Source organism: Argentina anserina, chromosome 3 (genome assembly GCF_933775445.1).
Source record: "Argentina anserina chromosome 3, drPotAnse1.1, whole genome shotgun sequence".
Lineage (NCBI taxonomy): Eukaryota > Viridiplantae > Streptophyta > Magnoliopsida > Rosales > Rosaceae > Argentina > Argentina anserina.
Window position 1 is genome coordinate 18,819,552 of NC_065874.1, and position 138,387 is coordinate 18,957,938.

A 138,387-nucleotide genomic window follows, 5' to 3' on the forward strand; every position below is an offset into this window, starting at 1 on the left:
TCCCTCTCGGTCCCATCCTCCACATTCACAATATAAACCAACAAAATATACACAATATCTCAAAACGATAAATAAGCATAACGTAACCATAAATATCATCAATGATAATATATATACATATCCTTTTACTAATTAGATATGCATATATATATATATATCACCAAATTATAATAACAATCTCAAATAAACAACGACAAGCATTTAAAATGAAATACCTCTAGTTACCGCCAAGGATAACTACCTTAAACGTGAGGTTTACTCACCTTAATGCTTGCTTCCACTGTAACTCAACAAGTCGAAAACTTGTTTCCAACTCAAACACCTAAGTTGAACAAAGCTCCATTTAGTAAAAAGCAACTAAAACGAACCACAAACAAACACCAAAAATACTAAGGACACCCAAAACACCCTCTCGGCCTCCAAACCAAGACTTAACCAAAACAGTGACTTAAGCACTTCTAAACACAGACTTGAAACCAACCTCTCTTACACTTAAAACTTACTAAGGACACTCTCCTAACACACCAAGGCCGTGCTTCCGGCCTCCCCTACCACAGTCACCCTTCGGAACCACAAGAACAAACCCTTACCTAAAACAACAAAATCACACCTCATAACCAACAACACAAAAAAAAAACTACCCTCCACTTCTCCCAATGTCATCCTCACTACCTAGAACACAAACAAAAGAGTGGCACTGCCACTGCCACATCCACTCACCTCCACCAACTAACCTAATTTCTCTATAAAACCAAGCACTCTCACTCTCCCTACACAACCAGCTTACACAACATGATTCTAGTTCTAAATTGACAACCACTAAGCTAACCCAACAGTATCAAAGTCCTAGCCAAGACCAACCAAAATCAGTGACTTCTAACCAGCCATTCACTAACACAAACCCTCCCTTAACTTCATCGGTTCACACACCCAAAATGACCCAAACCTTATTCTTACTACCTCACCCCTTCCCAAAAGAAATTTCAAGGAAAGGAATGGAGTTCTCACCCACAAGAGCTGCTGGAAAGGCAAAAAGGATCGTCGGAAGACCACCGGAGTTGCTGCTGCAACTCCCAGTTACTGTAGCATATGCTACTCTCTAAGGTTTTGGCTCCAAAACCTTTTCCAAGCTTATGAAACCATGCCCCTGGCATCAGGGCCGATCGGCTAAAGCTATTTCCATGCCAAGAACTCGCCAGCAATGGGAACCACAACGGTGTCAGTTTTAGCAGAAACTTCCCGGCGTCATAGCTACTGTCACGCGTTGATGGAAGTTGTGCCACCACCCTAGGCTTGTAGACGACGGAGGTGCGACTCCAAGGTGACCAACGACGAAGGCAGCGGCGGTCGGAGGTGAGAGATCAGTGGAAGAATTTCTAAGAAGATGATGAGCAGTGACATGGCTGAAAATATCGGGAAGGAAGAGAGAGAAACTGATTTTTTTTCAAATAGCCAATTTTCTCCTTTTATATACCTTCAACATTCGGAAAACTAAATCGACGAGCTCTATAACTTCCGTGAAGGAAGTTTCCTAAAACGAGTGACGGATTAAAAGTCAACTCTTGAGTCAATCGAATTTAATCGAATAATGACTTATTGGTTCTCGAAACCAATTTCTATTTCGAATAAAGACTAATTGGATGGTGTAGAATAAAATTATAACCAAAATTTCATTTCATTAATCTATAAGGAATTATAAGAAATGACAATAGAAATTCGGTTTATTACACGTGGTGTGGTGGCGGTCGGCGGTCGGCATCATCATTGCTCAGGGCGGACTAGAGGGGGTCGACGACTGAGACCATCGTTTTGTGCTTCTGACAAAAACCCTCAGCTGAGAGAGGTTGGGGCTTTTAGCATACTGGGGTTCTCAATTTTGTGTTGTTTTGGGCTCGGTTGCAGATAGTAGGCCCACTCATGTTTGGGTTCAAATTTGGGATCCAGGAGGGTGGTTGCAGTTATTGAATCTGAGGCACCCATTTACATTGACTCGGTATTGGTTCAGGTTCTTAGGGATTCGTTTGCTAATTTTCGAGTTTATGACACCCTCGGTTACTCTCAAATTTGTATTAAACAAACCATCAATTTGTTCTTACTGTTTTAGTGATCACAGAATCAGATGCAGTCATAATTACTGTTACGGTTACTTTTACACTGCTCTTGTGATATATGCAGTGCAGCGATGTCGTACAACATTAGTTACATGTTCTCCCATCATTCTAGATGCATAGATGCATCTTGTTATATTTTATGTTTTTTTTTCGATTTGTTTTGATGTTTTTACATCACAAAAGGTACTTTTTATTTTTCATCTAATGTTTTTTTTCGATTTGTTTTGATGTTTTTACATCACAAAAGGTACTTTTTATTTTTCATCTAATATAATTATGTCATCTTCTTCCTTGATAAAAAAATGTTGTCAAGGTTGATTTTGTTTGTAATGTAGCAGTATATGTTTTGGAAAAGGCTAAAACACTGGAAAACTTTTGATGAGGAGGACAAGGTTAACTTGGAGCCAAGGTTGATTTTGTTTGTAATGTTATGGAAAGTCTGGTATCTTTACAAGGTTTTGTGAGATGATCGCCAAGAGAAATTTTTTGTGGGATGATCGCGAAGAGAAATTTTGGCATAGCACTTAATGATATGATCACGACACTGTCCTTTCACTCTTTTGTGTGCATGTCACTAATTGATGCATTTAAGTTAAGAGTGACAGAACCCCTTTTATAAATTACACTCCCATTATCACTTTTTAGTTTTATTTCCATAAATACCCCTTATTAGTAGTGACTAATCACTTTTGAGTTTTGAGTCTCTAACTCCCTTCCATCTAGTTCTCAACATTCCATTCGTACTCAATCTCCTTCATTCTTTTCAATAAACAATAAGCTGATATATAATGAACAAAGGGACTGCTTTTTGAAAATGAAAATTTCTTCATTTGAGCGGTAGTAGCCCATAAACCCACCAAACAAAGAAAGAGTCTTTAATATAAGAATCATGATCTTTTATTTAAGAAGCTTGAGGGAGGTAATCTCTGTTCTTACACACTAAAAAAACACTCAAGTTTGATTGCGTAGAAATTATGATATACACCCTAGGTTTGATTCTTTCAGAATATGTTGACACCAATCTATGTAGCACCATCATCGACACCGACACCGCGACACTGACACGGAGCGACACGGCAAATCTTAAAAATCTAGATCCCAACACGGCATCGACACGGCAATTTACATACAATTTAATATATATATATATATATATATATTAATGTGTAAAAAATATATATATAACCCTACATAATAGTTATGATATCAAATTCAAGTTCCAAATTCATTCAATTACATAATAATTCATAAGAAATAACATAAAGATGTCTAAAGCATGTAATAAAAGTGCATAATTAACAACTTATTATGAAGTTGAATTGATATTCATAACAAGATTAAACTACCTTCACATGGTTTCAATCACACAAGAGACAAGTCGCTTTCCCCAACACTTATACATATAAACAACCAAATATCAAAACATGTAGATCCAAGTAATTGCTCAACAAAACATTGATGACTAATAGCAAAATATATATATATATATATATATATATCATAAATTTACCTTCACAAGTCCTCTCCAACACCGGTTCATCAAGGGACAAAGTGGCAAGTTGAAGCATATCAACATTCCCCGATAACATAGACTCATGACCATAACCCGCAAGATCCCACATTCCAAATCTTTTTTGTAGCTAGGATCCCTCGTCAAAAGATGAAGATTTGTGTGAATATAAACCAAATTTTGTGCTCTTTATGGTTGTAACTCGTTCCTCTTCAAACCATATATGAAACTATATGTACTCAAATTCCTTTCGCAACAAGAAGATGAACAAGATTGATTAAGCAACTTGAAAGCCAAAGATTGGAGAAGTGGGGTGAAAGCTCCATAATTACCCCCACCAAACAAGAGGCTCAAAGTGGAACTTATTTTCCAAAGCTTCGGGTGATGAATAACCCTTCATGTTCAATGAAAAATAAGCAAACTCTTCCATCACTTTGTTACGAATTTGACCATCCGGAAAGAATTTTTGAAGATACTTCCTCCTTTCATTGTTGAGTTCGGCATCTCTATGTGGAGCAACCCGATTAGGGTCATCTTCAAGCCATTGAGAGTTATAGTACTTAGGATTCAAGGAGTGAGCCATGCAATGAAGTGGGGTGGAACTCTTGGTCCACCTTGCAAGTAATGTGGAGTACACCACTTCATAAAACCTTGTTATAGAACAATGCTCTTCTATGACATGTGCAAATTCGGGCTTGTAGATAGTCGTCTTTACTTCCACTATCATTGTATCCCACTACTCATAAACTAAGTGAAGACAAGGCCTATCCATATCCCTCATCCTTATCATCTCATATATAGGACCCATGAATCCAATCATACAATCAATCTTCTCCCAAAAATAATTATTCAATAGCAAAGCCATCACATCTCTTCCTTTATTAACATCATCTTCTTTATACATGTCCCATCTTGAACTTATAACCATTTGTTGCATGTCATTCTTCACTTCCTTAAACCTTTTAAGACTCACATAATGAGAAGCAAATCTTGTCTCGGCAACACTAAGCAACTTCAAGGTGCAATGGTCATTATACATAGACAACCACATGTTGTGATTCAAGATAAAGTTCTTGATGGTATAAACATTATTCACAACTTTCATAAGCCACCCCAACTCTTCATCTACTTGCTCACCCAGTAAATGAGATTTTTCTTTCAAAGTATTCTTTAAAACAAGGTTAAGGGTATGAACCACACATGGTGTCCAAAATATGTGAGGGTGGGTACTCTCAACAATTGCACCAGCAGCAGAGCACACAGGTGCATTATCGGTCACTACTTAAACCACATTACCGGAACCAATTTCATTGACGGATTCCAAGAGCAATCTACTAACTTCAAACTTGTCTTTGTATTGCCATTCACAATTGATTGCCTTCAACATAATAGCCCCATTGGAACATGCAGCCATCATATTAATCAATGGCCTCCTTCGATAATCAGTCCATCCATTCGTACATAAACTCACACCGGTTTCTCTCCAAGTCTTCTTAATAGGTTGTAGCATCTGTTCAATATGATGTCACTCATTATCAAGAAGTGTGGTTCTCAATTGGTTGTACCCTGGAGGAACATAGCCTGGAATCTGTGAAGCACGAGTATAAGAGTTCCGGTAATGAGGGAATTGCTAGATTGAATGGCAGTCCACTAGTATAGAACATTCTAGCAACTTCAGCATCACATTGTTGTATTTATTCAATCTTGAAAGCTTTGGTTAGTTGCAGACTCACTCCCCTTATCTTCTTCGCCGCACTATCCCTCTCGTCTAAGGGAAAATAACTCGAACCACTTCCTGTCAAACTTGAAGAGGGAGGCAGAAGAACCTTTTTAGGTGCTCTGATACTCAACTGTTGCTGACAAGAATCTAGAAGTTCTAGCATTTCCGACTGCTGTTCTGATGTGACTTTGGGGCAAGCAATGACACCATAACCTTTGAGTTTAAGAAAATGAGCCTTCACTCTTGAATGTGACCCATGGAAATTCCTTTTGCATATTTTACATGTAACAGAAACATTGTCTCCTTTGACTACCCCTTCCACTGCCTCCTTTGTAACATACTTCCAAAGTGGTGCATTGATTTTCTGGCTGAGCTGACTTAACACTTGGTTCTATCTCAACTACACTTGAGCTCATCCTATTCAAATAAACACATCATATTTATCATACTCTAGCACAATAAACACATCTTATTTATCATAGTGCTGTCATAGAAGACATTACGCCATACATTTATTTCGAATTCATTACATATGAGTTTGATATACATTAGGTTAATTTGATTGTTGTAACATTCATTGATCTTTCCCAGTTCTTCAATTTATTATTGCATCAATAAGTCAAAACACAGTCATGCTGATGATTGTCATATATCTTAACCATTAAACTCTGTAGAAATATTGTTAGTTCATGCTTTCATTTCTCCTCCTCTATTATCCTCCCGGATTAAAGCAAACTATAATTACCACACTAGCTTGCATGATCCTAGTAATTTTACCGAATATGTCACTATCTTTAGGTATTTATTAACTTTTGATTTTAGAAAATTATTGTATTGATTAGTCATTTTGTACGGATTAGTTTTTCAATAATTGAGATCCTTGTATGATGAATAAAGGAGAAGGTGGAATAAGTTAGTCATTTTTGTCGAGGGTGGATCCTATAAGATGGTTTCAGAGGCGATTTGATGAAATCAGTTAGGCTAGCCCATGTCATAGTTACTGGTGCTTACTTTGACTATATGGTAATTCAGCGTAGAAATTTCTTTTGGTTAATTTAAGCTTTTAAAGAATTTTACATAGTTCATTTTTTATGTAACCCATAGTAGCGTTATATGTTCAAGTGATTGTCCTTTCTTAAAAAATAATAACATTTTACAAATTTGTCGCGTATTATATAGTTTCTAAAACAAAATTAATAAAAATTATTAGATATATAGGACGACCTAGCTGCTATCCCCATCCACCGATCCACCCCTACACCCAATTTTCACTTTGTTTACATTTCTCCGCGACTGCACCATCACACCCACCACTCTCCTCCTCCTCTCCTCCAACCCCAAAACCCAAAACATACAGACACAGAAAGAAAGAAACAACTCGTCTCAAACCCAAGCCTTCCACCATTCCAGACCCTCAAAGAGAAAGGGACGCCTCAAGGCTCCACCACCACCACCACATCCAGTTAGCCACTCCCTCCTCCTCCTTATGCTCCCGATCCCTCTCCTCTTCTTCTTCTTCTTCTTCTTCTTCTTTTTCATCTTCCTCTTCATCATCTTCCCCAATGTTCTCCACCCCCTTCGTCCTCTCCTTCGCCCTCCTCCTCTCCCTCCCCCTCCTCTTCCTCCTCGCCCCTCATTTCCTCCCACCCAACACCACCCAACTCCCCATCCCCGCCGCCGATGAAGTCTCCGACCAAGCCCTCTTCTCCCGCGCCGTCCGATCCAAGTCCTCCTTCACCCGCTTCTCCCTCGACTCCAAAACCAAACCCAAGATCGCCTTCCTCTTCCTCACCAACTCCGACCTCCACTTCGCCCCTCTCTGGCAGCGCTTCTTTTCCAAAACTGCCCCCAATCTTTACAACATTTACGTCCACTCCGATCCCTCCATCAACGTCACCATCCCTCCCGGCGTCTTCCACGACCGCTTCATCGCCTCCAGGCGCACCTACCGCGCCTCCCCTACTCTCATCTCCGCCACCCGCCGCCTCCTCGCCACCGCCGTCCTCGACGACCCCGCCAACACCTTCTTCGCCGTCCTCTCCCAGCACTGCGTCCCCCTCCACTCCTTCCGCTACGTCTACCGCTCCCTCTTCGCCTCCCCCACCTTCGACCGCACCCGCCCGCCCTCCGACTCCGACGCCGAGTTGACTCGGATGGGAGTCAACGCCCCTTACAAGAGCTTCATTGAGATCCTCTCCAAATCCACCAATCTCTGGAAGCGCTACGCCGCCCGCGGCAGGTTCACCATGATGCCGGAGGTCCCCTTCGACAAGTTCCGGGTCGGCTCGCAGTTCTTTCTCCTCACGCGCCACCACGCCTTGGTGGTCTTGAAAGATCGCCAGCTGTGGAAGAAGTTCAGGCTGCCGTGCTATCGGGAAGACGAGTGTTACCCGGAAGAGCACTACTTCCCGACGCTTTTGTCAATGGCGGATCCGGATGGGTGTACCCATTATACTCTGACCCGGGTTAACTGGACGGGTACCACAAACGGGCACCCGTATACTTACCGACCCGGCGAACTGTCGGCCAAGCTTATATACCAACTGCGGCAGTCCAATTATTCCGAGTCCTACTTGTTTGCGAGGAAATTCTCGCCGGATTGCTTGAAACCCTTGTTGGGTTTATCGGAGAAGGTCATTTTCCGGGACTGAGGTTAGTTATAGTTCAATCTCTTGGTTCATTTTCCATTTGCTTTCGAGTTACCGAGTCAACTCAGTGGTTAGGCTAAATCGACTAGGTTGGTTTTGGGAAAATTGTTAGATGGGAGAATGTTGACCCAAACAAACATAATGTGGCAATCTTGTTAGGTTGATTGGGAATAAAGGTATGTCCTTTATACATTTTTTGTTGTGAATGGAATGAAGGGTGGGTTAGTTTGCATATGGAGGAATGCTTATTTCTGTTGGTCATTTGTAGAATCACTGTTGATCTGATGAACAATGCTATATTATTAAGTGATCATGAGTCCAAAACACAAAATTGGGAGGTGAATAGATGATGATTATCTTTAAAGACTGAAAGAACCTTCTTGCTTGCTAGTTGTCACAACTGGGATGCCACTCATGTAACGCTTCCATTTTTTTAATGATTGGATCTTGAACTTGTCCTTTTCTCATTGTCCTCTCCCTATCGTTTGAGCTTGCCAAAATGTGTTTTTGCTGGATTTTTTGTAGCTTTTGAAATATTATTGAGGTTATTCGGATGAGTTAACAACTGGGATATTTGTATGTTCTGCAGGTAAAAAAAGACCAGTGAAGATAAGTTAGCTTTTGAAGTTGGAGAAACTGATTGGGAAGGTGGTTCTGGAGAGGCGCAAGTAGATTTGCCCACAAACCACAAAACCCATAGGAAGGTTCCAACTGAGGGTCTCTGTCTCGGACGAGAACAAGAACAAGAAGATAATGTTCATCATCAGAGAGAGTGTGGGGGGAGAGAGAGACTTGAGCAAGATAGTGAGTGCAGTGCGGAAGTAAAGAAGAGAAATCAAAGCAAGGTACTTGTTTCTTTTCTACTGCCAAGTTTGTATTTTGTGGTGTAAGATAGTGGAGTAGTAGTACACACTAAAAATTAGCCAGCAAGCAAAAGAGGAAGGACATAGTGTCACAGTGTTAGTTAGCAGAGGGGGTCCTTTGTCTTCTTTGATGCGTGTAATTTGTACATACATATGTGAAATGGGAATCTTGATCACTCTTGTACCCTTTTGATTTGACAATAATAACAAATGGTCACAGTTATCAGGGGCAGTATCTTTTTGACCCTGTTCTAGTAAAGAAATCGGATCCAATGCCTCAATTCCTATCCTTTTCTGCCTCTCTTTATTGTCACTCTTCCCTTTTTCCATAGTAAGAAAAATTGGAAAGCTATTGGTTGATATTTACAGAACAGACTGAAAATGGTCATGGGTATGAAAAATAAGGTTGGGTAACCTTAGTAAAAATGAACTGCATAAACTTCTACCATGTTTGGAAGCATGAATTTTCCCTGATGTAATGGTGACCTTGGTTTGGAAAATGGTGGAAATTTGATACGGCTTTCATGTGATTCTCTCATATAGAAAATGTAATGCTGAAGAAACAAACATTTTTTTTTGTGTTTTTGAATCAAAGAATAATATGTATGGCTATGTTGTTGGGAGGTGGAACGTGGTGAGGCAGCAATGTGGTACAGCATGTTCATGTCTGGGTTGTCCTTGTTGATTGAAATTCAAGTCTGGAACTGATTACAGAGAGACAGAGACTATTCTATGGTTGTTGTTGATATAGCTGGAAGCCTGGAATGGCGCACAGCATTTAAAATGAAATGGGTACATCATCCTCGCACTGGCGCCACATGAAAGCAATCACCTACACCTAAATCAATAGCGGTAGGCCAGCCAACCAACCAACCACTGAGCTTAAAATACAAAAAAAAAAAAAAAAACCACTGAGCTTTGCTTTGCCTGTGCTGGTACCGTGGTACCATATTAGCTAGAAGTCAAACACGAGGAAATACCATAAAAAATATAAAATGGTGATTTGGTTTTCTCGTTCTTGCAGTAAATGATATGGAATAAATTTTGGCGTCATCGTTAGGTAATAGTGCTGGTTTAATAGCGCATGTTGGTAGGCCACATTATTTAGTTTGCGGATTTTCGTAAATTCGTTGGGCTTTTATTCGGTCCGGCCCGCGAGAAAGTACGTCAAAACCCACTTCCGTAGGTAGAGGGCCGGATTTAGTTTAGAGGTGTGAAACCTGACCCGGTCTGTCAAAAAGCTAATGTATCATATCTTTTATATTAGGTTTATAATAAAACTATCGCATTATGAAGTGACTATATGAAGAAAACTTCTCGGAATTGATCGACACCATCCGATGTGATCGGTATATATATTTAGTTGTCATTTTAAAATTTCATCCAATTCGGATCTCGTTTGACTGTCAGAATTTCCAGTAAACCAAAAACACCACTAATATGTCATAAGAGATGACCCATTACCAAGATACGAATGCCAAAAACTGTTTATATATTTGAAATCACCTAATTTTTGTTACCGATCGTGCGTGGCCGCAACGAAGAAACTCATTTGGCAAGGCCCAGGTCAATGGGGTTTTATTATGTCAAAACGCCTCTTTTTTTGTTGACCGTATGTACGGAAGGTCAAACCATGTTTAAAACGGACGAAATTTTTACAGGGTTCCTAAATATATATATCGATCACATCTACTAGTGTCAATCGACAATATTTCAAAACTAAAATTTATTTGTGAATTTTTATTGAGATTGTTTTCTAATAATTATTTTCTTGTTCCAAACCTTTAAATAAAAGTATTATGTTTTTTTTTTCCTAATACAAACCCGCAAGGCCCAGCCCGCAAAAGCCTACTTTAGGTGGGTGGGTTTGGATGTTCATATTTGTGAAAATACCCGGCTCGTCACTTATTTAAATGTACTAAGACCAGATCCGACCCGTGACGAGCTCTACATGTTGGTGATGAATTTATTACAAAAAATAGACGGAGTAACTATGAAACGTAGTTGAGGCGTTTTCTTTTGGTCTGAAATATGGAATAATTTATGTTACAGTTGAATTCTTATGCTTCTTGTCCACTGTAATTATTGGTTTTCATATAGGGATGTGTGAGGATTTTATGCCCACCACCGATCTCCCTGGAATTGTAATTTTAATTTGGGCAAATTATAAAAATGTATCATCTCCTAACTTATATTAGAAAAAAGTCAATACTTATGAATTAATTATAAAAAAGTCATCACATTTAAGTGGAAATTATAAGAAGGTCAACAAAATTAGAAAAAAGTTACTTTAAAAATATTTTATGAACTATTTTGCCATTTCTTACTCATTTTCTTCTTTTTTCATTCTTATTCTAATTTCGGCCATAACTTTCTCGTCCGGCGATAGATTTTGACGAAATTAGTACCGTTAGAAATATCTCGCTCCCTTCTTTCATTTGATATACTACCCACTCCGAATCGACCAACCGTACAAGGTGCAAAAACCATCACAAAGGGTTGCTGCCATCAATGGCAGTGCTTCAAGCAATTCCGGTGAAACCGAAGCTCAATGTTCTCTAATTCCTGCTATTCTCTTCATTCTGAGCATACTTATACCAATCTCATTTGAATTTTAACAAAATTTCACATATTTCCACATTTCCTCTCGGCATGTCACAACTCTTGTCACAGACGCTGTCACAGACACTGTCACACCTACTGTCACAACCGCTATTACACTATCTATTTACACCTACTGTCATAACATCTGTCACACTACCTGTCAGAACCACTATCACACTACCTATTACACTAACTGTCATACATCCTGTCACATCTCCTATCACACCCACTGTCAAATAAGCTGTCACACTATCTATTTACACTAACGGTCACACCCACTGTCATACCAGTCTCATTTGAATTTTAACAAAATTTCACATATTTCCACATTTCCTATCGGCATGTCACGGCTCCTGTCACAAACGATGTCACACCTACTGTCACAACCGCTATCACACTATCTATTTACACACACTGTCACAACCTCTGTCACACTACCTGTCACAACCACTATCACACTACCTATTACACTAACTGTCACACCTCCTGTCACACCTCCTATCACACATACTGTCACAGAAGCTGTCACACTATCTATTTACACTAACGGTCACACCCACTGTCACAACCACTGTCACAACCACTATCACACACATTGCTCTCTCCAATCGACTCTGGCTGCTCTCTCTAAGAATCTCGAGGACCTCGTCCTCTGATGTTGAGCGCTTCCAGTAGTGCCAGCGCCAAAGAAGTCGAGCTCTTCGTCAAAGCTGTCATCGTTGATCATGTGGAAGCAATTGCAGCGGTTCCAGACATATTTCGTCGGTGATGGGTTTGAGATCAAGGCCTTGGGGCTCTGGGTTGTAGTCGGGTTGGATCGTCGATGAAGGAGGCTCCCATGGTCGTCGTCAACGACTTTGTTGAAATTGAGATCGATTTGGACTCTCGACGACGTTAACGAACTGCTAGGGAACAAGGCCGGAGGTATAAAAGATTGAGAACAAGGCCGAAGAAATGAATACATGCACGGGAACATGGACTTGAAAACATTTGATGGCATTTTGTAAATATTTCAAATATCAATGGCAACAGTATAAGAGATTGAGAAAATTGATTTTTTTATAATTTTCAAATCTTACTTGATCTTTTTATAAATACATGTATCAAAAGTGACTTTTTTTTATAAGAAGCCCTTTTAATTTCCGTTTAGAGTAACAAAAATAATAGCTTTAAATCTAGTGTGAATAATAATACAAAGACATAAACAAGTTCAATGAGAATCCATGACTTCATTTTTGGTGTGTTGTGCCAAGAACAATATATACAATCGTCTTCAATATTGGGGTGTTTTGATGGTGCCCATATCACACTAGAGGCCAAAACATATGTCGGTGTGTGGGATTGCTTCTTTTGATCTTTATTTTCCTTAGACTTTACTCTTTAGATTGATCCCAAAATTTGAAAAAGAAATTGAACAAACAGTGTCAAGGAATCACGGAGGAACGAAGGCATATGGACATGTTTTTTTTCTTTTTTTTTTCAAATAAGAAGATGAGCCTTGGTTGTTCTGTCGACGTTGGCCTAATGGATTAGATAATTAAAATGTTTAAAACATCATGAACAAATGTAAGTCAAGTTTGGTGATCTTGCTAATAGACAGTCTTGCTTTCTCAACTTTTTGAAAATATACAGAAACCAGATTAGAATTGATACTCTGTGCCGTCTGGATCTATAATGTATTTCTATCGTGCAAATTACACCGATGGTGCTCTATTCTTGACTTCGTTACTTTTTCTCATCTAGTTCTTGTGACTAATATCCTCTATATGAAGTTTCTAATCTCAAAGTTTAGAAATATTTTTGTAACACTGAAAATAGGCGTGATTCTGCGAGTGTTGCAGAATGAAGCGGTAATCATTAGAGCATTTCCAGTAGCATTGTTCAAATTTAAACTTGTCAACTTTTTATATGCAAGTATGTATGAGTTTTACTTCGGTAATCTTTTAGAATTTTTATGAAGAATTAATAAATTGTCAATTGAGGTGAGAATAAATAATTAAAAATTTGATCGAGGAGGAATGAAACGAGAATAATAACAACATAAGTAAACATAACGTAACTTTTTATTGATTGATAATAGGGGCTATATATAGACATTACATACAGAGTATCCCGAAGAATCAGAGATTCATATCTATTACATTAAAGCATAATCTACTCCAATAAGAAAACCTAAATAGGCTCAGACACACACAAGGGTAGAATAAATCTCCCAGAACACTCCTCCTTGTGTCGCATGCATAGGTTGTATGGTGCACATAACGTTGTCTCAATAAAAACCTTGTCAAACAAAATAAAAACCTCTTGGGTGAAAAATAAAAGCTTGATCGAAGGAGAAAAAGAACACAACGCACTGACTACATTTAATAGTATTATGTGAGGTAGACTCCCTCTGATGTTTACCAAAGAACTCCCCTTGATTAGTGCATAATCATGATGGAGTACAAAGAACAACATATACAACGTTTATTATATGCACTACAACAATGATACCTTTTTCCGACCATGGATTTCCGACTAAAGCCTTTTTTGGTCAGTAATAATGGTATTTCCGACCAAAAATACTTCTTTGTCGGAAATACAATTTGTGGTCGGATTTTATTTCTGACGAGCTGGCAATTCGTCGGAAATGTGGTCGGAAATAAATAAACACGACCAAGTTCATGTTTAGTTGGAAAGTTGTCGGAAAAAAAACAGTCATTTCCGGTGATATTTTGTTTGGTCGGAAAGTCGTCAGAAAAAAAACATTTCTGATTAGACTCTGTTCGATCGAGATAGTCGTCAAAAAACTGCGTAGTTATTTCGTTGTGAATTATTATTTTTAATTTAATGAAAGATGGTAACATTACATAGTATAATTAATTAAAAAGATTATTTCAATAAACAAATAAAGAAAGAACTGTTTGGAACGATCCTATTAGACATATTTGATAGTTTTTTAAAGGGGTTTGGAACCCAGTCTCACTGGGAGGCTCAACCCCACGCCTGTTTTTTTATTTATTATATTATTTAAATTATTATAAAAGAGAGGACATAATACCTAAACTCCATGAAAAAAACAATAACATAAAACAAGTAAAGGAGACTCCCAAGACACAAATTAACGGGAAGAAGATACAACTCAAATCATGGAGCACAACAGGAGGCATTCACGTTACAATGGACATCAGTTCTCATCCCTAATTTTGTCATATTTTCCAGACGCTTTCGATATCCAGACTCCAACTCGACAAACGGAGGGTACTGTAGATGAAAATAATTAATTTATCATTCATATAAGAAAGAAAAACACACACATAACATATATTTGCGTAAATAAAAGCAAGACAGACTAAAACCACAATACTTCACTCGTCATTATCTTCTTCCCCGGTACGGTTGGAATATATGCGTCTTGTGTGCGATTCTTCTTCTTAATAAGGTTCATCTTCATTATTTGGCATTTCAAAAACATTTCTTGGTTTAGTCTCCACCACGACACTCCAATTATTGTTCTTTATTTCTTCAACATAATAAACCTGAGTTGCTTGGGATGCGAGCACAAATGGTTCTTCAGTGTTCAACCTACCATTGTTGTTAATACTTAGTATGCCGTAGCAATCTTCCTTATAACCTTTTCCTTTGGTACCTGTGTCAAACCAATCACACTGAAATAAGACAACTTTATTCTGGTTCGTATACCATAGTTCCACAATGTCTGTAAGCCTTCCATACCAATCCACACAATTTATCTGGTCATCACCTTTGACCATAACACTACTATTTTGTGTTGTCAACGTCACATCATGATCTTTTGTGTGGAACCTAAATCCATGGATATTGTAACCTTTAAAGCAAACAACTTGCTTTCCAGGACGTTCGGCCAAAGACAACATTTGGTCACTCACAACTCCATCTCTATGCAATTGCCAGATCTACATGTGAAAAAAATAGTTAAAAAAATATTCGCATTTAAATATTATTAATAACAATCTTATGTTTCTAAAAATGTTGATTACTTTTTCCGAAAAGCAGTCCACAAATTGTGTTTTGTGGAACTCATCCACCTGATCATCCCCATATTGCAGACGAATAATGTCTTTATATTCTCTGCACGTATAAATTCTTAAATTTTGATTACAATGTACCACATCAGTATGAAGTTAAAATACTCATGGTGATGGAAAAACTTACTCAATAAAAGGCAAACACTCTTCACAATTCGTTACAACATAATGGGTTGCAGCGTGATAAAGTTCTTCAGACATTACTTTCAAAACACATTTCCCAATAGTTTTACCTTGAAATGAGAAGATTGATAGCTGAGACTTGTCTTGCAATGTTTGGCCTCCATCGTAGTTTCTCTCTGCTCGGTTAAATCTAGTCTCAACCTGACGTAAATATCTCGAGCAAAATATGATACACTCGTCTGCCAAATATCCTTCTGCAATACAACCTTTTGGACGAGCTCTATTACGAACATAAGTATTTAACTTATGCAAGTACCTATTTATCAAGGAAAACAAGTTTAAATAGACAAGTGTTACTATACCTTGAAATTAACTTAAGTTTTGACCAACACCTCAATATTAAAAAAAAATTCACCTTTCAACGGGGTACATCCATCTATACTGCACCGGATCGCCAACTTTTGCTTCCCAAACCAAGTGGATGGACAAATGAACCATGATGTCAAAGAAAGCAGGAGGAAAGATCATTTCCAACTTGCATAGTGTTAGGGCGATACGCTTTTCAAGAAGTTCTAAATCATGGACACTTAGCACTTTAGCACACAACTCTTTAAAAAAATGCGACAACTCAATCAGTGCTTCACATGCCTTTTTGGGTGGTAACTCTCGAACAACAAGCGGAAGTAATCTCTCTAAGAAAACGTGGCAGTCATGAGTTTTCATTGCAGAAATACTACGTGTTTTAGCATTCACCCACCGGGATACATTCGCACAATAGCCGTCAGGAACTTTTAACTTCAGTAACCATTCACATTTAGCTTTGATATCATCATTTGACAATTCAAAAGGTACCGGATCATATACTAGCTTCCCATCCTCTTCTCTAGGCCAATATTTTTTCCTTATACCAATAGCTTTGAGATCCAGACGAGCATTTAAAGAATCTTTTGTTTTAACTCATTATTTTTTTGTTAGATTTTATTTAGGAGTACATAAGAAATCGTTACCAAAAGTGTAGAAATTTTTGACATTCAATACCGTTTTATACGACACATAGATGTCTCATTTTTATAAAATAATTTGTTTTTAAATGTACACCCACGGCCAATAACTGATCCTCATTGCTCCCATTTCTTCTCTGAGTTCTATCCTCATTGTAATCATCTATATAGCTTGCATAGCCTTACCATACTCAATAGGTAGAAGCTAGCCTTGCCTCTTTTCTTATGCAGTTTCTGTGTTCTATGGTAGCCCTCTTCTACATGTTTCAATGAATTCAATCAAGAGATAAAAGCTTGCTCCACTATGTCTCTTATGTTTTCATTAGGCACAGCAGTGAGTTGCACTAGATTTGCAATATGGGCCAACATAAGTAGTTTAGAAAATATGATTGAGGGTCATATAATTCATAAGATAGATATATATATATATATCATTCTTTTAGTTCTGGGTTTCTATGTACCACTAGTTAAACACACTGTACTGCAATAGAGTAACTATTCTTCAATGTAAATATCTTAGGTACATCTATTAGTTTCCTCTTTTCTTTTTTAATACTCTTGTTTTGAGCCATATATGTTGGTTTGAAACCAATCTCATGCATTACTACAAAACTAGAATTTTGACCGTATTGAAGATAAAGTCTTAGTACGTACAACCATACTTTGCTGATTTTATCACTATTAATGTAGTTTAAGGCTTGGTGTTTGTCAAAAAAAAAGAAGGCATGGTGCATGCAGTATTGCAGTAGGTGTACCAGTTTGTGCCATACTCTCTAGCTTGTAATCATCTATATAGCTTTCATAGCCTTACCATACTCAATAGGTAGAAGCTAGCCTTGCCTCTTTTCTTATGCAGTTTCTGTGTTGTATGGTAGCCCTCTTCTACATGTTTCAATGAATTCAATCAAGAGAGAAACACTTGCTCCACTATGTCTCTTAAATTATCTTTACATTTGTTATACCCTAGCTTCATTCTTTACTTGTTCTTTACTTGACGAATTTTGGGAAAAAATTGTTTCCTAATTGATAATAAGTGATTGTTGGCCTCATTGCTAAGAAGCCCCTATGAGTTTTATTTTTTCCCATCTCTGGTTACATGCTTGACTGATGTGGATTGTACAGTTTAGTTCTGAGTTTCTATGTACCACTTACAGTTTTTCTTTTGATTTTAAATACATAGTATATGCATAGACAATATAATTTTGATAGAAAGATATAGAAAATGAACCCAAACTTTGAAATTTCATTAGTATTTAGAGAAAAATCATTTTAAGGTGATTCCAAGTCTGAGAGTTAATTTACTATGTGTTCTATAAATCATCAGAAAACCTCAAAGTCTAAATCGAAACCGATTTGATCATGAATTAACGTGAAAGTGACTGGTCCAGGTTACTGGAATGTGTTTTCTCTGTTTTGTGTTACTTTTTAAGTTGAATGTTTTATCTTATATGGTAGATTCAGACAGAGAATAAAACCTCTTTCACTATATACTTAAAATAAATCTATGATTTTGTAGTCATGACAAGGAAAGCCAGGGGAAAACAAATGGCGGCGGCCACTTTAGCTCCCGATTCTTCTACAAGCACTCAGCCTGCTGACATTCCCTGTAATGAAGCATCAGATGATGTGGAAGAGGAAGAGGAAAAAGGGTGAGACACTCAACGAACCAAACGAACAGGAAGAGGACCTGTCAAAGGTTCCAAAGGCTATGGAACAAAATGGGTGATTTTTCGAAAGAGGTACAACTAATTCAATTGTCCATGTTACGTTTTAAACGTTGCTTAACTGCGAGACTGAATTAACTCAAACAGTTCTAGTGTTTGTTGTGTATGATATTAAAGTCGTGACTCAGTCTTTACTCTCCTATGTAATTGATTTATGTTTGTTCTTGGCAAGGATCATATCTACCGATGCTGCAAGAAGTATTTGGCCCATGTTTAGGTCAGAGTTGACAGGGCCTTATACAACTTTCAAAAAATGTCCCCAACACTATTTGGACAAGTTGTTTAAGTTGTTCAAGAATAAGAATTTCAAATGCGATTGCAACGAAGGATAAGTAAAACATGCGTTCGAAGCGTATATCGAAAATAACTACAAAAACTGGATGAGTGCAATTTGGAATAGTGTGTTTCGCATACACAAGACTGATGCAGCTAGATATGCCAACAACCCCTCGTATGTGCCGCCTCATATCTGGACATTGATGGTTGATGACTGGCTTAAGCCAACCTGGCAGGTTATATTAAGGCTTTCTTGAAATTAGATTTTTTGATGTAGTAATTTCAAAATTCGTAATATTGTTCTTGAGTCATTATATGGTTACAATGCTTGATGGAAATTCATTCTAATGTTATTATGTATATAGGAGACGAGTGACCAGAACAAGTTAAATCGTGACAAGCTAAATTTAGTGCATACAACCGGGTCAGTTCTGATGGTCAAGTACATATATGCGGAGGTACGTGAACTAAAATTTTCCATGTACTGAAACATAATAAAAGTATGATATATCTACATAACTTCACTTAGAGCTGATAAGTATAATATGAGGATATGTCTGCATAATATGAAAATGTTGGTTTCTGAGTTTAAGGTCCTACTGTATTAGTGTTGTATGACTAATTGTTTTCTTTTTTTTTTGTATCTTTCTCCATTGATAAGTAGCTTTGGTATTTGGAAATGATAGAAATAGGAGGCTGATTTGATTACCCCTTCGGTGATTTTATTTATTTATATGTGGCTGTTCAGTTGCTTGTCCTTGTTCATTTAACTTTGCGGATTGAGAGGACTGGAGTTGAGCCAAGCCCGATAGAAATGTTTCAGAGGTTTCACGTTACTGCTGGCAAAGATGGAGAGGAAGAACGTTGGCGTAGTAAGAAAGCGAAGGAGCTTTATATATGTTTTAGTGTTGTATATATAATTCTAGTATATTAACAGTGAGTACTTATTTTGGACATGCATGATTATTTTGAAGAATGAAATGGAGTTGAAAAACGTATTGAAGAGGTTTTGGGTGGTGAAGGAGAAGAAGAGTTGGATGAGTGGGACATATATAAGGAGGTGGTGAGTGGTTCCAAAAAAAGACACATTCGTGGCTTAGGTGACAGAATGGAACCACCATAAGAGTTTTACAATTCAAGCGGCAGCCAGACTTGCTTGGAACATGAAGAGGAGTTTCGAGCTATGAAAGAAGAAGTTGGAAGTCTTAGGGCCGACGTGGCAGAAAACAAGAAACTCCTTCAAGCTTTGATGGACATGGTATCTCCTGGTTTGGTAAGTGAATGCATACCATATACCCAATTTTTGTATCGTCTTCTTGTGGTTAAATAAAACTAATTAATGAAGATGTTCAAGTGTCAAGAGCAGGGTGTTCTTACTTCTATTCTTTACCTTCAAGCTTTCAATTATGCATTCATAACCATGTATTGGTGTCCATTCATTTTCTGGAGGAGGTTTAACACTTATAATATATTAGAAACCCTAGTATGCTGTTATATCTACTTTCTGTAAAATTGTTTGGACTACTTTTAAACGTTGTATTCTTCTGCTTAGTTTACAAAATACTTTCATGAGCAGTTGAGACAAACTGCATGTTACCATACCCAATACTTTTGTTGATAGGGCTATTTCTATAATTCTTTCTTGGCTACTGAGAATGTATTTTGGGTGATTGGCTGCTAAATTATTGTTTCACTGAGAATCTAATATTTATCATTTTAAATATTGCGGATTGATGATATTAACCATGTGATGAGTTATTTAGATGCAAAACTATGTTTGTATAATAGGTGTTTGTCTTCCTTACCTTCTGTTTGGTTAACCAGATGTGTGATTATGGTAATTTCAGCTTTCCTGTGTTTCTGTGGAGAACATGAGTTCATGGGTACTGTTTTCTGTTGGCAATATAATGTTTGTGGTATAATTTTTAGTCATTAACACAAATATGTAAGGTGAAGGATTGAAATTAGTTGATCATTGTACCCAAAGTAACATAACTACCACAGAAGTTGGAGTCTATTCCATCATAACCATGTTTGCCTGTTTGGTCATTAACATAAATGTTTAGCGAATCAATGTCCAACCCTTGGTATGTATTCTGTTATCATGGGTTAAATAAGCTTAAATAACCCTTATTATGAATTTTGTACTTATTATCATGGGTTTGTGTTGCAGGGTGCTTCTTCAAGTTTATCTCCAAATGCAACAATCATTTCACCTACTCATGGAGATTCTGAAGAGGATTGTGCACCTTGATTATGAGTCGGTAGTTGTCGGACAACTTATCTATCTACTTATAGTTATCTAGAAATATCTACGAGGCAATGTAGCCTCTAAGTGACTAAACTCTTTGCTCTTGTTTTCTCATATCTCTTCACTATTTCTATTGTTATGGATGTTAAGGATGATGTCTTGCATTATTTGTACTAGTAAGGATGTTATAGATAATTTGTTATGAAAGAAATTTCGTTTGTTATCTTTATTGTCTATTTATTTTCTTCTTTATTTTGTTTAAAATATATTTATTTTAATATCTTAATTAAAATTAATTGTAATTGAAAATAAGAAATCCGTACGATCAATAAAGTTCCGACAATGACAGTCGATAAAACTGTGGTCGGAAATAATCAGTGGAAAAAAGAACTTCCGACGAACACATGGTCGGAACTAAATGGTTAGAAATAAATATTCCGACAATGGTATGGTCGGAAATACTTCGTCGGAAATTATATTATTCCCGACCATTTTCCGACGAGGGTTTTTTGGTCGAAAAGAGTGACATTTACGACGGAGTTTCCGACGGTAACTTTGGTCGTAAATGACTATTATTTATGACCAAAATGGTCGGAAAAGAGAATTTGTGACCGGGGTAATACCGACCGAGCCCGACCTGATTTATTTGGTCGGAAAGAGTATTAACGACCAAATGAGGGTTTGTTTCGACTATTTCCCGGGTCGAAAATCATGTTTTGTGTTGTAGTGAATCTAGATCACCCAAGAGTAAAACACACATATCACATTTGAAAACAACATCATGTGCTAGACTACTCCTGATGTCTGCACCTCTCCCTGATTTTTACATTAGTCATAGGAGCTTTGATAATTTTAGAATAGTTATGCATTTCGGTTTTTTCAATTTTTAGAATACTTTTTTTTATTTTTAGAATACTTTTTTTCTATAATTTTAGTCATATTTTATTACCCATATCTAGTGACGACGTGGATAATCTTCATCCACTTATCTAACACTAGGCCAATTATGTCTTCAGGCGACATATGTGTTGTGTCGCTAGAGAAAATTCAAATATGTCGCCTAGTAGCTTATCGTCGTTATAGCTATCATATCTGTCGTTGGAAAGTATATCAAGCGACTTATGAGAAAAAAAGTCTTATATTACCTGATATGCTTTTCAGCGACAGATATTATAGGTTGCCTGAAACCCTCTTTTGGCTGTTTTAATTAAGTCTTCTAGTGACATGTAAAAGTCATTGTAATTCTTCTAAAAAACATATATTAGTCGCGAGATTTGATATAAGACGACATATAATCTCTCATGTAACACTTTTTTCCATATAGTATAACATCATTTAACATCTTATTTGTTTTCGTATGTGTTGTTGTACTCTTCAAACATCATATGTTTTGCTCTTCTATCGTTATTTTAGCCATTAGAGCACACAATTGTGTTATCTTAGTATCAAATAGTCAATGGATATCAAAAGATTTGTATTGCTTCTATGCAGCTGAAATTACACATATATGTTGTCCCTACTTCTTTAAGATAACACATTCTAAAACCATGAAAATATTCTGGAAATCCAAATAAAATATTGCTTGCACTTTCATAAAAACCTGAGAATCAATTCTAATTCAGACGTCATTTCTTCTTGTTACTGTAACATTTAGAGAGGACAAATAAACCACACATTCTGGAAATCAAATTTACCCATTCATAAAGTAGTAAAATTGACATCCATAATCAGTCACTCTAAACAACATATACATCCACAATTCCATATATAAGCATACATAATGCCAAAGCATGATCAAGAGACTATTTCACCTAAATTTTTTGGATGTAGTCAATGAGTTGCAACATTTGCTTAATTGTTTTCCAACAAAAGTACTTGCTCCCATAGTAGAATCTGCTCCAATAGTACTTCAGCTCTCCTAGAACACCCAGACATTTTTGTTGATCATACAAAGTCTGGAAACAAAAAACAGAATAATTTAGAATTAGAAAAACAGACATGGGGTTGTAACGGCGTCCTGCGAAAGAGAGAAGATCGATTTCAACACTCCCAACATTAAATGTAATCCAAATAGTTGCCAAGTTGCAGAAACAATAGTATTATTCCAGCCACAAGAACAAGATCAATTAGATAGACACCTTGCCTCAAAGAACCTCAATTAATAAGCCACTAAAGGTTCCACGTACTATGTAATTTTATTAAAATACTACTGTCAGTATGGTGGTATTTATATTCTTACCATAGTTGAGTAGGGGTTGATGGTGATGTAATTACTCATGTAGTTGGTCCCTAATTTAGGATCTGGCATTAAGTAAATGCAAATGTCATACATATAAATACCTCATCCTTCTTAACTTTTAACTGTTTTAAGAACATGAATACTTAAGCATTATGTATTATGATTATTACCGAGGAGGAAAGCAGAAGCATTTTGATTTCTGAATGTTCATTTACTTGATAGAGTAACAAACATAAAATCATTAGTAAACAGTGGTTGGACTTTTCACTATTGGAGGGCATGAATTAGCTTATTCAACAATTGACCTAATGATACGAATGGTATGTTTGTAGCTCTTAAGTCTCAATCAATCAATGCATTAACATCAAATTTAATACACTATCTTACTCTTACCTTAACCCGTATGGAGCTTGGGCATTATGAAGTTCTAAAACTTTCTCAGGGCCAATTTTGATCGATGTCCACCAAACTCATGTAGTTGGTCCCTAATTTAGGATCTGGCATTGGGTAGCAACGTAATAGTCAACGTAGCATGGCCGGCAGTGTGGTTAGCACTTACCAGTATAGCTAAGTTTGTCTATATATACTTGGTTCAAATGCTTAAACAAATTGATCAAAAAGTTATATTTTCTCTTTATCTTTTTCTACATATTTTAAAATGTCAGCTTATGTACAAGAATATCCAGTACGATAGTAAGCTCATAATTAAAAAAAAAAAGTCTCATTTTGAAGAAGAAACTAAATGGTTTAGGTTCCGTCCACAGTTAAGAATTTACATGATCTACTAAATTTGTCTTAGTACAAGAAAGTGTGATTAAGAACTAGCTTGCCTTTGCTAAAGTGAGCTTAAGCTTTTTCAACCTCTTTTTACCAAAGAACATGCCCTTAAGGCCTCAACCATCAAAATCAATTGCCCCTGCAAAGGAAACATACTTCTAGGCATCCGTTTAAAAATAAACGCAAGAGAACATATATACACATACAATACAGGTGCAGCAAACATTGATGTTATACCAGAAAGAAGAGATCGAAGAGCCACTGTTCTGGGCTTCCTTGGAGTTGCTGGCTTGGTATCCTAGCCCCAGTGGCTGCCCAGATTTCTGGTTTGTACTCTCCCTTTAGCTCTAGATCTAGCAGGGGTAGCGGTGTAGCGAGGTCATGGCCAGAGAGAGAAGAACTCTCGGTGGCAGATTGGCTGGTGAAGGCGGAGTTGATTGGAGGTGGTGGATGGCTCCGATTTTACATGGATTTTGATCAGAGAGAGACATAGAGTCGATTGGTGGTGGCGGCGTTGTCGGTTGGTGGCCGGAGATAGCATTATCGGCGCTGGGTAGAAGAGAGAGAGAGAGCGGGAGAAATAAGAGCGGAGCGGCCGAGAGAAAGACGGAGAAGAAAATGAAGACTAGGCTTTTCTCTCTGCCCTTTTAAGTAAATAATATAAAATACGATTTTGTCATTGCGACTAAATTTCGGAATAACCTTATAATTTTAGTTGACTCTTAAGCACGCACATTTACGACGATAACTTCACTTTATAACTCTTCAATTTCACTAGGTCACTAAGCCAACAAACTCACCTTAATTTATTTCGACGAATTCATTGATGAGAAACAATCTTTCATATTTATTAGGTCACTAAGCCAACAAACTCACCTTAATTTATTTCGACGAATTCATTGATGAGAAACAATCTTTCATATTTATGATGTTAGTACAAGTCCATTTCATATTTATGATATTAAGAATTTTTAATAGTATAAATTCTATTTTGCTGTTACAACTAAACTTTCTCATTGATAATTTTTAAAATCGATTCTTGGACTCTGCTTAATGTTCATAAATGAACTTTATAATTCCCAGCTCGTCTTCGGCGTCAATTCTATCTAACCATCGTTAACTAGGTACTTAGAAATATAGGGGCTCACAACATCATACAACATCAGACAACATTTATATGTTGTCTTATCTAGTTGAGCACATAGATAACTAAGGGAAAAATATTTGGGAGGGAAATCAAGTACTCAAATTTCAACATAGTATCCCTGAAACTTAGGCAATGAAGCTTATATGTCAAACGACATATAAAAGTCGTCTGATTAAAACAATAAGGTCAAATATCAGACGACATATAAAAGTCATCTTATTTAGTTAAGTACACATGTAACTAATGCAAAAATAATTGGGAGGGAAATCGAGTATTCAAATTTCAACATTGTATCCGTGAAAGGCTGAAACTTAGGCAATGATGCTTATATATCATATGCAATGTTCTAAAAAGCGCTAGGCGGTATGCAGGCGGACAGCCACCTCCTAGCATCTAGACGGTTAGGCGGCCTCCTAGGCCGGCGCCTAGGTGGTTTCAAATTATTAAATATTTATTTATTTTTATACATATATTTAAACTATTTTAATGATTAAAAATATATAATGATGTTTAATATTACTTTTAAAAATACTTAAAATAGTCTAAATTCACATAACTTAAGTAGAAAGTCCATACAAAAATATTAGAAGAAAAGATAAATAATGAAACAAATGTAATAATACTAAATCTCAATTTCTTTCTCTCCAAATTATTTCCTAACTCATTCAGTATCACTCAAACATAATATTGATGAGATTCAGTTTTCAGAAAATAGACAAAGAGTGAGAGCTGCGGCCAATGTCAAATGATGGTTGACCTCCTAGGACTAAATAGGGCTGATTAGACCGCTTAGGACTGAATAGGGCCGCCTAGACCGCCTAGGACTGAATAGGGCCGCTTAGGACCGCCTAGGATCACCTAAGACTGATAAGACTGAATAAGGATGTCTAGAACCGCCTATAACCGCCTAGGACCGCATAGGCAGCCGCATAGGACGACCTAGAACTGCCTAGGCAGCTGCCTAATTCCCAAAACGCCACATATGGCCGCCGAGACAAAAAAGCGTGACGGTGGGTGACCTCCTAGCGCCTAGACCGCTTTTTAGAACACTGATCATATGACATATAAATGTTGTTTGATTTAAAACAATGAGGTCCAAGATCAGACGACATGTAAATTTCGTCTTATCTAATTAAATACATAGGTAACTAAGGCAAAAACATTTAGGAGAGATATCAAGTAGTATTCTAATTTCAACATTGCATGTATCCATGAAACTTAAGCACTGAAGCTCAAATATCAAACGACATATATATGTAGTCTAATCGTCACAACTATTTAAGTCAACTACGGGATGTTTCACACGATATTTATATGTCGTTTGATTAACATCATTGATTTAGTCAACTATTGGTCTTTAAGAGGAAGTTGAAGAAGTCAAATGAGATATCCTTCCAAATTAAGCTCCAAACTAAGACGATATAAATCTATCGTTTGTCACAACTATTTAAGTCAACTACGGGATGTTTCACACGACATTTATATGTCGTTTGATTAACATCATTAATTTAGTCAACTATTGGTCTTTAAGAGGAAGTTAAAGAAATCAAAATGAGATATCCTTCCAAATTAAGCTTCAAACTAAGACAATATAAATCTATCGTCTAATTGTTACTTAATATTTTGGTCAACTTTAGAGTCCCTCTAGAATTAAGAGTAAAACTCACACGACATATATAAATCACCTTAATATTACCCTCGTTTTCTCTTAAAGAACTTTTGAATTTATGACTCTATTCAGATTACATATACATATATATATGTCACTCCAAACCTCCGAATAACACTTAACCCGACATATGTCGCCTAATATGTGTCGTACATTGACAATATTGGCGTACACATAAGGAAATCCGTAATGTAAGAATGACTAAGAAACTCCTTAGCAAAGAAGGATTATGCAGGCTTTCTTGACTTTGGAGGTCCTTATTTATTCTTTCGGTACATAGCTCAATTTTAGACTAACTTTTTTGACCGAAATTTCACATCTCTACCATCTAGATAACCTAACAAAATCATAACCAATTGGCAAATTGAATTATGGCGAACCTAAAAGGTTCATAATTAGCGTAGAAAACTACAATTATGAGTACCTTAATAATTACCATTGGATATTTGTCAAACAAAGATTGGTCAAGCCATACTTGTCATCCCATAGCCAAAACCGGCGAACCTAAACCGTTCATAATTAGCGTAGAAAACTCCAGTTATGAGTACCTTAATAATTACCATTGGATATTTGTCAAACAAAGATTGGCCAAGCCATACTTGTCACATTCCATAACCAAAACAGGACCCGAAACATGCAGTAATCGCCGTGATTCCGAGTTAATGAACAAACAATACGTCGTTGTGACATATTATTGATCATCCATCAGCTTGAAAACACAAGATATGATTTTAATGAAAATTTTAGGAAATGAAGAGGAGCGACCAACATAAATAACAACCCATTTATACAATTGTGGAACGTAATGAATATGACTTACGAAGAATTTAACAAACTCTAAGTCTCTATAATTTGAACAACTTGGCCCAACTAATAATACAATTAACTCCTAATATGATCAAGGAAAGAGTACGCAAACAATAAGTTCTTGGAAGTGACTCGGAGATCAAACAAGATTGATTTACCACAAAATGATCGAAGCGTATCCTCAAAAAATGGAATTGGGCGGGAAATGTCAAGTACAACCACGTCTCCAGCTCTCAGCCAAATTTCTCTAAGCTATGTCACTATTACCTGAAATGTAGAGGGTGAGCACTCGTCCTCGCTAACCCGATAAGGGCCGAACCCAACCAAGGCAGGGTTTGAAAACATGAAAAGAGGTAGTACTCATATATGCATAACATATAAATGAGGCCTCAATTCGAAAAAAATGATTTAGAGAATAAAACCAAAATATGAATTGATTTGATAGTTGGCAGAGAAATCCATATGCAAATGCTAACAATAATATAAGTATAAAAATCAATGAGTTTATGATCCGCGGAATTTTTATAATCTGGTGACCGAACCTAGCGACTAGGAGGGAATTTAGCCACCCTTAAGTCGAGGCCAACTACACTTATTGCTAATAATAACAATAAGTGAGTGAGAGTGTTAATTTAAGACATCACCCTAAAGTAAAATATAGTGTGCAAGGTCATAATGATAACAGGACATTGCCCCTCCGGAGATTTACAGTTATCGACACCGAGGGTGTCCCTATTTCTAGGTTCTCATTCACTCTGAGATCTACTCAGGAAATATAATAAATGAATGAAGTCTAGCCTTGGCAAAATAGTAAATATTTGAGGATACTGTAAATCTTAAGACATAGACTAAAATGTGGATAAAGTAATAATTTCATAATGAAATAAAGGAATGAGTACTACACAAAGAACACCCTCACCCTAACGGGCAGCTCCTCCCTACTTGATAATATAGTAGAAGTCCAAGTTGCAAGTCCTATTGCTCTGTTCCAAGTGATTATGCTTGTCCTGAATTGGTTTACGGAGTTATTAAAAATTTGAGTATTTAATGAAATGAGGGCTTGCCGATTATCGACTTTGGTCAGGCTATGGTTTCCCAAATTTGACCAAGATATCAAGTAAGTAATCTGATTTAGACGTAAGGTTAATACGTTTGGATAACTCATTAATCATCAATATTAAACTCCATACTATTTCAAATAACCTTCGACAATTGGTCAAAGACATTTGATACTTGTAACGGATATTTAACTATATTACTTTCCGACATTGTTCTAAAGTTAAAGAACCTCACAATAGAAATCAAACTCTTTAACCAAAGTTAAGAGTTATAAATTATGTCGCCAATTTGTATATTCAAGTTTTACCTAACTCAAAATAAAGTAAAACGGTAAAAAGAAATATTTAGTAAAAACTGTTTTGGTAAAAGGTCTTTTCACATGGGTAGTAAAACAGTGACAAGGTAACTTGGTTCCAGTAAGAATCCAGAGTTTTTACCCTTCACTTCTCCGATCACAATCTGTCCAAATCCGGCAAAACAACACCTGATTCTAACATGCAATATCGAAGTAGGTTCTCCAACACAGCAACAAGCATCAAAATGAAATTTAGGAACCAAAAAGAGAGAGTTCTGCTACCTCTATTAATTTCCAGAAAAAGGAATGGTAACTCTCGAGCTTTGCGGCATCGTTCCCTTCCTTCAAAACTCAGCGTTACTCCTCCTCCAAAGTCGTCTAGCAACTCCCAAGATTCACACAAAGTCTGTAAGTAAAATAGGTGGTCGACAAGGATGGAGTTCCAATTACAGAGATAAAGAAAAAGAAAGAATTAGGTTCGGTCTTTCGATTGGAAAAAGGAATTGATTTGGGTTCTTGACAAATTGAAAAGAAATTGTAAGATGAATTCAATTGGGTTAAGCAAGGAAATGGAACTGCACTTACCAAAAGAGAATTCAAATTGATCGAAGTCTCAAATCCTTGCTGGAAATCAAAGGGGTCAATGGCGGAGGACGACGGTGTTGCCCAGAAATAAAGAACATGGATTAACTTCTGATTTTGAGGAAGAGAAGAATAATTCGAATCAAGAAGGAAATAATGAAGGTCTGGGCTTTACCAATTTTGGAGGGGATTCGAGTAGCAAGGACTGTAATCAAGAGTTGAAGCTTTGATTTCCAACTCAGTAGCCTTTGAAAATCTGGATTGTAGTGTCATCTAAATAGGCAAAGAATTGAGCTTTGCATGTAGTCTCTTTATAAGAGTGGATAACAAAAAGACAAAGAGAATGGTGATGAAGTGGATGATGCGCCATGGTCTGCCGATCGGTGGAATCGGTGGTGGTGGTATAGGTGTAGGCAGAAGAGAAAGAAGAAAGAGAAGAGTCATGAGCTCTGTCTCTATGTGTTGTTGTGTAGCACTAAAGGAGAAAGATAAAGAAAACGTGGTCAGGTCAAGAGGTGGATCGGTAGTTGGAATTGATAGAAAGTTGTGGCTCTCACACGTGCACAAAAGAAGAAGATATGACTAAGAGAACAATAATTTAAGAAAATCAAATAGAAAATAAAATTTGTTAAGAAGACCAAAACTTAAAAAGTGAAAATGTTAGTTATTCGTAAGATAGTTTTGACTCTACACTATTTCGTACTCATGGCGACATTTTAATTAACAATTTGTTCGACATTTTAGAGAAAATATCGGAAAAGTTAGTCCTATTTGCCAGAAACTGAACAAAAATTTCCAAGAGTTTACAATACTGAACTTCTTTTTATATTTTCTAATGTTGATACTATAAAGAACTATGAACTATAAGATAAATATTTAGTTTCATGTTGGTCACGGCAGATAATTCTTATCTAGGTAGCTGCCAGAGTTTGTCATCAATCAGCACAAATAGTTATATGTATTGTCAAGGTCAAGAACTCAAGATGACACCAATATTGCAACTATTTACTTGAACTTGCTTCTTCTTAACTAATTGTCTCACATTGCAAAATTTTCAAAGCTATAGTTTAGAATTATTAAATCTCTTACTGTTTTTACTGAAAAATACTACAGTTTCATTGTCACAATAAACATTAAGTACATTCTGCACTATATGACTCAACACTTTAGTATCAGTCAAGAAATTTGCCAGAGACGTCGCTAGTGCTATAGGATTTGGCTTATGTAGATCAAAAATGATTAATGGAATTGTGGCACTCCACTCTCCACCAATGCAAAAGCATCTCGCCGAAAAGAATGGAACGCTGCTTCGCTCTGCTGGATGCGTCGGATCTCGTACAACAAGAGAGGTTTTAACCCTCAAATTCAAACATGTGGGCGAAAAGGCTATTCTGCTCTATTGTTGCATAGCAATAGAAACCTGCTCATGCTGCTTCGGCGGCGCTTTTTCGCTTTCTCTTCGCTCTTGGCAGGAGCGCTAGTGGAGACGGCGAGGGAGCAGGCGAGGCGTGTCGTTCGTAATGAACAAAAAGATACCATCGCTTCACCTCTTTGTTGGACCGCTGGCGCGAACACAGTGGTCTCTGACCAAGACCAGGAACCAATTCGAATTTGGATCTTGACATGTCGGTGTAATCCAAATCCCCTCACAAATACCCTCATATAATGATATGGTTTCTGCTTGCATAGTAGAAGTAGTAATTTAGCTTTATTTCATGTTTTCCATGCTATAGCTCTATTAGCAAGCATAAAAACATAACTTGAAGTGGATTTCTTAGAATTTGGAAAATTCCGTGCAAAGTCTAAATCAGTGTAACCTTCTAACTCTAAACTTTTAGCTTGTCTATAAACTAACATGTAAGACTTAGTTTTCTGTAAATATCTAAGAACATTTTTCCCTGCAACTCAATGTTCTTGTGTAGACTTAGACTGAAACCTGGACAAAATTCGAACTGAAAATGCAAGATCAAGTCTGGTACCAACATGTGCATACATAAGGCTACCCATAAGCTTGGCATAAGGTTTGCTATCCATTGGTGTCATCTTCCCTCCATTTTTAGAAATTTTGGACAATTTGTCTCCATTGCTCATAGGAGCATCACCTGGAGCACATGTCTCTATATTAAATATTTTCAACACTTTTTTAATGTAATTGTGTTGAGAAAGACCTAAAAGTCCTAATGTTTTGTCTCTCTAAATTTTAATTCCTAAAACGTAGGAAGTTTCATCTAAATCTTTCATGTCAAAATTACTTGACAGAAAACACTTGGTCGCTTTCAACAATTTGACATTGCTGCTAGTTAAAAGAATGTCATCACATATAAATTCAGAAAAATAAAATCATTCTTTACAATCTTTATATAAACACACTCATCAACTATGTTTTCTATAAAGCTGAAAGATGATATAAATGAATCAAATTTTATATACCATTGTCTAGAGGCTTGCTTAAGTACATAGATTGATTTCTTAAGTATGCAAACAAGATTTTCTTTTCGTGGTTCTACAAAACCTTCAGGCTGCTTCATATAGATAGTCTCATCCAATTTTTCATTCAAAAGTGCAGTTTTTACATCCATTTGATGCAATTCCATGTTATAATGATCTATAAGAGCCATTATGATTCTAAAAGAGTCTTTAGTTGAAACCAGAGAAAAGGTTTCATTGTATTCTATGACTTCTTGCTATGTAAAACCTTTGGCTACAAGTCCAGATTTGTGTCTTTCTATATTACCATTAGAATCCCTTTTAGTCTTAAACACCCACTTACAGCCTAAAGCTTTATGGTTAGGATTAAGTTCAACTAAATCCCACACTTTGTTCTTAGACATAAAAACTATCTCTTCTTGCATAGCTTGTTCCCATTTACTAAAATCATTGTTATCTCAAGCTTTCTTGTAGCTCAAGGGATCATCATCTTCTGCTAAAACGTGTTGTTCCTGTAAATAGACCATTTGCACCATATTTAAGCTTTCTAGCTCTCTGAGAACGTCTGAGTGGAGGGTTTACTATATCTTGAGGCTTTACATCCATATTTTGAAGTTGTTATCTAAATTCATATCCTGATGCTGAAAATTTTATAGGTTTTACTTTGCTGCATGAACACGTGATTCATGAACTGGATTTTGCATATTTAACTAATTTTATTGATTTAAACCAAAATTTGATACACTAACATCTTGATCTGAAACAAAAGGTACTTCTTCATCTAAATATGCATTTTTATGAAATCTCATTAAATTCTAAAGATAAATCTTCAAAATTACTAATGAGAACAACTTCATCCAAGAATTTTGCTTGATTAGTTTCTATAGTCGTGTGGTTCTGTAAGGTGTATAACATTTGAATCCCTTTGATCTTTCATAATAGCCAATGAAATTACAACTCACTATTTTAAGACCTAATTTTTCCTATAGCATGTTTGGAATTCTTGCCTCTACCTTGCATCGCCACACATGGCAGTGATGCAAGCTAGGCTGCCTACCATAGTATTACTCAAAAGGTGTCTTTTCTATAGCTTTAGATGGTGATCTATTGCAAACATAGTTTGCAGTCTTAAGAGCCTCACCCCATAAAAAATCAGTAAAGCTGCAGTTGTAATATCCCTAAACTCTAAATAGTAAAATTTCAAATTTAAGGATGCTAACACTCTGATATAACTTCAATAATTGAAATTATGTTAGAGCACCTGAATATCTTTACCAGATTTATCAAACCACTTGAATTACAAATTGTAAACATAAACAAAATTACATGAATATAAAGATGTAATGTTTTCATCTCTCACAAGCCTCACAAAAAAAAAATACAAAAATCAACATAAAGCAAAAACAACACTCTGTTGTCACGCTGCTCAATCCCTCCGTCTCAACTACTGCGTAGTACCTGTTGTACTACCTCTTACACCAATAATGGTACACCAAGGTTGTAAACACAAATCTGGTCAGCTTCACAGCTGGTATGAGTAAACTTAATATAAATCCTCTACCTAACAACATCAACGCAACGAATGCCTCAACTAGCAACGCATGCATTAAACCACCATAACCACACAACACTTGCAGAACAACACAACACAACTCACAACAACAACACAACACATGCATGACAGTTTTGGGATAAAGCAACTCTCGGCCATAAGAAAACTGGCAATAAAGACTAGAGCTCTAGCTAATCATCCCCACACCCGGCCAAGTGTGGATCCGACACTGGCTACGCCACAAAGGCTGAACATTTAAATCAATTTTGCCACTTGGGTCGCCACTAAGGCAAAACAACATATATTACTTTTCTTTCGCCAATTTGGCTGCCATAAAGGCAGAACAACGCGCACAATGTTTTTTTGCCTCAAAAGGGCTGCAACGGAGATAAAACAACACCACACCAAATCAAACACAACAATCCTACCGGAATGTACATTTTCCTCCCTTCCGGATACAACACAATAATCAATAATCACAATAATACCGAAATGTACATTTTCTTCCCCTCAGGCCACACAACATGTATACACTTCAACAATGCAGTTAATCCATCTACAAACCTCTATTTTACCGAGAAATACATTTTATTCTCTCTCGGTCTCATCCTCCATAGTTTATAAACCAAAAAAATGTACACAATATAAACCAACTAAATGCATACAATACTTTCCACAATCATAATAACATTATACACTTAGTGATAAATATATGCATATCCTATTACCATTTATATATATATGTATAAATCACCAAATATACATACATTTATATACCAATCACATAACATTAACCATAAACAAACATAAGTAAATAAATCTAGTTACCGTCAAGGGTAACTAGATTACACGTGAGGCTTACTCACACTTTTCGCTCCCGCTAATAACTTGACACCTCAAGTGAGATTCACTCACTTGGTTCCACAACAATAAGCACCTAAGTGACAAGAAAGTATCACTTAGTAAACAAGGCCACGACAACACAAAAACGAGCACTTAATCTATAGCAAGAAATCCAAAAAACAAAATACTAAGGACACCCACCATGAGTTTGATGCTCTCACACTCTCTCTTTCTCACTCTAAACCATTACCAACACTCCTTAACCACAACAACTAATCAAGAGAACTTGATCTTGAACTTTCTCACTCACAACAAACACCATCCAATTTAACTAAGAATAACCAAAAAGCAACAACTCAACAAAAAACTAATCTTCACAACACAAACAACTAACTAAGAAAATCACACTCGCTTCTCCACAACTTCTAGATACTAACCACTAACCCATACATTCCTCTCCCTTCAAAACTCACGAGTTTAACCCTAAAACTACAACAAACTGAGAATAGTCAAACTCCCGACAACAACCAACATCAATTTCAACCTAGAATCACCAAATCTTTAACAACAAATAACTTACTCAAGAATTAACCTAACACATGCAAATGACATATGTAAACGCTCATATCGACAAGCACATCACAATAAAGTAAACCATTACTCCGAAACATTACCATACATAGCTCCTTTATTAATTTAGATTGATTTATTAGCTTTTATAGTATATATAAAATATAATTTTTATATGAGAAATAATATTAAAAATATAATATTAGTTCGAAAGAGCTGAAATGTTTCTTTCTAAAATAATTAGTTAAAGACTTTAAGTTTTATAACGAGTTTGATTTGTTATTTTTAGTTTATTACAAATAAAATAGATTTTGTATGATGCAATGACATTAGATTTACAATTTTCTTTTTAATTTTTAATTTTAATTTCATATGATTCAAGCCGGCTCAATTCGAGTTCGATCTCATTTAATAAAATGAGCCGGCTCGAGCCCAGCTTGAGCTTTTTCAAGCCGAGCCAAGCTTTGGCCCGGCTCGAGCTCGATCAAATGAAAAACGAGCCAAACATTAACTACCTATTACTCGGTTAAGCTCGGCTCATTTACACCCATACCACAACAAATTAATGGCAACACTTCTTAATATGACAATCTCACATATGCAAAATTCGATAAATTGCGAGTTTGAAGATTATAGAACCATACCATAGCCTCTGCTACAACACAACACCAAAATAAAAGCAATATGCAAATGTATATGAAAAATTTTTTAACAAAATCGATTTCTCAAGCAGGGATCTGGAATCCCTTGAAATCGAGAATAAAACTCAGTTTTGGTTCTTTAGGTACAACTGATGCAATTATCAAAAATTAGTCGTTATGGCTCAACGGAAAGATTTATATTTTTATCGATTTTGCCTTTTGGCCTAGCTCTGTAGTTTAAAACAATCTAGGCCTTTGATTTCACACATGCATATCTCAATATTACTTTTCATGAATTTAATCGAAAAGTTTTATTTGATGTTCTTGAAAAAAAATCTAAAACATGAGGTCTGCTACTTTATGAAAACCTAAGCTCATGATATCAATGATGAATTGGTTCTAAATCTAAAGTACAATAGTATGCAAACAACAATCAATTCATTAATACTTAAGGATCTTTAATTGATCGGTTCGATTCATCGACATCAATATTAACCCTGTAAGCATCGTAAGTAGTATAAAGTAAGAGGGTATCGTTCACAAAACCGGGGATCCAGCCAGGGCAAGAATCACAAACAATTAACATGAATTCACAAGAATATAAAAGATTTGAGATAGGTTCGGATCAGATACTAAATAGAAATAAAACCTAAACTAATATATACATGTGATCAATTAACCAACACATAAGCAATCACCAAAATAAGTTACATAAAACCAACGAAAATCAGAGTTCATTCTCCTTAAGGTTCATGCCGAAACAAGTCAAGAACAACTAAAGTTGGATCATGCAATCTAGGCCCATACTCGGCATCCTATATGCATAGACACTTAGCACATTCCAGTATTGCTACTTGCCATTCATTGAAATCTAACATATTTATCCTACCATGCAACTCAAAAGACACACATATTGAATTGATTAAGCATATCACATACTTAACCAACAATCATGCAATTTGGAAACTACATAGAAGAAATAAACATGTTCATAGCACAAGTCTTAATCCAACAACCTAAATATCATGCTACTATTCTCATACATAACACTTATATATAGGAGTACAAAACATAGCCTTGTCGTCCCTTCCAAGTAGTAGAATCAGACTAGGATGTTGATATCTTCTTTGATATGGACTTTGATTATTGAACTCCAAATCCAACTTGATGTAGGAAATCAAATCCAACTTGGAAACAACCAAGGGCTGCACGACAACTCTCCATCTTGAGCTAGGAAATGCTAGGTCGGCCTCTCTTCTCTCCTTATCCAACTCGAACATGATCTACTTGTCCAACTAGGAATGCATCACGGCTCCACTGTACTACTCCTTGTCCATATATGATTTTGTTTTTCCTGAAAAGAAGTCGACAAATAAGAAATAGAAAAAAAATGAAAATAGGAAAGTAGAATCCTAATCGAGTAAGGAATCATAGCTCAATAAGAATTTCTAATACTCAGCACAATTTCATCATCAAAACTCTCATATTCGACATTAGCTCTACCTAAACATACAAATGACAAATATGAACCTAAAACAACTAAATAAAAGATAACAAAGAACAAGAATATGGCATAATCATATTAAGAACGTCATACTTTGTGCTCCTATCATTAATCATGCAATCACAACCGCATAAACATCAAGAACATAAACCATTAGCCCTGTGATATACCTTCTTTGCTAGCCATATCCATCATGTTCATCGAGCACCTTGTTCCATACATATTCTTAGCTTCTGCACAAACACTAAACAAGTCAACAGTACAAGCAAGAGATCTTCTGCATTTCAATACTAGCACAAAATTCCCGTATGATGCTAAAACGATATTAAACACAAGGACTCAAGCCTTCTATATATACTGGCCAATATGAATTAATCCAGATACAATCGCATATGTGTATCCTGATCAAACTCTTATTCTTAGTTGTAAAGGCTTAGTTCTATCACAATACTTATTTACATTTAATCAGGCTTTATAGTTAATGAGCCTCTATGTAATCCAAGTGATATACTACTTGTAATTACTCATCTGAAACATAATTGTTTACAAATACTTCTTGTTAATTCGTTTACTTGTTGAACAAGCATTACATTATGTAATAGACTTTGTTGATGTCCATATCAGTTCTAACAAGTTGGTCTATCCAATTATGTCGCACTCATCATAGCCATCACTCCCTTCATAAACAGCTTGGGAGGAAGGCCACAAATCTCAATTCAAACAGGGATGGATCGAATAAGAGCTTGAACAACCTTCCTGAATCAGAAATTCAGAATGATACACAATAGTGATACAAAGTTACAAACAAATATATACTAGGCTCAAAATGCGAGTCCTTTTAGCAAAGACCAACATTTATGTTCCATACATCCATAACCTTTGATTCTTTGAAGCTCTCTTTTTTGCAGGGTCAAGGAGGAAGACGACCTCAAATGATAGAAGCATTGTTGCTAGCTCGTCATGTTTGAATAAGTTCCAAATAAGTGGTTACTGTAAGCAAGTCGACGAGGTAGGGAAGTCTTCGAGCCTTCGAGGTGAGAGGTGGGGGAAAGCGAAAGAGGAGGTTTCAAGGGAAGCATCTAGAACCAAACTATCCTTTCCTCTTTTATATTTTCCTTTTTCCTCCCCAATAAAACAAGCATCCGACGGTCCAGAATGAACCCCAAATGGAAAACCTAAACACACAAAAGCATTCTAGATCCTTCTAACCGTCTCCTCTCTCGAATAATCACCTGGTGTCCTTCCTTCTATAAAACCCTCTCTCACAGGAACACTCCTCTCCTTGTGTTTTAGGTCGTGTTTTGCCTCTCTCATCATCTTTTTCAGCTCAGCAGATTTTCTGATCTGATACCAAGTTGAGGAGAGAAGAGTCTGTCGATTTTCGATTCAGGGTTCGAGTTGAATCTGAAAATCGAACATGTTTGGAGGAGGAGGTAGGGCGCCGAAGAAGAGCGACAACACAAAGTACTATGAGATTCTGGGAGTCTCCAAGACTGCTGCCCCTGAAGATTTGAAGAAGGCTTACAAGAAAGCCGCCATCAAAAACCATCCTGATAAGGGCGGAGATCCTGAAAAAGTACGAACCTTTCTCGATTTCCCCATCTGGGTTTTCATTCTTTGTGTGAATTTTGATTTGATCTGTTTGTTTATTGATGTAATTGCGTATTGACCTGGAAATTTTTAGTCTTTGGGTGTTTGTGGCTGATGGGTTGGGGTCTTTTAGCTGGTTTCGGTTGCGGTGTTTGGATTGATTGAGAACTTTATGCTGTTTGGGGTCTAATTAGATTTGGATATTATTTGCAGTTTAAAGAGTTGGCTCAGGCTTATGAGGTTTTGAGTGACCCAGACAAGCGTGAGATTTATGATCAGTATGGCGAGGATGGACTTAAGGAAGGAATGCAGTCGGGTGGTCATGACCCTTTTGATATCTTCTCGTCTTTCTTTGGTGGTGGCGGCAGCCCATTTGGTGGAGGAGGCATGCCAGGTCAGGGTCCTGTGGATATAATTAGAGTGTAGTACTGATGCGTATGTTTTGATGAGATTAGGAAGTTCCTGAATTTCCCTTGTTTTGTTTTTGAGCAGGTGGTAGTAGCAGAGGAAGGAGACAGAGGCGTGGAGAAGATGTTGTTCACTCATTGAAGGTCTCTTTGGAAGACCTATATCTTGGAACCTCAAAGAAGCTTTCCCTATCGCGCAATGTGTTATGCTCCAAGTGCAAAGGGTGAGTAATGAATTGCTTTGCGGTCCAATACTTTGTTGTTAATACACTGGCTAGTGGTTTTAGCTTTGATTGACTTGTGATATGCACATGGCACTTATGTGGGCACCTGTTGTAATTTGCAGCAAGGGGTCAAAATCTGGAGCTTCGACCAAGTGTGGTGGTTGCCAGGGAACTGGTATGAAGGTCACTATTAGGCATCTTGGACCCTCTATGATTCAACAGATGCAGCATGCGTGCAATGAATGCAAGGGTACTGGAGAGACCATAAGTGACAAGGACCGCTGTGGACAGTGCAAGGGTGAGAAGGTCGCCCAGGAAAAGAAAGTATTAGAAGTCCATGTGGAGAAGGGTATGCAGAATGGACAGAAGATTACATTTCCTGGTGAAGCTGATGAAGCTGTATGTTTCTACCACCCTGATTATCATCTACACATCTTTTTTCCTTTCATGCTTATTGGTAATATGTGGGATTGATTTGGTTTGCCTGCTTCCATTGTTTTCATCCTTGCAGCCTGACACAATCACTGGTGATATAGTATTCATCATTCAGCAAAAGGAGCATCCCAAATTCAAGAGAAAGGGGGATGATCTTTTTGTGGAGCACTCCTTGTCGCTCACAGATGCACTATGTGGTTTCCAGTTTGTGCTCAACCATTTGGATGGCAGGCAGCTGCTCATCAAATCAAACCCTGGTGAAGTTGTGAAACCTGGTTAGTAGATTTCGTGAACTCTCTCGTTGGGCTGCTTTTTTTATCTGGTCATGGCAGTTGTTATTTCCTCAGGTTATTAATATTGTAAAAAATATTTCTGATGTAATTGCAGATTCGTTCAAGGCTATCAATGATGAGGGTATGCCTATGTACCAGAGGCCATTCATGAAGGGCAAGCTATACATCCATTTCTCAGTGGACTTCCCTGAAACTTTGAGCCTTGAGCAAGTCAAGGCTTTAGAAGCTGCCCTTCCATCAAGGGCATCATCTCAGCAGTTGACGGATATGGAGCTGGATGAGTGTGAGGAGACGACTCTGCATGACGTGAACATGGAGGAGGAGATGAGGAGGAAACAGCACCAGGCTCATTCTGAGGCCTATGACGAGGATGATGACATGCCTGGTGGTGCACAGAGGGTGCAATGCGCACAGCAGTGATTGTATGTTAACAGTCTAAAGGGCGTGTTGACTCTGATGAGTGGCCATCTAGCAGGGAGACTAGGATTTTGGCGAAGACTACTTGGGGTGTTAAATGATTATTTTGAAACCTTCTGTTCTTTTCTATTCTCGAACTATTTATAAATGACCGTCATTTACTGTTTTAGTGCTTTCTTATAGACTGATTCTATCCAAGCAGGGACTCAGCATTCTGAATGCCTGAATGCTGGCATGAGGTAGATCATATAATTTTGTAGTCGTATTAACATGACATGCTATTATGTGGTAAACGCTTCTGCCTCACTTGCACTGAAATATGCATATAAAACCAATAAAACTGATTACCGTCATAAGAACACGTTCAACTACAGATGTCCATTTTAGTTACAAGATCCCGGTCCAAGTGTCACAACCTTCCGGATTTTATTTACAGGCAGAACCTGATTATGTGGGTACTTCAAAGAAGTGTTAATAGTCATTTTGCAAAGAATTACCAAACAATCAAATCCAGGTCTATTCGACAACCAGTGGAAGTTTCAAACTTCAACCACATTAAGCTCAACAGATGTCCATTTCATGCGCTTTGTTTGCATCAACTTTGATACGTGAAACTGAATTTCCATTGTTATGTGAGAAATGGTATGGTCTGCTGGCTTCGTGACTATGAACGAATGGTTTTGCTGGTTTAAGATCTGCTCAAATACTCAGAATCTCAGATTTGGGTGAAGGAAGACTTTAGAAGTTCTCAATTGCGTGCTCAACAAGATCTCAACTCCTTAGAGAATGCTCTTGTTGAAGATATTTGTCTCTTGTCTCTTGTCTCTTGCTCACCCTGCCATATGGTTTTATACTTTTCTTGTCTCCAGTCTGTGTTCCAACGTTCCATCTGCAACAACATTGTAGTGGTTGTGTTCATGATTTTTCGTTGTAATTTTTCTTTTTCTTTTTGAGGTTAAGTATCATTACAGTCTGAAGCTATGATAGCCTCCACATGAGGAATTACAGTAGTAATATCAAATGACATTCTACCCAGAATAGCTATTTTCGGTAAACTATGAGCTAAGGGCGGACACGGAGACCCGAAAACCGAAAAAAAAAAAACATATTCGAACCCAAACTGAATTTGAAAAAAACAAAAACCGAAAAAAACTGAACCGAACCGATTATGTTTGGATTGGGTTTTAGATTTAGTACCTCATAAACTGAACGAAACCGAACCCATCCAAATAAGCTGAAGTCAACGGTCAACGTCATCATTTTGGTATATTTGTACTTTTATTATTTAAAAAAAAAAGTAAAACTAAAGTCAACATAAACCTAATTGATCTAATCAATCTTGCGGTCTTTCTCATCTCTTAGACAAAAAAAAACTTATGATCCTCTTTCTTTCTAAATCCTCTAGTTTAACGCTACTGTAAAAGTTTACTTCATTCCTCAAAAGCAGTCCATAAAACTCCTCCCTCCTCCTTCGATCTCTATTTCTCGTCGCTTCTTTTTGTACCGTGACTCTAAAAATTGAATTCTCTGATCAATGATTATATTAATGTTTCATATCCTCAGCAAATAAGTATCAATAACGGCTCACGTGAGACGTGAAAGAAGGGTTGGACAAACCAGGTAACCTACATGACAGACTTAGCGAGGTTCAATTACCTAAACTCACAGGGAGTGCGAACATTTTTGTTCCTCTCTGAATTTAATGCAGTAGTTTTTTGTTCATGAGCTAAATATGCACTATAGAGATGTTAGAGTCAATTAGGTATAGAATAATCATTAGACCATTAGTTTTCATCTTTAGACCAACAGTAATCACCTATATTGTGGGGCAAAATCTCCCATGAACAATCAATGAATTATTGAGCTCAGCAAAATAATACATATGAAGTGACATGTTTTGTACTAGTCACGAGAAATGTCTAGTTTTTTCTGGAGATAGCGGAGTATGTGCAGAATAGAAGTGGTTGGCTTATCCCCAGATTTAACACACAACTTTGCCACAGCTAGAAGACTTTTAAGCTCCTTAGAATCATAACTATTACCTAGATCAGGATCAATCATATTGTCAATTGAACTGCAGAAGCGAGACTCTCGGATCCACTGAACTAAATCAGCACCTCCATTTTCAGATGCTTGACCAGTGATGAGCTCCAAGATCAGGACCCCAAGCTGGAACATAATGTTACCACATTCCTTACCCATGCAATCTGCAGAGGCGTAAAAGATCAATTTCAACACAAGAAAGTCCAAGTACGAATTTCAGTTAATTCCAACTACATTTTTATTATTATATCATTCTTATGAGGGCTTATTCTAACAATGACAGATATTTCTGCATATACACAAGGTGACTAACTAATTGTATTCTGTTAGAGTACGTTTAGAAGGGTGACAGTAAAGAAAATCAACCTTTTGGACATGAGTTATGTGGCACCGTAACAAAGGTTTCTCCAGAACTTTGAAGGCCAATGTCTGAAAGCTGTGATCATGATGATTGTTTTTGCAATTAGCTCAATAGGACACTGAAATATGAAGGCCCATATATTTATAATTTGGAATTTATATGAGGCACTAATGCAGAACGCAAGGGATTTACCTTTGCATTGAAGTTATCATCTAGCATGATGTTGCTTGAGCTAATGGAGACATGAAACATTGGGGGCTCATTGAAAAGAAGCAAATATTCCTGCATTAGACTAGAAACTCAGTGAACTGTAACGCTGGTAAGTCTTTGAACACAAGAATCTCTCAGTATGTAAAAGACTTATTTACATAATCAAGACACAAAAACAGAAACTTGAAATTTGCAAAAGCTTGTATTAAAAAGAAAGGGTAGATCAAATCCGCCTCTTTAGCACAAAAGAAGATTGTGATCCTAAGCAAGTACTAGAGCTTAATTTATATTTCAAATGCAGAGCACAAAGAAAATTCAGGGCGTCCAAAGGATCTGTATAATAAAATTATTCTCCAATTGACAACTTTTCTCTGTCAGATAAATCTCTATGTACAAAAAGTCGTCTTATACTGTTATACATGAGATGATGCAGGTGTATAGGATGTGTATAATAAAATTATATCGTACTTGTGACCACACATTGATATGAACTTCTCTAACATACCAATGCTGCCACCACACCAATGGCTATTTGTAGTCTTGTCCTCCAATTCAAGGGAGTCCTAAGGGGATCTGCCACCACATAAAGACGACAATCAATTCAAACACTGGTACACATATACATGAGTTCTATTAGAGTCAAGATTCTACCATTAAGATGTTCCTTCAAGCTCCCTCTTTCTATGTTTTCAAACACCAACAACCTGCAAAAACAAAGAGAAGAGCATCTATTGTGTCGACTTGGCTGTTGTATTTCTTAAAAAATAGGACGACATAAATGTATATAAAATAATAATTACATACACCATGGACTAACCTATATGTCTATCCCTGTTACATAAAGATTTGAAAAACCAAATGAACACCAAACTTTTGACAGTCCAAGACAAGATCTAAAATGATAAAAGAACAGGCATCACAAGGAAGATGGGATAATCACCTCCTGTGAAGTTTATAAGTTACCAAAACAATTTTTTTTCTTTCAATTCCTACTATTACGTTCACTATACAGCAAAAAGTTGCAAAGAAATCAACATACTGCAATACAGATAAAACAAGCATTTTCTTTTTTGTGGATCTATGAATAGATACACTACACCCTCCCTCTGTCCTCCCAACCTAAAACAAAGTAATATGAGATCTTTCAAATTGGCAACGGGTAATGAGGAAGGTGAGGAAAGGTTTTTTTATTGTGTGCCCAGACATTAAAATTTTAGAGAGAGAGAGAGAGAGATATTAAACCATTTCATTGTTATATTAGAAGTCAGTCGCCGCTTCTAGAATGAGGGCATGCGGCTAACACTATTAGTGAAGTTATGGATGACCCAGAGCAGGGCACATAATACAACATATAACATTTATATATACTACGAGGTCATATCAACATTTATAAGTGAAAAGGGCTCTCAGCATGGACGTAGAAAACAAATGCAGTGAAAGCATGTAACTCGTGAGCACATGCAAAATGCAGGAAACTGTAATGCTAGTGCTGGAAAGGGTTGGGCTTTGAGGCTCAGTTATGTTTCATTTAAATTTCGTTAAATTAAAAATCAAGGTCATCCCTTCCTGATCATTCCAATATCGCCTATGAATCTCAGCTTGAGTTACATAATATTAACCTGATGACTGGGTTACCCAAGGTAGGGGTTTCACCACAAGTGATATGCCAAACATGAATTAGCAAACTATACAAAGCTCAAAATTCACTGTAGCATATGTCTACATCATAAAGGAAAACCCTTCCTAGAAGACGCCTGTTTGTATGGTAAGCAGGTAGAAATGGAAAAAAACTGACAAAGTAGAAAGGGATAGGCACTACACCGTTTATTTCCAATAGAGAAACCCCTGAGAGCAAGAAGGTGCCGGTGATGCAAACGCCCCAATAGTTGCATTTCCTGGTAGAAGACATGTTCTGCCTGACTGAAATCTCTAATTTCTCTAATCAAAGCAACCCCACCATCTTGAAACCTGGCCTTGTAGACAGCTATGTGAGAGTTGGTATACATGATTCTATGAAAACTATCAGTAGCTCTCTTTATATCCTTGTACGGAAAGCGCTTCATAAATATTATTGGGCCTGAAAACAAAGAATTATTTCATGTCTTCATACCACAAGCTCAATACCATGTAACTGTAAGACAAACTGCGCCAGGTTTCTTTTTCAACACATTATAACATCATGGATATGTTTTGATGAACTAAATTCTATGCCATCTACTTCAGAAGTCATAATATCTAATCTCTACAACTGGGAAATTACGCCTCTAAACTTCAATTGTACATGAATTCAAACTTCAAACCAGAGCTTTAACTTGCTTAGTGCATATGAAAACGTCAGTACAAATATGTGTAACAGCATAAGTATGATTGGTCCATATAACAGCATCATAACTCAAGATTGCATTCAGTCCATAACATATACGAAAACTCCATCCAATTACACAAAGAAGTTCATATAACCCTAGTGCATCTGCTGCGGTGCAAGGTTCTTTGTTGATGAAGGTAACAAGTAGTACATAAGTTTACACAGTTCATTAAATACTATTAGCTGGACATAGGAATGACATAATCTGAAAATGATGAAGTCCAAAGTGACTCTGAAACCATTTAAATTCAATATACATATATTAATTGTTACTTGCCTAGTAATGCCTATCATAATCAAGCCAGGCAAACTCGGAGCTAAAAATGCTTCTGATCCACACAACACTGGTTTAAACTAAAACAGAGCAATAACAAACACCTCCAACACAATTCCACCATACCGAACTCTGTAAAACAAACTAAACCCATGTACAATTCCACAATTTCAACTCCGAACTTAACGCAATTTCCAGTAAAGACAGCATCAGAAACTCCACATTGTTAAGAACCAAACGAAGCAAACAAAAAAAAACGCAAATGTAAATGAGTTAGTTTGAGAATAAGGAAATGAGACGAACCGGGTCGAGATCTGCAGAGCCAGCCGACGAGGCGAGATCGAAATTTTGGGTTTGGGAGAGAGAGATCCATTTTGGGAGAATGGAGAGTGGGAGTTGAAGAACAGAGACGCAGTAAAAATTAAAAGCCATGGCTTTGCTTCGCTTTGCTTTATATATACGAATTGGAAAAGGGTTACCTTTTCTGGTGGGAGTGATGATCAATTACTGTACTGCTGCTAGAGATGAGGTGAAGAATTAGGATGATTTGGTGGGTAATTTGGGTAGCTGCAGAGACTGACTGATCTGACTGCCGTTTTTACCATTTTCGTTTATGGTCAACTTTTACACAGACTGGCTGTTCTGAATAATAAGTTGACAGTTGAAGATGACCTTAAACATTACCAATTTTTAGTATGGTCAAGTGCTCAAATAGCTAAGAGCAACTCTGATCCTTCTCGATTTTAGGGGAAAATTAGGCTATTTTTACTCGTACTGATTTTCTATATCTATGAATCTATCTCCAAAGATATAAAATGCAAGGTCAAGGAAGCCTAATTCTCTAAATTTACAGCATTCTTAAATTTTTAAAAATAAATATGGAGATTTTGGAGAAACTCGAAAATATGAAAAATGTTGGAGTTGAAGCATGTAATTAAAGAAATATTAGTGTATTTTATGCGTGTAGTGTACGTTATAGAACTAGAACCACACTACGATCTCTCATTACAGCGCGACGAACAGGCACAGTCTCTGTTCGAAATATCAGCGATATCGCCGATATATCACCGATATATCGTTGATATTTCGAATCCGATACGATAAGAGCATATCAGTCAACGCAAAAATGATGGTCAACGGTCAAATATCGGTCAGACTTTGATTTTTTTTATTTTTTCAATTTTTGTTTAATTTTTTAATATTTATTTCATCTTTTTTAAAAACAAAACTTATATATTTGTTTTCATTTTTTCATATATATTTTTAATTTATATATTTTTTAAATATATATGATGAATTTCAAGTCTAAATAATTATTCTTAAATACCTATTTTTATTATTAGATGTCGTTCGTGTACTTTAATTGTCATTAAATCAAGTATTTATTTTCTTTAGTTTACTTAGTACCGTTTTTTTAGTTTATTTAGTACATATTGAAGTATAATTTTATAAATTTTATTGAAAATAAGCAAATCCGATAAAACCGATATATTCCCCGATATATCGTTTTACCTCTCGACCGATACGATACCGAAAACGATATTTAGACCATTGGGCACAGCCCTGCCACAGCGGGAGCAGGGCAATTGCATAGGGCACTCACACAGGTTGCAATGTTTAAAGGTGTATATATGTAGAGTTGATGTAACCCAAAAAATAAGGGGAGTAAAGTAGTTTAACCTAAATGATAGGTCCCAGAATTACACACGATTCTCTTTCACTTCAATCCACAATTTGATATGCATATAGTAAAAATCAATATCTTGTTACTTTTTTCCTAGATTATGTAGGATTTTCCTACTGAAACCTCCACATCTCTCTACCGTTCTATTTATTTTTGAATATAATTCTTATTCACCAAATTTCTATTTAATTTACCAAATTAACCTTGAATATTTTATTTATTAATATTTTAATTAGTTACTCATTACACTTTTTATTTACTCATTAGACATATATATATATATATATTTTTGAATTTCATCATTTATTCCGAACTCCCCTTCCGTTTTTTTTCTTACATATAATGTTACTAAACCTATATTCTTTGCTCAATTATAAATAAGTTTTATAAGATATCGGTTTTCGGCTAATTTATTTGAATAAGTAATCATTCGAACAACCAATTGTAATCAATAAAATACATCGACTCCAGTTAATTATTATTATTATATGAGCAACAATGAAAAATCATTCTCAACATCACAAGATATAATCATCCTCGAGTGTGGTAGTTTCAAAAATGGTATTAACTCTTTCTGGATGGATGAGGTATCTGAGTGTAGAGATATAAATGAACGCTAAATCTGTTATGTAATGATCGTGCTCTGTCATTAGCATGCAGGTACCAGTTTGGTGGAATTGGTGGTAATGGGCATCCCGCTACCAACGATACCTATTCGAGAAATTTTTCAATGAATTTGAAATTTATAAATAAGCACACAAATGACTGAAGATATAATTATACTACATACTTACATGCACAAAGTGATTTCCGTTAACAAAACCAATTCCAATTTCAGGTAGAACCTGGTTTTCGAAAGCTTCCCGTGACACGCTCTAAGCAAAGGAAGAAATGTAAGACATTGTCCATCAAAAAAATTTATCACAACTACTCCATAACAGGTAGCAATCAAAATGCTCCATCTTGGACAGACACATCCATTTTTTTACGTGGTGCAGCAGATCCAGAATGATGAATTCTCTGTTTAATTTTCTCCACATCTTCTATACAACCATATAGTTTCATGTACAATTGAGGCATACTATTAGCTTAGTCATTAGGTCTAGCCACACTCTACGCCAAGAACGCATACCAAATCCCATAGTTGATGCAACGACTCTGTAACCACAATTACCATCATCTTTAACATCAATTGAACCTAAAATGTATGGACACATACTGAAAATGAATTGTCACATATATTTCTGTGTTACATCAGATGTCTGACTCAAGTAAACAGGTTGTACAAAAATCACTACAGAAGTTTTCACAAATGAAAATTTTATTAACCTTATATATTATAATGGAAAGACATACCAAATTTTTCACCGAGTACTTGTTTGATTTCGTAGAAGACAACACAGTATTAGGAGAAGCACTAACAACTTTTTCTGATGGTCCTTATGACTGATTGCCTTGATTGAGACGAGCCTCAACAATCTCAAAAGAAGATAGTAGACAACAAGTACTAGTGTCAATCTTAGATGGACACCCTATTGTTTTAGCCTTCTCGTTTGGTTCTTCAAGAATTGTGGAATTTGGATTCATAAGCTCGTGAATCTTGAATAAGGTTTGTCTCTTGGTTTCATCATCTTGTCCTTCGAGTCATTTTTTGTCACGCCCCGAATTTTGGATAAATAAAATTTCAAATTCGAAAACATGACTATTCGAATCAAAATCAAATAATATATTTACATAGTGGTATAAAATTAAGCAACAAATAAATTTGAGCGCTCATAAGAGGCTTACTACAAGCTGTAAATGAATTACAAAACTCCTACCTCTAACTCAACTTCTGTAACATCTTCTATTGCAAACCTGAAAACCTCCACCTGCACATATAATCCTACACCATGGATTGGTGCACCGGGTTGTAAAAAACAAACCCGGTAAGCTTATAAAGCTCGTATGAGTAAATCTGAATCAAAAATAATATGCTTATAATATATAAGCAACGACATTTAAATTCCACATCACACACGCATAAATGCATGATAAAAATTAATGGTTCATGCATAAAAGCATAGTTCAGGAACTCACTTAAATATACAATAAAATGAAATGGACGAGAAAACCAACAACGCAACCCAAAATCATGAAATCCTGAAACAACTCACACAAAGATTTCATTAAAAACTCTATATCCATTCCTCAAAGGGAAATGCATGACACATAAAATGGGAATTTAACAACTCAACACCAACAAAATTACCACACCATTTAAATTCCCATTTTAAAAACATGCACTTATGAGATCAAGATAACCCCACTAGATTACCCCTCATATTGTGTAAGGGCAGACATACTAGAGCTCTAACTGATCATAACCAATCACCCGGCCAAAGGCTTGGTTCTCGATTTAATTGGCATCACCAAGTCCGAAGATCAGAAAACGTTTTAACAAGACTCGAATGTTAAAACACATACAATATAATCAATCCGCCCATGATATAATATTGTACAAAACCAAGCGACTCACAACATCACAATATGAACAAGTCACATAATAAACCAATTTACCGGAAAGTACATTTCATTTCCTTTCAGTCGCTTCCTTCTCATTAAGATATAATCACATTCAAGGATATAAAATATAATATAACAACATATATATGTATATTATTATTATTACCATTTAATATCCATATGTAAATTGGCTTTATCATATCAATATCCACATGCACAATCCAATTTCATTCTCACATTCACCATAGTCCATAGTCACCAAAATCTTTTAAAATTATTTTATTAAAATACCATTTTACTTACCCATGAACCGTACACAATCAACTTCACGTAATTTAAACTAAAACATATTTTTAGAATAATTTTTAAGCTAGTGATGCAAGGACTAAGTTAACAACTCAAATTAAATTCAATAATTCTAACACTAGTTCGATCATAATGATCATTTAAGGTTTACTCACATTGACTCCTGCTGCGTCTTCTACAAACAATACGAAAGTCACTTGTCACTGCAGACCACTCCACATCAAGCATCACATACCTAATTAAATTAATATCACAACTCAATACCACAAGAAGTACAATGTAAGTGATTAAAGTCCTGCTTCCCCAACTTAAATTCATTCGAATTTACCACTCGAGGCTAAGCTTCACCGAGACTGATGAAAGTCTCTTACATATCCACAATATTGATATTTCATAATCAACAACTTAATTCAAAGGTTGAATCCATACGGATCAACCACCAAAAAGTTAATACAACACCTTAACATGCTCCACCACTAATCGAACTAAAGATTACATGTTAACAAGCTAGTAGCTCCCACAAGTTTGGTCAAGCCACCACGAGTCGTCGCAAGGGACTATTTATGGGGCCCACTAGCTGCCAAGTGTCGACTCTTAACTTCACAAATTTCACAACACCCAACAAAAAAATCATGACATCATAAACAACTCTTACCTTCAATTCAAGTCAACTAAGCCTGAACCACTCCTAGGCACTGCTATAAGGTCACCTATCACCAAAACCTGATCGAAGCTCCAACATTGATTGACCACGAAAACATATGAAAAATTAACTGAAGAAGATCTCATTCACTACTGAACCGCATTTTCAAGCTCCACAATGGCCAGAAAACAAACTCAACGACAATGTTCTCACCTTGCTACCCTTTTTCTTATTTTGTATATTTGACATTGTGGCACGAAATGAGGTCGGAGCCTCTCGTGTGGAGGACCAGAAAAAGGAGGTCAAGCTACCTGGGTTGAAGTTGTCGTCAGAAACAAGGCAGCCAAATGTTGGATATGTTGTCGACAACCCCTTACTAGTCAATTTGTGGTTTCTGGCTCAAAACGAGTCAACCTACTATAACAAAGATGGTCGAAATGGGGAGGAGATGATATTCTGACCAACGTCATCACCCCCTTTGATGGAAGTCGCCGGAAAAGCCGGGTCAATTTCTGGGTCACCGTCACCTACTGCTGCATTTGATTCACAAAAACAACGGAGAACTGGAGTAAATCAAAACCATAGAGAGGCTTTGAACAAAGACAAATCGGTCTGGACTGGTCGCACGGTCAAGCGACGCCTGACGGCGCCAGAAAAACCGGGTCGGGTCGACAGAAAATTTTGAATTCTAATAGAACGCACGGCGCGAGAAGAGAAGAGGGAAAAAGAAAAAGTTTCGCGTAAATGAAACCCTAAAGGACAAAAATTCTATTTATACTTAAAATTCTGAAACCTCAAAACTTGCACTAATAAAAACTTCTTCATATGTGTGTCCACAAACTCGTATTGACGAGCTCTACATCTTCCATGAAAGAAGTTTTCTGAGATTCCCAACGAATACAAAGTTAACTCTTTGACCTCTTAATAAAACGTTTCCGTGTAAAAGTATGCTCGAACACTTTCGTTTCACCGTACTAATCTTTAGGGTATTACATTTTTGAAATTTATTTAGACATGGTCTCACTTAAACTTTTTTTTGGGGATCAATTTCCTCCTCAAAATTACCTATACTCAACCTCCTCCAATGAGAATGAAGAGTATCAATAGGAATAGGCTGATTGAAATTTTGATATTCAAGAATGTCATGTGCACATGGTAATTGGTGTGTGTGGTCAGTGGCGGACCTAGCTGGGGCAAGTGGGGGCTTACGCCCCTACTATGTTTTTGTGCAACATGTGTTTTGTTGTTTGATCAAGTAGGATTTATAATTATATACAAAATAAGCCCCACTCAATATCTCAATCTAATATTCTAATCATATATCTATTTGTTAAAACTAAAATGTTGGAGGCTGGGAACATCCAACGTACTCTTCCTTATTGGGGCAAGTGTTATTAAATAAAAAAGAGGCACAACATGATCGATACTGTCAAGTTTCAAAAAGTTATTTAATAAGGGGATAGGCACAAAAGACCAAGAGTCCATATGCAAATGAATTTGTAGTTTTGCAATTAATTTATTTCCCAACCACTGAAGCAAAAGCTTCATATTGCCCAACAGTCCCAGTAAATTTGTACTTAGCAATAGAAAACAAATCATTTTACTATATATTTTCTCTTCTTCATATTACCTAGCGGTCCGAAACGAGTTATACACTAGAAGATAAAAAACTTTTTTTCTCTATATTTTCTCTTTGGTCGAACCAAAGTATAACAAATGTCAAATTCTTCTATCCTCTCTTAGTGACTTTCACCTAAATTTCTTGTAAATTGCTGCATTTTTAGGCGTTGTTGATTGACTAATTTTTCTTTCCTTGTTTATTTGACTTTGTTTTATATATTTTTGGTTCGTCAAATAAACTAAGGAAGGTGTATTGTATATGGATTTATATGAATTTTTTAACTCATGGACTTTTAGAATAATCCATAGACTTTTTAAAAAGACCACAGACTTACATAGATTTATGCCTATTTCTTTAAAGTCATTGACTTTGATTGCAGACTATTATTGATTTATGAAAATCCAGAGTTCATTGTGAACGACTTTTACATATTTCATAGAAACTCAATATAATGTTATACATAAAATAATTAGAACATAAAGGAAAAACATCTCAATGTAACGAATAAAACCGAAGGTATATGTATCAAACACAAAACAAAAATACCAAATAAATGGAAGAAAACAAAAATTTAACAACATTTCATGTTGGCGAACGAGTCCCTAAAACAATAAAAATATCATTCTTCTCCTTCTTTGTCACTTTTTTCATTGTCTTCATTTTCATTATTGACATTTTGTTGAACATTTGATTGGGCATTCCTACATGATTGGCAATACTCATTTTGACACATTAAAGGTGCTCTAGTCTATATTTAAGTTCTCTGTGTATAAACATAACACATGCAGAAACTCAGATCATGAGTATCAACACCAAATTAATTATAGCAAGCATAAAACCCAAAGAACTATATGCGACAACAATTGGGTCTACGGTTTCATAAATATATTGAAAAACAAAACAAGTCGAAACCAATAACAATATGAACATGTCGGTTCTCATATCACAAAAGATTAGAAAGGATAAAAAAGTGATCAAGAAAGAGAGAGGATGGAACACCAACCTTGGCGTACAGAGAGGAACCTTGATAGACTTTTCTCTCGCTCAAAATATTTGCTCTGGAGATTGGCAATTGTTTAGGTGTTTGTATTTATACTAAACCCTAGAAAGTCCACAATTTTCCATGATTTTCCAATTCCGTATAAATGAATGATATTTTGAATACCCCAAAATTTTGATTCATTTAAAAAAGTCGATAATGAATACCCCTAGACTTTAGTAGACACCATATTTATTTTAAAATTATAATTGAATACACCTAGATTTTTATAGAGTTCTAAAAATCTATATCGAATACACCTAGAGTGTCAGATTTCATTGACTTCTATTATATTTCACTAATTTCATACACAATACATCCCCCCCTAAATTCATATGATTCAATAAAAAAATAACCATGTCATATACTCATATAATCTAAATTTGTTTTTAAACAGACATGAAAATATTTTATAAGAGAATATCCGAATCATCGAACTCTAGAGAAACAAATGTTGGTGGTTCAAAGAGAAGTCATGTGGAAATTAATGTGGCAAATCTTCCATCGGATCGTGGCTTGAGAACTCATATTTTAGATCATGATCCAAATGTTTGAGATGAAGTTCAAATACATTATTTACAAAAATGGCCTTGTCAATCAAGAGATCATCAATTTCCTCATACTCGTTTTGGAATTGAGACGAGAAAGTTTAATGTTGCTTGGTTCGACTGAATCATGGAATATTTTTAGACATTAGATTAACGTCATTACTGTATTTATCCAACCGATGAATAACATCATCAATAACAATCATCACTTTCGAGACCTAGTATTTTCAAGATCTTTTCATTCTAAGTACAACTGCATGTAATATTGCATATCCCCAAACAGTTATAGGTAAATTACTTATGTGTAACGAGGGCCCTAGCTATAAGCTATAACTGCTTAATTGTTACTCCTGCTCATCCATTCTGCAGAATGAACATGAGGTTACGGGATGTTCAACATCTATCCCGCCACGCAATAAAAAGTATTTGAAGTGAATTCTCCTGCAGTATCCAATCTAATAAACTTGATTGGATGGTCAAAGTGGTAAGCCCTGAGTTTTAAGTAAGGAGCTTCAGAATTGCAACATTTGGCTCTTAGTTCATCAAGAGTCCATCACATTTCATTTTAATATCTCTACCTTTATCAAGTTATTGCGCTCCGTGATCTAGAGACACTAGAATTAAGTTAAAACCAATCCATTCAGTTGCTTTATCTACATCTCTTAACTTAGTCACAACAGAGATAATATGTGACCACAAGCTTCAAACTTAGTTGTTTTGGAAAATACTTAACTGCCATGGTATTATGAGAACAACCCGTCTCATATTTGATTCTAGGGCGTTTTGTCAGAGAGTTTGTGCCATAAGGTGAGTCTAAACTCTTCTCTTTCTCACTACGCTTAACAGAGGTATAACCGTTATGATTTACATGTGCGGTGTTGACATTACCTGACCAATGACATATCTCTTTGTTTAAACTGGATCTTACGGCTTTCCAGAAGGCTATGGCGGAGGCGTAGGCCGATCATCACCATCAATTCCTGCTGGACAGCACTTTCCATGTTGGCCAATCTACAATGTTGGATTTGCTTTAACAGAGTATGCATGTATGGTTTGTCATTAAACTCTTTCAATATCGTCATTTGTCGAGATCTCTCTTTGGATTGGTATTCTCATTGATGCGTCCCCCAATGATAACCATCAAAAATAGACTAAGCTCCGAATAAAGAGGAAAGTAGTTGTAGCCCTTAAGGCCAAGAGTATCGGTCGTGTTACCGTTACAAAAAAAAGTGGAAATGCATTCATACCATAGCTATACATATCGTAGTTATTTTTATTTTTATTATATACTTATTTATATGCTATGTTACAACATTTTTAACACAATTTTTGTATCTACCTTACAGCACAACAATTATTTATTTTTCTTAAATACAGTAAAACATCGTTAAATTAATACCCGCTTAAATAATAATCTCACTAAAATAATAATTTTTACCGGTCTCGACTTGGGGCTAACGTGCTAAATTAATAATTCGCTAAATTTATAAGATAAAAGAAATTTGAGAATTCATATAAACCCTATCAAATATATAAATTAATAATGCTATAATTTATATGATAAATTTTAAATTTATGAGAATTTTATTAAAAAAATATTAATAGAATCATCATACAAAAATATAATATTTTTAACAATGTAATAAATCGAAAAAAAAACAGTATATTAATAAGATATACATAATAAATTAAACAATATAGTGCATAAATAAAGTAAAATTTTTTTTTTCGAAAAAATGAAGTAAAATATTTATTATACTTTAACTAAAATAAATATTAATTATACTTTAATAAATTATTAATTAATTAATATATTAATATTTCATTAAATTAATAAATTTCGTTTTAGAGATTTCTAGACCTTCAATATTCTATCAGCTCTAATTTAACACTAAAAACCCGCAGCAAGGCGGGTAATCTGTCTAGTTTCTTCACAGAAAACGAAGAGAGAGAGAGAGAGAGAGAGAGAGAGAGAGAGAGAGAGAGAGAGAGAGAGAGAGATCTGAATCCGAGATGGAAGCCGTAAATCACATCAAGTACGGCATCCCTTTCTACGCCGTTGGTTGGACTCCCGACGCCGTCCCTCTCTCTTCGCAACCGGAGAATGACAACGACGACCAAACCTCTCAGAAAACCGAGACCGAGTCGACTCAGTCGGTCCCCGACTCCAACCACATCGTGCTGGCCGGCGGCGTCGAGGGAAACAGCGGTGTCAAAAACGCCGTCGTTCTCGTCCAGTTCCATCCCGCTTCGACCTCTATCTCCCACGAGCCTGTAAGAAGATCATTCTGCTTCTTAATTAGTTATAATTAGAGTGATTAGGATGTGATTAAGTGATTAGTGCTTGATTTTAAGGTGGCGAAGCTCAGCTTAGGCTCGGAGTTGCCGTATAGAATGGCGGTACATCCCGGCGTCGACGGCCTCGTTTGTGCGTTTCCTGAGAGCTGCAGGTTGTTGATTTATGCATTTGGATTGCTATTTAGACTTGCACTGTTGAATTAGGTTTTTCTATTTGGAAGTATTGGTGATGAGATTAGTGTTGTGCTTATATTTGGGTTGTGATTTGGTAGTCTAGTAGGTTTGTGTGGGAGAAACAAGTGAAGGAGGGAGCTCATAAGCTGAGTGTGAAGCAATCTGACAGAGCGCCGGAGCAATTGCAAAATGTAGGGCAGCAGTTGGCGCTGACGTTTAATAAAGACGGCTCTGTGCTTGCCACCGGAGGCGAGGTGGGGGCTTTGTTCATGTTGTATTGTGTTATACTTGTTAGAATGTTAGTGAACATCTAAGAATGACTTTCATAATGATCTTTGACACGTACAGAACAGGTGTTTTGTTTTTCACTTTGGTCATATGCTAGAGAGTGTTTTTGACTGTGGGAGTAATAAACACAGCACTTGTTTTTGTCTACGTTGTCCAGAGTTGAGAGTTTTCAAGTGGCCCAGCATGGAAATAATGTTCACCGAAGCTCAAGCTCATAAAACAGTCAATCAGTTAGATTTTAGGTTTGTAGTTATTGAGGCATAGTAAAACAAATTGTCTACCTCCTTTATATGTGTTGTGTTGATGATGATCTGGCTTGGTTGTCTTGCAGTCATGATGAAAAATTTCTTGTTTCCTTGGGACAAAGTGGCCCTGGTAGAGTCTGGGATGTGAGTTCTGCTGCAGTTGTAGCTACTTTACCAACTGAAAAGGTGGGTAGTTACTGATAATTATTCGATGATGAAAACTGGCTGAATATTAACTATATCATTATAACATCTTTGCCATAGTGAAGTGGCATAGGGGCATCTTTTCACGGAGATTTATTTTATTTTCCTTTGAATATAAATATATACTGCATATACCTATCCCTACGGTGTCATGAGTCATTAACCTGTGTTTCTATTGTCTACTGTTACAAACTTGTGATAGAGGATATTCATGTTTTTGTGTTTGAATGACTAGACTTAATACATTTGGGTTTTAACTATGAAACTATTCATAACCTATGCAGATTGAGGTTTTCTGTGCATGCAAATTTTCTATATTGAACAATGGGAATCAAGTTCTACATCTTGCAGGTAAACCTTTGGTGTGTGAAAAGCCAATGCTCTTTCTCAGAAATATCTGAGTGTTACATTCAGATAAAGATGGAATCATTGTAACATGGAATGCAACCACATGGAAGAGGGTTCAATCCAAGCAAATTACTCGAGATGGCATCATGTCCTTTGATGTTTCAGCTGATGGAAAGCTCCTTGCATGGTCAGTTCATCTTGGATGCTTGTATTAAGTAGATGCTTGGTGTAGAACTTGTTGTCAAATGCATAATATTAATTTTTAGATAACATTTTTCTAGTACTTGTCATCAGAAATATATATCGCCTGTTTCTGGAAATAAAATACTTTACACTTGTGATCAATGAAAATGCAGTGGCACAACTGCTGGAGATCTTTTGATACTAAAGTCAGCTGGATTGCAGATTCATAAAGTTGTCCCAAAAGTGCACGCTGGTTTTGTAACTGCATTAAGCTTCTCTCAAGGTCTGAAAACTAGCAACGTTATGTTTTACATTGGTAATAATTATGCATAATTTCCTTACCCTTTAAATGAGGTGTTAATTAATGATAATCTTTAAATACAGAGTTTTGGCTTCCACATCAATGGACTCAAGTGCAAGGGTGTCCACACTTGAGGAGGTAAAGAAGTAGGGTAAGTTTCTGTTATCATTTGAGCTTTTGTTTAACATTACTTTGCAGTTGTCATGCCATGGTTAGACATCCCTTAACAGCGTAGTTATATTGAGTCTAGTAATACTGGATCTAAGGTGGGGAAAGGAAATGGAGGATAATGCTTGAGAGACAAACAAAAGCCTATTCAATAGACTATTGGTGCCATATTTGTTTATTTCAATGTGTTATCTTGGATCTTATTTCTCGTTTCCTTTCTTTTAATTTGTGAAAGTATTAACAATAATGCTGTTGCTTTGATTACAGGAGTGAACTTATGGGTTGTTCTACTCATTATCCTTGTATCCATTCTCGCGTTTTTCTATAATGATCCTGAGCGCTGGACCATGTTGAAGTCGGAATTGGAGAAAGTTTACAGCTTGTGGCAGAAATAGTCTCTAAACTCGCAGAGAACAGCTCGCTGCTAGTCATGGAGCCAATACAGTGGTGATTTTGATAGCTTGTTATAGGATATAATAGCTGGGGTGGGATGTTTAGGTCCACTCAATCCTAGGGGTGGGTAAGGGATGAGGCGAGTCCCGCGCTTTACGAGCGTGGTTATTGCTAGCTATTCCAAACACTCCAAATTAGACCAGCAACGTATCAAGAGCTTCATTACGCATATGTTGAAGGGCTAGCAATAACCAGTCTCGGAAAGACATACCTTGTTGGTAAGAGTGGTTAAAACCATTCAAGGAAAAACCAGATAAGGCGCACCACTATTGGCCTTACAACAACAGTAACACCACTATAGGCGCTAAATCGAGGGTAGAAGATGGATTACATGACGAATCCGCACTTTTTGATCATGTAATATAAGATTATGATTTTCAGTTTACTCACTGTTGTCGCGCGGGACTCATGAATGCTGCACAATGATAACTGCACCATCATATGATTCATGTCACTAAAAAAGGAAATTTGCACTCCAGCATTGAACTTTGTGAACTTAAGTTACCACAGAATGCGATGCTGCGATATTGATCTGTAATTAGGCATTTCATGCTAACTGTACCAAAATCCAGTTATAATTTTGGGGCAATTGTATATGGAAGAAGCACTTATAAATTACAAGCAGTTGTATTGAAACCAAGACCTCTTAACAAGGACTTGGGGGTTGGGAACCGTTGGCATACTTTTACATCAAACATATCGCATTATCGCACGTACACCCTTTCCTTGTTTTTCCTATTTGACACCTAAAGACATGATCCTCCACACACTACCTAGAGACCATCTCCTTCCTCTTCACATTTGAACCTCGCTCTTCATTTTGAGTGAGGACCCCATCTCTATTTCCTACCTTCTTCTCGCCCTTGTTAGCCAGAAACTACAAACAAGAAAAAGCCATGACTACTACTACTACTGTGCTGGCTCACTTGGTTCTGCTATGCTTCACCTCCTTCATGCTCCTACCATTTTCTCTCTCTGCGGATGTCAAGTATTGCGGTCTGTCTCTCTTTCACATTCTTCCTTCATTTTCTTATGACAACCCAATTCCGTTTGATTTCTTTCTTGGTTATGATTTGGCTAGAATATACTGCATCCCAGTTGTATGATTTGGTTTATACTATTTGAAGAACTCCATGCGCTTTTGAATTGTCATACCTTTGCAATCAGTGGATTATGAGGTTCTAATGGATCAAAGTTGTGTATTTTAGTGGGGGTAATTCTATGGAAATCCATACACGAAAAGGACATGGGGGAAGGGTTGAGTGTTTCAACTGAATTTGATAAGGTAAAGTTTTCAAGGTTTTAATACAGCTTTACATGCTTTTTCAGATGCCAAAGATGACTACGCTGTGAAGGTCCAGGGAGTCGAGATATCGCCGGACCCAGTGGTGAGAGGCCAGGCGGCTACCTTCAACATCTCAGCCACAACAGGTATTGGGTTTCATCTTTCAGCTGAATCTGCTCAATTTAGTCCAGAACATTATAGATTGGCTACACCGTACATGACATATAGTCATGAATTTCTGTGTATTTGCATTTTGTTTAGCTTTTGATTTGTCCGCTAAAAATCTTCTCCAGTCTTGAAGAGATATAATTCAGTTCACAAAAATGGCTTCATGATGTACATCCTAATTTAAATTTCTTTATGCTCACACTAAGAAATATGTCTAACCTAACTGTTCATCAGAGCTTCTTTTCCAGTAATAGACATGCCAATGCATGTATGAGAGAGTTCCTTTCTATGCTTGCATTAGTGTGTCATATCTTTTGGCTTTCAATAGATAATTCATATCTGTGGCCTCATACAGGTCAAGCCATCTCAGGTGGGAAAGTGGTGATTGAAGTTTACTTTTTTGGGGTGCGTGTACATACGGAAACTCATGACCTTTGTGAGGAGCTTTCCTGTCCTGTCTCAGCGGGCAACTTCGTACTCTCTCATACTCAAACTTTACCTGGGATCACTCCACCGGTAAGTTTCACTTTAGAAGATTTGCACTTACTGCTCTTCCCCAATAATTTACCCTACTTTTGAGGCACGCTGAATTCATATCTGAAAATGAATCCCTTGAATGTTATTGGGTACACGTTAGGTTGTGCATAGCTGTAATATTTCTTACTAATAACAGCGGTCTATTTCACTCATGAAATGTCTTATATATTATCATTCATTTACGCCCTTTTGAATCGAGCTAGTCTGCTATATTTTTGTGTTCTTCTTACCATACTTGACTTGTAGATCTCAGATATTGTATTTTACACCTTTTCCGTTTTGAAGAAACTTATCTGGAGATGAGATAGAATTTTGATGTACTCCCGAAATATTGTTCTAACTAGATTCTTTGTTAATCCTGCACTATACTTGAGATCCAAATCTGGTTATCCAATTATGCTCTCCCAAGTACAGTATAGTAAATCGGAAGGTATACCCAAAAAGAAATATGGTAGGTATATAAGAAGTGAAAGTAAACTGGATTCAACCTATAGGAGAGCGAGACAAAGAAAAACATTGCCTGCAGAGAGAGACCCACAAGCCTGGGCAACAAAATGAATCAACTTAAACAACCTAAGAAGTCCTTCTTGTTGCGGTACTAAATCTAATTATGGTCTAGCATCTAAAGAAGTGAGATAGAAGAAAAGTATTGTTCTCTTGCTTTGTCATATGTAGAGATTTATTCCATTAACATGCATGGCAAACATGTTACAATATTCTGTTTCTTAGGCGTTATCATTTCAGCAAAAAATTTGCTCTTTATTTGTCTTCTGATTTTGTACATACTACATACTATATTTAGATGTTTCCCATAGATAACTATTTCCAATTTGCAGGGCTCGTACAATCTTAGGATGACAATTGAGGATAATCATAACCAGAAGTTGTCTTGCATCAGTTTCAATTTCAAAATCATCTTCAGATCTCTGGTCTCTGCTAGTTGAGCACCAACTTGCCAGTATGCCTTGTGATGGATCATCTGAGCATAATCTGTAGTCCAGTAGATATGTAGTTTAGGAGTACTACGCTCTTGTATAAATATAATATAAAAAGGGCACCGAGAGTGTAAGTAAGTGGTATGTTGACTTTGCTATACATTTATCACGTCTGGAAATCATACTACTAAGTGTCTATTATTGCCGGAGTCTTTTTTATGTTTGGAGAAAAGCATTTTTCTTCAGATAAAGAACAGAGGCTTCATGTAAGCTTCTTGCACGAGCTGCTGAAAATTACTTTGTCTAATCAGGCTAAACTGTCGCTGGAGATCTGATTACGTGCATGGCCTAGAAGCTGTAAATTCAGCTGCATTCGAGCTAAAAGATAAGAAAGCTCATTCTGATTCTGACTATTAATACTCTTGCTGGTAGATCTTAATACAGCCACAGTCCAGCCAAATAATTTTGGCGGAAGATTGTATATGGTTGGGCAAAATTCAAGTTAGATCAGCCAGTAAACTCGTGGATTGCAATTGTGTTTAGGATTGTCTTTGATTCTTTGAAATGTCTAGTGACATTTCAAATCCATCAAAACTGCTTTGAAAGACATATCTCAAGTGCATCGGAAACAAATTTGTCGCCTACTCCATAGCCACCTAACAAATAAATTTTTGAAGGCTTCTTAAGCTCTAAGGATCGAGTCTTCTTTTATTTATTACATAGTTCTTAAAACAACTTTCAAGCCCTCAGACTCAAATGAGTCTTTCTTTAATATATGAAGTGCTTGGAGGTTCTGAAAAGATTTCAAGCAAAAATGAAGACTTTTCGAAGCGACTATTAACATTTGTCAATCTGGTTTCAGCGGAGCACTTCCTTTGAACAAATAACTTTATAGAGATTTTAATTTATCTTTTCTGCATTATTAGCACACAAATTAATGGATAAATATTTTAAAAAATAGAAAGGGTTCCAATGATTTGAAAGTAACCCCACTATAAGTAACTCAGTGATTCTTACCTATTGTATATGGGTGTGCTTCCGAACCTCATTTGAATTACGAAAGTTGTTAAAGTGATCAGATAGGGCTGCGATGCTCTGTTAGATGTCCGAGAGCGGATTAGTCTTTAGTTCTAGAAAACATATGTTTAATACATCAACGGAAAGGAGGGTGCCGGACAAAGGAAATTGAGGGTCATCATGGGTCTCTCTCATTTTTTGTTTTCTTTGTAATGAGATTGATGCGATTGCCTTTAAAGATTTATTAAGGAAATGACGTAAGACCTAATTTTTGACTATAAAAATGTACTTAAAAAAGTATCGCTTAAAAATATTGTTCTAATGATATTTTCATTTATCTTTAAAAAGTAGTGATATAATAGAGAGATTGATATGTATGTAACTAATGTAAGTAATGTAACACAAAACGGCAAGTGGTGTAGTGGAATCAGTGGGGCTCCTATCTCGGGTATCTTCTGGCCTGGCAAACAGGTGGGGAGTTCGAACGCTGGAGGGGAAATAATGATACTATTATATTCGCGAAGGTGACCAGGGGAGGGCTGCGATGCCCCTTTAGCTAGATGGGACTCCGGCAGAAGGGCTAAAGACATGTGGGAAGCCTTTGTTGCCAATTTGTTACCAATCCAAAAAGGTGCCAAAAAAAAAAAGTAACCTAACACGAGTACATAATTTAATGTCTAATAATACAGTTTTCTGACTAGGGGCGTCACAAACATAACCAAAGGTATCCTGCTAGTTTTCTAGAAAAGGCCAGTTCAGTATTTGCCCATCGCAGTGTCCCGGGAACCGGCGGAAGTGCTACAACTTAAAAGTCCGAAACGCTTCTGGGTGTTGGAAATCGTTCTCCGAATCAGATTTTCTGGTAAACAAAATCGTCTCTTTCAGATTTTCAATTCCAGCTCAATAACATGTCTCAATGAGCCAATAGTTCCCCGTGTGTTTTGTTAGGTCCTCATGATGCGACGCCAGTACGCTGTCGATTCCGGCGGCGCCAATTACGGTGGCGCCGCGGCGCCGGCCTCAGTGCACCACCACCACCACCACCACCATCTTCAACAGAGGATGGACCAGCAGCAGCAGCCGAGTAGCGGCGGCGGCGGTGCTAGTGATTTCGAAGGACGACTAGAAGCGTTCACACCGGAGAGGGATAGCAATCCCAATCCTATACCGTACGGCGCTTCGAAACCAGAGGCCCAGTGGAGATGGGAGAGAGATGCTTCCAAACCCTCCAACCCTTTGACTCCCCATCTCTTCAATGAAGGCAAGTCTTCTTCTTCTTCTTTAACAGTTTTATGCTGTGGCTTTGTTATGTGAATATCAGACTTTTATATATTTACTCGTTTCTGCTTAGTGAATAAGGTCCGATTCATGTTATGAAAGAATTGTGTTTTATCTGCTTAGCATAAGACTTAATATCTCCAGCTGAAACTGTCACTCGTTTCGCAAAATTGACCGGCATTATCTGTGAAGAAAATACCTGTATTTGACTAGGAAATCGATAGCACTTTTGTAGATGCATGCAGACATAGCTATTTTGAACAAGTATGCTATATTCATATGTTTCTTATTCCTGTCCTAGCTGTGATTGAAACTATTATGGATTTCCTTAACTCCTGTCCCATTGATGGCATTTGGAACTGGTGCCCACGTATTTCAATATCATGTGGATAGGACCTTGCAACGATGGGCATCTGTCTTGTGTTTCTTGCCTTCTTAAGGAGGAGGATTGATCCTTCATGAGTCACAATGAGTTTGGAATTTGGTCAGCGTCTATTCCTATAGTGCCTAAATGATGAATATGGAAGAGATTGTTCCTTTCATTCAGTTTCCTGTGTTAGAAAATATGAACGGCTCGTAGATCCTTCAGAAAATAGGGATAGCCTGGGGAGACTTTTGCTCCAAACACTGGATAGGTGTACATGGTGCTGGTTAGTATTGTTTACTCCTACAAGTGTCAGCTTTCATCTTAGCTGCTATAAATATGTTCCTTGCCCGCTCCAAAAAAAAAAAAGCTCCTTGCAATCCATTTTCTGTGGAACATTGATGGTTTGGGGTTGAAAACTCTTTTGGACTAGTAACTGTTGGGATGTAGGTGAGAGTTAATTGATAAATGTCCAGGTATGGCAAGAACATTCATATCCTCTTAATTGTTACTTCATTTCTCTTAGTTCTTCCTCTATTTGTCCTTGGGTGGTCCCAGCAACTTCGTACATGGTGACAATTTTTTCACCAGCTAATGGACAAAGCAGTCATGATCAAGTGGTTTTTGCCTGCCCAATTTCCTCTTCCATGATCTACGCTCTTAGTAATGTTATCCTTAGTCCATTACCACTCGTTTACCATTGTAGGGAACTAGTGTAACATTTATGCATCTATACGTAAATGGATCTGATGCACATTTATGTATCAACACAAAATGCGCTCTAAAACAATTACCATAATATTATCATGTTGGAAACATAACAAGTACTTGGTGTATTAATAGATTCAATCAATTGAGATTTTGTAGCCCTGGGGATGCAGTATACATACTGCCTAGACACCAGGATCACCAAACACTAACATTTACAGCACAAAATACACACAAACTACTGTAAAGTAGGATTCACTCCAGGCTTCTCACCAAAGACGTACTTCACAATCAATCCCATCATAGTAAAACTCATAAGAGATACTCTGTTAATTTTTTACTCACCAACGCATGCCTTTCAGCCTTTGCCATTTGGCACTTAGAAATATTTATACTTGAGAGTAGATAGCTCTGAGTAACTAGCATTAACGAATCATTAGACTTCCAAACCTGAAACATAAAGACTTAATAAAGGAAATCTTAAAGACTCTAAACTGAATCAGAAAATTTGAAAAGACACAGACATAGATTTGAAAGGACACTAGGCCTAAAGGAATCTACAATCAGACCCTTTAAGCTGCAATAATATCTTTATAGCAATTAATCAAGCCATATGGGCAGCAAATGATTGGGTGCTTTCTTTATCCATTTCCTTCAATCATAAATCTTAAAAGATTTAACCACTTTTGCTTTATGGTGTACTACACCCCGCTTATATTTCCATTGTCAATGTAGAAGTGGTTTTTTGTGCTGTGCTTCTGAATATTGTACTTTAGACTGATTATGATTTTTTTAAATAGTGAACTGGTTATGCTATCTGACAAGCTTATATCTGGATGAGTAGTGGTGGTTTTATAACTTTACTATTAAATGACAAATTGTGAGGAAATTTAAAGGTCAAGTTATGTAATGGCAAAAGTTGAAAACCCACAAAAGTTGAAAACAAAGATGGCAAAAACAGGGTCATCAAATTCTGTGACAGAATGATTCCGCACTTAGGTTATGATTTTGTCTCAAGTACTTTCCTAATTCAGATTTTAAAGTCTGTACTTAGATCACATGGTTGTTTTTCAGGTCAAGTGGGTGATACACCTAGATCCTATTTCCAGGGTCAAAGGGCCAATCCAAAACATTCTTTAGAGACACAGAGCAACAGTGATTCCCGATCTCAACCTCATATTGAAGATGTGGACCTTGGATATGAGGATAATCCTTCCTTGCAGTCCTTTGACGATCTTGAACAGAAGTTCCGTGATGACATTAGGAAATTAACCAATGAACATAACGATGCTGAGGATGCAGAAAATGCTAGACACAAAGAGGTGTGTTCATATCTGAAAGTGGTTTATTTTCTCTTGTATTTGGATTCCCTGTTGTGTCATATTCTAGATACTTTGAATAGTAAGAAGTCAGTCAACTTATACAATGTTGTGTCAATCTCATGCTTTCAGGTGAATAGATTTTTTTTTGTTGCTTTGTAGTCTTAGGACTTACCCTAGTTCCTCCTATGGTTTCTTTTATTTATCAGCAAACATAGAATATGCCTAGTTCATAAGGCAAAAGAGAACAGTTAATCAGAATAAACGGCTGTATTTTCTGTGAACTCAGTTCAACAGGGGAGGAATACATTTATATTGGACTTGATAATAGGATAATATTATATAATATATATTCTCAGTTGCGGAGGTCCGCACCAATGGTTTTGGTGAGGATTTCCATTTTGGCAGCATTTTCGATCAAATTTTCTCATTTCCACCGTCTAGTATTTAGATAATATTGTGTAGATCATCTCTGCAAAATTTCAGCCAATTTGGTAATCGTTAAGGCCCTCACAATTGCATTTTTTTGTTAAAAACATGAACTGTTCATGTTTGACAAATTCAGTCCGTCAATTTGTTTTCGATTTTGAGGGCCTTAACGATCACCAAATTGACTAATTTTGCAAAGATGATCTACACAATATTATCTAGATACTAGACGGTATAGATGAGGAAATTCGATTGAAAAGTGGTGCAAAAATGGAAATCCGCACCAAAACCATTGGAGTGGACCTCCGCACCCAAGAAGCCATGTGTGTGTATGTATATATATATATAATCTTGATCAGGTGCGGAAATCCATACCTTAAGGGTTTTCACATCTCCACCATCCAGTCCTTAGGTAATAACGTATAGATCACCTCCGTAAATTTTCAGCTAATTTGGTAATCGTTAAGGTATCAAACTATATTAAACCAATGAAATATTAAATTTGCCGAACTTGAACCGTTCGTGTTTATAATAGAAAGTGATTGAACGATTACCAAATTAGCTGAAAATTCGCATATGTGATTTATACGTTATTACCTAAGAACTGGACGGTGATGTGAAAACTCGATCGGAAAGTTAGCAAAAAATGGAAATCCGTACCTTAAGCTAAGGTACGGACGTCCGCACCGGAAACAGATATATATCGAAATACTACAACAAGATACTATTTTCAGAATCCTCAATTCAATATTACATAGAATAAGGCAAAGAAGAAGGGTTGATGAGTTAAACGACAGCTTTTTTCTCTCGGTGCATTGTCTGTGCCCGACTTGTGAAATCAGTTTTTTACAGTGGCTGTTGATTCTCTTATTCATAGAAGAAGTCCCACACTTGCTACCCTCAGGAGATTATCAGCCACAGAAAATCATTTTTTTTTGTTTAATTTCGTATCAGTTAAGAACATTAGATTATACCATTTGAACCTCGTGTTATTAGCAGGTTAAGAAACAATATTGCTTAAGAACATATTTGAGTCATTGGACCATATGGAGTAAGATTGCTATATCAATGAAGCAAAGTAATTTGGCAGAGATCATATCTTAGCTCAAATTGAAGTGTTCATCCCTAGCATCACTTACTTCTGTCTGTTCAGTGCAGATATTCTACTTTGGAAGACCTACTGTTCTAGACATAGTAAGCTAGGGGATTGGGACTCTGATTTCCATTTTTACCCCTTTTATTGCCTAACCTAAATTACTAGACTACTCAATGGAAAGATGAATAAGAATTTTAAAACTTCTCAAATATACTTTCCTGTGCATGTCCTTGGGTTTTGCTTCTTTTATGTTTAGTTGTTTGATAGCGGAAGCAGAGTCTTCAGGGGAATTTTGAATGCCATGATAAAAGAATCCCATATGAAACATCAAAACTGATCTATGTTTTATATTTATTTTTAATTTTTTATTATTATGTCTCACTAGCTATTTTTTAATTTGGGATGGATTTTGTTCATGCTTTAAAAATAGATCAAATGTTGATTTCTTTTCAACTGTTGGCATCTTTATTTGTCAGAAAATTGGTACAATCAATACTCAGTATGAAGAACAATTAGCATCACTTCGGAGCCGGCATGCTGGTCATAGAGATGAGTTACTTCGGAGGGAATCAAATGCCCGGCAGCATCAATACCAGCAAGCCGTGATGGATCGTTACCCTAAAAGCAGCATGGGCTCCTCTGATATTCATGGTTACAGTGGAAATCCGGCTTCAGCTACTGCTGGGGATGCACGCAGAAGTTACGAAACTGACCAATATGATTCTTACAGAGAGCGTGCTAGATTTCTTGGGGGTTCCCGTGATCCTGGGTTTAAGCCTAGGGGACCATATCCAGGAGGCCGTGTTTATGATACTGGCTCACGCTTTTACTAGTTACCCTTTTGGTCTACTGGACTTTCTTCTCCAGGTTTATGCATATCATATCAGTGGGAGGCACATCGCCATCAGTGTAAGTTTGTAAGATCCAGCACACTCCTAAAAAACAAAAATTTCTCTCTCTATTCAGCGGGTCTCTCTCTCTCTCTCTCTCTCCCGGTTTGAGAGTCATCGCTGCGCCTCACCTTTGTGGTGACATCTCACTCTTAGTAGTGATTCCTCATCCTTGTGGTGATTTCCCTGAGTCATTCTCAGTCTTTTCCTGCCTTGTTTATTCTCCTTTTTTCTACAGCCTGAATCCTAGTCCAAGTTCCAACCCCAAATATCATCGTTCCACCCATCTTATCTCTCAATCTTCTCCCTCCAGATCTTCGATCTTAGAACTACTCTCATCTATGCTTCTTAGATGCCACAACTTTGAATCCGCAACGACTACTTAAAAACGCGAATCTTCGCGTATCAAGTGGAAGGTGTGTAGAGCTTTGACTCGAGTGCATGCACCACCTCCTTTCTTGTCTTGGTTTGTTTTGGTTCTTGATCTCGTGGGTGCTCTTTGCTCATTGTTCCATAAGTGGTTGCTGCAAATTAGAAGTGGTGGTGTTGATAAGTTGCTGGGCAGAGATTATAGACCCATGGTTGGATCGCTAGATTCACTCTACAATTTTATGTTTTTGTTATTTGGGATTTCTTGGCTCGGACTTTTGCAGTCGGATTTCTCCGCGAGCTGTATTTTTGAACGAAGATGGAGTGCAGCGACAACCTCTGTCTTGCCGGTGGTTGAGGAGAATGTAGTAGTTACTGTTAGGGTTTGTCTCTACCTTTGTTATGCAGTGGTGTTTTCATGGAATGCTTATTTTAATGAAGTATCATGTTTTTATTTTTATTTTTATTTTTAACATAGTAGAATAGTAGTAGAAGTTTTCTCATCTACACAATTGAACCTGGCAAGCTGGATTGCACTCACTGGTCATTTTCTGTAGTACGCTAATAACCTCTATCTAAGATGAGTAAGCAACCACACTGTCCAATCCTGTTTGCCTGAATTTCTTCTTAAACCCCAAAAGAGGTTTCTTCTGAATTCCATGATTTCTGCGACCCTTTTTGGTTGGATATTTTTTTCTCAGCAGAGGTGGCTCTACATGATTAAAGTTTCATCTTTTCTGCTTCTGTTTTTATGTTTTGTCAAGGTGGAGAGCGATCATGTTCATTACTTCATTTAGTCATCTAAATATCGGCAAATTGACCACGCATTGTCTTCAAGAAATTGAAATTCTATGCTCAACCATTCTAGTGAACTCGTCGGAGATACAGTCCCTCAAACCAATGTGACAAGGTGTTCAAATGTGGATCCCAAAGTCCCAAACACATGATGTGACCGAGTTTCATTTGTCAATGCTACAATCTTTCAGACCTAACCAGATAAAAGAGATTCATTTCCTTCTCGCTTTTGTTGTTGTATGTATCACCGATATTGAGATTCATTCCAAAAATTAAATTAAATTAAATTAAATTAAATTACTGCAGAAATAAATAAATCTCCCCATTTGTGTGCTGTTTGATCTCCTGCCATGTGAGGACCACGTGATGAACAGTCCAACGACGCCAAAGCTGTTCAAAACTCCAGCTTTCATTTTCCACAGAATAATAGTCACTCTCTCACACGCACAACCCATACATAAAAGTCGTATTAAAAAAAAAACACAGACATTAATATAAATATAATTTTTCCCTCCTTATCGATTCCATCATCTTCCCCTAAAATAAAAACTCCATTTTGTTTCTTCTCTCTCCTCTGATGATCTCCTCCATTCCCCCAGCCCATTTCTAACCCCTTTCTCTCTCTCTATATCTATATATCTATATACAACAGTACACCACCACGAGAGAGAGGAAGAAGAAAGAAGAAGGGAATGGAGAGCAGCGCTGTTCTCTCTGAAGATCTCCCCGATTCCACTCCTGGTCTCGACTCCGACTCCCAGCAGCGTGTTTACTTCGTTCCCTACAGGTCCCCTCTCTCACTTCCTTACTTTCCTTTTTTAATCCCCTCCCTTACAAATCTTCTGCAAACTATTTATTCCAATTCTCTCAATTACTATTTGATTTCAAAAAAAATAAAATGAAATAATGAGGTTGCAGAGAGTCTGTTTTGGATTTTAGATTTGTGCATGGGTTGCATTCTAGGATTTTGTATGTTGGTGTGCTTTAGTTGAATTGGATTTGTTTGTTTTTTCAGTTGGTGGAGGGATGCACAGGATTCAGTGCTGGCGGATTCCGGTTCGGATTCGGATTCTGATTGGGGGAAGAAAGGGGTTTTGTCTGTGGCCTCACCGGCAGCTTCGGCCTTTGGTGGCCCTATGAAGATTATCAACAACATTTTCAACTCGGATCTCGTCTTCAATCTCAGGAGAGAGGATGAGGCTGTGCAGAATGCCGGAAATGGTGAGGTTGGTGTTTCTGGCCGAGACTATGCGTTGGTCCCTGGAGAAATGTGGGTTCAGGCACTTAGATGGTGAGCAGTTTGTATGGCATTGGTTGTTTTTTAAATTGTTAGTGATGAAATGGTTCTGTTCGTTGCCGGCAGTTATAGTTTGAATGAACTTTTAATTACATTATTTGCTGGCCCAGGAGTGTGTTCCGGTACTAAACTTGAGTTTATGCTTTTTTTGTGCAAGTGGATTGGCGATGATCTTTCACTCTGTGGCAGTGTATGACTGTTTAATGTTTCACCCTTGAGTTGCTACTTTCTAGATTGTGCAGTTACTTGTGTACTGCACTGAATGTTGTTTTACTTGACTGATAGCATCACGTACTGTGTTTCATTAAATTAATTCGGCACATGTGCGCTGGAGATATAATTTTTAGTGATTCCATTTGTGCAGTATTATAAGTCTCTTTCATCTGCACTAGTTTTTATAGGACATCTTTGAAACTTTTGTTCTGATTTTGGAAAGTCGGGTAAATTTCTATGCATATTATTTCTTATACCTTTGATCCAGACCTTGGCAATTTTGGTACACTCTTAGGCATGCCTCTCCCAGCTTTTTTAACATTGCAGTATGGTACTATGGAGAGATAGTTGACATAACGCTAAAATCTCTACAAACTTATTTTAGTAAAGCTCATATTTACTGCACCAAGATTAATCATATTTATTTATATGGTGCTTATTAATGATGGTATGCTTGCTGTATCAATGTAGGCATAGTGATCCTAAAGCTGCAGTTAAGGATGGTCGGAGTTTTTCAGCTGCAGAAGATGACAAGACTGATGTCTATCCGTTACAACTCAGGCTTTCTGTACCACGAGAAACTAATACGTTGGGAGTAAGAATCACCAAAAAGGTTAGTTCCTTTCTTTTCTGGCTTGATCTCCACTTTAGAATTTGAAAATTTGGACTTGGTAGGATAGCGTGAACTCTTAATGCATGATGCATGTGGCCTCAGAGGTTGCATGAAGCATATTGTCAGAAACTCCGACATTAGCCTAAAAAAATGGTGATCGCAGTACCAGTCAAAGTACATTGGGAATGAACTGCTTCCATTTCTTTAAACATTTTTAAGTATTGGATTTTCAATGAGCTACCAACGGGGCATAGATCCAGTGTTCAAGTCATTCATATTCATTTTTCAGTGGCACTGTTGTTGGCCTTACCTCTACCGCTCTCTTTTTCTGTTTTAAATTTCAATTGACCCTGTTATAAAATGGTTCAAAACGTTATGATGTAAAAAATAGAGAACCATACAAAATTAGGGTTTCCCATGGAGGGAGCACCCCTTTAGGGCACTGCTCCCAGTGGGTGTGCATCCTACTTGGGGCACAAGATGGCCATGCCATTTCTTCTTCCATGTCAGTATGCTTATGAAGGCGGCACAGTGGTGGGTGGCAGAAAGAGAGAAAAAGAACAAAATAGTGCTTTATGAATTCTATAATCTTTTAAACTTTACAAGGGTGTTCAATTTTAGGTGGGTTACACTTGTGCTGGTTCATTACTTTGATTTAAGGGACACAATCTTGATTGTGAAAAATTCATAATATAGCTCGTTTAAGCAGGGGTAGCATATGTTCCTGTGTATAGTGGTTTAAATATTTTTTTAATCTTGTAAATTTAGTCAAGGGTGTTCAAATTAGGTGGGTTACACTTATGCTGCTTCATTCATTGATTTAAGGGACACAATCTTGATTTTGAAATTTTACTAGCTTAAGCAGGTTGAATATATCTTTTTTTTAAAGCAGGTTGAACATAATATCCTGTGTTTAGCAACTAATTTAGAGTGGATTTTTAGGTCACAAGATCATACATATTCTTCAGCAATGTGCTCCGTGGATGCACTTTTGGTTTTGAATGGCTCTGATTTTTTTATAATTTGGAATTCATAGTATCTTTACATGAGCAAGTGAAGGATAGAAGACTAATATTTAAAATAGAATTACTATTTCATTGGAAGCTAGTGTTTGTTCTTTATTTTCATTTTACTCTTTTAAACATCTGGTGATTGTATTTTTAGAGGCATATATGCATGTTAACATGGTTTTCTGTTTTCTCATTTATCTTTTTTGTTTTAGGATAATGCAGTTGAGTCATTCAAGAGAGCCTGCAAAATCTTCAGCCTGGAGTCTGACATGGTAATTATATTGTTTAATCAAGAAGTGCTGTTTCAGGATCAAGGTCTTGACTTTTTTAATTTCTGTTCTTGCATCAGTTACGCATCTGGGATTTCTCTGGCCAGACCAACTTATTTTTTACTAATGACAAAAGCAAGTTTCCAAAAGACTTGCAACGACAATCAGATGAGGTAACTTGCTACTTCAGCTCGGCATTTTTTCCTGCTACTCTGAAGTCTAGATACTCTGCTGTTTTTTTTAAGTGTACTTACTGTCGATGCTATTGAAATCTGATTCACAATCTTACCGCTGCTGTATCACACAAAACCCTTTGTTGCTCTATGCTTCTATATGCATTTACTGGTTCATTTGAAGCCTCTTAGTTATAATTTAGGAGATACAGCAAGTTACAAGGATTTTTGCATTTTGTATTTAGGTGGGGTCAAAGGTGTAATGGTCAAATTCATTCCATATCATTTGGTTGGTTGTGTGCGTGCGTGTGTGGTTTTTATTAGCAAAGTTAAGTGACTGCCACTGTAACTTGTTTAGAATGTTAAATTTAATGTTGATAGATATATGTATTGGACCTCTGAGAAATAGATCACATGGTCTGATATTTTATTTTTGTACGAGTGGTTTACAGATCCTGTTGGAGTTGCAAGTATATGGATTGTCAGATTCCATCAAGTGCAGGGAAGGGAAAAAAGATGAGTTGGTCCTGCAACATTCTACCACCGGAAATTCTTGTGGTGCCTCAGTTATGATGAATGGTTCTACTGGCAATACGCATTCCAGCTTCATTCGTTCATTCTGGGGAAGCTCTTCTGAAGCTGGGTCTTTGGGGTTGACAGGATTGCAAAACCTTGGAAATACTTGTTTCATGAATAGCTCCATCCAGTGCTTAGCTCACACACCAAAGCTTGTTGACTATTTTCTTGGAGATTATGCTAGAGAGATAAATCAGGAAAATCCATTGGGCATGGATGTATGTCATCTTTCGTTGCCCTTTTGATCAACTTATACCTTAATATGCAGATTTTTTATGTTGATAAAATAATTACTTACTAAGATGTTTGCTTTCTCAAGAGTATCTTTCTTCTTTCTAAGCCTACCAGCACACATTCTTTCACAGGGGGAGATTGCATTAGCATTTGGAGATTTGTTGAGGAAGTTATGGGCTCCCGGAGCAAGTCCTGTGGCTCCAAGGACATTTAAATCAAAACTTGCTCGCTTTGCTCCTCAGTTTAATGGCTTTAATCAACATGATTCACAAGTGAAGTTTCTTCTCTCTAGAGTTGATGTCTCCGTGTTTCAGGGTTTATGAAGGTTGGGATTTTCATGTTTTATTCCATATCATTGTCATAGGAACTCCTGGCCTTTTTGTTGGATGGACTTCATGAAGATCTGAATCGTGTAAAATGCAAGCCTTATGTGGAAGTCAAGGATGGTGATGATCGACCGGATGAAGAGGTAGCTGATGAATATTGGCGAAATCATTTAGCCCGCAATGACTCTATCATTGTTGATGTGTGCCAAGTGAGATTCTTCCTCAGACTCATTGTTTGATTCTACTGGACTAAATTTCTGCAGCTATTCTTTTGTTAATATATTTTTGAATATGTTTTGCAAACTTCAGTCTAGAATTTTCCATTGACATTGTATTTGTCTAACTATATATAGATCTAGTGGTTAAATATTTTACACTGTTACAGATCTTTCAACTTAAAGAAATGATGAATGCTTGATCAGTCAGAAAATAACTGGTACAAGTTTATTGTATGCTTGACTGATTCCAACCAATGACTTTACCATTCCAAATGAAATACATACCTGTAGTTTTTTTTTTAAATCTTATTTTCTGTTTGAGTTCGTGTGATCTGGCTTCTAATTTTTGGAAAAAATATTTTGTTGCCCTATGACCAAATGCATCACCTCATTTGTTTTTAATAAATTGCAGGGTCAATATAAATCTACATTAGTTTGCCCTGTTTGCAAAAAGGTCTCTGTTACATTTGATCCGTTTATGTACCTGTCACTACCATTACCTTCGACAATGATGCGAACAATGACTTTAACAGTTATCAGCACTGATGGAAGTTCGAAGCCATCTGAATATACTATTAATGTGCCCAAGCATGGAAAATTTGAAGATCTTATCCGAGCGTTGGGTGTTGCCTGCTCACTTGGGGTTGATGAAACCTTTTTAGTGGCCGAGGTACTGTGCCATGGCTGTTGTATGAAATTTGTGTTATATGTGTGTGTTTGCATGGGAGTGCGTGTGTTTTGGTTTCCTTGTTTGTTTTTGTTTGTAATGGTTTGATCTCTGAAGCTTATAGACTTGGGCAGATATACAACAATCGCATTATTCGGTATCTGGAAGAGCTTGCTGATGCAGTATCCTTAATTCGAGATGGTGACCAGTTGGTTGCTTATCGGTTTATGAAAAATGTTGAGGAATTACCTCTGGTCGTTTTCATACATCAGAAAATGGAGTAAGTAGTATCTTCCTTCTTTATCTCTTTTATAGTGGGATATTTATGTTCTTGTATGATTGTTTCCCATGCAAATTGTAAAGGATTAAGGTGTAAGGGCATGTGATGCTGGTTTTGCATGTAGATATAGAAGAGCACAGCTCAATAATTATCATTAGTAAAAATAAGTACAAAACAAAATACCAGTTTTAATAATTTTTATCTCTTGTATGAAGTACAACTCTCATTAGAACACAAAACAGTTTTGTATGTGTCACCAATTTAACGTATAATTATCATATTCCAATGCTGTAAACTATGTTCCAGCCATTGGCTGGATGTAAATGGATTTCACCATCTTTTCACAGTTGGTGCTACTCAGTAAGTTAAAACTTTATTCTAGCAAAGAAGTACATTCATTGATAAGTTATTTCTTTTATTAGGTGATGTTTAAAAGCAAAGAATTAAATTTGCTAATTCTTTATTCGACCTGCTGGGCCATCTAGTGGAATTGCTGATTCTAACAAATACATGTTCTTTTCTCCGTCATTCAAAATCTTCTTGGCTGTATGATTAGATTCAATCAGTACCCCTTTACCCCTAATCTATCAAAGATGATTTTAGTTTGCCATCTTTGTCTTGCCTGATTTATATAATCTCCATTTCATGTTTCATTATTTAGCATGGCCACCATCATCTTATGTGTTTGATACTGTCAGGCAGGACATGCATGGGAGTTCAAGCTGGAAGTCATTTGGAATTCCTCTTGTATCAAGACTTTGTACTTCTGCAACTGGATCTGATATCTGCAATCAGTACTTTAAGTTAGTTAAGCCATTTCAAATACCTGGGCAACACTCCGAAGCACATTTTGACATTTCGCAGGGCGCTGCTCCTACAGAGGTCACTGGAGAAGAGGATTCCTCACCTCCTGTTTCTGGTGGGCATGTGGACCTCTGTTATAAAAATGGTGCTGACTCGATATTGGATTGTGAATTTCAGTTTTACACAGCAGATGAAAAGTGTAATCAAACGGAAAAAAAGATAGTGATGACTGAGGTAATCGAGAGGAAATTTCCCAAGCATATGTATGTTGCTGTATGTTGGCCGGAAAAATATGTTCAGCAGTATGATATGCGAGTTCTGAGCTCATTGCCGTTGATTTTCAAGCCTGGGCTTTTTTCAAAAAAGCCTCAGGAGACGGTTTCTCTCTATAAGTGCCTTGAAGCATTCTTGAAGGAAGAGCCTCTTGGGCCTGAAGACATGTGGTTAGTGGGTACATCTTGACGCTTTTGAGTTTATCATTTAAAGTAATTTACACGACGCTTTTATAAGCTGGATCACTGAATAATTTCATTCATGCATCTCTAATACCTTTGACAATACATTTGAATGAGAGGTCTTTCTGGCTTTAGGTTTGGGTCTCCATGTTATTAATATTACGCAGTGAAGCTTCCTGAAAGCAGTGGCTCCAAATTATCGATCTCCTTATGCTGCCCAACTTTTGTTTGAACTTTTAGGAGGGGAATTTCATCAATTTCTTATATTATGTAAATAGATTTTATTATGAAAATGCGCCTCTTTCATCGGACTGCCTAATGTACATTGGTAAAACCTTTAGCACCATAATCTAATTTGAACAGCACTATAGGCAATCTGTCGGTGCTCAAATCCTTGGTTTATTATTTCTTAGGTTTTATTGCTTATATGAATACGTTGCCTCTACCACACTCATAAGGCATTGATGAGATAATCTTTTATAGAATTTAGGGTAGTTACAATTATACAATTGCTGAGCCTCTGCTTATCTTTTATGAAGTTGTGGTCATGTCATTTTCTAATAACCGGTACTTTTATCATTGTTATAGGTATTGTCCTGGTTGCAAAAAGCATTGCCAAGCCAGTAAGAAGTTGGATCTTTGGAGACTGCCTGAGATCTTGGTCATTCATTTAAAGCGATTCTCATACAGTCGTTTTCTCAAGAACAAGCTAGAGACATATGTTGACTTCCCTGTTGATGACCTTGATTTGTCAACATACATTGCTTACAGAACTGGTGAACTAAGCAATCGTTACATGCTGTATGCTGTCAGTAATCACTATGGAAGCATGGGTGGCGGTCATTATACTGCATTTGTCCATGTAAGTGATGTCGTTTGTGTTATGGTTTTCTCACTTGCATTTTATTTCTTTTTCTTCTTACTCTTTATGTTGATGAAATCCAAGTGACTTGGTTATGGTCATTATAATTTTTGCACATTTAAGTGAATCAACAATCAAATAATTTTTGTTTTTATTGCTACATGAGATTCCTTTGCTGTGTTGTGAACTTGGTTCAGTAAAATAGTTCATATTCTAGCGAGTGCAGCTCGTTTCTGATTTTTCAGCTCGTGACATCATCTAAATATGTGCCATCACCAGTGTCATTTGTTATATCTGGGATCTTTAAAAAAATGTTCTCTCAGAATGCTGTTATTTGATTCTTAATTGCTTGGTAATTTATGTTTTAAATAGAAGATGTGCGTCCTAGATTGGCTTAGAACTAAATCAACTCCGCATGACCTCGTCGTGGTATATAAGATTCCTTGTTTCTTCTCTGGTCAAAATGCTCCCTTTATGGTCAATTTAAGATATAACATTTTGAATTGTAACATTCCCACAGGAATCCAGTCTTAGGAGTTTGGGTTTTACATGGCCTTATTTACATTTGGGATTTAGACCTGTCGATAAAATTTTTGATATCCTTGATCTATGATTTCAGTTTTTGGCCAAAAAGATATTAGAATATTGCATTAAAGATCAGTTATGTTAGATATATATAGATGGTATTGTCTCAAAAAAAAGAAAGACATGATAAGTTTGACTTTCTATGTACCTGATTTCTCATGTCGCTGATCTAGAATTTCAGTTTCTGACCAAAATGAAATAAGATTATTGCATTTAATATCAGTTATGTTAAGCAAAACTAGTTGGTAGAATGTTGTCAAAGACATGATTGGTATTGTACTCTTTTTCTTTGAGAAGAAGAAATTGCAGTTATAAGCAAGATTGGTATCGGACTTGCTTATAAATTTTCTACTTAATCCAATAGTATTACCATGAACTTGATAATTGTTTTCAGTTTTCACTGGGTCTGTGAAGGAATGTTTTTCATATATCCTAGTTTTAATGACTATCAAAGTACGTGCATAGGATAGGAAGAAGAGGGGTGAGGGTTTTTTTTTTTTTTTTGTGGCAGGGGTTTGGGCTAATGTAACCAAATTTAAATTATTGGGTACTTAGTTTCTTCTCAAATCGATTTTTCAGTCATGTTGATGCTGCATTCCTTGGTCAGTTCTTTGGATTCTCTCAAGACTGGCAGTATGACAAGTTGTAGTGAAAATGTAAATCATAGATCCTACCCTAGTGATCAAGATCTGATTAGTGTCATTGACTCATCGAGGACTAGAGGCCTGGTTTGTTTGCTTTTGTTTTATTGATAAGTTATTATTGAATGTATACAGTAACATATGTTGCTCCACACTGATCGTTCAACTGGCTTTTCTCTGTTGCAGCACGGGGCCGACCGGTGGTATGACTTTGATGATAGCCATGTTAGCCCTGTTAACCAGGACAAGATAAAGTCTGCTGCTGCATATGTTCTTTTCTATAGGAGAGTTGTGGAAGTGTGACTCCTGGGTAGATATGCATCTTTAAGTTCCCATATGGGGTTCAGTATAATGGCGAAGATATATACTTTAGGTATATAAACATATCACTTCACTCCTAGGACTACATCCACAAAAGCCATCATTCTTCTGTCTTTGGCTTTGATGATTGAGACTGCGAGTTTTCAAGATGGATATTAATGAGGGAAGATAGTACTTGGAGAGAGTGCTGAAGATGTTTGTGACATATACTAAGTTACTAACAAAGTAAGAGATGATGAACAGTGATAGTGAGATACTGTATACAGGTATAACCATTTATGAAGACTGAAGAAAAGTCTAGTAGCTGAATTAGAAATTTTTTCTGAAGGGGACCCTGCTTCTGAATCTCCATTAGTTTTAGTTTTTTGTTGTAATAGCTGATGGCTGGTTGTGGAGTAACCTCATAGGTGATTTAAGTTGTATTGGCATTCTTTTTTGAACTCCGAGTTGTACTTCTACTTTGGGGTTTGGCGCCATTCTCATCTGCCCTCAGATTGTTGGCTGCTGGAAACAAGGTGGTTGGAAGTTATTGAAATGTGGGTATAAATGTCGAATCCAAGAGCTCTGGACAATCTATTCACTATGGCAGCACTGAGGTACAATACTGGGTTGATGGATCATCTTCCCCTCATTTTTGTTGTAACGAACTGTGATGGGGGTTAATTGTTTATTCATGTGTTGGTGGTGAAAGATGGGTTAGACAATTGTCCAAGGCTCTAAGCTTAATCTGTCTAGATCTGTTGAGTTACATATCTAACTGGTTCAACTTTGTTGTAATAGAGTGCTGTAATTTGATGTATTTTATAAGTTATTCTTATTAAGCCATGATTTGGCAGAGGATGTTATGATAGAGTTATAAGGGAACAGTCGGATAAATTTGGAGAGAAGTGGACATCTTATATTGATTTAATAAAGTCGCAGTGTTGTCACTTGCATAGTTATAGTAGATTATGGAGGACCACATTAGTTGTCGTCCTATCTTGGTGTAACCATGGGACATAGGTTGATTTGATTTCTACAATACTCGTGTTGATCTATCCCAGTTGATGCCCGGACCACACTGATGGCTCAACTCGCAATGCCATTGACCATTGACCTAAACCTCGTAGATATTAATCTTCATATGGCAGATTAGAGAACTTGCGTCTGGATTCATTTCACTCGATAGTCGGTGGCCATGATATGATATCCCCATAACGTTGCGGTGTTTTCTGATATTGAAAGCGAGAGAGGTATCTTACTGGATTTCACAATTTTTCTATGTGCACGCAAGGGGTGACCTGTGGTGTACTCCAAGTCGAGAGCGCTGCAATTTTTTTAATGAAATATCGGTTCTCTAATTAAGTAATTATGCAATCTTGACTTTGGCCCCTTTTGTTATTTCTGTGATTTTTTAATGTATAACTCGATCTCTTGTCCTGAAACTTATTCAGGGCTCTGTAAGGTGTTAGTGAACCATTATTTGAAGAAATCTCAACCGTCCGTTTATGGCACTAAAACCAATATTAACACTGAAACAAAAAAAATCTCTCAGACTACTGTAAAAACAAATCAAGTTACACACTCATGTTAAGAAAAACTTAATCGAGTTCGATCTCTTATCAATCAAATTGAAAATGAAGAGAGGCCTCCTCTGCCGGCGCTATTTTGGTCGGCAACTTGTTTTTATATCCGCCGGAAGACGAAAAGATGGTGCTTTGGGATGGGGTAGTTGTCGGATATAAAAGGTGTCTGCCATGGTTTCATTTGAATCGGTTGGTAGGTTTAGGGAAGACATGTAAACCCTAAACGCTTTTGCAGGTCTTCTTCAAGCTTCAACCTCCAAAGTTTCTAGGTTTTTCTTAGAAAATGTTCCACAATCTAATTCCAATCCAAACCTTCCTCATAATTTGATACCTAATTTCGATATTTCCATCAAACCCAAAACACTAGAAGAACGAATCTGGTGTAATTAAGATCTTTGGGATATTGATGACATCATGGGAGGCGGCGGCGGAGGGGACGACGGAGACCTTAACCTTCCAGGGCCTTGGCGATCTCTTCTTCGATCTACTTGAGGAACAGGCGCGGACTAGCGAGGGGTCGAACTTGGGAAGCAATAGTGGAGGGGTTGGGATTTCACGAAGATTAAGGGTTTAAAGGCGGGCAGAGAGGAAACAACTTGAGTTTTTACTGTGGTTCCTTTGTGTTAATACTTAAAAAATTACGAATATGTTTTATGCATACTCCAAGGACTATAAGAGCATACGCACCGGCGAGCAAGACAAGGCGAGTTGCTCGAGCAAGATGTGGGACCGCGACGGTTTGCTCGAGTAAACCCCAGATCCAAACTCGCACCGGAGCTACTGGTGCTCGCCCAGTCAACCGAAAGGCTTTGCTTGATCGATTGTTCGAGCCTAATTTGCTCCGACCTTTTCTCGTCCGCTTGGCAGAGCATGACACGTTGTAATTTTTTTTTCTGTTAGGCGAGTGCAATGCACGCGCGAGTAAAAGGGTTTAAAAAAAAAGACCACGGAATGGCTGACACGTGGCTTTACCAGATGGTCATCAAACTCCAACAGTTAAATGGAACTGGGCCTTCCATTTAAATCAGAAATTTCGATCCAACGGTCCGGATTCATAACCGACTGCTACTATTTTATCATAACGGAAATAAACCCAAAAAATAGTTTAAAAATCCCAAAAAATTTCCACCTCTCCAAAAAAATTGCCTATAAATACTACTTCAATTGTTGATCAACTCACACCAATTTATGCACAACAAATTTCACATCTTCCTCCTTCTCCTTCCTCATTTTGTTTAGCATTTTTTTTCCAAAATAATTGGCTTCCTTCCGAAGATTTACAAATGTGCATCTTTTTTGTCCGTCATAGCGTTGATGAATACAACGGTAATAAACAAAAGAAAGACAAATTGTAGGAGATAATTTTTGCCGATTATATGTAAAACTGGGTGCTAGTCCCGGGTGAGAAACCTCTAAAGGAGCCGAGGACCCAAATTGCACTCGTTTCTCACGACAACAAGTTCAAATTACTCTTGCAAAAATGTGGCGAATGTTTGCCGGTGGCGCGGCAACGTGTAGCTAGCGGCACTTCGTTAATGGATGAAGTAAGTTTACATTATTTTATCATATATTATATTTTTCATTCTATTATATATAATTAAATTATGTAATTTATATATCTAATTTGTTTAAATATGTAGCATTCTTTACATTATTTGTTTTATCCAATTTGTTTAAACTATGTAATTAAATATGTACCTAATATAAGTTTTTCATTAGGAACGACAAGCTCAATCGAGTTACTATAATGCCAAGAAGAAAAAGTTTACACACTTTGAATGTTAGGAGGTGGTTATGGATCATTCATCTTTTGTTGCAGTGCTACCTACTATTTCATCTGCATATGCAAGTAGTTACGATGCTACTCCTTCCGCAGCTGAAACATCTCCAACCATCGATTTCGATGACGACTAAGTGAATGAGACGCCTCAAAGCAACACAGCAACTTTCTCGAGTTCGCCTAGACCAATGGGAACCAAGGCGGCAAAGGAAGATAGGCTCAAAAAGAAACAGGGTAAGACTCATATTGAGCAACCAGTTGAGGTTTTACATACCATTGCAAGTGACCAAGCATCATGGCACGCCAAGATGCTAGCGCATAATGAAAGTGAGCTTAATTATTACGCGGAGTACATAGATATTGAAAAGCGGAAGGAAGTAAGGGCGGAAGAAGAGTTACGATTGAAGAAACAAGAGAATGACACAAGGATCATGACAATAGATTTGGAGGCTATGACCCCAATCTTGAAAATGTATTTTACCAAAAGAAAACTAGAAATCTGTAATGAAGGAGGAGCTAGTCAAGATCAACTTACCGATGAAACATATTCGGATTGTTATCACTCAAATCGCGTGTTATTTCCATGATAATTTAAATTTAAATTTTATGTAATTTAAATTTTCAAGAAATAAAAATGTAATTTATTTATTAAAATGAAATTGAAATACACAAAAAATTAAAACACATACGTAAACTGTACACAAACTTAATAATTAATTAAAACGGAATGAAAATACATAATAAAACATATTTAGAGTATTTCACCTTTTTTCCACCATCCAAACGTGTTTCACTAAGTCTCTCTAAAGCTCTCTATGGATGTAAACGGATTCAAAATCGGCAACACGGTCGTGAAACCGTTGTATATTGGCTCTATCTCTACTGATTGGCTCAAAATGTATTCGATTCCCTTGTACATCCACTGTCCCATCATAAACCCGGAAAGCCCTCAATGGGTTTTGCAAGTCTTCTTCTTCCTCATCCTCCACGTATTCTTCCTCAACAATCATGTTATGTAATATAATGCAAGCTAACATGATGGTAGTCATTATCGATTTGTGGTGGATTGTACAACTATGACATATAATTGCCCATCGAGATTGCAAGATGCCAAATGCCCTCTCCACATTTTTCCAGTATGCCACTTGTTTCTTTGCAAATAGCTTATCGTGCAGCGTCTGAGAATTGGTAATTGTTTTGAAAAATGTAGAGTACTTTGGATATAATCCGCTAGCCAGATAATAAGCTGTCGAGTACCTTTGTCTGTGGACTTCGTAGACGGTAGTTGGACCTCTTTCGGCAAGGATATCTAATAACACATTCGATAGGTGGAGCACATTAATGTCATTTTTAGCTCCATGACACCCAAAGAAACTGTGCCATATCCACGTATCATAGGAGGCCACAGCCTCCAAGATAACTGTCGAGCGACCCTTTCGACCCGAATATGCCCCTTGATAGGAGTTTGGGTAGTTCTTCCACTCCCAGTGCATGCAGTCGATGCTTCCAATCATACTTGGAAAGCCTCGGCGTTTGCCTCTAGCTAGTAGTCCCATGAGATCTGCCGGTGTTGGACTACGAAGGTATCTTGGACCATAGAGGTGAACCACTTGTCTGCAAAACACCTTCGTACAATGGAAGGTAGTCAATTCCCTCATCCTTGTAATTTCAGTACATTGATCTATGACTGACCCGTACGCCAGCATTCGTAGAGCCCCGGTTATCTTTTATTGGGAAGTAGCCCTAGCAAACCAATGGCGTCTTCTCTTTGGTGCCAAGATTGCGCATCGAAGATTGGACGGTCGATGAAGTAATCTTCCATAAGATTGTGTCCCCAAGATATCCTCCAACGTGGCTTATTCAGTTTTTTACCGCGACGTGAACCGCTTGGCCATGTTAGTCCAAGCGGTTCATCGTCGTGTTGTGCTTCCACCATGACCACCTGATTGATCAATGATTGCTTCATATGGTCATCATTTTCTTGTTGACATTGTCTCCACCTGAAAAAAAATGTGGAACCTGAAAGGATTCATTGGTGTATCAACAAGGAAATACTGCTAAGTGTTTAGATAAAATGATCATAAATCTACTTTGATTCTTCACAATGGTGTGAGTATAAAATGAGTGATATTAGACAATTTATAGCCAATTGGTCGAAAATCTCACTGGAAATCTGGTTCAATTATTTTGCCAACAATGAAATGTGGCAGTGACACATGTCAATTCTCTATTAGTCGAAAATCTATTAGAAATCTTGTATAATATCGAGTCGATAACGACACGTGGCACATTATAATTGGTTGTAAGTATATCTGGTAAAAAAAATTTAATCATTTCACAACAAGACAAAATTGAATTCTCAAGCAAATTGTAAATGAGTGTGTGGAAAAATTGATTTGGTTGAGCAAATTTGAAATCAATTTGCTTGAAACAAAATTTGCTTCCGAACCCACCATTTGCTTGAGCAAACCCATTTGATGGGTGCGGATGCTCTAAGAGTATACACATGCAAAACTACATTCGAGAAGAAAATATATAACATATTTTCCTGAACCAACATGCCACACACGTAGACCCAAGCCACACTCACACTCTTGGGGCCTACAAGTTTGGGTGTAGTATGGAAGGTAACGGGAGTACATGAGACCCATTCGAGATCTTCTATTGTTGGCGGGTTTGGACTTCGGACCAAAACCCAACCCCAATAATCTAAATCTTGATACGGGAATGCAAGGATGAGAGATCTCAAACCTTTGAGCCTAAACACAATTACATGCTTTAACCACAAAGCTAATAGCCTTTTCAAACACACAAAGTATATTACATGCTTCATCCTGCAGTAGGTCACATTCTCCTGCATCAAATAGTAAAGTCTTCTTTGACCTCCTCTTTAATTTGAACTCTCCAAATGTGTATATTTCCAGTAAGAAACAATTTTGTTGATTCCAACATCAAGATTGTGGCTACATAGTAGCCATTGTGTAGATATTTGTTTCTCCATTCTCATACTCCACTCTAATAGTACAATAAGGCATCTCTAAGTCATGTGGTAACTACCTTGTTTCGGGTATACAACCTTAACATTATGGTTTTCTCTAATGTCCAGTAGCTTTATACCATGAACTTGTACATTGACCTTCCCTCCCTATCCCTATAAATTAAGGCTACTTGTTCCCATCAGGGGGACAACTTTCCAACAACAAAACACATAACCCCCCAAGCTTAAACTCAAGCAATACATCACAGATCTCTCAAGCATACTTCAAGCAAGAAGTCAAGCATTTCAATCGAAAAACCATTTTAACTTCTAAACAACCTCCAATCTCTATATTTAACGCAGCAACCAAATTTCATTCTTTCCTTATTCTAGCAGATCATCACAGCAAACCCCTCCCTGCAAGAAGCATCTCATCTCTGCAACTCATGTGCTTCTATCTCACACCACATGCTCTCTTGCAAGCCTTTATATGTTATCATATTTATCGAAAGTCTAGAAATATACAAACTATATGCCTCCAAATCAGAAGAACATTACCACCGCATGAAGTTGATATTACCACGGGGAGATCTGGGGAAACACAACAAAGCTTCTTACAGCTTTGGGATCAGTCCTTGAACTCAAAAGGGGTAGAAAGAGGAAATCAGGCCATCAAGCAATTCTAACAACCTCTTTTACAAATGACCCCAACACTTAATTTTTTCTCACTAACCAACGTTTATCTATCTGTTACGGTGCAAGTGGATCTTGGTGCCTAGAATACACTCCCCTCTTGTCCAATGGAAAATTTGTTCTTGACTCACCAATATTAGGGATCTTTGGGTTAATTACTGCAGTCTACGACTAGTGTTTGTTTGTTCTTGCACCTACATTGCACGATCTCAAAATTCGAGAGTGAAACTATATCGGCTACTAAAAGTTGTGGCAAGCACAACCTATGCCTTGGGCTTGATAAACTTTTTTAACTTCATCTCTTGTCAATCCCGTACTACGCTTAGTAGGTGTAAAACTCGTTTCTTTGTCATTGGTCGTTTCAGGTAACGTTTTTCCCGTAGGCTTGTGTTCCTACATATGTTGTTCCAATCATCCCAAGACATGCGTACTGTCACGGGCCTTAAGTATGCAGCGGAATTTTTTGTTACTTAGGTCTTGACAGCGACGGTGTCAAGGGGCTCCGTGATGGCACTAGGATGTCCACAAACTCCTAGTTCAACCTATTTTCCTCAACCCTATTGTAAGCGAGGCCGCACTCTTCTATCCTACTCGATATGTGTGAGATCCCCCAAATCCCAACTCACTAAATAGTTTTGATAGTACTTCTCTCGATCACTCAAGTGTTTCTTTTTCACCTAATGATCTATATGCGGGATAAGTCTAGTTTATGAACATGCACGAGTATGTTGGGGAAATAGCTTTCCTTTTCATTAAACAAAGCAAACATACATAGATTAGCTAGGATCTTGACAATGTTCACTAGAACTTCTCCAAGTCTCATGCTAGAGTTCCTATTTTCTTAAATACCTACATTACATGGAAGATGTAACTTCCCTTAACTGCCTATGACACTTGTCATGCATGTCATTATTCTAGTATGTAGTGGACAACCCCCATTACTTAGGTAACTACCTAGGATAACCACCAAGGATGTAACTTCCCTTGCCATCTCATTCTAAAACTGCTCTGCAACTGCCTATCTGTAACTGTCTGTAACTACCTGCTGATGAGGCTAAACTTCTTGCATTTTGCAACTACTTGCTGGCGAGGCTAATCTGGATGTATTCCGCAACTGCCTGCTAGCGAGGCTAATATCTCTGCAACTGTCCTGCTGGTGAGGCTAATCTCCCTGCACAGTCCTGTATCTGGACTGACGAGGCTAATATCTCTGCAACTGTCCTGTTGGTGAGGCTAATCTTCCTGCACAATCCTGCATTTGCCTGTGCCATGCCTTGCTTGCAGCTTGGTCTCTAAGTTTGGCTTCGTCCGTGTATACTTTGCTCCTTGCTTGCTTGTCGTGCGTGCTTGGCTTGGTGCAAGGGTGAACATTGCCCACGCACATAGTGCATGCAACACTTAGGGGTGTAACACGTACTATGCCTGCAAATGAAAAACCCGATGTGCACTCGTTTCTAAAACGAGTTAATGTAGTTTCACAGAGTCGTGGTGTACATATGGGTAGAAAAATGTCAAAATGATATAAATTTAAGTAAAGTCCAAAACTCCGATTTGATTTTCTGAGCTAATGAAAAAGTGAGTAAATTGGATCTTTGAATACTCATTTCCTTCCCAAAAAAAAAAAAACGCTTTTCTTGAAAATTACCTTATTTCTAATCAACTACTTTAATTATGAACTCCTTACTTGTCCGGAGATGGGTAGAAAATAGAACTACTTATAACTCCCACAATCTCGAAATATCAGTCAATTTTCCTCTTCATACGAACAAATCAGTTAGAAGACTAACATGTAGCAAACTTGTACATTGTCATTTTGACGTCCAAAGAAACCGTCAGAGTCTCAAATCTCCACATGTGCCAAGTTCGTTGATCAATGTATCACTCTAAAAAAATAGAAAAGTTATTATATGTACCCGGTACATAGTCTATGTAGCGTACCCAAGGTTCTAAAAAACGTTAGGGGCTAGTTGGGCGGATTGCCGGGGACTAGTGCCTAGAGGACTAGTCGGGGGCCTATGCGGTTTGTATTATTTTAATTATTTATAATTTTTATATAGCATATAAAAATTAAAATAATATTAAAATAGGTATTTGAATGGTCCTAAATAAAAAAATACTGAAAAAATAAAAAAATATATAAAACTACACAGAACCCGCCTAGAACATGCCTAGAAACCGCCCATACCGCACCGAAAATGGCCATAACAGGCCTAGAACCCGCCTAGGTGGATTTTTTGACAAAAACACCCAGACAGATCCGATTAGGCAAAATCGAAACGTGGGGCTAGCGCCTAGTGCCTAGGCTACCGCTTAGCACGTTTTTTTAGAACATTGGGCGTACTCATTTTAATGTTATTGGTCTATTTTTTACTGTGTTTATTTATGATTGGTTACTCACTTACTCATATTTAAATAATTTTATCTCATTTCATCGCGTGCATGTTTATCACACTATATAATAATATGGTTGGTTGTGTACACCACATGATAGTGTCATGTAGTGTTTCAGATACACATAATAATTAATTCAACTGATAAAAAAATTACAGTCTGATAAATAAGTACGTAATTTCAATTTATAAAAAAAAACACTCTATTCAAGACTTGCATATCTAGTTGTATTAAAATCGTCTTGATATTTCCTTCTAACATTTTTTCTTCTTCTTCTTTTTAGGGTCATTACGTATCATGTTATGTTTGTATTATTTTTTATTATCATATGAATTGTTACAGAAGATACGAGAAATAGGATAGACATGCATGATTATATCTTTTTGCATTGCTTGTAGGCAGCCAAAGTGAATTTGGCATATGTTAGCTATTGGAAGCTGTAGTTTATAAGGTATATGTCTGAATTGGATGAAACTTTGTAGAGATGATCTTGAATACTATACCTAAATATTGAATTACTTATGGTAAAAAAACATTTACTGAAAAGTGTGTCAAAATTGAAACTTCACTCTTTAATTTCAGAATGAAACTTCACTCTGGATATGAACTATATATATATATATATATATATATATATATGTGGATATATCAAACATATAGAGGACTATTATTGACACACCCTAAAATTATATTAACATACCCTTGTTAATATTTTATTATTTTAGTCTGATCTTATTTGCTAACTAATTAAATTTCATTAAATTACCCCTTTACTTTTGGGGTAACTTTTGTTTTCTTTTCCCCTTTTCCCATTATCCCTATTTTAAGTTCCAAGCTACCTTACCAATTTACCATGACGGAGAGAATGGGGACTTATTGAAGCATTCACCAATTACAGCAGAAACCGAGAAATTGACCTTAAGAAATTGAGCAAGTTCTTTCCACAAAATTTTTATCTGGAGCGAAGTCCGAGTCTGAGTCGATGCTGAAGTTTCTAGTAAAGAACTCGAGCGTGTAGATCAAAGAGGACGCAGATTGTAGAATTATGGCCTGATGAAACACAAGACATCAGCACCTAAATTGATTTTTGAACAAAATTCAAGACAATCTCAACCCATATAAAGATCGCAGATGGAAGGGTAAGAGGGGAGGAAAGTTAACGGGAAGGAAATTGGGAAATTTGATAGAGATTTGAAGAAGGTAACGAGTGGTAGCAAAAACAAGAGAAGTTTGGATGAACAAAGGCCATTTGATTACTCATGCAACTCAGAATTTACGAGCTATAGTAAATTCCACAGTGCTGGTGCTGAAAAATTGATTCTTTGAACCCAAAGTTTGGAACCGGAAAGTTTTGGACAACCCAGAATCCCACAGCGCCCCCGGTGGCACCGTAAATTTCAATTCCACTTTGAACCCAGATTTTGGGATTTGGGGATAATGAGAAAAAGAAAAAATAAAACAAAACAAAAATAAAGGGGTAGTTTATGTAATTGTCAAATGAGATCAAAATTAAAAGTAATAAAAAATTGACAAGGGTGTGTTAATAGAGTTTTGAGGTGTGTCAACAGCACCCTACATATATAATGTTAGAATTTGAGCGCATTTTTTTGTTCTATCGTTTACTTTGTGTATACCATTATGTATTGAGAATATGACACGTTGCACCATTTATTACATAGGGACTTGCGGCTATGTTGTATTCATATATACTTCTAGCAATTCATATAATGACAGATGTCATGGATGAAGATGATGTGGACTTCATGAATGAAGATGAATGGGATGAGGAAGAATTTTTGAAGCTATAAAGGGTTTATTGATGACCATATAAGCAATTACTTTATACATGTGGCCGGTTCATAAGTTCATGTCCATCCAGAATCGCAGACAAATTGAATGTCCACTAACTCAAAAACCAGTAACTACAGATGGATACAGATATATTAACAAAAACTGGATGAAGACTCTAAAGTCTTTAAGCATGGGCACGTATCGTATGTATCCTGATGTGTTTCAAAAACTGCCGAATGTCAAAAAGAAGAAACTTCTACGAGATATATACAAAATATATATGCATCGAAGAAATGCTTGCGATTTTTCTATTCACTATCGGGAAAAATATGCAACAGATATTCGCAGGCTATCATGATATTTCATCATGCTCATTTCACTTGTAGCAGCAGCTTCAATAAAGTTCTTACACTTTAAATGTGTTAGCTCCGAAACTTATGGCCAAACTTGTGTATGTGCAAGCTAAAATACAAGAGAGCACTAGATTTACCCTTACTTTAGAGTATATAGTGCAAGGTTTAATTTTTAGTACATATTTATTTTTGTGAGTTATCTACTTTTTAACTTTCATGATTGTATTGGAGCAATTGATGACCCACATATCCCAACAATGGTGAATTACCTGAGATAAGTGAATGTTGAGACCGATATTTATTAGAGTATATAGCTACAACAAAATTTGATTTAGAGTTCATGTACGTCCTTAGTGAGTGAGAAGGTTCAACTCATGATTCAAGAATACAGAATGATGCATCAAGTATAAATGGACTTAAATTACCCATAGGTAGTAAAATCTTATTCTCAAATTAGCTTATTAATTTGAAGTGATCATATGTAATCTCTTATTTCCACATAATTTGTATAACTAGGAAAAACATTATTGGTTGACGCTGGATTTGCAAATAGACTTGGTTTCTTAGTACCTATTTGAGGTATCTTCTATCATCTGAAAGAGTTTAGTTTAGTGGTCAGGGTCGTCAGCATGAAAATGCTCATGAGTTATTCAATAATAGTCGACATGCTTTCTCAGGAAACGTAGTTGAGAGAATATTTGGAGTATGGCATATTCAAGACTGCACACTCATTTCCATTCAAGACACAAGAAGAGCTCATATTAGGTTGCGCAGGACCTCACAACTTTTTTTTTTGTAAGGAATGTCTTATTTACTGTTGAACCAGAAGAAGAAGATCCGATAGTTGATAAAGATCCTAAAGATGAATTTCAAACCCAAGAACAAGAAAGAGAAGAAGCTAGTGATTCAATAATGAAAATACCTAATCATAAAACTGCTCATGAATATGTTGGAACAATATCAAATTAATAAATCGAAGGCTTTAATTATGGGTGAAATTGACACGTGAGGAATTGAAACTACGTTGGAAGAATATAATTACATGAACTCAATAATATTTAACCGTAATACAATATGTAATATATAAAAGAACGATACGGAAACTTACCATCCGGTGATCCGGATATATGATTTACATCAACTAGTAATAAATAATTTTCCGGAAATATTGATTCAATTAGATACTTGGTAATTATACTCCCTGGCCTTGATGACTTTTGACTGTTTCTCATATCATGCTGTTTCCGGATGCAGTGGCAGTGGTTCCCCTCTTGCTCTCGAATGAGTCGAGAGTTGTGACATGACATGACAGTCTGATGAGGACATTCATGGAATTCACGATAAAGCTTAGCTAGCTAGTCTCTTCTGTTCTCCTGCTCGATTCTAAATATAGACATGCACTAAAGTAAGGCAAGTTCTGGAAAGCACCCATCTGTATATCTTGTGGACAAACATATGGACAAGACCCACTCACTCCCACACATCATTCCAAAGCACCAACTACATGATTTGACGTTTCAGATTCTGTACTCCTAACCCTATCCCAGTAGACAAAGCACATCTCTCTCTCTCTCTCTCTCTCTCTCTCTGCGGGTATTATTACTATTCCACTGATCGCAGCAGCAGTATAATTAGCATTGTTCATTATATATAATATGTATAAGTCTGTAGCAACGTACGTAATGAGTGGCCATACTACACTCCACCACTATGTATCTGATGTAGGTATTGGTTTGCTGTTTGCATATACTGCTCGCTCTTTCACTGCAGGCCTCATTGGATTTCCATAGAAAGATGCAAAGAAGGAAACAAAGAAAGAGAGAGATCGCACCACTATTTCCATTATCGGACCCACCTACAACTCGACCTATCACTCTCTCCCTTCTTCGAATCACCTGTTGATGATGATCATAGGCTCATAGCTATGCCATGCCTGGGCACTGGGTAAGTACTTGCTAACTTGCTAGGGTTAACTGCTACGTCAGCATGACACAAACTGTAATTTGACCTAGCTACGTCTGCTTATCTTCACTTAGAGACTTCATTAATCGACCTAAAATGAAACTTGGGCCTGAAGGTGCAGATACCTAATTGAGTTGCTTAAGGAGGCAAATCGGTTGAATTAAGTACTACTCTTGTCCTACCCTGGGTCTATCTAATTGCATAATTAGGTTAAGTAAAGTTAAATCATCATTGACTTGAATACCTAATTCCTTAATTTCTTTGTTTAAACAGTTACCGAGGTAGATACACAGTAGTTTACAGAGCAACCTAAAGAACACGGAGGTTAAAGAGGAGTACTTCTGTCAGCAATCTGTCAATTCCTTGTTTTTTTTTTTCATTTAGTTTTCCTTTAATTATGTACTGTCGATCGCCTCAGTAGGGTACTTATCTACAAATGTTGTCTTGCGAAGTGTCGTCTGCATCTTACACGGTTGTTTGGTTCCACCATGTTTCTTTTTCTTTCTATTATTTATTGCCAATTCGTTATAATTCTTAGGACCCTAGCCTCATGAACAAGCACTGTAAAATCAGGAGCTCAATTGTTGATGAATTCAAAGTTATAAATGGCGCAAATACCACAACTTATATGCCAAGAAGCTTACTAAAAATGTTCAACATGCTAGAAACATATAAACCCTCAGAGCTATCTTACTTTTCTAGCTCCTTTAAACTATCTTACTTTTCCTACTCTACCATATCAATTAAAAAGAATTTTCGTACATACACAAGCTAGGTGAGTGTCGGATGATCTACTTATATATTTGCTTATAGTAAAAAAACCAAGTTCGGCCTTTACAGTGGCGGAACTACGTTATAGCCTGACAGGTTCAGACCCCCCTTGGCTTTTCTACAGTTTGTACATTAATTATCTATTATATTGATTGAACCAAGTGATATATATGTTTTCATACAGCCTAAGCCCCCTAGACCAATTACACTAGCTCTAAAACCAACCATTGTCTGACTCATGTGAATACTATATATTGTGATGAGATCAAGTGATTTACCAGATGCGTGCTATTATATCAGTTATAGATTGGTCAGTGCAGCTCATTGTATATATGAACTCAAAAATGTTGATTTTTATTTTATAGATTAAAAGGCATGTCATTCATAGAAAGAAACATAGCGATTAGTCGATCGTTATATTATTATTCTGAACTCTTATATTTATGATCATAGTAACTTAGTTATACGATCGAATGAATTGATATTTGTACTGTATATATTTGGACCCCCAAAATTAAAATCCTGATTTCGCCACTAGCCTTGACTATATATGAATTGTTACTCAAAAGGGAAAACCCGATTATACAATACAGACCCTTATCCATGCCATAAGGTACACTACACCAATTTGTTGCCTATAAGCACAGCCGCAACCTAGAGTACGTATGTACATATTGTAATGAATAGATAATAAACATTTCTTCTATGCACTGAAATCGTATACGAATCCAAAACCCGGCGTCCCAGAAGCATATGCAACTCTAAACTATAAACCCTATTGCAAAAGTAGCCGGCCACATACCAGATCATGGAAGGAAAATCGCCCTGGGTAATCAGTACGTCCAGCACTAAATAATTTCAATCCAAATTTATAAATAACTAGCGATCGGCATGACCCGTAGTGGCATGGGATGGTCGGATTCCATATGAGGATACAACTAATGTCATCAAAAGTGTGATCAGCTCTCCGAACAGTCGTGCAGCGACATATTAGAACGAACTGATCCATTCATTAATCACATTCATCAAACTCCACCTCCCAGTGCTAGGCATTTTGGTAGGAAACTATCTGACCGGTAATGTGTATTTTTTTTTTATAATGTGTATGACTGTATGGTATGGTCATATTATTAAATTTTATTTTTATTTTTACGTTCAAAAAAATATTGTATGATTAATTTAGTAAAATAATTACTTGCTGCTGACCTCTCTATAATGCACAACTTGAGGTAGCCCTCGCTAGCCAGCTAGCTAGCTAAGAAACAAGTGAAAAATGAAGAAGGTCGATCTCTGCATCATATCTGCTAACTAGCTAGCTAGCTAGCCATGACTGCGTACAGATGACACATCTGGCTCTTTATATCGTGCCATATCTAGCTAGCTGCATAGATTAGTATGCATGTGCAATCGTGTTTGACAGCTGATATATATTGAAATATATATATATATATATATATTTACACGGATCATAAGTTAGCTTGCTTGCTACATAGCTAAGCTAAGCCACCTGCAGGTTAATTACAAAGCTGCACATTGGGTGGAATCTCACACGCCTGGATTTAACCATTGTATAAAACGCATGTGGTCCTCAGAGAAACACGAGCTATATTGATCGATCAACAAATTAATAGAAATTCACTGTATATTTTCAAATAAAAAGAATTTATTCATCGAACAGAATCATAATATGAATTTACCGTAGTGATAAAGAACTTGTGAAAAAAAAAACAGTTACTTATATATGTAATTGGTACACAATGGGTACTACGTGCTGAGGTTAATTTGAAGGAGGTATCCTAATTTCTGTTATAAGCTAGGAGACTTCATTAACCTCAAATTTTTGAGTGGTGCCATTGATGATGGATATGATCGATGTTTGAGTACTGCCCGATTATCTCACACCTGTAATTTAGTAGAAGCCATTAGTCGACTTTTGAGTTCCCTCTCCTGCAAAAGTTTGATTATCCAGCTTTGCATGCTTATTGCTTTCCAGCTTTAACCCAAAGTGAATGTGAGGAAAATGTGCCCACTGCAACACCAAATCTTCTATCATCAATTAATCCTTTCCATTTTTGATATGGCAATAAGGCAATTGTACCACATATGGATCGGCTTTACTCTTATTCATTTAGTATAATGATGATATACCAATGCAAATGAGTTCATAAATAAGTGCTAGCTTCGACCACAGTCCAATTGATTAACCAAGACGACCATCATTCAAACGTACAATTCATCTAAAACCAAAAAAGCTAATTGCAATGCCAAATGTGCCATTAACCATTGTCTATAGAGGATTTATATATATCATATGAAGCTTGATCATTTCCCACATACACATACAATATCTCTATAAACCAAACACGAAAGTATCATATTACTTAGCAGTATTGATTAAGTTAATACGTTTACTCCATCGAACAAACTAGTATAAGGCTAGCTAGCTACCCAAAAAGAAAAAGGAAACACAAAAACAAAAACAAACAAATCTTAGTAGTTAATAGTGAAAGACATGAAAAATTCATGGTGGCTTCTATCTCTAGGTTAAGAATATATTCCATATAAACATGACTTACATTTTTTGCTGCTGTGCTAAAAGCTTCCCTATGGCTAATGTCAGGATTACTAGCTTTGATCCTTTGGATTTCCTCCCTGCACACACACAGGGTGAGAGTGAGTGAGTTACAACTCAACGATACACTGACAAAAGAGGTTTTAAACTAAACTACGTCCACTAGCAACTCAGTGAAAAAAATATTTAGTACTTAAACTTGCATGTCAAATTTGGTAAAAACCAAAAACAAAAGTACGATAAAAGCCAGTAGAACTTGTAATGAATTAACTAGTGAATGAATCTTACTTGATAAACCTATTATAAGCGGAAGGAACGCGCTGTCTCTTCTCTGGGGCTGAGATTTCGGCACAAAAAGGAACTAATTAAAGCCATGAGTATAAGGGTAACAAATTCAACATGTAACAATGCATTTCGTGAAGGGAGTATTTAGGAAGCTATAAGGTTGAATATCACATCCATGTTATGCCATTCTGGGTTTGAAGAGATGATATATCGTTTTCCACGAAGAATAATTTTAAGATCACAAGGAAAATCTCAAGTCCCCTCATTCCCGGCGTAGTGCCAGGACCGATCTCCTTTTCACGGAGATGCTCGCACCTTAATCCTTTTAGTTTTTAACAACAATGAAAATTAAGCAGTTAAAATTGTAGATGATATATATTGGCACATGCTATTTATATACGAATTAATTGTTGGTAAAAGCTGTTATGAATGGTCACCATCGATCTTAGCTAGATGGACCATATAGATGAGGTACTGAAGAAGACAAAGCCTGAGTTGGGGCACGTACTTAGTGATCATGGTACGTATTTGGATCAGATATCAGACCATTGTAAACTTGAATAGTTATGATTAATATTATAATGTGCATATGATATATGTAGTACGTCCTGATTGACCTTGAAAAGAGATGATAAAATATCAGTTCGTTACTATCAATACTATGGATATTTATTATCACTATATAAGTGCATCATCAGGTATTTTTGCATTTAACATTGTATATGTACAGGAGAGTCAATTATTTAGATTAAAATTGTATCATCAGCTGGTTTTGCGCCATTATTAGAAATGTCTTCAATGAGATCGATGCATATGGTATGTTACAACACTAAATATATCTAATAAACTATGCATGTTTGTGTGTATATGCTTGAGAGAGAGAGAGAGAGAGACTGACGGCGAATGGGAGAGACTACTCTTGGTTGGTCTACAGTTGTACAGGACAGATCAAATGCAGGAGCAGCAGCAAACTTGTTGCATTTGGAAGAAGTAGATGATGATGATGAAGATCCGTAGTCCTCAGAGCTCACCTGATGTTGCTTCTGTAACAACCAGAAAAATAAATCAAGATACTAAACCCTCTTCATTCGATTAAACTGCATGCCAACTAATAATTTTCAGCCAAATTAATGAGACCATCTTTTTTGGGCTTCTTTCCGGTCAAATTATAACCGTAAGTAGTACAATGATAGCATCGTTAGACAGATGATGATGATAAGTTGAAAGCAATGTTTTAAAAAGCGAAAGCGTATTCTGAGGCGTTTTGTTCAGAGTTTTGAATTTTAAAACTTGAGTCGCATAAGTCGTAAGCCTTATGTTATAAAAAAATTAGTAGTTAAATGTGTAAATATATGATTATACATATATAACAAATATATATAAGAACTTACCAATTTATTGCATTTAGATATAATGAAATTTATAATCCAAACGTTTTAAATAGTTTTCATCAAATTAAACACATTATATAAATAAATATAAAAATATTATTTTCTAAGACGTAGAAAAATGCGTAAAAAGCGTGAAAAACGTAGCATAAGACGTTAAAGACGTAAGTTTTTTAAGCCTCGGTGCCTAGACCGAAAAACATAAGCATTATGTAAGTAGTTTTAAACTTTTTAAACCTTAAGCAAGTCTTGAGGTGAGTTTTTTTAAAACATTGGTTGAAAGTACGCAGAAGATTGCAATTCAAAGATTAAGGGGCAGTGTGTTCTCGAACCAATCGATCGATCTCTCAATAAATCAAACAATGTATCTTGTTGATTGATTAGTGTGATAGCATACTTAAGTTTTATATCAGTACTCGCAACTAATATATAAATTAAATCGGGAAATTACAATTATTACCTGGTGAGTGAAAATGTTAGGGTGAGAATGATATTGCTGAGAATGAGGATGAGGATGAGGATGAGGATGAGGATAAGCAGCGGCAGTAGGACTAGGACTAGTTGAGTGATACTGGACCGAAGCTGCTCCGATGTTCACAGACAGCAGATTTGCACAGTGACCACATCTCACGGTCACTACTGTAGTGGTCGCCGCCGCCAATGGACCGTTGAATGCCGGAACACTCACCTGCAATCAAATGCGAGGTTAATATTATTTGATTAACTAACTAATACAATGGTATAAAACATTCTATTCATTCAGCTTTGCAATTAATTAAGAAGCAAAATTTGGTAATGTACATATAGACGGCATACATAGCGCATATATATACATACATACAATTTATATATAGAGCTCAATAGGGAGAGAGACAGATCGAGGACGAAGCATAGCAGAAACCTTCAGAACTCACATGGGCACTAACTACTATAAGGACGACTACACACGAGTCTACTTTCCCATTAAGTTCCACACTCTCTTGCTCACAGCCTCACAGATGCAGAAAGAGAAACACTACAAAATACATAGAATATATATACATATATATACCTACATAATTGGGATTAATTAAAAATGAGTTGGTGTTTTCTGGTTCTGGCTGCTTTCTCAGGGACTGACTGGGATCTGACATTAGCATTAGCATACTGGCCGGGAAGGGCTGGCTAGGTAAGGTCGATCGATGATAAAAGAGAAGACCGAAAGCGACAAGAGTGGAACGGAAACCATTAAAGCACCATCTTAACCACTCATTCTGAGCTCGAATAAAGCTGATTACTCATCATCACTATATATATCTTCATCAAGTAGATCGATCACTAACTAAAATACTGTTCACTCGGGTTAGTGTTTGAACATCTGCCAAGTTAGTTTCCCGAACTTGGAGAATGCAAACTATTGATACAAACTCAAAGAAGCTAGGAAGATTGTATATATAACAGAAGGAAATAACAGCTCAAAGAAAAGCACGATGTTTTAGTTTCTTCAGCTTGCAGATCTGTCAGTCTAGCTAGCTAAGGTAGCAACAACTAACTCGTTTAAAGGAGAAAGAGCAAAGACAGCTTTTGTACCAGACTCATATTCAAAGCCTGAGATACATATGCAATCTAGACATCCATGCATATCCATCCCATTTGTTTATTCGAAAAAACCAATTATTTAATTATAAGAGGAAGAAAGAAGGAAAGACAGAGAAGATCTGGAGTGAAAAAGCGATGACATGACAAGATATAAGGTTAAAAGAAACTCGATTGATGAAACCACTGCTATTCCAATCAAGCTTTACTAACATGAGATCCATCAAGTCTGCATAAAATTAGTATGCAGATTAAGCATGCCAGAACCCTAATTATATATACACAGCTAGCTGGTTTGCTGTACTTTGCCCTAGATCCTCAGCAGGTGGATCATTGCCATGGAAACCTATCTATCTTTAGCTGAAAGCAATCTTGGGTCACTTCTTTTAGAAATTCTTATCCACCAAACACTTGTTTGTCTCGATTCATGTTCTAACTACCACAGTACTACTACTGTGTGTATAGCTTGACTTCTCATCCTCTCTTAATTACGTACGTAGACAGAAACTTCCAACTCCTTTGATCCATCGGAAAACTGTGCCGCCGGCATCTGTACCAAGTACACCACCCCACTTACAACAAAGATTGCCCAATTCCATGTCTAATTCTCAGAAATTTCAACTGCACTTGTCAATTGACCAAAGTAATTAAAACTACTTGAAACATGCAAAAGGGCATTTTATGTGTAAGCCGGTTTGAAGGGTTACAATTAAAAATCCGGCAAGTTTTTCCTTCTCGAATAACAGTACTTGAAATTAGTTTCTGGCTAGCTAATGCTATCCAGCTGCATAAAGATTCGTGAAAGAAACTCAGTTCAAATTTGATACCAAAACAAAAAGTAGCTAGCTAGGGAAGTCCCCAGAGTCAGGTCAACTCAATCTGGCTGTGAACAGACATAGCACACAGAGAAACTTCAGATCATTTCAAGAGGAAAGAGAGAGAATTGTGGGTTGTACCGCTAGAATGGTGTTGCAGTGGTTGCAATGAACATAACAAACACGTTCGGAGGATGCCATCAATTCCATTGACATAATTTTTCAAAGCGTAATTGGTGAAAGACAGAGAATCTATATACGATATATATAGCCAGATCGGGGAGTAGAGATCAATCCGAGTGTATATGAAAAATTAGGGTGATAAAAGCAAGTTGAATAATTATGATAAACAAGAAAGCATACACAGAAATGAACACCAAGACAAAAGAAGAGAAAAAGCTGAATTTATGAGAGAGAGAGAGAGAGAGAGAGAGAGAGAGGGGATGGGACTAGTCTGGTCGGAGTGAACACTAGTGGGGGAGGAATAGATTTATAGATGTAATAGTAATATATGCATAACTAGTGGCTAGTGGTTTCCATGTAATGAAAGGCGGTTTGGTTTATGAGAAAGCTTGTTTGTGGATTTAGGGGGGAGAGAGAAAGAGAGTGGGGTTGGAGGTGTTATGATTGAGAGAATGAGTGGGTCGGAGTGAGTGAGTGACCCATTTTTATTTTATCTCTCCTCTTCTCTCTTTTAATCTCTTTGGCTTGGATTTCTGTAGCGGACGAGGGGGGAGAGATATTGATTGATTGAGATATTTGTTCGCTGCTTTGGAGAAGAATGTTTTAGGAGGAAGAGAATCAATTCTAATAAGAAATTTTAAAATAACCAAAGTATACTTATTTAGGGCTCGACCTTTCTTGGGCCATGTAGGCGGATTTTTGGCGGACTGGGTTAGGTTTAAGTACATATTGTGTTAGTGACAAACTGAATATTTTCATAAATAGGAAGATTCAAGCCCGTCAATTTAAAGCGAGTTTTGGGGATTTTTACGGGACAAGTCTTGTGGATTTTAATTATAAAAAATATATATAAAGATACTATTATTTAAGAGAGTATTTATTCAAATACAATTTCTTTTAAGGTGAAATATAATACAATTAAGAAAGAGAGAATTAAACATATAGTAGAGAGCATAGATAAATATATATATATATATAAGTGTGGGTTCTTACCAATCAAGCGCTAGTTATATATGTGTGTGTGTCAGTGTGTGTGTGATATATGTATGTATATATATTTATATATATGTATGATATAAAGAAACTGGTATAGTAATATAGTCATGGACTTTAATTATAACAAATATATGTATAATATATACAGTCTCTATCCAGAGTGAAGCTTCACTCTGAAATTACAGAGTGAAGTTCCAATTTTGACACATTTTTCGGTCAATTTTTTTTCACCATAAGTGATTCAATATTTATGTATGATATTCAAGATTATCTCTACAAAATTTCATCTAATTCGGACATCGTTAATGTATTGAAATTAGATTAAATCAATGAATGAATTAAAACTGTTCAACGTGAACCGTTCGTGTAAATCTCAATTTTGAAAGCTCAAACCATTGTCAAATTGGATGAAACTTTATATAGATGATCTTGAATAGCATACCTAAATATTGAATCGCTTATGGTGAAAAAAATTGACCAAAAAGTGTGTCAAAATTAGAACTTCACTCTGTAATTTCAGAGTGAAGCTTCACTCTGGATAGAGACTATAATATATATACATATATAATATACATAACGTATTTAATACTTTAGTTTGGATATATATATATATATAATATCATAGAGAAACGGCTATAGTATTAGATTTTAATGATTGAGGACATATATGTGTATAATATAACATATTTATTATTTGGCGGCTTTTTACAGACATGCCTTACATATTTTTATGGGGCGAGATTTTGACAGGCCAGAGTGGGTTTCAAACCTTCAAACTAAGCACATCTATCTACCCACAAAAGTGAGTTTTAGCTGACTTTCTCACAGACCGAACCAGGTAAAAACTCATCAGGCTTGCGGGTCTCCATCGGCCCATCAGATCCGCGCGCTAAATGATGAGACATATACTTGTTATTAGTGATTTCATGTATCCAGGTGAGAGACATGACAATGTTTAGAATTTCTGTCATATATTTGTATTTAGTATGCCTGTCAAGTGTCAAACCCAAAGCCTCCAACCTGGAGAGTACTGAAAGATGCTTTCCTCCTTTACTCCATTATTAATTAGTCATTTCTTGTAACTACCTTTTACGAGACTATGTTAATAAAATTTTATTAAGTAAACACCAACTCATTTCTTGACTTCTTTCTTATAAGTAAAATTTTATGAGATTATGTTAATAAAATTCACCACCAGAATAAGCCTTTTAGAGTATATAATCATTTCTGTATTTTTTGGGCTTCAAATAATCTGCATAAGGGTACCTAAAAGGCTAAAACTCAGTTACATACGCACCCACTAAAAAAACGGGTCTATTATAGGTTTACTAATTGAAGTCACTCTTTTTATTCGTTTTACTTCTTCAACTTCTATTTTCTTTGACTCTCCTCATTTTCATTGATTTTCTATGTTTTATTTACCAAAATACATATACATATAAAAGCACAAATATGTTATACTTTAATGATTATATATTTCCTTTATAAACTCTCCGATGCTCAAGTTAGGTTGGTAACAATTTATGCAAAGTAACAATGAGTAATTAAGTACACTTACCTTATGAGGTCAAGGGTTTGACATTTTATTGTTGAGTTGAGGTAAATCATTTACTCATCTTCCGGTGTGGGATGAAGTCCGATTAAAGTGTTCTCTGCAGTCTTCTTTGGAATGCGCATAAGGGCGCGTCCGTAGTTGGATTGGGCCGCGAGGTGGCCCATTGCACAACTAGTGTGGCTAGCTCACTGCTGGTATTGCGAGGCTTGGCTATTTATTAGCCTTAGTGCGCTGATAGTTGTGGTGATTATGGTGGGCATAAGCCTATGCCAACAAGTCCCCCCAAGTTCCCAGTCTAGGAAGGCAATTTCTTGACTGGGGAGTTAATAATTAAGCATTTCGCCATAATCAGCGGTGGGTTCCACAAATCTCCTCAGAGTCCCCCCACTCCCCGGTTAAGGAATGCCGTGTTGCTGATGGTGTAATGGACTGTCTCGAGTCTCTTTGGGTGTTGGTTGGCTTTAGAGTCCGTCATAGCATAGTAAGTCTTTGCGCATAAGACGTGTTTGAACGCTGTCTTTTAGCGCAGTGTGTCCGTCATAGTGTAGTACATGTTTACGCGTAGGACATCTGATCGCTGTCTTTGAGCGTAGTGCATCCGTCATAGCGTAGTAAATTTTTACGCGTAGGACGTCTTTGAGCGCTATCTTTGAGCGTAGTGCGTCCGTCATATCGTAGTAAATTTTTACGGGTAGGACGGCTTTGAGCACTATCTTTGAGCGTATTGCGTCCGTCTGAGCGTATTGCGTCCGTCATAGCATAGTAAATTTTTACGCATAGGACGCCTTTGAGCGCTATCTTTGAGCGTACTGCGTCCGTCATAGCGTAGTAAATTTTTACGCGTAGGACGTCTTTGAGCGCTATCTTTGAGCGTAGTGCGTCCGTCATAGCGTAGTAAATTTTTACGGGTAGGACGGCTTTGAGGGCTATCTTTGAGCGTATTGCGTCCGTCATAGCGTAGTAAATTTTTACGCGTAGGACGCATTTGAGCGCTATCTTTGAGCGTAGTGCGTCCGTCATAGCGTAGTAAATTTTTACGCGTAAGACGTCTTTCATCGCTATCTTTGAGCGTAGTGCGTCCGTCATAGCGTAGTAAATTTTTATGCGTTTTGAGCGCTATCTTTGAGCGTAGTGCGTCCGTCATATCGTAGTAAATTTTTACGCGTAGGACGTCTTTGAGCGCTATCTTTGCACGGTTGGACATGTTTATCATCGAGGGGCTCCGCCCTCGATTACGTTGATGTGGCGTAGGTTTTCTCCTGCGGCAACCACGTTCTGCTGCGCCCTTGGCTGCGCTACTCGGACCCCTGTGTTACTGTTGGCTCTCAGTGTGCGGAGGGTTCTACAATCATTCATGTTGTGGCTTCCATTTTCATGAAACCTGCACCACTTACCAGTTTTCACTTCGGTTTGAGGGCGTAGTGGCCTTATTGGATTTCTCAACGTTCCCTGATGTTTCTAAAAGAAGTCTTCTAGGGTTTCTTCCATTGGTGGTGTGTGGTTACCGCGGCGGCCCATCGCGTTAATTTGGCGAGGATCTCTGTTGTCGCGTTAACCGATCGTGGTTGCGCTCGTCATGGCGGTTTGACTGATGCCACTCTCTTTTCCTTCCTTTGCTGCGGTCTTCTGTGTCAGGGAAGAGCTCGCGTTGTAAGGGGATTGTGTTTGTAGGTACATATGACTGTAGCGCAGTGCTTTTGTCTGATGGTACTTGAGTTCGCTTTTCCCCGTATGTGACATATTATGCATGAGCGTACAGCACCGCCTCAGTCATGATGTCATCGTAGGTGACGTCGCGCATTCGAGGGTCCACGTTGACATGGAACATGAATTTTTCTGACGGTAGTCCTTCCTTGAATGCGGCCAAGACAAGTGCTTTATTTAGGTTCTGGCATCTGGCATTTCGATGCAGCGGTCTGCCATCGCATGACAAAGGCGCCCAAAGTTTCTCTGCTTTCTTGCTTTACTTGAAATAGACTGTTAGTTGTGTGTGCTGCTTCGACCATGATGATGAACCAATTGAGGAACGTCATTGTCAACTGCGCGAAAGAATCCATGGAGTTCGCTGGCTGTTCGAAGAACCAGTTCATAGCATCCCCGTCTAGTGTTTCACTAAATAGGTGGCAGAGTATGGCGTAGTCGAATTCTCTGCTGGCAGTAACTTTTTTAAAATTATCTATGTGCCGGAATGGGTCGCCCTCGCCCGTGTATGGTATAATTTTCGGACTTTTGGATTGTGAAGGGCGTAGGGTATTCATTATTCGTGTGGTGAAAAGGCCTGGCCTGGCCGGGAACACTGGCTGGCACCGCGGATTGGCGTCCCGCTACTCTATTGCGTTAACCACTGTAATATCAGAGCCAGTGTGGGATCCGTGCTGTGGCTAGTTGTGTGGGGTCTTGAGTTTGAGGTTAAGCTCGTGCTCCATTCTTCACGGTTGCGGATACGCCATGGTGATGGTGGCCACTTCTTGGCGAGTTCGGAGGGGGTCAAGCTGATGCTCAGGTTAACTTGTTCTCGCCCTTTCGTTTGCGCGCTGCCTTCACGCTGCGATTCGCCGTGTTGATAACTGCGTTCGACCCGTTCAAGCTGCGCTCGCATCCTGTCAAGCTCGACTTGCAAAGCCGCGGCCTTCTCACGTTCAAGTGCTTCGTGCTGCTGGCACTTGGCTAGGTCTTTGGCCATGTTCGCCATTCTTGCAGCGCTCACCGGATTAGGGGTCGCGGTAGTGCTGGCAACTGTTCCGGGTGTCAGGGTGAGGATGATAGGGTCATTGGCGGAGGGTAGGGGTGGTTGAGGTTGAGGTCCGTTATGTCCTCTACATGACCGTCCGCCGGAATTTGGGGGGGGGGTAGGATTGAGAGTGCTCATGTCGAAGTGCAGTTGCTTCGCTAAATACTGCATGTGTTTTACATGAACTTTTCGTCTCGTTTCCCACAGACGGCGCCAATGTTAACGTAGTGAATTATATTGATGCAACACGCTACACTCTTTGTTGATCCGATACGCCGTGCTCCTTGTTCATTTCCTGTCACAAGTAGCATGAGTCGTCAAAGTGGAGACCATGGTGGCGTGGTCTTTAACTCTCCGATGCTCAAGTTAGGATGGTAACAATTTATGCAGAGTAACAATGGGTAGTTAAGTACACTTACCTTATGAGGTCAAGGGTTTGAACTTTTATTGTTGAGTTGAGGTAGATCATTTACTCATCTTCCGGTGTGGGACAAAATCCGATTAAGGTGTTCTCTAGAGTCTTGTTTGGGATGCGCGTGAGGGTGCATCCGTAGTTGGTTTGGGCTGCGGGGTAGCCCATTGTACAGCTAGTGCGGCTGGTTCACTACTGGTATTGCGAGGCTTAGTGTGCTGATAGTTATGCTGATTATGGCGGGCATAAGCCTATGTCAACATGAGATTTCTAGAACAAGTTGTTCATCCGACATTGTTCTAGTCGAATTCACTTCACTGAGTTCGTTGAAGAAAATCTTAGCTATTTGGGAAATTGAAGTTAGGCTACGAACTCTACTGATTTAAGGTAAACTTTAATTGCTGGACGAGGTTCTTCTTCAATCTGGTTCTGTCCAGTCCAGTTGATTTGAAGATGAGAATTTACTGTGAAGTTGGTTGATTCCCTGTAATTGAAAATTGGTACCATATTATGAATTAGTTCAGTTCATTGGTGAACTGTGAACTGTGGGTTTGGTTCTGGCAATTTGGAATTGAGGAAGGACGTTTTGTTTAATTGCTTTTAAGGTTTCAAGTAATTGATAAATCTTTGTTCTGAGGTGAAGTTGTAGCTATTAAATAGTTAGAAATGTGATGGTTTATATAGGAAGAAGCTTAAACCATTACTGGTTGTTTAGTGAAAGCATAGCGATACTGTTTTCAGCTTGGGCTGAGGTGGAGTGAGAAAGAAAAGAATTATGCAGAGTTGGTCATTGTTTGCTTGTGTGCATTTGGTACACCTATTACATATTTGATTATGTTGGATTAAGGAATGAGTATATATGCTTGCAGTAAAGCAAGCCCTTAATTATTGGTTCAACTATGAGTTCTTATGCTCGGAATAGAATTTGCAAGCATATGTTGGATATTTATGAATTTGTTGGATGAGACTGACGGCATGCCTTGTATCGGTTCAGGAAACAAATGATATTACTTTTATTGAAATTGTGCAAGTGTGATATTGAAATGAAGGCTAAGCTGCAATTGTTGTGCCTCGGGTGCCATAGTAAATTTATGGGAACAAATTGAAATGATCCGGTGAATGTAGGTGGAATCTAAGATTTAATTTAAGTGGGGATAATGGCGTTGGAGATAATCATTATAGAGAAGAATTGAGTTAGTTCTTAAATGTTTTAAGTTGGTTTTATTTACTTATTCGGGAATGAGATTCTCGGATATTTTCTTTGGTCATATTCATTGTATTTATTTTACGTTTGAGAACTGTATTTGATATTATTCTTTTTTCTCAAGAAAACCCTATCAACTTGGTCATTCTGATGAATGCTCGATTACTCGACATCAATATTTAACCATGTAAGCATCGTTAGTAGTATAAAGCAAGAGGGTATCGTTCACAAACCGGGGATCCATCCAAGGCTTAGGTTCACATCAATTAACACGAATTCATAAAGATTTTAAGGTTTGATATAGGTTCGGTATCAAAGATAAAAACAGAAAATAAAACCTAGACTAATATATACATGTGATCAACCAACCAACACCTAAACAATCACCAAACAAATCATACAAAGCTAACGAAAATCAAGTTCTAGTCCTCATTTAAGAGTCATGCCGAGACACTATCATGAATAACTAAGGTTGAATCATGCAATTAGGGTCCTAAGCAGTAACCTAAACACATAGACACTTAACACATTCGATTCTTCCCACGCGGTCTTAATCGAAATCTAACATACTTATCCTACCATGCAACTTCAAAGCCACGCATATTGAATTCATTAAGCATGTCACCTACTTAACCCCCAATCATGCAATTTCGAAAATCACATAGAAAAGAATAAACATGTTCATAGCATAAGTCATAAATCCAACAACCTAAATATCATACTACAAGCGTATACATAACATAAAGATATCGAAATCATTCAATAATAGATCACGGCAGAAACCAAAATCATAGAACAAAAACCTAAAATCGCAACTTTTATATAAGAGTTTTTTTCACCAACAGTCCCTCAACTCTGGTGTACCTACCAATGTGATACCTCAACTCTTAATCGTACCAATGTGATACCCAGACTCTAGTATTGCTATCATTGAAGTACTTCCGTTAGTTTTTTTTAACTTTTCCGTTATCTTGGTGACGTGGCAGGTACGTGAGGCCCACAAAGAGGGTTAAAAGACAAAATTAACCTCATCTGAGAGGAGCAATGTTTTTCCCGCCCTTTACCTTGAGAAAGACACCCAACAATTCTAATTTTGGCGCCAATTTTCCCTCACTACTCCTTAATTTGTGTCTCTTATCTAAACTAAAGAACTACCGCCAACCAGTCGACCACAATCTGATAAAACCTAGATCAATCTCATTTTCTATTTTTACCCTAGCACTTGTTAAACTAACAGAATAAATATAGAAATTTATATGGAACATCTCATTTCCACAATCTCATAAGAATATAAAAACACATAACTTAACGAAATTCAAATACATGTTTAAGTACCATTAGTTGCCACCTTTTATGTTGATCTGCCATGATTTTTGCTTGTAAGAACTTTTAAGTACCATTAGTACAATGCTTTATCTGCTGGTATTATTCCCTCTGGCTTAACGAAATTCAACTACATGTACCATTAGTTCTTACAAGCAAAAATCATGGCAGATCAACATAAAAGGTGGCAACTAATGATACTTAAACATGTATTTGAATTTCGTTAAGTTATGTGTTTTTATATTCTTATGAGATTGTGGAAATGAGATGTTCCATATAAATTTCTATATTTATTCTGTTAGTTTAACAAGTGCTAGGGTAAAAATAGAAAATGAGATTGATCTAGGTTTTATCAGATTGTGGTCGACTGGTTGGCGGTAGTTCTTTAGTTTAGATAAGAGACACAAATTAAGGAGTAGGGAGGGAAAATTGGCGCCAAAATTAGAATTGTTGGGTGTCTTTCTCAAGGTAAAGGGCGGGAAAAACATTGCTCCTCTCAGATGAGGTTAATTTTGTTTTTTAACCCTCTTTGTGGGCCTCACGTACCTGCTACGTCACCAAGATAACGGAAAAGTTAAAAAAAACTAACGGAAGTACTTCAATGATAGCAATACTAGAGTCTGGGTATCACATTGGTACGATTAAGAGTTGAGGTATCACATTGGTAGGTACACCAGAATTGAGGGACTGTTGGTGAAAAAAACTCTTTATATAATTTGAAACAAGTAACTATCTCATAGACAAAATTGAAACAAGTTTACTCTACACAAATCACATGCTCCATCCTAGAACAAGAACAAAACCAAAAACCGAATTGAAATAAAGAGAGAATCATGGTTACACTTTATAAATCAAGCAATCCACAAGTGTAGCCGAGACTTCTATGGATGAAACCTTCTTCACAAGCGTGTTTGAAGGCTATTGATTGGTGGGGAATGATGGAATCGGTTTTGGGATTTCTTGGAATGGTGAAGGATGAATTCGGCAGAGCTATGGCTTGTGTTTGTGTGTAGGGCTGATGATGATGCTGAATGGAGAGGCCGGCCTCTATATATAGAGGTGTAGGAAGCCTTCTTGCCGTGCCAAAAGGAAATAGAATCCAATTGGGAAACTGAAATCCTCTTTGTTATGGATTTGATTCATGTACTCCATATCCAACTTGATGTAGGAAACCAAGTCCAATAGGGAGATCACTTAAGGGCTGCACGGCAACAATCTTGGTCCAACTAGGAGTAGCTAGGCCGGCCTCCTCTTCTCCTTCTTCAAGTCGAACATGATTTCCTTGTCTCACTAGGAATGCATCTCGGCAACTCTACTCCTTGTCCAAATAGGATTTGTCTTTCCTGAAAAGAAATCGTCGATTAAGGAATAGGAAATGATGAAAATAGAAAAGTAGAGTCCTAGTCGAGTAAGGAATCCTAGCTCAATCCGGAGTTCTAACACTTAGCACAATTTCATCATCAAATCATTTATATTCGACATAGCTCTATTCAAAACAAACATATGACAAATATAAACCTAAAACAACTAAATACGAAGTAACAAAGCATAAGAATAGGGCATATAAACATTAAGAACGTCACACTTTGTGCTCCTATCAACAACCCCACACTTAGACTTTGCTAGTCCCTTAGCAAACACTAAAAAGGGAAATCAAAACAGAAAACGAAAACAATACAACTAACACTAACGACACAACATTCTAATGCCTTCAACATTTGTCTCAGAGATCTTCAAACTCATAGCATCAAGAATAACACTCAATCGAAATAGATAGAATGAATTCAATGGTTAACAAACATGAAATTTCGTTTAACAAGTAAGACATGGCAGAGACAAAGGTGAAATTAAGCTCGACATGTTCAAAACAAGTTCAAATTCAACTCACATAGGATATGCACTCTAAATCTTTTCTCTCAAGAATATGGCATATGCTTAAAAGCTTTTCACACACAAGAGTTATAAACATAGTGAAAATCGAAAACCTCATGAAAGATACCAATCATATGCACAAATGAACCCAAACCATATGCTTACTCATGAAACAAACTCCACAAATCAAGAGCTACTCATTTTAAGAATCATGTGGATCTTTAGAAATGGGTAGGCTTAGGCTCGACATGGATATATTTCTCAGGGTAAAGGAATCACAAAGGTCATCCTCAAGACTTAGCAGAGCAAAACATCCACCTTATGTCGCCATACTCCATAAAACAAGGGCCAAATATCATCATGTTGGACCCATCCTTCACTTTAAACATTGTGAAAACGAACAAAGGCTAAAGTATAACATTATTGAGCCTTCAACAAATACATCACAACTCCAAATTCACCAAAAATAACATGTATGCCGAGATCTTTCATCATTCTTTCATTTTTTCCTTTTCTTGCCGTGCGCATATGTACTTTTTCTTTTCTTCTTTTCTCACGGCATCATACAATTTTTTTCCCACTTTTCATACTCTTTTCACGGCATAACATACAATAGCATAACCCCACACTTGAATCAAATCATCACTCCATATTACATCCAAGAATCGGCTCTGCCAAGCCTTAAAGACAAGGTAGAGATATAACTATACTAAGCAAGGATATAACATGTTGGTAATGAAAGAAAAGGCTTAACGTAGGCTCAAAGGGGTTAACACTAAGGTGTCCCAAGCAGGGCTCAAATAGGGATATACGGCATTTTGGCTTAAAGTGGTGGAAATCCTAAAAAGATCCAACAATCATTTTCAAAATCAGAGTATATTATGACATAAAGCTTCGAAAGTTTCACAAAGTAAGTTCTAGCATTCTCTAGTTCATTGCAATTCTATGGCATATGAATTGATCAAAATAGATGTAATGAGGTTATAAAGCCAAGAAACGATAGAATAAAACTCTCCAAAGAAAGGCACAAGTATATGGCTCGAATCTCACATAGGTTACATGAATTCAAACAAGTAAGGAACATGCTCATTCTGTACCTAAGTTTTAAAATCCTCATCTACTACATGTTCGTACAAAATCTACACATCGATTAACCATCAAATAACAATGAAGTTCATTCCAATATCATGCTCATCTATCAACTATAAATTCAAAGATCAACTCATCCTAGACAGTTAAAGGCATACCTAGGACTTAAAACAAAAACAAAACAACTTAACCGAAAAACAACTCAAAATCGAAAAACAAACTCAAAAATTCAAACTAAAAATCGGAAATCAAAATCAAAACAACAAAATTGAAACACATAGGCATCAAACAATAGAATTCAACGAATGATGTATACCCCACCCCACACTTAAAACTTACATTGCCCTCAATGTACAATATGATAAGCAATGAAAATTAGAAAGAGATAAGGGATAGAAAATGCAAACACTCGTTGACGGCTCCTTCATTGGCTTAAGTTTAGAGTCTATAGCCTAGACTTCTTCATCTTCATCCACTAGAAGAATACGACATTGTCATCCTCCTCATCAGAAGATATAATCATGATGTCGTCATTATCCTCCTCATCTTCACTCGAGTCCGAATCATTGCTCTTATAGCTCGAATCAACTTCTTCCTTCAAACTCGGATCTTCTTCTTCCTCTTCTTCATTGACATGGCTATAAGACTCCACCTCCTCAATTGTAAGTTCCTTGCTCCCATCCTTAGAGCTAGCACGAATCTCCTCTACAAGTTCCTTTAGCTCCCTATGCGATTTTGCCAATTCCAAAATCGATTGTTGCATTTCATTCATCATCTTGTCTCGGTGGTGCTCCGCTCTTGTAGGTGTAGTCTTAACTCTAGCCGGTCTACCTTTCTTCTTCATGCCAACCAGAGGTTTCAAATGGTCTCGAGTGTTCCCATACTTCCTAGCTTTCCTTCCATCCAACTCCACTCCCTTGAACCGAGAAGTACCACTCACCCTAGAGCATGACGTCGAAACCATACTATCCCTTCTTTCTCCAAGTACTCCAATATGCATGATCCTATCTCCTACCTCAAGGTTCATGAAGCCTCTTGGTGAAAACGAATCAATGTACTCTTGATAATCCCTTAGCAAACCTTGGTAGAAAGTACTAGTCAACACATGTTGGTTCATGTCATGGTCTAACGGTGCTACTACTTCTTGAAATCTCTTTAAGTACTTGTGGTAGGGCTCGTCATCTTCTTGTCTACATGCTTGAATCATCTCTCTCATCCTTGCCCTTCTTGCCGTGAGCAAGAATTCCTTGAGGAATGCTTCTTTTAGCTCATCCCATGATCGGATGGAATTTTTAGGAATAGAGTGCAACCATTCTCTTGCTTTGTCAACTAGAGTGAAGGGAAACACCTCAAGATACAATAACTCCAAGTCTCCACGTTCCATGGACTGAATAGCATGTTGCACCTTCGACTCAAAAAGAAATATATGGACATCAGCCTTCTCAATCTTAAACCCTCTAAAGATCGGCATGGTCTTCAAAATTTTGTATGTGACCTCCATACGATTATGATTATGCTTAGGAGCCGGCAACACAATGCACCTAGGATGAAACGCAGGGCTGTCCCTCTCTGGAAACATGTTGTCTTCACGAAACGCAAACACCTCCATTGCACACTTGAAAATCTTCTTGTGAATTAATTGAACCGAATGTGGTAGCCTTTCTCTCCTTCTTATGAGCTCGTGAATTTTCAGAAACAGGATGAACAATTATGTTGAACCCGTGCTCTCTATATATAGAGCAATCTCAATCCTTTTCCATGAGGTAGAAAGAAACCTACAAGGACATAGAAACCTTCTCCCACTCCTACTTTGAATCCAAGTCCGAATGGGACTTCTCCATTGATCACACACGGCATGGCTTTTCCTACTTCAACTAGGACCACTTCTCACAACAACTTTCCTCTCCTAACTCAACTAGGAATCCATCTCTCCCTCTACATTGGAAATCCCAATCCGGATGGGAATCTCCTACTTGCTGACACACGCATGCTTTCCTTGCTCGACTAGGAGTGTCATGGCCACTCCTCTCCTAATCCAACTAGGAATTGATCTTGTCATCACTTTAATGTACTCTATGGATCCGTTAAGCATTGGTGGTAGCTTCAACCTATTGGGGAATCTACACAAGCAAGAACATTAGTTGAAACTACTCCACATGAGTTAGAAAACTTACCTTATCATGCACGGCATGATCAATTTGGGACAAGGATACGGCATCCTTGTCTTTGGAAGGCACGGCCTTCTTTGGTGGTGGCATGAGAGTGTCGAACTCTCTCACTCTTCATATAAAAGAATACAAAAATCATACAAGAAAGATACAAGGTTTCGTTGAAAAATCATACAAGAAACATACAAGGTTTGGTTTCAAAAAACTTTTTCACAAAAGTCTTTCAATCAATTACATACTTCTACATTCCTAAGTCATTCAAACGATTAAATGATCGATTGATTCTAAGTTGTAAACCAAGGTGGACGTGCGGCCTAAGTATGGATGTCTAGACACAAGTTTGAATCGTTGTTTCAGAAGGCCGGATAGCTAATTCAGAGATAGTGAACATGGTAGGACTCATTTGTTGAACTACGGAGGGCAAGCCCTCTATCGACTCCATCACCGAGATGTATGTCAGTCATTAGTTCTCTGAGATCCAATTTTGGTCCCATGCACCAGAGTAATGAAAGAGCGTGCCCCTTACTCAGCTAGAAACAAACTTGGGTGTTAGACAACTCTCCAAGTGTTAATAAAAGCCGCCCTCAACCTCATGCAACAACTTTGGAAGAAAACATGAGGGGTTAAGGCTAATATTAACAAAAGGGACTTTACCTATTCCGTTCGATTTACAACCTACAACAATCATTCACTCAATCATCAAAGCAACATCCTAAGATAAATTACTAAACGTTACAAGAAAATAAGATAAGAATATACAAATGTACAATATGAACAGTGAATTCGCATTAAAAGTTAGGGATCCATCTCTTATGGATCCCCGGCAACGGCGCCATTTGATGAATGCTCGATTACTCGACATCAATATTTAACCCTGTAAGCATCGTTAGTAGTATAAAGCAAGAGGGTATCGTTCACAAACCGGGGATCCATCCAGGGCTTAGGATCACATCAATTAGCACGAATTCATAAAGATTTTAAGGTTTGATATAGGTTCGGTATCAAAGATAAAAACAGAAAATAAAACCTAAACTAATATATACATGTGATCAACCAACCAACACCTAAACAATCACCAAACAAATCATACAAAGCTAACGAAAATCAAGTTCTAGTCCTCATTTAAGAGTCATGCCGAGACACTATCATGAATAACTAAGGTTGAATCATGCAATTAGGGTCCTAAGCAGTAACCTAAACACATAGACACTTAACACATTCGATTCTTCCCACGCGGTCTTAATCGAAATCTAACATACTTATCCTACCATGCAACTTCAAAGCCACGCATATTGAATTCATTAAGCATGTCACCTACTTAACCCCCAATCATGCAATTTCGAAAATCACATAGAAAAGAATAAACATGTTCATAGCATAAGTCATAAATCCAACAACCTAAATATCATGCTACAAGCGTATACATAACATAAAGATATCGAAATCATTCAATAATAGATCACGGCAGAAACCAAAATCATAGAACAAAAACCTAAAATCGCAACTTTTATATAATTTGAAACAAGTAACTATCTCATAGACAAAATTGAAACAAGTTTACTCTACACAAATCACATGCTCCATCCTAGAACAAGAACAAAACCAAAAACCGAATTGAAATAAAGAGAGAATCATGGTTACACTTTATAAATCAAGCAATCCACAAGTGTAGCCGAGACTTCTATGGATGAAACCTTCTTCACAAGCGTGTTTGAAGGCTATTGATTGGTGGGGAATGATGGAATCGGTTTTGGGATTTCTTGGAATGGTGAAGGATGAATTCGGCAGAGCTATGGCTTGTGTTTGTGTGTAGGGCTGATGATGATGCTGAATGGAGAGGCCGGCCTCTATATATAGAGGTGTAGAAAGCCTTCTTGCCGTGCCAAAAGGAAATAGAATCCAATTGGGAAACTGAAATCCTCTTTGTTATGGATTTGATTCATGTACTCCATATCCAACTTGATGTAGGAAACCAAGTCCAATAGGGAGATCACTTAAGGGCTGCACGGCAACAATCTTGGTCCAACTAGGAGTAGCTAGGCCGGCCTCCTCTTCTCCTTCTTCAAGTCGAACATGATTTCCTTGTCTCACTAGGAATGCATCTCGGCAACTCTACTCCTTGTCCAAATAGGATTTGTCTTTCCTGAAAAGAAATCGTCGATTAAGGAATAGGAAAGGATGAAAATAGAAAAGTAGAGTCCTAGTCGAGTAAGGAATCCTAGCTCAATCCGGAGTTCTAACACTTAGCACAATTTCATCATCAAATCATTTATATTCGACATAGCTCTATTCAAAACAAACATATGACAAATATAAACCTAAAACAACTAAATACGAAGTAACAAAGCATAAGAATAGGGCATATAAACATTAAGAACGTCACAGTTTGTGCTCCTATCACATTCCATAGGAATCAACGAGGTATAGGCACCCTAATTCCTTGATTATTCTTATCTTGAGAATCAACAAGTTAGGTTTACGTTTTATCTTATTATTTTATTGGATATTATCTTGAGTTATTTTTCTAGGCATGTGGGACGTGCCCTTGATTATGGTGTGTGGCTATACATTTTGAGATGATGATGCTAGCTTGTATGTTTCCACCTTATGGTGTTTGGTGTCTACCCACAAGTACTGTACTCAAGCCTTTTTCACCTGAGAGGCGATGTGTATGGCCAACAATATCACGAAAGCCCGTATCTTCTCCGTTACGTGATATGACGGTATCAGGAGTACGAGGGTACATATAAAATTTTTCCGGGGGTACATTATATGGCTTTGAGATATTATATTGACAAGCGGGGCTAGTCCATTTTTGATTATTTGAGATATTATTTCGACTAGCGGGGCTAGTCCATTTTCTATGGTTTGAGATATTATTTTGACTAGCGGGGCTAGTCCATTTTTTATTGTTTGATGTTTATTTTGGCTAGTGGGGTTAGTCCATTTTCTATAATTATCTTTGACATTTAATTTGACTAGCGGGGACTAGTCTGGTTACACGAGAATTATTATTAAAGATTTTTAATAACGTGTGCATGCATCGGATTTTCTTACTATAAAAATGGGGAATTATATTAAACTGTTTATTTTATTCAATAACTGGTTTTCGTCCACTCATCTGACATGTTTCATTTTTAATACTTTTTCCTGGACCATTTGGTTTCAATCGCCCAGGTTGTAGGGAAAGCCAGATGAGATTAAGGGTATCAGATGTCGAGGCATAGTCATCCAGTTCGCTACCACTAATTAGGTTGAAATTAGTATTTATTATACTAAGGTATAAGAATAAGTTGTTAGAAATAAATGACATCTCATATAGATTGATTAGTTGTGGAGTTTGATAGATGAATGGGGAGCACAGTGACTCTAGGTGTTGAGAGAGAACTTGTGATTTTAGAAGTGTTGTTTTTGTGCATGAATGTTGACTACTTTTAAGGGAGACTGTTAATTTTGGCATGCCTCCTTTTAAAGTGATCCCCTCACGACTTACTATAAGTAATAGGGTAATATTTGGGGTGGCTCATGTCACAATTTGTGTGCAGTGATTGATCACATGTATATATGTATAATAATTATCTTTTGTTTTGCATTCATTTATTTTGAAAACCAAAATCCACAATCCGAAACCTTTCACTACGTTAAAATTTGAGATGGACAATGGTGTTTTACCATTGTCTGATAAAGAGACATGTCATTGTTTATTGAACAATTGTCTGTTACATGGTCCAGAAAGCCTTGTTTATAAGGTCAGCTCAAACAATGGACATGGTTAAATGATCTATTGTTTAATATTGAGAAAAGACAATACTTCTTCAAGATGGATGAGTCATGCATGAATATGTAGAATCAACATAGATATGTTATGTATCATTCTAACTATGCTCACAAGCCTCTTCGTCACTTGGATGTGATAGCGGAGGAATATATTTTCTGACTATTTTGACCTTTGATTTTCATTTTTGTAAACTACTATAAGTGGTTTCTTAAAAAAAAATTTCAATTGCATCAATAAAAAAAATCCAAAAAGTCTAAATAATAAACATCAATTTCACAAACTAAATAAGACCAGATTGATAAATCAATAGTAAAGAACCCAATAGAAAAATAGTTGATAGAAAATCGATATTTGCATCATCAGTTGAACTAATAACCAAGGCAAACAAATAGCGAGCTTTTGAACATAATTTTGTCTTTGAGAAGATAGTGGTCGAACGAAGCAGATTTGGGCACCCTATGATTGATCAAGTTTGAAAAGGATAATGTGATTGCGGTCGAACAGGTGACCCAAAAGGAGAGAGAAGAAAAATACGTTAAAATCTCACCTCTTGGAGGGTAGATTCCAAAAAGGGTTAGTTATGCATACCAAGCCACTAGAATCCTAAAAACTTAATCATCTCTTAAATCGTTGCCAATTTCAATACCATCAAATTTGTAAGGAGTTTTTAAATTCGTGATTGAATACAGTCATATTTGTAAAGACTTTATTAAATTTTGATTGAATACCATTAGATTTCAAAGGAGTTTTTAAAAAAATTAACTGGATCATATTTGAATACACCCCTTAAATCTTGGTTCATGGAACTGAAAAGAATATAAATGAATTCTCTTTTCTTTCCATTGTCATGAGAAATTTATATTCACATCAAATTTATTGTCTGTGTTTGGAAAGACTAAGAAGTAAGGAATGTAGAGGAAGAGAAGAAAAAAAAAAGGAATGTAGAGGAAAATCCTATAAATTTTTCCATAATACTAATATTAATACGAAATTTATTGTTAGTTGGTCTAATAAGTTTAAAATTTAGATGGAAAGTGATTTCATGAAATATGTGGGGAGGGAACTGCTTTTCAACTAATTTTCCAATGTTGAGAGAATTATTTATTTTTCCTCTTTTTTTTTCTTTAGTTTACAAACAAGTGAAATGAATCACTTTCCTTTTCCGTCGAGGATCTATGAAACAAACATGGCCTTCCTTGTAATTTATTTTTTGACGCGTGCGTCTGTTTGTGACAAGATCACCTCGTTCCAAGTCTATTCTTGATCTGTTTAGATCATCGAAAGAAGCCTTCTCCTCTTCCCAACAAGCTTTTGTGTTACTAGAAATCTTGAATATGTAAATTATACAAAAACGTGATTTGCATTTTGGTGTACTAAAATCAAACACCTGGTTCTCTTTGGCCATCTACCAGACCCCTGTGCGATGATAACTGCCTACATACTAAACCCACCTCTACACACATTGCTCATTTCGATACAAACTAGGAGAACCCTTCACTCTCAACAAGTCACCGCCTCAACAACAACCAACAACAGCAGCTGCGATGAAACCCAGTAGAGTGTTTGCCGGGCTGTTCCTGCTGTTGGCTCTCTACTGTGGTTTAGACCCTTTTAAGCACAGTGCAATCTCCGACTTCCCAGACTTTGTATCCCATGAAATCGACATGCCCAGTTGGTCCTCGGTTCCTACGGAGAGGGACACCCAGAATTTGCTTCAGAAATCGGAGATAAGGTTCCTTAACCAAGTCCAGGGCCCTGAGAGTGTCGTGTTTGATCCACAAGGACGTGGGCCGTATGCTGGTGTTGCTGATGGGAGAATCTTGATCTGGAATGGCCAAGCTTGGATTGATTTTGCCTATACTTCGCCTAATAGGTCTGTTTTCTCTTCCGTTTATGTTGTTTTGCGTGAGCTTATTGAAATGCTGTGACAGATTGGTTTTGTCGAAATTGTCATTAAAAGTGATCATTGGTTCATTTCATGGGTACATATATATAATGTGGGAGAGGGAGAGTTCATCATGTTGAGAACTTCAATTTCAGTTAGTATTTTCTGAAGTATTGCTGCACAGCAATCAGACATACTTTGTTAAAAGTGTGATCATCGGTTTTGAGTTGCCTGCTGCATTTTTAATGAAGGACTTACAATGCAGCTGTTTGATATATTTGTTAGCTCATGTTTTAAATGGGATACAGATCTGAGATATGTGATCCAAAACCATCACCTATGAGTTACTTGCCAAATGAACACATCTGTGGAAGGCCGCTGGGCCTCCGGTTTGACAAGAAAACAGGCGATTTATACATTGCGGATGCATATCTTGGGCTTTTGAAAGTGGGGCCAGAAGGTGGTTTGGCAACTTCACTTACAACTGAGGCAGAAGGGGTACCATTAAGGTTTACTAATGATCTTGACATTGATGAAGAAGGCAATGTCTATTTTACTGATAGTAGCACCAAGTACCAAAGGAGGTAGGCTATTTATGCTTATTTCTTTTAATGTTCAGAACTGTACCATATCAAAGATGCCTGCAGCCAGGCTAATCTGTTTTGACTAGTAACAAGTGGATTGACCAGTTACACTTAGGCACAATCTTGACACACCCATGTTTTGTTGTAACTTGATATGGGCATAGTTTAACATTTATGAATGTCACTTGATTAACCGGTAAAATAGAGGCCAAATAGAAATTTAGAACTTTATATTCACATGAGTAACCCCCTTGGTTGATAGCAGACAGTTTTATACATATATTCATTAACAATTTATGACAGCATCTTTTTCTACTTCTTACGGACTATACAAGTATTGTTGCTGATATATATAGAGTTTTCTTCTTTTGCTCAGTATATAACACCTGAACTTGCAACTGATTTGGGTTATTAGGGCGATAAGGGATAATAAGTCAATATGGTAGCATGGTGCTAATATTTTTAAAGTTTAGGCATTCTCTTTATTCAGATGAAAAACAAAACCCACCCTTTTTATCTAGATGGAGAACAAATCCCTATTCTCTTTATTTAGATGAAGAACAAACCCCCATTCTTTTTATACAGTGAAAATAGTTTGGTGTTTCCGAGGACCTTCATATTTTTTCTTGTTTTGTTTTATTTCTGTATATAATTTACCATTATTATTATATCTGAGTTCTGACGGAGTGTTTTCATTCAGGAACTTCCTTCAGTTGGTTTTCTCAGGAGATGATTCTGGGAGGGTTCTAAAATACAACCCAACCACCAAGGAAACAACTGTTCTTGAAAGGAATCTCCAATTTCCGAATGGTGTTTCTTTGAGCAAAGATGGTTCCTTCTTTGTTTTTTGTGAAGGATCTAAGGGCAGGTGAGTTTGTACCTTATTTTTAAATCGTTCAAATTAATTGTTAGTCTTCCCTTGTTAAGGTAGATATGCAATGTGCAAGTAGAATATATGCATTAATAGGAGAAAGGACCCTACTTAATCCCCATCAAATCTGAGCAGTTACATTGCACATACTATTTAATACATCTGAGTCTTTTGGTTCAAACCAAATTTAGAGATAAATAAAATCCCTGGATGCCTTTGCTGTTATTACAATGTATGACAATTAATTAAAATGGATACACTATCACTCTCCTTCAAGTCCAGAAGGATACTTAATAAGGTACTTCTTGGAGATTTCCATGAAAAAATGGTGGACAACAAAATTGAATATAAATCAAGTTTGATGCCTACTATTTTATATGAAGAACAACTCAACTATTTGTTAGAAGATAAATTATTTTCATGCAAAACTGTGCAATCTTGATTATATTAAAGCATGTACATATTGGAGCTTGGAATATCAACCGAAAGTGCACCTCCAAAGCTGCATTGTTTTATAACTGATTTAGGCCATGTTCCTTTTTTAAGATCAGTCATGTTCCTTTCACGTGAAGAATGAGAATTAACAACTGGAGATTCTTGCTATACCGAACTTTGTGATGCAAGGACACCAAACCTTTTTTTTTGCTAATACGACTATGCAGACACTGTATTTTTTTGCAGCTAGCTTAGACTGCTACAGATATTTTAAGCAATCGTCGTCATATAAAAATAGAACTATGAATTTCCTTGTTAATTTTGTAGATTACGCAAGTATTGGTTGAAAGGTGAGAAGGCAGGGACTTCAGAAGTGTTTGCTGTGCTGTCTGGCTTTCCTGATAATGTCAGAACTAATGATAATGGTGAATTTTGGGTAGCACTCCACTGTCGCAGGTCCATGTACACATATTTTTGTGCCTTATTCCCAAAAATTAGAAAAGTGATACTCAGTCTTCCCATTTCGGCTAAGATTCAGTTCCTCATTCACATTGGGGGATGGCCTCATGGAGTTGTTGCCAAGTACAGCCCAGAGGGTAAGCTTTTGCAGATTTTGGAAGATAGTACAGGGAAGGTTGTTAAAGCTGTCAGTGAAGTGGAAGAAAAGGATGGAAAACTATGGATGGGAAGTGTTTTGATGCCCTTCATTGCAGTCTATGACCTACCATAAGAAAGAGCTTGTTTTTGCACTCATTTTTCATCGTTCTTCATTCTTGCTCTAGAGGTTTCTTCTTCAGAAACTTCAACCGATCACCCCTCTTTCCCTTCCATATTTCCAACTTTATAGTCAAAAACGCAAATGTTGAGGACTGGGATTGTCCATGTATCTTGGTACCTGTAGCTACATGAAAATGTACGCGTCCATAATCACTTTGTTCCAGTATACGTGCGTTTATAACGGCTTTGTTTCACCATTCGTGCTCACTTGTATCGCTTCCGAATTTGAGAAGTATAACATTGTTCCAACTAAATGAAGCAAGCACGAAGACCAAACTTTTAATCATACAAAACCAGAAAATTCTACGTGAAAGGGATTGTGCAAATGATGTATAGTATAAGCCTGCTTAATGTCAGATATAGAGAGCTTTGTTTATCTTTTTGGTAACTAACCTATCATGCTAACATGCTAGTGACATAGAGATTTGACAGATTTATATTCTATAAAGTTCTCCATGTATTCATTCTCCAAAAAAAGAAAAGTTCTCCATGTATGAGTGTGACACTCGAATGGAATTCAATCACTATAATTCTCCAAACATGGATTATAGAGTTACCCATCTACACACCTCCAACGCCATTCACACCTCCAGCAAATTAACTATTTCATCTTACACCCATCTGTTCTGTTAAAATTATTCATGAGTGTCAAATAGTTATAGAGTAAACCCTTCAAAATTTACCATTGATCGGATTACATGCCGCCCCTAGAGACATGATATGCTAATGAAGTTGCATTATTGTGGAGACAAAACTACATGGCCTCCCTCATCCAGAGACTAGAGTCTCCTTTCTTGATCAATTTGCCATTTGGCTAGAAAGAGCTGTCAGATTTCATTTACTCTTCTCTTTAGGTCTCTACTCTTTACTGTTGGAGTTGAGAACTCACCATTGATCAATGTTGTTTGTGAAAGTTATGATCATAACTAATCGTCACTGTGAGACACAGTTTATTGCATCTTCAGTCTGAAGTCTGAACCACTTCAAGGACATATCATCGACCATTATATACTTCAACTTCTTCGCCAGAAATTTCAGATCATTTACACTATGGATGACAAGTATACAGCAGTCCCTGCAACTATTAAACTTAAACTCCTTAATCTATTTATTACAATGAAGACTCAAGAGTCGAACACACAATTGCACTCTAATTTAATTCAAGTAGTAATGTAAAAAAAATTTAAAAAAATCAAACTTCCAAGATAGCATATGGGAATCCAAAAATTAAAGTTGAATACAAGAAGCATATAACATAAGATGTTCTATCCAAGATTGTTCCTAATGGAGACCAATTCGATCAGATACAACATCATTTGTATCTTTTCAAGTTGCTGGGGATTCAGCAGAACATTCAATTCCAATTCCAAATATCAGCTTTAAGACCCTTTAATTTTCTGTAGTCCTATGATGGGTTGATTTGAGCTTCATCAACAATGGTGAAGCCTCCTTCAAGTAGTGAACCTGTTACCTCCTCAACGTGGTCAGGTAGAGAAATGACAGTCTTCACAAACTTGCAAGTGTTTACAGTTCGGATCGTATTTCCTGGGCTGATACTGATAAGCCCAACTACAATGGCCGGATTCTCACTATGAACTGATAAAGCATTCTCTTTATCTTCGTCTATGTTATGAAGCACCAGATCTGTCTTTGGTTTGTATCTGGCAAGCTACTTTTTCCACCTCAGTTCTATGCAGCCAGGTGTTTTTGTTACAGCTTTATCAATGCAAGCATTCACTATCTGCACTACATCAGCAAACCTTCGTAAGCAACATGAGTGAAAGACTGCAAGCAGACAACAAGGTAACCATCGTAACATCATTTGGCGCCAACCCAAATTTTTGCATTTCCCTAAACAACCCAACTGCCTCAGTATCCTTCTCATTCTCTGTATACCTGAAAATCATAGCATTCCACGAAACCACATTCCTCTGAGGCTGCATCAAAGAGCCACTGATCTTCGCCTCTTCCTCCATCTCACCTAACATGGCGTGCTCACTGATCATCGTCAACCAAGAAAATGAAATCGAGTCATAATGAAAGCACGAGTGCTAAAGAACCAAGAAAACAAACTCTTGTTGGTATCAGGAATTTCTCCTGCTGACATATTTGCAGAAGCATATAATGCACCTATACTCTTCTAATTTCCAATCTTCGTGGGAAGGGAGCTAAAGTGGTTTCTAGGCTCCCCTCTAAAAAGTAAAAACAGTAACTTGATAGCATTTTGTACGTTCTATATATATATTAATGCAATCACCTCGCTGGCTAAATTCCCTCAGTTACAAGAAAAGCTGTAATTTACTAACACTCTAAAGGTCACCATGAAGTTCATCATCAACATACCAAACAGCTTTAACATCCGATGTACCACATCAATGTCACCAAATATATATGGAATGGCAGCCGATGTATGAAACTTGAAAGAAAACTACATCAATATCTTGGCTCAGTCGATATGTACGTCATGGAAGAACAATGTCTCGTCTCTCAATCACCTAATCGGTTAATTCCTCCTATGGTACCGAATACATGGCTACTTGGACAATTTGGTACTTAATGTATGAAAACAGACAATGGTGCATGACAGTTTTCATTTATAAGCCATTTTAGTAGCTCTATCAATGTTGATCATATTTTTAGAGTTATATTCATTAAATCCACATTTTATTCTCATTTTTTTTCTATAATTGCTTCTCTTTAGAATAATTAAAGGACAAATTATTAATTGGTACCAAATCAAATCTTAAGTTATAAAAAAGTTAATGAAAAAATCTAACTATAAGATGGTCATCTCATTTAAATGAAAATTACAAAAATGTCACCAAACTTTAAACAAAATTAAAAAATAGTAAATTCTTTTTTTTTCCTGATTGTTTTGCCCTTTTTCACTTTTCATTTTCCCATTTTTTCTTCCTCTTTTAATTCCGGCTATAACTTTGGCGCCGGTGATAGATTTGAGCATGGTTAGTACCGTTGTAAAAATCTCTCTTCCCTCTTTCATTTGATACCATACACACTTCAAATCGACCACAATACAAGGTCCATAAACCCTCGCCAGAGGCTGCCGCCGTTCATGGTGGTGCTCCAAGCTTTTCTAGTGAAACCGAAGCCCAAGGCTCCATAAATCTAGATATTCTCTTCATTCTGACCACATTCATACTGATTTCATTTGAATTTTAACATAATTTCATGGATTTACAAATTTCTCTCGGCACCTATGAATAATGTCACACCAGAAGTCACACTGGTAGCCATAGTGTTGTCACACGGCATGTCATACTAGTAGTCAGAGTGATGGATACAATATTGATACTGTGACTGCCATTGTACAATATTAACATTGTGACTGCTATTGTATTTGATTGTGTGACAACACTTGTGACTATGTGGTGATAAGAAGAAAATGTGAAAGAAAAGATGAAGATTATAATTGATAGAAATAACAAACTATTATAATTGATAGAAATAACAAACCTTTGTATGATATTATGTGATCTTGAACTTCTCAAATAAACTAATACAATTCAAATATCGACATTGACGTTGTTACTCCAGTACCCACACAAGGAGTCATACCAGGTACCACACTAGTAGGCACACCAGTTGCCACACTTGGGGTCATACTGATAATCACACCATTAGACGTTACATTGGGAGTCACACTGCTTATGTAACTAGAAAACTAATTAAATACACTATCTGTACTAACATTATTCGGGTAGTATGAGTAATATGTGACAAAGAAAAAGAAAAATGTTGATGTAGGCACTCAAAAATTGCTTTGGGCACCCACGTCACCACCATCTTCTACAGTCAATTCCGAATTTGTAACGGCGAAATTCAATGACGGCGGGCTTGTGGTTTATCAGCGAGTAATAGCTGAGATCTGAACCTAGGCCAGCTTGCAAGGGATCGCGGCCTGACGATGGCGGGAGTGGGAGGTCGTAAACTGGGGACGAGAGAATAGAGAGCATATTCAATGTCGATCGGTTTCAGTAGTGGAGGTTCTGATTCCATCTCCGTCGGCCTAGAAAGCTATCAACCCATCCATCAATGGCGTCACAGGCCAAAAACGCAACCCTGTTTCAACCAAAAACCCAACCTGAAATCCATCTGATTTGCAGACGATGACGAGTTTGTGGATCCGGATCCATATGCCTCAGTTGAGACTTGAAGTCGAAAAATACCTCTCGCTGAGTCAACTCGGGCAGGGAACGTAGGGATCGACGAGAGGGCAGGTCGGTAAAGGATTTGAGAATATAGAGAGAGAGAGAGAGAGAGAGAGGGAGAGAGAGAGAGATTTCGTTGGAGAGATGAGAGAATTCGATAGTGGCAATCAATATAATTTTCGTGTAATTCGTGGGTAACCGTTAAAATTTTAACTTCAGTGACTTTTTTTATAATTTTGAAACTTTATTTGACCTTTTTATAATTACTTGATGGAAATGTTTTTTTATAAAGAAACTTATAATTAAATTGATATATCTACTTCATTTAGTATTTACTTCGTATATATCGAATATAAAAAATTTCTTAGTATACTTATTGCATCATATTTATTTTCCGTAAAAGAAATAAATTGTTTTTATTGTTTCAGGATGAAATAATTGTGTATTATTGAATGATATGGGGGCCTATATATAGGCATTACAAAACCACAATCCCGTAGGATTCAGAGTCCTAATCTATTACGGAGATGTTAATATATCTCCTAACAGGATACCTAAGACACACACAAGGATACAATAGTAATTCTCCCGGAACACTCCCTCTTGTGCCGCATGCCTAGCTTGCATGGTGCACACATCGTTGCCTCGGTAAAAACCTTGTCAAGCAAAATAAAAACTTCTTAGGTAAAAACAAAAGCTTGATCGAAGGGAAAAAGATCACAACGTACCGTCTACATTTGATAGCATCATGTCAGGTAGACTCTCCTTGAAGTCTACGAAACAACTTTCCCTGATTAGTGTCATAATCATGGAGTATAAAGAACAACGCATACAACGTTCATTACATGCTTCTCAAACGTAGTCTTGGGCCAATGATTAATCATTAATCTAGCCACACATCCTTAGATCATACATGCTATACTTAGCCAAACTTAGATCTTAGGAAACAAGATTGCATAACAACTCAAAACAAGAGTTTACAATGAAAATCAGATTCCCGGATATAATGACCTTCATTCACTTAAACGGTCATAACTTCTTCATCAAAATAGGTATCAGCCAACCATAAAATATTTTGAAAAGTAGACACCCGTGGCTTTCCAGTGACATAAATTTCAGAACCTAATTTGATCGGGGCAGTTCACAGTGCTCTGTCAAAGTTGACTGACTTGCAAATTTCCGGACAGAACTGTCATAGTTTGTAAAACGGCCATAACTCACTCAATATGATAGGTATGAACAAATGGTTGATGTCCCTAGAAAGTAGACACATAGACCTTTGCAATGGTACTAATTTCACCATATTTCATTGAGTGAGCTGGCCTATAAGGCTCGTTGAAGTTGACCTACGAAACTGGACAGATTCTGATTTGTCACATTCAATGTGTCTTTCACAAAGGAATGGGGGAATGGACCAAGAAAGGACTGATTTTGGTCCGAGACGGAACTATACACATCCTTTACGCTACCAGTGTCGACTGCTACACCAAGGCGTACATTGATATTGCTGGAGCTGCTGCCGGCGTTGGTGTGGATAGGATTTGTATTGGTTCACTAAGTGTAGAACTAAACCCATGTCAAAGGAGCAATGCAAGTCCAATGACGATTCATAGGCGCATAGTTAATCACGTCATAATGAAAGCAATAGTGTCCTAACAACACTTACATATATGAATCTATAGCTCATTGAATCTCTTCATCATCTTTACTTAGACGGAATATAGAATCAAGAATTAGATTTCATATGAACACATATGGGTATGAGTTCTTGCAATCGATTGTACTACGTTCTCTCGAACGTCGCAATCTTATTACATAAGTTCTCCGTGGTCTGGAGGCATTTAAAGTCTCTCGAGCACTCTCATATATGCGTCATGATCCCTTTACAGATATTCTATGACCACTATCATATGCTGCAAATCAGTTTTCATGGACACTATTACTGATCAAGTAGCGGAAAGCAATTATGTCCATAACGAGAGAATATAACTCATCGTAGTCAATACTAGGATATTGAGACAATCTTTGCGCCATAAGTACTGCATATATCGCATGACTTCATCTTTCTCATTACACTTACGAACAATGACCAACATAACAAGTCTAGTTCAACCTGTATTGATTCTTTCCACTTCGGTCAAGTTGCTCATCGTTGAAGCTTTACAACGGAATAAGAGCATAAGCGAATACATCATCAATCATGGGAGATCAATCCATTAAACACACGTGCGCGCTGTATACGATCAATTCGTGAGATTTTTATTATTTTCTAACATGATAAAATGAGTCTGTAGCGTCCCATAGAAACTTAGTTGATACACATGTTTAGAGAATATCTCTTCATGATGGGCAAAATACTTGTGCCTACGCACATCGCTTGTTTCTAGTTTTGATTCAAGAGAATAATAGTCTCCCCCTCATCTAGGTAGGAGCCAAGACCGAAGATATGACCCTTACTAGTCCATCTTTGCGTTTGCCGTCCTTGTTTTGTGGTGCAATACCGCTGGCACTGACAACACCACAGCGTACGATGGTGTCATCGCTGGCTTCCTTCCCACTGTCAGGGATGGTGCCAATAGTGCTAGGACCAGGTCATATGAAATTATCCCATATTTTGAGAGTTCCAACCTTACCGGCACATCACAGCATTTATGTGCGATCTCGTCACTTTCGCAATATCAGTAAAGTCATTGAGCATCGAATCTTTGACTTTCTCGAGGTCGATAATGCGTTGCACATTTGCTTAATTTGAGTAGTGCGGGATCTTAATGAGACATAGTGCCTCACCACGTCCATTCCTTATCTCCCCCTAACGACGAGAAGTATGTCTCAACAAAGTGACCGTCTGCTAAAATCGCAGGATAGAGATTCACAGTTGTAGATTGGAAATAGCGGACAAGTGTTGGTGATTCATAAATCATAACCAACCAAAATACTTAATCGTTTCAAGTAGACCCATTAAGATAACTACAATAGAGGCACATAAACAACTTTAACCAAATAGGCGTTTAATGAAAAGAACGTTGGGATTGTATCCAGTAACCATCTGGTACGCACTAAACGCTTGGCAAGTGTCGCTGCATGCAACATCATTACATATCCCCATGCAAAAATCGGCAGGTTAGTACCCATAACCAAGTCCGAGCTTTGCTAGATCGTGCAGTGAATGAACATGAGGAATAATATGTTCAACGACGATCCCAATAGACATGCAAAACGAAATCATCAAAAATCGTGGAGGTAAACTCTCCAACGGTATCCAATCAAATAGATTTGAGAGGATGGGAAGGGTGGTGAGCCCTTAGTATGATTATCATAGCTAAAAACTTAGCAAATGCAGCGTTCCTTGTGGAAAGCAAAGTGACGTGTGACCAACACGTCGATGCTCTTAACCTATACCATAAAAATACCGAAAAATGTCCGCATTCGGTTGGATATGGTCCACTAATGTCACCTTAAATACTTTGTAATAGAATGTTCTCGGTTAGAGCCTTAGCAAATAAGGACTTCTTTGAAATCTAGCAAGATAACAAGCTTTGCAAAATGAGCTATGGGCTTCAAAGATTCTTATGGAGGCATTAGAGAATACGGGAGGCATCACAAGCTCTTATGAAGGAGAGGATGCCGCTACCGACGGCCTTAATACCATAGAGCCGCTGAGAGGGACTGGATCGGGCTCACCATGCATGGCACGGAAAGGCACGGCCTCACCGTGTGGAGCACGAGTGAGGTGATCCTCCAATCGCTTCGTGAACATGAAAAATAGATGATCATGTGAATTTCAAAGAACTCGAATCATCATATTTCGTTCAAAATGACAAAAAAATGATCATGTCAAAATCGAGGAGACAAAAACCGAACCCATGATTCAAAGAATCTTGAGTTACATAAAGCTACTGCTGCAGGCAAGCAAAGCTATGTCCACACGCTAACAAAGCTAATGTCTAAGCTTGAAAAAGCTACTGTCAATAAAATCTGATAGATTTATTCCTCTCCATTCTTAACACAAATATCAAGAAGAAAATTCATCATTGGCATGTAGGGCCTTTGAAAACTTAGCAAGACACGAAGATATAAAACACAATCTCCGCACGAGATCCGTAAAACAACTACCTGCGCCGTAGAACAGTGTGGGTGGTTAGGCAATTAGCAAGACACTCGACTTCACGGCGGGAAATTCTCAAAATAAATTTAAGAGAGTCAATGACGCGGTGAACTTCTCTAGACAATACACCGTAGGATATTATAAGAGGGGGGGTTGAAGCAAATGTGCAATCCCATCGAGTTAGAACTACATTCTTCAACTTAAGAGTTGGAAAAATATGGTATTGGAGCAGTTGAATACCAAAGAATTAGGGTGGAAAACCATCAATTTGGTGCAGGTGGTCACCAATAATAATAAAATCGTTTGAGCTATGAAACGACTTGGAGAAAACCGAAAAATTAACCATAAAACCATGTCAAAATAACTCAAAACCGGGTGAATTTTGGACTGGAAAACATGGCAGTAAAAACTGCGGGAAATATGCCGGAAAAATGACGAGAAATGACGAAAAAATCGTCAAAAACGCGCCGGAACTGGCGGCGATCGGAGCTGGCCGGCAAGGAGGCCGAGGCTGTTGTCCGACAGGGGACGCTGGCAGGAATGGATGGTGGCGCCAGAAACGCCGGCAAGTGGCCGGAAGGCGGCCAAAACGCCGAAAAATGTTACAGAAACGCCGGAACAGTAACCGGGAAAAACAACGCCAATTTTGACGTTCCGAGGTCCGTTTTCCAAATTTCAAGGTCCAAAATCACAATGTAGTGCTATTGGGGTCTCATATAACCCAAAAGCGGCCAATTTAAAAACCACGTGAGTTGCAAACGTTGACCATTCATGCTAAGTCAAGGCAAATAAAATTCTCACGAGATCATCTTGTAAATAAGGAATACGAGAAATTTTATTGAATATGCCAATATTTAATACAACACAAACAAGCTTCCAATACCAATAGACGACTTAAGCTAAAGTCGAGCAAGAATCATGCCAATGCCACGTCATACTTGAAAAATAGTAAGCAGAAAACATAGTCAAAATAGATTGACTAATCAAAAGTTCGTAGCAACAAAATCTTGCATATCGGATCGGGCGGAGCCATAGCCTGAGGCTAAAAAATGTGCTTACTTGAGAATGGAAGAATGTTACGTTTTCATCTCCAAAATTCCCTCAAGAAATAGATACAGGTGCCAAAAATGGCATGTGTTTCTCGGATGTGGAGTATGGTTCAAGGTCAACTCTGGTAATACAACGCCATAGACGTTTATTGAATCACTTTAAGTGTGTCCCATGGAATGTGTTTTTTTTTTTTTGGGATCTTTTGTTAGCAAATAGTGCTGCATCAGAGTAATGAATCAACTCAAATAAATGAGTACGTAGACCTTGAGATTATCGTTTATAGACATGAGTTTAAGAAAACTCAAACATTCAAATAACAGTTGCGATGGCGACACATCCATGAGAAACGAGGGTTGTATTGGTTTCGAATAATCGAAATATTCAAGTATGTAACCGGAATTAGAAGGGTTGTGATGTATATGGTCACAAAATAATCGATGCATATTGGCGATTCTCATGATCGCACCCAAAACAGCGGTGTACTCAGACAACCACACGAAATCGATTTCTTCCCTTTAAATATTAACGTGACTGCCCCAGGACCGTCACATGCAAAACGTCGACCAAGAGGGGAATCATATCCCTCTTTGGTCTCATCGGTGTTATAAGAAGGCCAGAAACGAGACATGAAGAAGGCTAATAGCGCCCAATAATTTATATATATATGTTCAAAAACCGGAACGTTTATGAAAAATTTACCTTTGAAGGTTTGTAGAAGATGAGAGTAGCTTCTCTTGAGCGAAGACTTTGCTTATGAAGTTCGGGTTTCTTGCGTGAATATGCAGGGGAAGCAATTTTGAATGTTTTGATGCGGGGACTTGCGGGGCAAAAAGATGTTTTTACGGAGCGAATGCGGAAGAGACCATGCAGGGTGCAGGGGTGCGTGCAGAGGCTGCAGGGCTGCTTGCAGGGGCTGCAGGGGCTACGGGGCTGGATGCAGGGGCTGCAGGAGATTTGGGGCTGGATAAAGGGGATGCAAGGGCTGCGCCGACGAGGAGCATCGACTGAGAGATGCCGGATGCCGGAGGCTAAGGCGGCCGGTGGTGGAGAAAGAAAAAAAATCTAGGGCTCTAAAAGTTCAGGGTTTTAGATCAAAGTGCGTGATAACGTGTTTCATGATGAAATAATTGTGTATTATTGAATGATATGGGGGCCTATATATAGGCATTACAAAACCACAATCCCTTAGGATTCGGAGTCCTAATCTATTACGGAGATGCTAATCTATCTCCTAACAGGAAACCTATTAAGCTAAGACACACAAGGGTAGAATAGTAATTCTCCCGGAACATTTATGAAATTTTAATATTTTTTATTCAAAATGTTTTTTAATTACTTATAACTAAAAAGAAATTTAGATTGAAACTACATAATAAAACTTATATACGTAAATCATCACAGATGCTAAGTGGATGAGTTATCAAACTTTTGATGATAATTTAAAGGCAATTTAGAGCTAAGATGAAAAAATTCAGTAAAGTTGAGCTAGTATGACAAAAATATGATCAAAATAAACTTAAGTACCAAAATAGCCTAGATTTGATATCTTCAGGTATCAAATTGTCTGTTTTCATACATTAAGTACCAAATTATCAAACTAATCATACATTATGTACTATAGGAGAAATTTACTCATCACCCCAATACCCATCAACCAAAGTGTTCCACGAAGCAACATCTCTCTCACGCATTTCATCGAACAGCTTTTGTGCAACCCCAAACTTTCCAAACATTCAGTTCACCTCGCAACCGAGGTGTATGCGTGACGATGCAGTCAGTCGGAGTTGGGATTAGATTTGGTAGAGGTGGCGCATTGTAAGGTGGGAGGTGCATCCTAGGAGGAGGTGAATGAGCTTTTTTACGTGGGTGTGAGCAAGGTTCAAAATATCGGTATCGGGGGATATATCGTTTTTTTGAAAAAGGGAGATATCGGATATATCGGAGATATATCGGGGATATTGGAAAAAAATATAGTTCATCTTCCGAAATTATTTATTTATTTATTATTGAATTACATACAAACAAATACAATTATTAATTTTATCTAGTACTAGAAAGAAGATCTAGGTGCTTTTGAAAAGATGCACGTTGGTCAACAAATCTACAATACTTTGCCCAAGACATACGAGCCATATAGTACGAATTGTAATGGTTAACATGATAGTCATATATCTCTTTTGAGCTACTAATAGTTTTTCCGAGAATGAGATAGTAAGGATGAACCCAACTCGATAATTGATCATAAACGTCTCCAAACTGACCATAATTGTAAATAGGATGACCAAATTGATAGTTGACTTCATGTGATTCGTTTGACATCCCACTGTGCTATGTGCCTAAACTGATAGAATCAAAACTTAAGGCAACTGAACTAACATCAGATGAAATATTTTGATCATCAATGGCTCCTCTTGTCCTCCTCCTGCACCTATTTTTCTGTTGTGCACCATGACCGCCTGCTCTAGATCCATGATTCTCATCTTGGGTAGCATGATCAAAATTACTTTCACAAGTAAACTGCTCAAATTATCCACCTACATAAAATTGTCCATATCCAAACCTTGTGTCTCCACCACTACCATCACCATTACCACCACCAACACCACCACCATCATCATCACTATCTGAACTATCTAGAGTTGCTACACCGCCCCACACACTAGCATTATCAGAATCATCTCTCGGGTCTCCAACTTCATCAGATAATACCTTGTTTACATCAATTCCAAAATCAGTTGCCTTTTCTACGACATGTGGATGAGGGTTGTCATTTTCATCATCAAGGTGTACATGCATAATCCAATCATGAAGAGGATCAATGTCATTCTGAAGTGGTTCATAGCAACATGAAGTAGATCGATATAGTTGTTTTCATTGATCACATTACATTTGCTCGTTTATCATGTAGTCGTAACTTCGTGTTATAGTAGTAGTATACGAGTTTTTCCAACTTTTGATATGCAAAACGGTTCATTTTCTTTGTATGAATAAGAGAAAAAGTACTCCATTTTCTTTCACAAGCAGAAGAGGAAGCCGTTTGTGCTAAAATACGCATGTCAAATTTCAGTATTATCATCCTTCCATGATGGGTTCACAGGTTGCTAGCAATCTATGAAGGTATGAGGGAACTTCTAGGAGACAAAGACTACAATGTGAGTCATGTTTTCTTACTTTTCCCAATAGTGCTCAAGGAGAACACTCCTTATCTAGATATCCTTTGAGAGGACGTCAAGGATATAAAGATTACTACTCTTTCTATATTCCTCGATGAGAACATTTGTTACTAAAATTCTGGATATTCTCTTATGATCGTCATGAGAGTGTGAGACTATGTTGTGACCCTTTATTTTGGATTCTCTGAAGGTCAATGAGAGCACTGGTCACTGATATGGCTTGACTTTTAAGAGTTAAGACTTGAACTTGAACTCCTCTTCTCGATATCTTTTACGAAAAATTGAAAATTAGCTGATTGAAAGACTACTCTTCTAGTCTTATTTTTTATATCTCTCGAGGCTCGAGGTGATTAATTAATCTGAAAATCCAGGTCAATGAGAGTTTCAGACATCCTCAAATTGAGTTAAATTTTTTTAAGTGAAAATTTTCAAATATTTCTCTAAAATATCGAAGATATATCGGATATATCGTAAATATCGGAGAAATATTGGAGATATTTTATATTATCGGAGAAATATTGCAGATACGGAAAAAAATTAGATATTTACCCCTAAGATATATCGTTTTTTTGAAAAAGGGAGATATCGGAGGATATATCGGAAATATCGGGGAGATTTTGTTCCTTGGGTGTGAGGGTAAAGACGAGCCTATTTGAAATTGCCCGGTTATATGCAAAGGGGTACCAACATCATATATATTATTGTTGACATCCCTTTTCATACTTGTGCTACATTCCTTCGTTTCATTTTGTATGCTTTTCTAATCTTGTAATGTACCCCTCTATTTATAAAGCTCTCAAGCTAGTTACAACTTAGTGAACTTACAACATCTCGATCCATTTTATGTTACTATACTATCTACAAAGGAAGTTGACTCACACATCAATTTTCTGTTATATCTTATGTTATAATGCTTAATAATATTAGAAAGACTGCAATAATCTAGTTTCATTTTTGCTCATGAATAAAAATACTGGAAATGAAAGTTCATTATCCAATCGCTTCTCCGAAATTCAATGAATGAAAGTTCATTGTCCAATCGCTCCCCCGAAATTCAATGATAAAGACACACCAAATCTCTATAAATTTTAAAAGCATTCAAGAGATTCAAGAAATTCTTAAATATATTCCTGAAAACTTTTTATCATTTCAATCTTAATCAAAATTCAAGAAATTAAAAGTATCCTTATTTAGAAATACCTAATAGTTCAAAGAGAAGGTTGCAAGTTGCAAACAAATTTAAACAGTGAGACCAATCCAGTTGAAGAAGGGACCGAAACCTGATAATGACTTTGGTTTAATCCTACTTACACGCCTAATAATGAAGTTTTACACTGTCCCCTATTCGAAGCCAGTTAATAATGCCTATCAAGACTCGAAAGGCAAATAGGAGGGGAGTACATCACCTCTGAGAAATATCTCTATGCCAAATATGTGCCACCACTAATTAAAGCCTCCTCTAAGTGATGTTAACTGTCGAGGGTTGGCTATTATTTCACGATGTTATTGTCACTCTACAGTCTATTTTGTTCACCCTATATTTTCTTTACACCTTAATTTTATTTTTTTCCTTATTTATTTTGCTCACCCCATTTCAATACCTAATATACCCTTTTTCAATAATACTTTGTTCACCCTACATAATATTTTTAAACTTTGAACTTACTTTGTTCACCCATTTGTCACTTTTTTTAATTCTATATTTATTTTAATAATCACTCATAAGAAAAGATCATGAGTTATTGATTTCGGTTTTGGTGTCTTATACCAAACGATTGAAGCTAACCCGTAAAGTACTCATTCATTGTCGGTTGATCATTCAATTAAACCGTAGAACAACAAAACAATTTAAGACTCTAAACTAGACCTCACAATAAAAAGAGACATGTGACACATTACACATGTACAAGTTGAATCTAACGTTAGACCTACTAATTAGATGTATTGGTGATACTAGTATAAAATTATTATTATTATTATTATGGAGAAGAATGAGAATGGTAGAAGATGAATGAATCCTTACAGGAGTTATAACGGTTAAAAGGAAATCTAATTTAATTGAATCTTTAAGTTTAAGTACATCTTATGCAGAATAAAATATAGTGTAAAGAAATAAATTGTAATTTTTAACAACTTATTATACTTTAGGATAATTTTACAGCAGATTATTTTGGTATTTTAATAATTTAAAAATTTATGAGATAAATAGAATAAATTGTAGAGTGGCAATAGCCGCACCCATTCCATAAATATTAAGATATGTTCATCTTCACCAAAAAATCTTTAACAGCGACTCAGGTTTGATCTCAAATTTTGTTCGTCATTATTACTTAATCAATCACGAAACCAAATATAATTAAACCCCACACTCAAAATAATGGAAGGAAGAAGAAGAAAGAAGAACTCAGAGCTGAGCTTTTGGAAATTAAGATCAAATTGGTGAAATAGGTTATAGAGATGGCTCTAATCTAATTCTTTACAATTCGCGACCCAATGACAAAGGAGGAGCTTGGAACTCAATCCAAGTCGCAACGTTGCAAAGGGTGAATGACTCTCAAGCAATATCGATGTTCTTATGTCATATGCAGGAGGCGACATCATCTCTACCTCAAACTGGGGATCTGCAATTCTCCTCTTCAATGTCAGGCTTCCCCAAAATTTTAAATGCAAAATATGGATTGGAAGAAGTTGTAAAGCTTGTTGTTCCATAAGATGGATTGAACCCAGAAACCCCCTTGTGGAAAATCAATTCAACGCATCTAATTGGAGTTCAATTTTTTTTTGTCCTATGCAAAAGAAGACAAGATCATTGTTATGAAACAAGAAGAGTAATAGTAGATAGATTAGGAAGATAAGAAGAACAAAACGGATAGTCTTCTGGTTTGATTTAGGAGACCTTTTTGTTTTAGAAGATTTAGGATCTGTTTGATTTATTGGAAAATATGTAATATTAAACTTAACGTTGTTGACAACGTTGAGGGAGGGTTGATTTTAGAATATAACAACTTTCGTCTCTTCGTGTAGTACTACTTGCAATTAGAGAGCTCCGGTTTTAAAGGAGGGAAAAACTTTCGCCGTTGCTTGTCCGGCGGCTTCTCTATGCCGGCTTTGGCTTCCAGCCTCGTCGGTAAGGACGGGATTGTTGCCGAACGGGCTGTTGTTTTGTCTTGTTGAAGCAAGGTATTCAATGGAGGGTGTCTAGGTGTTGATGGAGGCGGGCCTGAGAGCTTCCGTCAGATTTTGGAGCATCCTTGTTTTCCACCATGGTTTGGTGGTCGTCATGAAGGTGCGTTGATGCTGACTAAGGAGAGATATGAAACGATGGTCTGGTGCGGTGGTGGTGCGAAGTGGCCAACCGAGATCGATTACTAGATCTCAACGGTCTCTCTCTGCCTAGTCCTGCTGCAAATCTAGAATGGCGGAGCATGCGGTAGTGCCTTCAATGGTGGTCGTCGGAGGTGGTGGGATGAAGGGTCTCTCTCTTGTTTGCGTTGCATGCTCTTGGGCCGTTTTCTGAAGCATTCTTTTGGGCTCATGCTCTTTTTGAGTCTGGGTCAGCTTTAGGTTTTTATTTTCAGGTTTTTAAGCTTGTGCATGTTGGGTTTGCCTTGACGATTTGTTAGGTTTTTTGTTCTGACTGCACGTCGTGCTCGTCCCAACTCTGTCTTTTCATTTTTATCTTTTAGTTGTCCTGTTATTAGTTGCTTGCACCTAAACTAGTACCATTTATTTTCTTTGCAGTGTGTTGAAGTGTTTAGA

General features: G+C 37.1%; 10 protein-coding genes, 2 long non-coding RNA genes and 1 pseudogene across 14 annotated transcripts; 7 read left to right on the plus strand and 6 right to left on the minus strand.

Annotated features, from left to right (window-relative positions):
- Positions 1-4,357: 4,357 nt before the first annotated feature.
- LOC126787219 (uncharacterized) lies at positions 4,358-5,849 on the minus strand. Its single transcript, XM_050513137.1, has 5 exons — positions 5,845-5,849; positions 5,655-5,758; positions 5,355-5,554; positions 4,910-5,131; positions 4,358-4,789 (listed from the first exon to the last, which is right to left on the minus strand). Exons 1-5 carry the CDS (start codon positions 5,847-5,849, stop codon positions 4,358-4,360), a joined length of 963 nt encoding a protein of 320 aa, XP_050369094.1.
- Positions 5,850-6,603: 754 nt separating this feature from the next.
- On the plus strand, positions 6,604-9,133 carry LOC126786729 (glycosyltransferase BC10). The gene is made up of 2 exons (XM_050512647.1): positions 6,604-7,993; positions 8,579-9,133. Exon 1 carries the CDS (start codon positions 6,904-6,906, stop codon positions 7,990-7,992), a length of 1,089 nt encoding a protein of 362 aa, XP_050368604.1. The 5' UTR covers positions 6,604-6,903; the 3' UTR covers position 7,993; positions 8,579-9,133.
- Positions 9,134-22,552: 13,419 nt separating this feature from the next.
- On the minus strand, positions 22,553-24,485 carry LOC126788458 (uncharacterized). 2 transcript variants are annotated; one of them, XR_007671370.1, is made up of 3 exons: positions 24,131-24,485; positions 23,510-24,032; positions 22,553-22,832 (listed from the first exon to the last, which is right to left on the minus strand). It is a non-coding gene; the product is annotated as an uncharacterized LOC126788458 (long non-coding RNA). The 2 variants fall into 2 exon arrangements; XR_007671371.1 differs by having other exon boundaries at positions 22,553-24,032.
- Positions 24,486-27,475: 2,990 nt separating this feature from the next.
- On the minus strand, positions 27,476-29,911 carry LOC126788481 (uncharacterized). The gene is made up of 3 exons (XR_007671375.1): positions 29,456-29,911; positions 29,153-29,276; positions 27,476-27,783 (listed from the first exon to the last, which is right to left on the minus strand). It is a non-coding gene; the product is annotated as an uncharacterized LOC126788481 (long non-coding RNA).
- An 8,351-nt stretch (positions 29,912-38,262) lies between these two features.
- Positions 38,263-40,524, plus strand: LOC126786302 (dnaJ protein homolog). Its single transcript, XM_050512080.1, has 6 exons — positions 38,263-38,565; positions 38,793-38,973; positions 39,072-39,210; positions 39,333-39,609; positions 39,722-39,920; positions 40,033-40,524. Exons 1-6 carry the CDS (start codon positions 38,407-38,409, stop codon positions 40,356-40,358), a joined length of 1,281 nt encoding a protein of 426 aa, XP_050368037.1. The 5' UTR covers positions 38,263-38,406; the 3' UTR covers positions 40,359-40,524.
- Positions 40,525-42,191: 1,667 nt separating this feature from the next.
- Positions 42,192-46,068, minus strand: LOC126787644 (probable receptor-like protein kinase At1g49730). Its single transcript, XM_050513530.1, has 7 exons — positions 45,912-46,068; positions 44,791-45,046; positions 43,621-43,673; positions 43,475-43,542; positions 42,952-43,041; positions 42,765-42,834; positions 42,192-42,562 (listed from the first exon to the last, which is right to left on the minus strand). The coding sequence occupies exons 1-7, from the start codon at positions 45,979-45,981 to the stop codon at positions 42,258-42,260; spliced, it is 912 nt and encodes a 303-aa protein (XP_050369487.1). The 5' UTR covers positions 45,982-46,068; the 3' UTR covers positions 42,192-42,257.
- A 9,852-nt stretch (positions 46,069-55,920) lies between these two features.
- On the plus strand, positions 55,921-58,758 carry LOC126786090 (SEC12-like protein 2; annotated as a pseudogene).
- Positions 58,759-59,321: 563 nt separating this feature from the next.
- LOC126786089 (uncharacterized) lies at positions 59,322-61,811 on the plus strand. The gene is made up of 5 exons (XM_050511801.1): positions 59,322-59,402; positions 59,450-59,612; positions 59,946-60,047; positions 60,425-60,585; positions 61,443-61,811. Exons 2-5 carry the CDS (start codon positions 59,513-59,515, stop codon positions 61,548-61,550), a joined length of 471 nt encoding a protein of 156 aa, XP_050367758.1. The 5' UTR covers positions 59,322-59,402; positions 59,450-59,512; the 3' UTR covers positions 61,551-61,811.
- Positions 61,812-63,276: 1,465 nt separating this feature from the next.
- On the plus strand, positions 63,277-69,595 carry LOC126787698 (uncharacterized). 2 transcript variants are annotated; one of them, XM_050513596.1, is made up of 4 exons: positions 63,277-63,420; positions 63,507-63,819; positions 65,983-66,230; positions 68,229-69,594. In XM_050513596.1, the coding sequence occupies exons 2-4, from the start codon at positions 63,513-63,515 to the stop codon at positions 68,583-68,585; spliced, it is 912 nt and encodes a 303-aa protein (XP_050369553.1). In that variant the 5' UTR covers positions 63,277-63,420; positions 63,507-63,512; the 3' UTR covers positions 68,586-69,594. The 2 variants fall into 2 exon arrangements, with proteins under 2 accessions (XP_050369553.1, XP_050369552.1); XM_050513595.1 differs by having other exon boundaries at positions 63,280-63,420; positions 63,487-63,819; positions 68,229-69,595.
- A 759-nt stretch (positions 69,596-70,354) lies between these two features.
- On the plus strand, positions 70,355-80,255 carry LOC126789386 (ubiquitin carboxyl-terminal hydrolase 8). Its single transcript, XM_050515530.1, has 13 exons — positions 70,355-70,593; positions 70,822-71,097; positions 71,788-71,929; positions 73,152-73,211; positions 73,289-73,381; positions 73,834-74,175; positions 74,323-74,463; positions 74,556-74,726; positions 75,148-75,405; positions 75,537-75,682; positions 76,381-76,929; positions 77,530-77,803; positions 79,216-80,255. The coding sequence occupies exons 1-13, from the start codon at positions 70,499-70,501 to the stop codon at positions 79,330-79,332; spliced, it is 2,664 nt and encodes an 887-aa protein (XP_050371487.1). The 5' UTR covers positions 70,355-70,498; the 3' UTR covers positions 79,333-80,255.
- A 15,013-nt stretch (positions 80,256-95,268) lies between these two features.
- LOC126787980 (putative axial regulator YABBY 2) lies at positions 95,269-100,755 on the minus strand. The gene is made up of 6 exons (XM_050513912.1): positions 100,410-100,755; positions 98,339-98,566; positions 97,389-97,533; positions 96,494-96,542; positions 96,210-96,285; positions 95,269-95,662 (listed from the first exon to the last, which is right to left on the minus strand). Exons 1-6 carry the CDS (start codon positions 100,482-100,484, stop codon positions 95,543-95,545), a joined length of 693 nt encoding a protein of 230 aa, XP_050369869.1. The 5' UTR covers positions 100,485-100,755; the 3' UTR covers positions 95,269-95,542.
- Positions 100,756-105,331: 4,576 nt separating this feature from the next.
- Positions 105,332-105,871, minus strand: LOC126787220 (uncharacterized). The gene has a single exon (XM_050513139.1). It carries the CDS (start codon positions 105,869-105,871, stop codon positions 105,332-105,334), a length of 540 nt encoding a protein of 179 aa, XP_050369096.1.
- Positions 105,872-118,831: 12,960 nt separating this feature from the next.
- LOC126786348 (protein STRICTOSIDINE SYNTHASE-LIKE 3) lies at positions 118,832-122,394 on the plus strand. Its single transcript, XM_050512144.1, has 4 exons — positions 118,832-119,452; positions 119,773-120,048; positions 120,749-120,916; positions 121,682-122,394. Exons 1-4 carry the CDS (start codon positions 119,124-119,126, stop codon positions 122,082-122,084), a joined length of 1,176 nt encoding a protein of 391 aa, XP_050368101.1. The 5' UTR covers positions 118,832-119,123; the 3' UTR covers positions 122,085-122,394.
- Positions 122,395-138,387: the final 15,993 nt, after the last annotated feature.

Coding starts and splice junctions, on each gene's coding strand:
- LOC126786302 (XM_050512080.1), top strand. CDS start 38,407: ATGTTTGGAGGAGGAGGTAGGGCGCCGAAGAAGAGCGACAACACAAAG. Junction 38,566..38,792: donor AGGGCGGAGATCCTGAAAAA/GTACGAACCTTT, acceptor TATTATTTGCAG/TTTAAAGAGTTGGCTCAGGC. Junction 39,211..39,332: donor TTATGCTCCAAGTGCAAAGG/GTGAGTAATGAA, acceptor TGTAATTTGCAG/CAAGGGGTCAAAATCTGGAG.
- LOC126789386 (XM_050515530.1), top strand. CDS start 70,499: ATGGAGAGCAGCGCTGTTCTCTCTGAAGATCTCCCCGATTCCACTCCT. Junction 73,212..73,288: donor TCAGCCTGGAGTCTGACATG/GTAATTATATTG, acceptor TTCTTGCATCAG/TTACGCATCTGGGATTTCTC. Junction 74,727..75,147: donor TCATTGTTGATGTGTGCCAA/GTGAGATTCTTC, acceptor AATAAATTGCAG/GGTCAATATAAATCTACATT.
- LOC126786729 (XM_050512647.1), top strand. CDS start 6,904: ATGTTCTCCACCCCCTTCGTCCTCTCCTTCGCCCTCCTCCTCTCCCTC.
- LOC126787644 (XM_050513530.1), bottom strand. CDS start 45,981: ATGGATCTCTCTCTCCCAAACCCAAAATTTCGATCTCGCCTCGTCGGC. Junction 43,543..43,620: donor CTTGAAGGAACATCTTAATG/GTAGAATCTTGA, acceptor ATGTGGTGGCAG/ATCCCCTTAGGACTCCCTTG. Junction 43,042..43,474: donor TTGGTGTGGTGGCAGCATTG/GTATGTTAGAGA, acceptor AGTCTAATGCAG/GAATATTTGCTTCTTTTCAA.
- LOC126787219 (XM_050513137.1), bottom strand. Junction 5,555..5,654: donor CAAAGGAGGCAGTGGAAGGG/GTAGTCAAAGGA, acceptor TTAAACTCAAAG/GTTATGGTGTCATTGCTTGC. Junction 5,132..5,354: donor CGGCGAAGAAGATAAGGGGA/GTGAGTCTGCAA, acceptor CATATTGAACAG/ATGCTACAACCTATTAAGAA.
- LOC126786348 (XM_050512144.1), top strand. CDS start 119,124: ATGAAACCCAGTAGAGTGTTTGCCGGGCTGTTCCTGCTGTTGGCTCTC. Junction 119,453..119,772: donor GCCTATACTTCGCCTAATAG/GTCTGTTTTCTC, acceptor AATGGGATACAG/ATCTGAGATATGTGATCCAA. Junction 120,049..120,748: donor AGCACCAAGTACCAAAGGAG/GTAGGCTATTTA, acceptor GTTTTCATTCAG/GAACTTCCTTCAGTTGGTTT.
- LOC126787220 (XM_050513139.1), bottom strand. CDS start 105,871: ATGAGCACTCTCAATCCTACCCCCCCCCCAAATTCCGGCGGACGGTCA.
- LOC126787698 (XM_050513596.1), top strand. CDS start 63,513: ATGATGCGACGCCAGTACGCTGTCGATTCCGGCGGCGCCAATTACGGT. Junction 63,820..65,982: donor TCCCCATCTCTTCAATGAAG/GCAAGTCTTCTT, acceptor GTTGTTTTTCAG/GTCAAGTGGGTGATACACCT. Junction 66,231..68,228: donor AAAATGCTAGACACAAAGAG/GTGTGTTCATAT, acceptor TTTATTTGTCAG/AAAATTGGTACAATCAATAC.
- LOC126787980 (XM_050513912.1), bottom strand. CDS start 100,484: ATGTCAATGGAATTGATGGCATCCTCCGAACGTGTTTGTTATGTTCAT. Junction 97,534..98,338: donor CTAACATTTTCACTCACCAG/GTAATAATTGTA, acceptor TGGTTGTTACAG/AAGCAACATCAGGTGAGCTC. Junction 96,543..97,388: donor AGTAGTCTCTCCCATTCGCC/GTCAGTCTCTCT, acceptor CCGAAATCTCAG/CCCCAGAGAAGAGACAGCGC.
- LOC126786089 (XM_050511801.1), top strand. CDS start 59,513: ATGACTACTACTACTACTGTGCTGGCTCACTTGGTTCTGCTATGCTTC. Junction 59,613..59,945: donor TGCGGATGTCAAGTATTGCG/GTCTGTCTCTCT, acceptor ATGCTTTTTCAG/ATGCCAAAGATGACTACGCT. Junction 60,586..61,442: donor TACCTGGGATCACTCCACCG/GTAAGTTTCACT, acceptor TCCAATTTGCAG/GGCTCGTACAATCTTAGGAT.